This window comes from Manis javanica, chromosome 5 (assembly GCF_040802235.1).
Source record: "Manis javanica isolate MJ-LG chromosome 5, MJ_LKY, whole genome shotgun sequence".
Taxonomy (NCBI): domain Eukaryota; kingdom Metazoa; phylum Chordata; class Mammalia; order Pholidota; family Manidae; genus Manis; species Manis javanica.
The window spans coordinates 10,006,017-10,149,706 of NC_133160.1; the positions used below are offsets into that span (position 1 = coordinate 10,006,017).

At 50.0% G+C, this 143,690-nt stretch overlaps 4 long non-coding RNA genes across 7 annotated transcripts; all 4 read left to right on the top strand.

The window, feature by feature from the left end:
• The first annotated feature begins 4,050 nt into the window (after positions 1-4,050).
• LOC108391980 (uncharacterized) lies at positions 4,051-7,661 on the top strand. 2 transcript variants are annotated; one of them, XR_012131928.1, is made up of 3 exons: positions 4,051-4,891; positions 6,907-6,979; positions 7,531-7,661. It is a non-coding gene; the product is annotated as an uncharacterized lncRNA (long non-coding RNA). The 2 variants fall into 2 exon arrangements; XR_001851901.3 differs by having other exon boundaries at positions 4,051-4,829.
• A 10,837-nt stretch (positions 7,662-18,498) lies between these two features.
• On the top strand, positions 18,499-23,906 carry LOC108391981 (uncharacterized). Of its 2 annotated transcripts, XR_005058258.2 has the most exons (4): positions 18,510-18,618; positions 18,970-19,147; positions 23,209-23,303; positions 23,791-23,906. It is a non-coding gene; the product is annotated as an uncharacterized lncRNA (long non-coding RNA). The 2 variants fall into 2 exon arrangements; XR_012131929.1 differs by lacking the exon at positions 18,970-19,147 and having other exon boundaries at positions 18,499-18,618.
• A 28,004-nt stretch (positions 23,907-51,910) lies between these two features.
• On the top strand, positions 51,911-54,851 carry LOC118970233 (uncharacterized). Its single transcript, XR_005058032.2, has 2 exons — positions 51,911-52,825; positions 54,304-54,851. It is a non-coding gene; the product is annotated as an uncharacterized lncRNA (long non-coding RNA).
• A 36,088-nt stretch (positions 54,852-90,939) lies between these two features.
• Positions 90,940-117,360, top strand: LOC118970232 (uncharacterized). 2 transcript variants are annotated; one of them, XR_012131272.1, is made up of 3 exons: positions 90,940-91,366; positions 94,935-95,009; positions 113,827-117,360. It is a non-coding gene; the product is annotated as an uncharacterized lncRNA (long non-coding RNA). The 2 variants fall into 2 exon arrangements; XR_012131273.1 differs by lacking the exon at positions 113,827-117,360 and adding an exon at positions 91,549-91,763 and having other exon boundaries at positions 94,935-97,692.
• Positions 117,361-143,690: the final 26,330 nt, after the last annotated feature.

The window sequence follows — 143,690 nt, forward strand, 5'->3', positions numbered from 1 at the left end:
AAGTTGTTTGTTTGCTTGTTTGTGTTTGAAGGAGAACACTAAAGTTCAAGAAGGCAAATTTACCACCTCAGGCACTCAGCCAGAGCTAGGTCTGCCTGACTTCAGGACCGTCTTTTTTTTCTCTTTTCTAGGCCCCTGTCTTCTCATTAGTAGAATGAGATTCTTCAAGATCAAAGATTTTCAAACATTTCATTTCAAAGTAGGCAAATCCCTTTTACAGCTGAACTCTTACTTGTCCAACCTATAAAAAAAAGATAAAAGAGAAACTGCTTGGCGTGAGGAGGGTCATGAGGCCTGCAGCCCTCTGCCTGAGCCCCATGGCCCACAGGCACCTCACTGCAATCATGAGCTTGCAGGGAAGCTTTGAGGAAAAGAACCAGCCTAGATTATCCTGGGGCCTTTGGCAAAATCTCTGAGACCGAAAGGGGACTCTCTGATCTTTGAAACAGTGTTAAAATGTTTCACAGAAGACAGCAAAACAGAACCCAAACCAAAAGCTTTCCAGCGGTGCAGAAGGATAAGGACCGCAAAGGCCCCTCCCTCCCATCTCTGACTTGCCATCCTTCCCTGAGCAGCTGCTGCTTCCAGGACTTCGTGTCTCTGCTAGAGATGGTCTGGACATCTCCCAGAAAATATGCCCAGATATTGTCCCCTCTCTTCTTAACACACACACACACACACAGTAGCATCTATAATGCCTATTTTGCATCTTGTTTTTCTCCGTTAGTGTTGCATTGTGGTGGTTTTCCCAAATCAGTACTCAGAGATCTGATTCATGTTGTGCAGTGGCTGCATGATAATGGGATACTCTCTACTATTTAATTTATTTGGTTAACAAGGCCCCTATTCTTGGATAATCAGGTTGCTTCCAGTCTTGCTATGTCAGAGAACCCTGCAATGAAGGTCCTTCGGTCCTTATATATGCATCTGGGTGCACACGTGTTATTTTAGATGCTCGGGTTGTTCCTTTCCCTTTATCCCTCCCTCTCTTCCACCTTCCTTTCCTCCCTTCCTCCCTCTTGCTTTTGCCTTTTTTCTTTCTTTTTTGCTTGTGAGCATTTTCAAATTTTTATTCCATGAACATGTCCCATTTGTGTAATAATTAAAAGGATATGTTTACAGGCCCAGGCCTCAAACCTCAGCCAAGTTAGATAAATAGCCCCAACATAAGCACAATTCCGAAAGAAAAAATACCGGCTTTTGTTGCTGAGGCCTATTTGGCTGGGAGGTTGCGTTTCTGGAGAGTTGTGTGCCAAGGCCCAGCCATGCCTGAGATAACTTCTGAAATATAGGGTCTGGGTCTAGTTTGGGCTGTGCCATTAACTGGCCAGGTGACTCCAGGTAGACCACTAAGCCTGGCATTTACTACGTGTGGGCTCTGAGCCTAATGTGATACAGCATCTGGGGAGATGGGTATATTATCCCCACTCCTTGGATGAAGAAAAAGGGCTCAGGGACATGAAGTACTTTCCAGCCTCCTCTAGGTCTACTGAGGAAACACCATCCATCAGCCTGGGAGCCCTGATTTCCCTACCCACCCCCACCCTACCCCCACTCTGCAAAGATCAGCTCAACCTCAAGGACAGTTGGCTCTACCCTTAGAATAGAGCCCTCTCCCTCACAAAATCCTCAGCATGGCCTTTGAGGACCCCATGATCTGCCCCCAACCACCCCACTCATTCCCAACCACAGGGCCTTTGCACTTGCTGTGTGCTTCTACCTGGATTCTTTTTCTTCCCAGCAGGTCCAGGACAAGGCTGAGGGAAGTGAGAGGCCTGGGTGAAAAAATTCAAGAGATGCTTCCTCTCAAGTGCCAGCGTACCCCTGAATGAGCCTGGGTTGCTACCTTGCCCCACCTCATCTGGCACTGCTTCCCAGACTGGTTCTTCTCATCACCCGGGTCTCGGCTTAAGTGACCCCCTCCACAGAGACACCTGCCTGACTGTCCTAGTGAATGGTGTTCCTGTCACTGTCTAGCCTACCACACTGTTTTGTTTTCTTCATAGCTCTTATTACAAAACTATTTGTTTATTGCCCATCTCTGCCCACTAGGTTATAAGCTCTATAAAGGCAGGAACTGTATGCCTCATCCTCAGACATTTTCCCAGTGCCCAGCACAGTGCCAGGGTCAAGAGACCCTCAAAAAATATCTGTAGGGTGAATGAATGAATGAGCTGGTCAGTGGCAGAGCCAGGGTTCGAGCCCAGGTTGACTTGACTGCAAACTCAGCCTTCCCATCCATGACTTAGAGAAACGGGGGGCTTAGGTCCAATCAGCCAGGGGACCCTTGACTGTGGCTTGTGTCACAGCCTGTCCTGTGTGTCCCCAGGACAGGCTGCCTGAGGAAACTTCTAGGCGGGGAGGAGCTTGGCCACAGTCAGGGGACCGCTCTCACCCTCAGGCCTTTGTGGGGCCAGCTGTGCCCCCGCCCCCGTTCTAGTTTTTATTTTTAGCGGCAACTTTTTGGGCACAGCAAACACTCCTTAGGAAAAGTCCAACAAGAGGATGAGGGAGGCAGTTTTGAAATCCGGTGGGAAAGTAGGTCAGGCCGGGTTGCTGGCTGGGGTCCAGACGATAAGGCCTCCATGGAAGTTTAATAATGTGAGCGGCCGTATCCATGACATAATTCATAACTGAGAGGAAATAGCAATTAAGGGACAATTGTGCAACGCAGGACAAGCCTCCTTCACAGCTCATAAAAGCAGGAGGAGGAAGAGGAGACGCTGTCATTCTGGGGCCACTGGGGGCTTGGCTGGCGGCCCAAGGGAACTGGGGGCTGTTTCTACACGGGGTGGGGGCTGCACCCATCTTTCCTCTCCCACTCAGTGCTCAGGGAACCCTGAGGACATGTAAGACAGAAACTCCCTTCAGCAAGCACCTACTATGTGCATGGTGGGCTCAGGGCTGGGGTGAGAGCCATCAAGCCAGAACTATGCTGGGGTTGGGAGATCTGGACGCAGCTGCACTATTTTGATGCTGCCTTGTCAAACTGGAAAATCGCTTTGATTATTGAGTGAACTGTACAGCAGACACCCCAGTCCTTATTCCATCTCCTCCTTCCCCCACTTCACCTACTATGGATTTTCAGTTTCTCCTTTATTCATTCTCTATTGTTTCATCTATCCACAAGCACTTTTTGCTTTTATAATCAATTGAGAAAACACACATACACACACAACCATTAAATCTGCATCGGCACCTCTTTTCTCTCCCTTGAAAAAGCCTGACGTGAGCTCACCCCAGGGCCTTTGCACTTTGCCCTCTGCCTGGAATACTCTCCCCCTAGATAGCCACATGGCTCACCCCTCACGTCCTTCAAGTCTGCACTTAAAGTGTGTCCCCTTTCCATTGAAGTCTTGGCTGACCAACCTTTCTAAAACAGCAAACCCATCTGTGTTCTCAATCCACCTCTCCTGCTTTATTTTTATCTACAGCACTTACCACCAATTAACCCTCTCCATCTGCTCTTCATTTGTTTTATTGTCTGGTCCCACCAGTATGTTGGTGCCATCAGCAAAGGAATTTTTGTCCGTCTTGTTCCTGGCAACATCCCCAGTGCCAGAAAGTGTACCTGAAACACTGTAAGTGCTCAGGAAATACTGGTGAATGGATGAATGAATGAATGTTTGCTGCTATTATTGACCAAAGAAAGGTTGGTTTGGGCTGCCTCAGATTGCCTCCGGCTCAAGACCGTCTTGGCTGCAGCTGGTGGGATCAGAAGTTGGGATAACAAGGGTGGGTTTGGCTGGTCAGGCGTTCACAGCTGACACTTGTTCTGATTGTTTAATGCTCAGTTTCACGATCACACCCCCTGCCTCCTCCCTGGGAGCTCCTTGGCCACTTTAGTTAAGACTCTAAATGCATTTACCCACTGACCCCACCCATTCAGGAATAGTCTCAGGGAGCAATGCTGTAGATGCAAATAGGGTTCCTTGCAACATTTTTCGCAATAATGTGCACACACACATACACTCACAAAATCAGGAGTACACACACACACAGACACATGCTGGTCTTGAGATCCAGACCCAGGGACATCCACTCACACACTTACACAACTAAACATACACATTCGCCATTCACACATCCAGACACACATTCACCTGCTCAAACATGTTTGGACACTTAGCAAGAGACAGAGCTCCAACCCAGGTATGCAAACACACACAGCACACAGATACCTACTCATTCATCTCACACACACTCCATCGCACACATGTGCACACACATACTCACTCTCACACATCTTCTTAAAGCCATGCATTCACACACTCACACATTCTTAGACATATGGTGACACCCATGTGCACACGGCGTTGACCCCCACGGTCGCCTCTGCCCATGCCTCCTAGGACATACACACCACCTGCCCTTCTTGCATGCTGAGGCCCCAGGGAACCGGTCTTTGGCTGTGTTTGGATGGGTGGGGACAGACCGCAGGCCCTGACCCCCTCCACTCTGGATCTCTCACTCTGACCCTGGGCAGACACGAAGCCACCCAGCGTGGCCAAACCGGGTCCAGGCCAGCTCTGCAAGCAGCGGTGTGTGATGCCTACATCAGCCGTGACTGTGCCGCCTCGGGGCACGACTGTCTGGCTCATCTGTGCCCGGAGCACCGCCCACTTCCTCCCCATCAGAGGGCGGTCGGCCCTGCTGACATCAGGCAGTTTCTGGGCATGCCTGGCACTTGGAACAGAGGAAGGAAGTGATCTTTCTCAGCCACCGGGCCGGCACAGGGAGCCCAGGACATGCCCGGCGGCTCCGGAACCCAGGTCCACTGTGGCTGGGCCGCCTGCCCCTCCCCTGCATGGCCCAGGCTGGGGCCACAGGTCAGAGGACTAGGCTGTCCGAAGCCCCTGAAGTCGGGAGCGCCTCCCCTCCACCCCTGAGAGTGAGAGCGGGCACTGCTGGGTGCCAGGCACGGGTCTCCCTTGCCATGGCTTATCTTGTTAAATCCTCCAAACAGCCCTAATGGTGGGCACAGTCGAGGCACGGAGAGGTTAGGGGACTGCGCCGAGAACTAGGATTTGACCCCCAGGGGTCTGGCTCCAGACCCCTACTCTCAATCACCCCCACCCTCTCCCAGCTTGTTTGTGTTGTTTTTGTAAGCCTCCAATGTCCTGGCTTCCTCACCTGTCTCCTCTCTGAATCCTGGCAACAATCTTACAAGCAGGGCGGCAGTAGTAACCCCATTTAACAGATGAGAAAACTAAGGTTTAAATGACCTGCCTGGGGCAGACAGCAAGGAGGAAAGAGAGCAGGTTTATACTGGGTCCCAGGGCTCGTTCTATGATGCCAGGTTGTCTCCCTCATGGGCCAGGGGCCTCTGGCAGGACTAGAGGTAGGGAGGGGTGATGTGGGTCTTGCTGGCCACAGAACAGCCAGAGAGACAATAATACATCTATGACAACAAACTTTTTTACTTTTTAAAGTAAGTGGGAAGTAACCAACATACAATAAAATACACAGATGTTTATGGGTTCAGTTTGATGACTTCTGACAGATGCACTTGAGAATCAACCACCTAAAATAAGACCCCAAACATTGCCACCTCCAAGCATCCTCATGCTCCTTTCTGAACAGCCCTCTGCCCCTGTGGCCCCAGGTAACCCCTGACCAGTGCTCCCGGGTTAGCTTTGCTTCGTCTAGTGTTTCAAAATAGGGGGACTCACACAGTATGTGCTCATGTTCTCAACAACTACACAAAAATAGCCCTGGCCTCTTTCCCTCAGCATGGCACCTGCAAAGAGCTATCGTGCTGGTGCAAGTAGCAGTAGTTGGTTCCTTGGCTGAGTGGCATTCTACTGGAAGAATGTTCCGTGACTTGTTTATCCAGCCTGCAGGAAATGGGGTCTGAGTTTCTGCTGTGAATGTCTGTGTACACTGAGCACCTACCTGCTCTGGGCCAGTCGCAGTTACCACCGGGGTCCTCTGCAGCCACTGTGTGTGCTCATCCCCACCCAGCTAGACACCACTGTCCCCACTCTGGGGCAGGAGGAAACGCAGGTTCAGGGCAAGGAACCCAAAGATACACAGCTCACAGAAGGCAGGATAGGAGCACTGAGCAAGGGGCAGATGGAGACCCCAAGGGATGCCAGGCAGACCCTGGCCCTGGGAGAGCATCTTTAGTGGGCATGGAGCTGAACCACCACCTGCACTGCAGTGGCAGCAGCCTACATTTATTGGGTACCTCCTCAGTTCCCGGCCCTGTTCTAAGCACTTTTCATGGATCAACCTATTCAGTCCTCCCAACAGCTGCTATTATCCCGTTTCATAATTAAGGAAACTGAGGCACAAGGAAGATGAGTCATATCTCCAGAGTCACAGAGCTGAACTTGGACCTAGGTGGTCTAGGACTTCATGAGTCTCTTAGCTACAAGCCTGCACTTCCTCATTAACCTTCCTTTGATTTAGTTGATGCCCCTAGTCGGCCAGGCTCAGATCCCATCTTGCCCTGGAGGCATTTCCACTCATGGTCATCTCCCTGCCCAGTTGGGAGCTATCCCAGTCTGCTCAGTTCAGGATCCAAGGGCCTGGTGCTGGGAGTGCAAGCAACAGAGTAGAAGGCCAGGAACAGGACTCTAAATTCAACCTTTGAATCCTGGCTGTGGCATATACTGGCTGTGTGACCTTGGGTCAGTCACTTAACCTCTCTGAGCTTCCATTTTGTTACCTGTAAAATTAAAGATGATGACTGTGACAGTGATTCAGTGAGTTGGGTGTGGAATTACCAGGGCTGACATTTACCTGCATTCTGCTCTCTGCCTGGGGCCTTTCAATGCTTAACCCAGCCTCAGCAACTCTGTACTCTAATCTCCATTTTACCAATGAAGAAATACCATCTTCTCTAAAGTCTCTCAATACTACCTCCATGCTAAAAATCTCCAAACATACTTCTCCTGCCAGGACGTACACCTGAACTCAGGCTTGAACATCCAGCTGTGGCTCAACATGCCTCCACCGACATGCCCACCTCCAGGTAAGGGGCAGAACCTCCCTTCCTCCCCGCACGCCCCGCCCTTCCTGCAGGCTTCACTTTGGAAAATGCCACCGGTCTTTCCAGGGTCTTCATGTCCTCACCGACCCCTCTATTCCTCTGACCTCCACTCCCCATCAGCCTTCAGAAGGCATCTGGTCTGATCACCCCCCAACACCTGCCTCCACGGCCCCACCCTGGTATGAGTCACCAAGCCCTTGCTTGGATTACGGCAGCGTCCTCCACAGTATCACCCCATTCTGCCATTTCTCCCTACCTGAAGGAAGTCAGATCACACCTCTCCTCTGCTCAACAACCTCCCATGGCTCCCATGTTACCCAGAATAAAAGACAAGGTCCTGGCAGTGTCCATAGGTCCTGTGCAGCCAGCCCCTGCTTTGCCTCTCTGACCACTCCCCTACAGCCACACTGACCCACTCCCTGCTCCTGGAACCCACAGGCACACTGCAGCCCTAGGGCCTTTGCACTTGCTGTTCCCTCTTCCTGGGACTCTTCCCAGATATAACCACATGGCTCCTCTCTCACCTTCTTCAGGTCTGTGCTCAGATGTGAATGAATCTACCCTGCCTCTATGAACAAGACCCCCCTCATCGACACTCCTCGCCCCCTTCTCTCCATGGCACCCATCACCAATTGACATGTGGAATTTAACATTTTTAATTGTGTTAATGTTATTATCATTATTGGTTTTGAATGTCTCCACCCACTGTGCCCCACAAGGGCAGGACTGTTTCTGGGGTGTCCACTAGAGCATCCTCAGCACCTCTGGGTCTGGTTCAGTGTTTGCTCAGTAAAATGTTTGGCAGAGGCACAAACAGGGATCAGGAAGGGGTTAATTGGCTTCCGGGGCCACCACGTTAGGACATGCTGGAGCCAAGATTTGAACCCAGGGGTCCAAGTCCCATGCTGTGTCCTTAACCTCCCAGGGCTTGTTCCACGTCAACACCCGGAGATGGTGGCTGTCACTGTCACGATTTTTAGGGCAATAAGCTCATCCTTTCCTACCCACAAGGGAAGACTTTCGGGAGGGGGAAAAATGGAGAGGTCAGGCCACCTGTGGCCTCCAGCCAGTAGGAGGTGACTCACCAGCCCCATGATGACAGGTGACATTCCAACCTCTTCCCTGGGGGACTTTGGCCTGAGATAAAGGGAGCACCCTGCTTCTGGGAAGAAGAGGACAAACAGGTGGGAGAGGTGGCCAGGCCACTGCCTCGGGGGGTGGAGGAGGCTGCATATCTGGGCTGGAGGGCTGCAGGGTCCAGTCACGAAGTGGGGCAGTCCAGGCTGGACTGGCCAGATTGACCCTTGAGCCTTCCTTTTGGGGTCAAAGATGCAGCCTGAGTCCTCTTATCAGGAAAATGGAGCTCTCCCTGTGAAGTCAACACCCCGGCCTCTCCCTCGGGCGGTCCGGGGAAAGCTGCTCAACGCTGCTCCATTTTCCCTTGCCATTTTTGCATGGGTCAGAAGAATCTGAGCCGATCAGCAAATACGTTTTGAAAAAGAACATCAGGGGCAACAGACTCTGGCCAGATGGTCTTTATTTGATTCATATTTTGATTTTTAAAATTCCTAACTATACCAAGTGTCCATCAATAGATGAATGGATAGAAGATATGGTATATATACACAATGGAATATTATCCAGCCATAAAAAAGGAAGAAATCCTGCCATTTGCAGGAAAAGACAAATATGATTTCACTTACATAATTTCACTTATATGTGGAATCTAAAAACGAAATGAACAAAACAGCAATACTCATAGACAATAAGAAGTGACTGGTGGTTACCATGGGGGAGGCTGGGAGGGGGTGAAAAGGCTGAAGGAGATACAGACAAAAAAAATCTCAATCGTAATATGAATTAGTCATGGGGATGAAAGTACAGCATGGAGAATATAGTCAATAGTTCTGCAACAGCTTTCTATGTTGACATTAACTACTAGTTGGGATGAGGATTTAATAACATATATAACTACTGAATCACTACTTTGTATACTAGAAACCAATACAATATTGTTTATCAACTATACTTCAATAAAAAAAAGTTTTTAAAATCCTAACTATACAAATAATACGTGAATACAGTTCTATTGCAAAAGATACAAGCAACACACTCCCTACTGTGACTTTACTGCATCGCTAGGATTGTGTTTGGCTGTGAGTGGTAAGTAACAGACTCCAGCGGCTTGGCTGGCTGGAGGCTCCATTTTTCTAGTATGAAAAGAGGTCCAGAGGTGGAACCATTCAGGCACATCAACACGACCAACTTCCCAGTCTCCCATTTTGGTACATGACTTTCAAACTCATGGCTCAAAAGGGCTGCTTCAGCGTCTGGCATTGTATGTGCATCCCAGGCAAGTGGGCATGGAAAGGGCAAGGTGTGTGCCAACTGAGTTCCCCACTTTGATCAAGGACATGGTGGCTTTCCCCAAGCTCCATGGAATAGATTTCAATTTACATCTATTTGACTAGAATTGGGTCATGTAGCCACCCCACTGTACCCACAAGCGAGGATATGATTATTTCCTTTGGGCTCGTTGACATCCTGTTCAAGGCTGGGGTCCTATTAGTGAGAAGAAGGGGTGATGGACAATAGGCAGGCACAAGGGGGTCTGCCTCGGCTTTGCTTTGTGTCACTTGAAAGGAAACACTGCAAATGTGGTTTTGCACCTTGATTTCTTTTTCCACCCAACAATATTATTTAGAGATTTGCCTTGTCATAATTTTGATATCTGCTGCGTAGTCTTCTATGGGATGGAGGCAACACAGTTAATTTAACCCATGTCCACGGATATTTAGTGACTCCCCGCCCCAAAACATTCACTATTCTTAACAAGGCCTCAGGAATGTCCTCATGCAGCACTTTCACACCCGTGTGCATTTCTACAAAAGGGGAACTTCAGGTAGATGAGTGCATCCTTTAAAATACTGGGAAGTATTCCCACCTCAACACTAGGCTTTGCCAGCTGACATTGTTTCCAACTGCCAACGAGAGGACCTGCTTCCCTCCCACTCATCAGCCAGGATATTGTTACTTAATTTTTTTTCCCCCATTGTGATGGGGAGAAACTTATTATTTTTGTTGTGATTTGCATTTTCCTGACTAGTAGAGATGAAGCCTTTTATCATTTATGATTTGGCTATTTTCTGATGTGTTAATCTGCCTTTTTAAATTATCTGGCCATCATTTGCCACTGAGTTATTCTTTTCTTTCTGATTGGTAGGAGCCCTTTTCTATTCAAGTATAAATCCCTTTTTAAACATAACTTTATTGAGGTATAATTTATGTACAATAAACTGCATCTATTTAAGGCAGGGTTTCTTAATCTGGGTACTACTGACATTTGAGGCTGGGTAATTCTTTTCTTGGGGCCTGTCCTGTGCACCATAGGATGCTTAGCAGCGTCCCCTGCCACTTACAACCACAAATGTCTCAGAACATTGGCAAATGTCTCGTGGGGAGCAAAAATCACCCCTGGTTGAGAACCTCTACTTTAAAGGATGCAGCTCTTAGGCTTTGGTAGATGTGTGCATCCAGGAACCTTCAAGATCTTTGTGTTTAGATTGTAAATATTTTCCCCAGTCTGAGGCTTGGCTTCAGTCTGACGCTTGCCCCTTCCTACTGGAGTGACCTTGGTGGAGTCACTTAATTACTCTGAATCTCAGTTTCCCCAGCTGTAAAATGGGGATAGTAATACCGGTCAGGCTTGTGAGGCTTGAAGGGAATCATGAATGAGGTTCTCCAGCTTGCACTTTGGCCTCTGTCATTCATTCTCATTCTCCATGTGTCAGGCTCACCACCAGTTGCTGCAGATGCAACAGTGACCACTGTCTATGGTCCCTGTCCTCAGCAAGCTCACAGACTGGCTGGGGTGATGGATAAGTGACCAGATGACACTGCGCTCAATGCTCAGTGTCGGGGAACACCAGAGTCTACCAACCACCATCATCTTTTTCCTCATAATGAAAAAGTTTTGGAGTGTTATTAGGACGCATGCTGCCCAGAGAGTGATTATATTTCCCAGCATCCTTTGCAGTTAGGTGTGGTCATATGACTGAGTCTGGTCAGTGGAATATAAGTAGAGGTGATGTGAAACCACTTCTGGGTCATGCCCTCAGAAGGAATGAGACTTTCTCTCTTCCTGCTGACTGAAATGTAAATGTGATGAAAGATTCCAAGCAGCCATTTTGGACTTCACTGGAAGCTGTGGAATGAGGATGGCATGGCAACTAGATAGAAGGAACCAGGATTTCCAGAATGACCTTACAGAAGTAAACTAACTGACCAACCTTGAATCTTCCACGTCAATGCTAGAAATAAAATTCTTTCCCATTGAGCCACTGTGGGTCTCTGTGGTAGCAGCTCAGATCCTAGCATGACTTACACAGAGGAGAAAACACATGTTGGGAAAGCCTCGGCGGTATTTAACCTGGTCTGGTAGAAGTAGGTGTGGAGGGCTTCCCAGAGGAGGCAACTTGTAAATGGAGGCTTGACGATGAGAAGGACATTTTTCTAGACGAAGTTTCCAGGCACATGCATAGCATATGGGCAAATCAAGAGGCAAGAGAACATGGGGCTTTTACGACTCCTAAAGAAGCTGAGGATGGCTGCAGCATGGAAAGCAATAAGAGCAGGAAAAGATGGGCCTGGGTGGGTTGTAGGATGGACCTCCAAGAGCCTGGGAAACCTACTGTTAACTGCTTTGGATTTTGCCCTGAGGATAACGGGGAGCCATGAGAGGCTTGAGGCAGGAGGGTGAAGTGATTAGACTTGCTTCTTAGAATGCTCTCTCTGGCTACAGGGTGGGGAATGGATTTTTTCATTTCTTTGAAAAAAGCTGAGGCTCTGCTATGTGCCAGGCACTGAGGATTATCAGTGAGCAAAACATACGTGGTTTCTACCCGCACGGAGTTTGCAGCCTGGTGGGGTGAGACATGACTCACATACTCACACAAATAAATATGAAGTGTGATAAGGGAAGGTGGGGGAGGTGTGCAAGGCCGTGAGAGGATATAAAGGGGGGGGTCGACTTGGGGGAGTCAGAGGACCTTCCCTGGGAAGGTGATGGGCGACAGCAGTGGGCAGAGTTCCAGGCTGAGGGAAGAACGCACGTGCAGGGAGCAGACAGCAGCAGGGAAAGCTAGGAGGGTCAGGCCGAAGACGATGGCAGAGATGGAGAAACACGGCAGACCTAATGAGGGACAGCAGGGAATCTCAAGGGCCAGCCAGCTTCTGGCTTGAGCAAGGCGAGCAACAACAGAGGAGGCCGAGGACAGGGAGGTGTTTGAAGACCAGACTCTGAGTTCAAATGTGGCACTTTGGATTTGAGGTTCCTATGAGCCATCCAAGTGGAGATGGTGAGCGGGCGGCTGGTTATAGGAGTCTGGCAGGCAGAGGGATTCTCTGGCTAATTGCAGTTATCCTCCCAAGAATGGCCTCTCTGGCCAGAGCTCACCAAATGCTGGCCTTAGGAGCACCTGATGTATGCTAGGAACTATGCTTATGGTTGCCCCCTCATGTCTTGCTTGCTAGAAGGGTCCAGTTTTCTTGAATGTGCATCTACTCAGGTACTCGGGGACAGTGGCCATTCCCCTTCCCAGCCTCAGAATGAGTTATTATGGGTCTAAGCCAATTGTGATCATTCTCACTTCCCTCATCAGTGATTGGTTTGGAATTAGGCATGTGATGCATTTTTGGCCAATAGGAGGTCTGCAGGGGGAGCCTCTGGGAACCGTTTTCTCCCTTATAAAAGGAGACATTTTCTTTACTTGATCTTTCCATGTCTGTGTGTGATGCCTGGAGTGGCAGCAGCCACCCTGAAACCATAAAGAGAGGCATCTGTAAATTGCTGAGAATGGCAGAGCAGGAAAATGGAAAGAATGTTAATTTTTGTTTATATATTAATGCCTTGGAATTAAAGAACCTTATTAGATGAAACTACGATACTCCTTTCCCTTTTTTTTTTCTTCTTTTTCTTTTTACTTGTCTGAAAGTGATGGAATAGCTGAATTAGCCACGCTGCTAATTTACCTCCAAAGGTTTGTTCAGCTCATCAGAAATATCTTCTCTCCTGACATAAAGAAAAAAGACCATAAAAGTGTGCACTCTCTCCCTCTTTGCTGCCATTATCAAGTGCTCTATGCCTTGTGGGCTGATCACATTCTGAGTAAGAAAGTGCTTCATATGCATTATCTCATTTAATATCTGAGATTGATATTATAAGAGCCATTTCCAAATCAAGAAACAAAGGCTCAGGGGGAGGTAAGTGACTTCCCCAAGGTCACAAAGATAGTTACAGAGCTGGGATTTCAGTCAAGGCTGGTCTGATTTGAGAGCATAACTGGGCTTAAGCCATGGTCTCGTTTTAAAAGTCTTAACATGATTTTAGTAGGAAACCATAGCCCTGCTCTTAATTTTCCCTGGAAATCTGCTATTATGGTTGGTGGGAAATTTAGAGTGGGCTGCGTTTCTTCGTACACAGTTAATGGCTTTGATTATATGTTTCTGGCTTCTTCATTCTGAGAAAGGCTGCCATTGGTTGTACAATATAATCAAATCTTTCTTATGTAAACAGCCGTCTGGCACAGAGTCAGCAGCAGTTCCTTCAGTGGGAAGGTGAAAATGAAACTGTGTTCCCAGCTCCGGAAAGCAATCTGCTATTCAGCAGGAAAAGATCAAGGGTTAATGACACAGAGTTGGGCAAAGGCTGCCGCTGTGGCTCTGAGCATTATCAGGAGGCGGGAACAAAGAATCGTTGTTAAATGGGTTTGTTACAAAAGTTATTTCCTAATGTAATTCATGAAAAGCTTGCCAGAGCATTAGGCACATCCTTCGAAAGCACAAGGGAACTAGAAAGAAAGAAAAGAAAAGAAAAGAAAAGAAGGAAGGAGAAGGAGGGAGAAAGAGAGAAAGAAAAAGAGGCTTCTTCTAAAGTTAATTATGGAACTCGTAGAAAGGGTTAATATCCTTAATATACAAAGAGTTCTTGAAAAACAATAGGAAAAGGTAAACCCCTTATTATAAAATAGATTTTTCACAAATGAAGAAATATATAAAAAAATAGATGAAGACAAGATTCACTCTGCCACATGTAATCAAGGATATACAAATAAAAACTACAATGATATGTCCTTTTCCACATTAGACTGGCCTAGAATGGCAATACACACCATGATGTTCAATTGGCAGAAATTTTAAAGCAACACAGAAATTTAATTTTGGGGCATTTATCCTGAGAATGTAATAGGCCAAACACTCTCTAGAGACAAGAGTGTTCATTGCAGCATTGTTTATAAAAGTGAAAATTGGGGGAAAAAAATCCTGAAATGCCAAACTACAGAGGATTCATTAAATAAACAATTATAAACCTAAAGAAATACTGTATTATAAATTGAGTTGTATTAAATATTAAAAAGTGTATTAAATAGTATTAAAATACTAGTTAAAAATGGTATGATCTAATTTGTATTAGTTGTGTGTGTACATACACATATATTAAAAAGAGTATCCTAAAGGGTGTTTACTGAAATGTCAGCAGTGTTTATTTCTGGGTGGTAGAATTTTCAGTAATTTTTGCTTTCCTTTAAGTCAAGAGTTTCTCAAAATTGGCACTATTGACATTTTAGGCCAGATAGTATTTTGTTTCAGGGGAGTGTCTTAGGCACTGCAGGACGTTTGGCAGCATCCCTGGCCTCTACCCAAGATGCCAGTAGCACCCCACCCCTCCTCCACCGCCTGCTACTCATTGCTCCCCTCCCCCAGTCATAACAACCAAAAATGTATCCACATATTGCCACATGTCTCCTGGGGGACAAAACCACCCTTCGTTGAGAACCACTGTCTTAAATACTTTTCTGCATTATTTAAATATTTTAACAAGAAGCATGGATTGTTATCATAATCAGAAAAACAAACACATTAAGAAATATTCAGTAAAGTCATTTGTGGCTTTTTGAATTGGCTGTGGGTCAGGCAATGGCATTCAGTCAGAGACCAGAGCAATCTGCTATCTTCTTGCTTTAGACACAGGGTTCTGGTGAAATATCTAGACATTTGGCAAAGTTTTCCCTGGATTGGTCTTTACTCAAAGAACAAAATTCTCCCGATCTTAATATAATTAAACTCCTGGAGTGGCTGTTTTGACTCTCCTGCCCCATCTCTCTCTCCTCACTTGTCTCAAGCAGCCCTCCTTTTGAAGGGAGTTGACTGTTCTCCTGGCTTGAAACCTAAGCTAATTCTCTAGATCTCACCCTTCAGCTATGACCACTGGCTCAAGGACAGACATGTGGCCAGTTTGGTCCATTGAGTCTAGAGAAGACTCGGTGCTGTGGGCTTCTGGAAAAGAGGCATTCCAGGTATTCTCAGAAGCCACTCAGAGACCTTCTGTGTCTGAGCAGAGTGAGGACTGGAATTGCTGTACCCATTTTAGCATCATGAAAAAACCAGCCAGAGTCAAAAAATCAACACACAGAATCACAGAGCTGGGTGATAGACAGGAAGACAGTTGGGGCCCTGACCAAACCAATACTGAAGCTCACATTCTGGTAGACCTTCCATTTTTGGGAGCCAATAAATCTCCTTTTTAATGAAGTCTGTTTGAGCAGAGTTTCTTGTACTTGCAGCCCAAAATAAACGGATACAACCCCCTTCAATGACACCCTTCCCAACTTCTTCTTTCATGTAATGTTAGCAAATATGCTTCAGACACAGGATGCCAGAGCCAAAGCCTGGTTCTGGAGGGGCACAGATGACACAGTCCTTTCCTGATGGGCATGCTGCCTGCTGGGGAGGTGGGGGTTGGAGAAAGGACAACACACAGGCAGTACACCCTGGGCTGTGATGACAGGGACCCAGGGACACATCCCAGCACAGGGGGTGGGGGGAGGATATCCTGACTGAGCAGTCTTGAAGGGAGACTGGCAAGGGGGAGCAGCATGTTTGGACAGAGGGAGCAGTGGGGTTGTCAGCTCGGATATTTGAGAGATTTTTGTGGGCTGAGGGCAGGGAACCACCTAAAGCATGAAGGGCTGTTGGCAGAGGGGGGCACGACCCTGGAGGACTTCAGGGAGCCCTGCATAAAGGGTGTCCAGGCAAGGGAGTCCTGCAGCTTTGCCTTAGCTTTCCAAGGATGGAAAGACTAAGGTATCAGTCAAAATGACACTTTCTGACTAATTTTCTTCCAACAACAATCATTTCACACAAGCACCATTATGGTGGAAGGCATCAGTCAACTGGGCTCATGGCCTGGTAGGAGATAGATAATCACCTTCTGAGTCTACAAAATATAAACTTCAACCATGCGGTGGGGTCCTTTGATAGACATCAGGGAAAGCTTCCTGGAGGAGGGAGCACTTGAGCTGAGAGCTAAAGAGTGAGAAGGAGTTCCCTTAGCAAATTCAGGGATGAAGGGGCTTTTGGCAGAGGGAACAACTTGTGCAAAGGCCCTATGGCAGGAAGGAGGGTGTGAGGATGAAGGACTGATATGAACAAGTCCTTTGCATTTACACTATGCTTTTCACAGGTCCTAGCAGCGAGTGTGTACTGTTATTATGCTGTCAGGTATGTACTGTTATCACCATTTTATAGATGAGAAAACTGAGGCACAGAGAAGCAAAGTGACCTGCCCACGAACACCAAGCCAGGAAGCAGCAGAAATGGGAGTTGAACCCATGTTCTTAATGTACTCGAGCATCTCTCATGGGAGTCGACCAGCACCTTACAGACTGATGGGACACTTTTCTTCTTTGGGAACTCAGCAGTTTTAAGAGCATGATCCAGGGATACCTGGGCCGGGGGATGGGGGGTGTACCTGAGACCCTTTCAGGGGTTCACAAGATGATTTGCCTTTTAACACTCATTCTCACATGAGTATAAAGAGATTGAAAAGTTCACTGATGTATATCTAAACCCCATATTAAACTAAACTTTAAGAAACTACTACACTGGCCAGTTTTGGTGTAGCATTAAATAAGACCCACAATATTCCAATATTCACCCTTTCCAACTATGTGCCTTCATAAAGCTGAGTTTTCTTCAAACAAAACAAAATACCACAATAGACCATATGCAGAAGCAGATATGAGGACCTACATGTCTTCTATTAGGCCAGCCATTTGAGGGAACTGCAAAAATGTAACCAGCTTCATTAATACCACTTTTCTCACTACCTTAAAAACATTTTAGTATGTAGGTGTTTATTATGAAAATATGGCAATTAAATTAACATGTACTAGATTAATTTTTTTAAGGAAATAAAATAAGTATTTTATAAAATTTCTTACTTTTAATTTCTAATATGAATATTGACTGGTAATAATCCACACAAACAAAAGTTCCTTGGAGTGTTCAATAATTTTAAAAAATGATTTAAATGGATAAAACAATGCAAAGGGATTCTGAGACCAAACTGTTTGGGAATGCTGCATTCACTGGTGCTTCCGCCCTCTTCTCCAGGTCCTCACCCCCACCCTCCTCGGCCCCTCCAGGCAAGGTGACCAGGTCAGTTGGGGTTCAGTGCCTCTGGGAAGAGATGGACACACAGTGTAGGGATCCCAGGAGGCTTCCTGGCTTTAGGGTTTCAAAGTCAGGGGAGCAGGAAGAAGTTATATTTGTGAAAAAGCCCCTTGCCATGAATGAGGCTCCCCTATCCAGAACCCGCTGAGGCAGGTTCCAGGGTGGGGGCAGGAAGGGGAGGGTCAGGCATCGCCCTAGGCCTGGGGTTGAGCCCAAAGAAGCCAGAACCGCAGGTAGGAACAGCTTCTCCAGGATTCTAGGAAGTCTCCTGCCAGCCCATAGGGGTGGCAGGGAATCAGCCAAAGGACCCCAGGACACAGGTGATAGGAAAGGGACAGCCACAGCTCCATGTGGGACTTCACAGGTAGGATCCAGCTTGCCCCAGGGGCACGTCCCTGCTCTCACACCTGTTCCCAACACCTTGGCAAGCAGGGAACTCAGGACAAGAAGGGAAGGTGTGGTGAGAAGAGGTGGGAATCAACCAACCCGACTGGCAAAATGACAGCATAAAATAGAAATCAAATTCAAGTCCCCTGTGAACAGGGACTCCTACCTACCACAAGGGTAAAAGCCCCACTTGTGTGGGACATGAAAGGCCCGTTCTTTGGGCACCAGGGATGTTGAGTCATTTGCCCAAGGTTGCACAGCAGGAGTGAGCAGAGCTGGGATTCGCGCTCAGGCCCTGGCTCCAGTCCCTGTGCTCTTGGTCACCACACTATGCTGCCAAGGGAGGTTGTGTCTCCCCAAGGCCTGGACAGCCTCTGCCAGAGTGTGGCACTCAGAGCCAGGCTGGGCCTGGGGTTACAGCCCCTGGGATGGTGGGTTTGAACGCCAAGAGGCCCTCAGGCGGGCAGAGGGCTGATTGTCAGCGTAGGGCATGTGGCGGCTGGGCTACGTCCTCTTGCCCAGACCATGACCCGGGGGCCCTCTCTGCCTACTGAGTACCAGGGAACGGCAGGTAAGGCCAGCAGGACAGGTTCTTCAAGGTTCTCTGCCTGAGCTGGTGGTTTCCTGCACCCTCGTGTTCTTCCTGGAGAAAAGGACACACAGATGCTCCAGAAATGAGCCCAGAGAGGTCAAGTAATCGGCCAGGGGCCACACAGGGAATGGTGAGTGAACGAAGACTGCCCCTGAGGGAGCCTGGAAGGGAAGCAGAGGCCTTGGGGGCAGAGCTGGGTCCTGCCCCTGCCCCTGTAGAGGGCTCTGGGAGGCTGCGGGGGTGCCCAGGCCCCAGACAGGTTTCCAATGGAGGCACTTGGCTGTTGTCCTTGATGCTCCCCCTCACCACCCACAACCAAACCAGCATAACTGTCAGTTTTAGGGCCTAAATACTCTCAAACCAGACCACGACCCCCACAGCCAGCTCCTGGCCTGGACCACCACCCTGTCTCTGCACTGGCTTTCCCTCTGTTCTCCCTGCTCCCACCCTCACCCACTGACAGTCTCTTCTCCACCTGCAGCCAGAAGGATCCTGAAAGAACCCAAGTCATATCCTGTCCTTCCTCCACCTACAACCTTCCATGGCTCTCTACTCACTCAGGAAAAATATAAGCTTCACCGTGGCCCAGGCCCTGCCCAGCTCTCCTGTCTCACCACCACTGTCCACCACCTGCCTCCTCAGATCTGGGCTCCTGCCAGGTGAAACAACTCACAATTTTTTCAAGTCCCATGCTCGACCAGCCTCCAGACTTCTGCACATTGTTCCCTCTACCAGGAATACTGTTGCACTATTTTTTTTTCTTTTCTAATTGAAGTGAAATTCATATAATATGAAATTAAGCATTTTAAAGTGAACAGTTCAATGACATTTAGTCTGTTCACAACATTGTGCAACTGCCATTCTGACGCTATTTTGGCTGATCGGCTTGTTCATCTTTCTAGCATCTAAATGTTACCTTCTGGATGTCACTTTCCCTGGGAAGCCCACCTTGACCCCATATTTTGGGTTAGATGTCTCTGTGTGTTTCCATCACTGTAGCATTGAATTTGAACTGTCTTATTTGCCTCTTGATGTGTCAGTGTCTCCCACCAGAAAGTGACCTGGCTGGGGGCGGGGACCATGTCTGGTCCTTTCCAGTATGGCTGGTACCTGCCCGTTATGTGCAGACTTGGGCTAACTGACCGCCAAGGGAAAGGGTGAGGGAGTAGAAGTGTGGACTGAGCCCTATTCCACGCCAGGCCAGGTGGGGCCTGGGACACGGGGATGACAGAGCAGACACTGTGCCTGTCCTGAGGGCACTGACGTCCCACGGGAACGAACAAGTGACCTGACAATTACAGGACAGCATCAAAAAGTTTCCGGTGGTGAATAGTGGAAGCATCTAGAAGACTCCTGACCCTGCCTGGGACTGGGACGACTGGTCATGGGCAGTGTCTACAGGGACCTGAAGCACAGTGAGGAGGGAACAGGATGACGGTAGCAGGCTGGTAGGGAGTGCGCCCCAGAGAGAGAACAAGCTGACAAAAGCTGAGCCCAGCAGTTCCCACCCTGGCGACTCTGCTCTCCCCCGGGAACTGGGCAATGTCTGGAGACAATTCTGGTAGTTGCAACTGGGGACAGGGTTCTCCTGGCATTTAGTGGGTAGAGGCCAGGAGTGCTGCTCAACGCCCTGTGGTGCGCAGGACAGCCTCCCACCACAGAGAGTAATCTGCCTGAGGTCGGTAGGGTGACCCTGGCCCCTGGGGGAACTACAAGTTGAGTCTGGCTGCAGCAAGCATGCAAGGAGAACTCAGTAAGAGGGAGGAGATTCAGGCAGCAGCCCCATCCAGGGCTTTGTATTCAGGGATTGAGGGTGGGGTCCAGCCAGAGAGGATTTAGGGAGGGGAGAACATGCTGAGATTCAGGGTTCAGAAAGCTCCCCCTGGCCACAGTGTGGACTGGATCCTAGGGGTGCCAGGGTAGAACCTAGAAAAGACAGGTTGTACTTTAGCGCCGGGGAATCAGGCCCCCCCACCATTGCACTGAGGTGGTAATATATGAGCCAAGAATTAGGCAGTTGTGTAATCTGGGGGCTGAGAAAGCTAGGCACGAGGCACAGTGAGTGCAAAGGCCCTGAGGTGGGAACCAGCTGAATGGGTTCTGGAAACAGAGAAGCTAGCACAGCTGAAGTGCAGAGATTACCAGGAGATGCCATGTGGGGCCTTGGAGGTTGTGACAAGGATTTAAGGGGTTACTCTAAGAGTAAAAGGGAGCACTTGGAGCAATTTTCACCAAGTGAGGGACATGACCTGTTTTTGGTTCTAAGAGGATCCCTCTGTGTGTGGGGAATGGCTCATGGGGCAAGGGTGGAAGCAGGGAGGCCAGGGAGAGACGCTGCAGTGGTCCAGAGGAGCAGTGATGGGGGCCGGGCCCGGGTGGAGGCAGGGAGATAGAGGCAGCTATTCTGGAGGCATGGCACTGCTTGACTGGGAACTAGAAGCAGAGTGATAGAGAGCTGCTCGAGAGCTGCTCGGAAGCTTCTAACCTGTTAAGGGGTCTGGACATGGGCCTCTGTGGGTGTTTCTTTTCATGTCATGGCTCCTGGGGGCCAAGGGCCCTGACGTCCACACCTCCCACCCCTTCCTGGACTAGTCCACCCTTTCCGTGGGTGTCCATAACCCATGCACCTGCCAGTAGCTAGCTCAGGACACTTGCTGTTGGGATTTTCCCGAGGCTCCGTCCCCAGGATACACTACTTGCAAAAGAGGAATCAGCTCCCGGAACTGGCTTCTTAAACAAAGGTTTGAAGAGGACATTACTGGGCATGGGTTCTGCTGTCTGATGGGTCTGGTTCGAATCCTGCCTCTACCACCACCCAGCTGTGTGGCCATGGATGGGTCCCTCATTGCTCAGGGTTCCTCATCTGACTAGAGAGCATTATAGAGCCTCCTTCAGAAGGTTGGTGTGAATTTTTAAATGAGATAATGTATGGAAAGCCCCTGGCTCCTAGCTATAGTGTTTAATAATAGTCAGTGAACATTATTGTCACTATGTTATTATTATTATTAGTTGGGCACAGAAAATAATTCACTTTAGCTCCCCTCCCCAGTGGGGAGGGCTGGTTCTAACTTCAAATCACCCAAGACATTAGAGCTGACGTGGGCTCACAAATAGAGCCAGCCCAGTATGAAGCTTCTGGAAGATAGACCATGGGATGTTCCTGTCACAATCAACAGCTTGTGAAAATGTGTGGTTTATGAGGTGCTGGTGTGGAAACAGGAGGGATTTTTGGAGCAGCAGGAGCCACACACTGGATCCCTCCCTCACCCAGATGCTCTGGGATCTCTCAGAGCCTCAGTCTCCCCACCCACCAAGGGGACTCTGACCTCCACCACAAGTTGCTGGGAGCTGGAACTGCACCCTTTCTCTCTACTCTTGAGACAGACACAGGAGGTGACAATCCTGTCTTCTAGGGACAGCATTCCAGCCCTTTTAGGAATTAGGGCTATTTGATGCCAGGCACTTGCCACTGTTGTCTTACAGATGCTCACACCAACCCTTAGTGCCCTCCCCGCTGCAGACAAGACGTGGAGGCGTGGCCCAGAGTAGTCCCAGCACTGAGGCTACGACAAACTTGGCACCCTCTCAGCCAAGATGCCCCACTTAGCCCTCAAAGACAGCCACCAGGCCCCATCATCCCAAGCCAGAAGTGGGGCCAGATGGTGGCAGGTCCACAGGCATCTGGTCCACAATTAAGTGAGGGGGAAAAATGTTGTTTGTGATTAAACAAGGGAACCAGGACAGCACAGCCTCTGCAACAGCTGGGACAGCTCAGGAAGGGGAGGCTGTCCCTCTAGCAGCCTGGAAGAGTCCCGCTGGGTGTGCCTACAGCAGTCCCGGCCCCCGTATGCCTCCTCTATGCAGGCCCAGCTTCACCTCCACCAGCTGTGTGGCCCTGGGTCTGTCCCTTCCTCTCTTTGTATCTTGGTTTCCCAGCCAGCAGCAAGAGCAGGGTTTGACCCACCAGTTCCCACCTCAGGACATTTGCACTTGTGGTTCTCCCGGCCTGCATCCAGATCTTTCCAAGGGGGGCCTTCTCCTCCTTCAGGACTCAGCTCAGATGCCTTCTCATCTAGGGGCCCCTCAACCACCCTGTCACTGTCCTGTCACCTGTCCTATTTTCTCCAAAGCACACTCTGTCCAGAATCATCTCACCATTGACTCATCTGTTGCCCGTCCCAGCCCTGGAATGTCGGCTCCCAGAAGACAGGGAGTTTGTCACATTCACTGTTGTCCCCACACATAGCAGGTGCTCAGTAAGTATTTGTTAAAGAAATGCAGACCCCTGTGCCACTTTGTCCCCTTTTAGCTCACTCTCTTTGTTCCACAGCTATGAGGCCGTTGTACAGACGAGAGAAACTGAGGCAGGTGAAAGACAACACATCTTGCCAGGGACAGCCACTGCATAGAAAGCACCTATCTGTGTGGCAGCCACTGAGCCTTACCTCAGAGTCTGCAGTGCTGGGGCTCTAAGGCCAGGTTGCCTGGGTTCAGATCAGCACTGCCACTTGCTGGCTAGGTGACCTCAGATGAAGGGCTCTCCATGCCTCAGTTTCCTCACTGTAAAAATGGGATAGTTACACTTAACTCCAAGGGTTATTGTTACAAGGGTTAAATGAACTGATACATAAACAGTGTGAGGCTAGCAGTACCCAATAAATGTCAGATACAGTATGACATAAGATTTTGTTGAATTAAGTATAATCATCCCATTTCACAGATGGGGAAATGAGACAGGGAAGTGAAGCTGATTAAGCAATGGAACTTGGTATGAAGACCACGTCTAACTTTAAAGGCTGTCCTTGTGCAAAGAAGGTAATGCAGAGGGCAGGGGAGGAATCAAGGCCTCAGGGCTCCCAGGTGATGGCAGACAAATTGGAGGCAGGCCTTGGAGACTCCATCATGGCCCCTTAGTGGGAGCCCCCATTTTCTGCTGAGAAGACCCTCTCCACCATTCATGGGCTTTGGATTGAGCTGACCCCACTCCCAACACTCCCAACCTCAAGGACGGTCACATGAACCTTGTCACAGAACCTGATGGTCACAGAACCTGGCCATGGACCACACAGTTCAGTTCAGAGATGGCCACACAATTCAACCTAAACCAATGAAAACCAGTCCTGAGACTTTAATAGGAATAGTTATGAAAGAGCACTGGCTCTTTCTGTGCTGCTGGGCTAATAAGATAACTAGTAGTAGCAATAGTAGCACTAATAAAATAAAAGCTAATACTATAGAGCATTAGGTGTGTTAGGTGTTGTTTAGAGTTTACATATATTAATTAACTCAATTAATCTTTCAGAGAGACATAGAAAACTGATGATATCATTCAAGTACCTGGATCCAGCTATGCCTGAAGCAAACCCACCCCTAAATTTTTTTTTTTAACGTGACCCAATAAATTCTTTTCCACTTAAACCGGTTTGAGTTGGGTTTCTGTCTCTTGGAACTGAGAGAGCCCTGACTAATGTACCTGCCTTCCGGACATTATCTATGCTTCTATCTCTCCATCATTACTGTAGCCGTGGCGGCACGCCCATTAACTGTTTTGTGCTTGTCACTGACTCACAGGTTTCCACTGTAGTTCTTGGTCCATCCTGCCCGTACAGAGGCTGCGGGTCTGTCCCCTTTCCCATGTGCCCCAAGCAAGAGAGTGGGTGTGCGGGTATGTGTGTACACACCCTTGTTCCAGGAAGCTGCTCAATGGGGTTTGCTTGGCCCCAAAACAGACCTTGTTATTGGTGTGATGAATGTCAATGAATCGTCCCAGCTTCTGTGCCAGTCCAGCTGCTTTGCATACATGGTGGTTTCATCCAGTCCTCCCAACAACCCTGCAGGGCAGACACTGTCATCCCCATTTCAAAGATGAGAAGAATGAGGAGCATATGAGCAGGGCCTGACTCGCAGTTCCTGAGCAGCAAGTCCACACTCTGACTCCAGAGCTGTGCCCCTTCCAGGACACAAGGCCCTCTGAGCCCAGGTGTTAGAACTCAAAGTTAACTTGTTTAAAATGCATGTGTTGAATCTGTATGTATGGAGAATATATACATGTAGAATCTATATGTGTGTAGAATGTGTGTGTAATATATATGTAGGTTCTGTGTATATAGTATATGTGTAGAACTATGTGACTATAGGATTATGTGCATGCGTAGGATCTATATGTATGTAGAATACATGTGCATATGTACATAATATATGTGTAGGATCTATATGTATGTAGAGTGTCAGAGTGTATGTCTCACGTATGTGTATGATCTCTGGTTTCTCCTGCTCTGTCTTTCTGGGCAGCAGGTAAGTTAGGTAATGAGAAAAAGCAGTGACCACTTCTTCCCACCTCTACTGCTCCTGCCCTGGGCAAGCCATGATCACCTCGCGTCTGGACCGCTGCAGTCGCCTCCTCCCTGGCTTTCCAGCTTTGCTCCTTCCCCAGCCCACAGTCTATTCTCTGTCTTGGGCCAGAGAGATCCTATTAAACCCTAGATGGGATAAGGGCCTCCTGTGCTCAGAACCCTCCACGGCTCCCACAGGAAAGCCCAAGCCCTCCCAGCAGCCCACAAGGCCTGACCTGGTCTGGTGTCTCGTGAACTCCCTGCTTCCACCCAGCATCAGGGCCTTTGCATTTGTAGTCCTCTGCCTCAGAATGACTCCAATCTCAGCTGAAAAGTCACCTCCCAGAGGCCCTCCCTGACCACCCTTTCTAAAATACTGCTTCAGATTCGCTTCAGCTTCTCATCCTGCTTTTGTGTCCTTGAGATTCTCCTCATGGCATTCTGGGCTGGATGTGCTGCTTTTTGGCCCACTGCCTATCCTTTACACCAGAACTTCCACTCCCCGAGCATGGAGACTGTTCTTCAGCACCAGCTAGCTGCAGTGCTGGGCACATAGTAGGTGCTCAGCCAGTGATTGATGAGTGAAGGAAGATTAGCCAGTCATAGACCCTGCCAGGATTCAGGTCACCCTCAGCCTTACTGAGTATCCTCTTGGGCTGCATGGATTTCACAGCTTCACCTCGTCCCCGTTGCCCCACCTCTGTCTGCTCTCCACAGTCCCCTCGCCAACCCTGAGGTCCCCAGGAGGAAGCTGGGTGGATCCTTTTCTGGGAGCAAGACAGGGCATCTCTCTTATCCCATGATCCTCTTCACTTTATCTACAGACATGAGGCAGGAAGGAAGAAAGAGGCAGGGAAGTAGCCCCCACCCTGACCCACTCATGTGCCAGATTCCAGCACCTTCACAGTGGAAGATGCTGAGGCTGGTCTGTGGGACGCTGGAGGTCACTGAACCACACACTCAGCTCTGTTTTCTTCTCATTTGGGGCTAGAAGTAACAAACAGAACCTTTCTCTGTTTGCATTTGATTGTTTATATTTAAAAGGAGCAATAAACACCCCCACTCCAGGGTGTGTTTTATATTGCTGCTGAGTCCTATAGGGAAATTCTGCCTTCTGGTGCTGTCCCATCTGCTCTGTAAGGACCGAATTGGATACTCTGGAGGATGACCTCCCTGACAACAGAGCTAACACATGTGGTCTACAGTTGAGCTGACCAGTTGAGAAGCTCAGTTAGGCCAACTTTTTTTTAACAGTTCTGTTAAGCTATAACTCATTGCCATACAATTCACCTACTTAAAGTGTACAACAATGGTGTTTAGTATATTCACGGAGTGGTACAACCATCACCACAATCCATTTTACTGCCCCCAAACACCCTACACCCATTAGCAATCACTTCCCATTTTTCCCCATCCAAATCCTGGCAACTAATGATCTACTTTGTGTTTCTGTAGATTTGCCTATTCTGGATATTTTACAGAAAAGGAAACATACATTATATGACCTTTTGTGTCTGACTCTTTTGACCCGACATGATGTTTTCAAGGTCCATCCACATCGTAGCATGAATCAATACTTCACCCCTTTTTATTGCTAAATAGCATATTCCATGGTATGGCCACACCACATTTTGTTCATACATTCATCAGCTGATGGACATTTGGGTTGGTTTCACTTTTTGGCTCTTAGGAACAGTGCTGCTATGGACAGCCATGTGCAAGGTTTTGTAGGGACATAGGTTTCCAATTCTCTTTGGTACATACCTAGGAGGGGAATTGCTGGGTCAAGTTAATTGTGTTTAACCTTTGGGGGAACTGCCAGACCATTTTCCAAAGTGGCTGCACCATTTTACCATCTCAGAGCAGTCTATGAGGGTTCCAATTGCTCTACATGCAGGCAACGCTTGTTACTATCTGTCTGTTTGATCATAGCCATGCTGAAAGGTATTGAGTGGAAGGCCAGTGCTTTTTCTTAATTAGTCAGAAACATTTAAGAACTGGGGGAGTTAATATAAAGGTCTGGATTTCTGGCTTCTCTTGAGCACAGCTTTCAGGCCTTACTGGAGCATGTTCGCCATGGAACCTGAGTCCTGGCTCCCTCTAGTTTGCCAGAGTCCTCACCCAGCCACCAACCTTGTTGCGAGGACCATGGGCTCCTCTGCCATGGTCTGTAATGCTCTTGTGAACCCAGCTGAGGTTTGCAAAGACAAGATGCCTTCAGCATTTGGTCTTTCTGGAATCATCTTCCCCCAAGCTGACCAGGAGATACACTACGGAAGTATGCTAATTCATAATATTCCACACCAAAACACTGTATCCTCATGTGGCCCTGGAAGGATTCAGCGTCCTACTTCCAAATGAGGAAACTGAGGCTTCCAGAGGACAGAAGTCTTGACCTGCACTGGGTCACACACTGGAAGGACCAGGGCTGTGGGATCTGGGGCCAGTGGTCTTACCCCACAGCCTTGTGTCTCCAGGGATATCACAAGGACCCCCAAGGGCCTCAGGTCTTTGTCCTCACATCCTTACCCCCTAACTTTACAGGGGGAGGCCTTGAGGGTAAGGTCTTTTTCTTGAAAGAAGTATATCTGAGTAAAAAAGCCTGGAAATGTCGCAGTGTTTCCACCTCAGCGTCTCATACACTTCTGATCTTTATAGGTTCGAGCAGTCTCGATTTCAAGTGTTCAAGTCTTTGATTGACTGACTGTATTCACTGGACCATGGGCTCCACGGGGCAGGAACCCTACCTGTTCCATCCCATGTCCTCTGTGAAAAGCACCTGCTGGGCCTATTGTATCTGCTATGGAAATAGCTGTTTAATGAGTGAATGACTGATGATACCTTTTAAAGTAGATCTCCAACTTTTTTCTTCCTAACTTTTTTTCTACAAAAGTGTTTTGTCAAACGTCTAACTAAACATGATTGAATTCCTATACCAGGCTGCTTGGGTTCAAATCATGGCTCCTTCACTTATCAGCATGTTAGTCAACCCTTCTGGGTCTTGTTTTCTCATCTAGAGAATGGGGACAAGCATGGACCCACCCCAAAGCTAATACCTGTAAGTGTTCGGCACTGTCAGGCTTGGTGGCCATCATCATCGCCATCGGCGTTACTTCCATTTGCAGGTGCAAACCAGGCCAGGGGCTTCCAGGACCAAGGTTAACGGAATGCTATCTCAGGGTGACTCGGGTTCCGGGCTGCATCACGGAGGGTTCATAGGAAGGGTCACAGTGTCCCCTGAGAAATGACAAGGAACTAACTGGCCGATGAGTGTGAGGGGAAGTGAATGAACGGCGGTTAGCATGAACTGGAAAATGTACACTCGCCTGAGTTGCTCAATCCATCCGGTGACAGCAAGGCTTCCCAATACCCTGGGGGAGCCAGGTATGGGTCCTGGGAGCCGGGAAGGTACTCGGGACAGTGTGGAGGCACTAGGGAGTCTGGCTGGGTGAGGCAGAAGGCCCCAGCTCTGGGTGCTGGAGGCGCTGAGAGCAGAGCAGGATCCCCAGGCCTCTGGCCCCCTCCCTCCCAGGCTGTGGCGACTCTGCAGGGTCTTTGGAAGAAAGAGGACAGAATGCTGCCTCAGCTGTTTATGGCTCAAGGTGGGGTGCTCCTCAGCCTCCCGCCTTCCTGGGACCCCTTTCCTTTCCCTTTCAAGGAGCAAAGCACTTTCCTCTCCAGATGGGAGCCCGGTGCCTCCCCCACACCTCAGGACATTCTCAGGGCTCATGCTTCTCATTGCAGCTTCTTCATCTACTTTGATGGAACCCTTTATTTCCACCCAAGTCTCACCTCACCTCTTGAGCCTGCCAGTCTTGTTCTGCCAAAACTCAATACTGGTTAAATAGCAACTCCCCATTCCCTGCCCCACGTCCCACCCCCAGCCCCTGGCAACCACCATTCACCATTCTACCCTCTACTTCTCAGAGCTTCACTGTTTCAGATAGTTTATAGAAGTGGAATAGTACAGTATTTGTCCTTCTGTGAGTGGCTTATTTCACATAGCATGATCCAGCAATCCCACTTCTGAATATTTATCCAAAAGGATTGAAATCAGGATCTCAAACAGAGATCTGCAGTTCCATGATGCTGAGGGGGCTCACTGCAGCATTACTCACAATAGTCAGGATGTGGAAACAACCTAAATGTCCATCACAGAGGAATGGATAAAGAAAATGTGGTATTTACACACATGGAATATTATTCAACCTTAAAAAGGAAGGAAATCCTGCATTTTGCTTCCCCTATTTTGAAGAGCACGGAAGCTTTTCCCAGAGGTCCCAGCAGGATCTCTGGCCAGAGCTGCATCCAGAGCAGCCTAAATCAATCATTGGCAAGGGGAAAGGGGCCGCTGTGATTGGCTTAAAACAACTGGGACCCATCCCTTGGGGCTTGGCTGAAGTCTGCCTTCCCTGAGTTTTTGCGTACAGCAATACAGAGGTGGAAAAACCCTAAACAACTCTGGAGGAAGGACTTCTGATGAGGGTACTTCACAGAGAGGTTCTGGTCCAGAATGTCCTTCACGTCCAAGCTGAAAAACGGCCTTACACTATCAAGCAGAGGATAGTCAAGAAACATCCTCTGTGCATCAAGGCCCATACTGAGCAGCCATGGGGTCACAGACCCAGACTTAGTCCTCAAGAACCTGAGTCCATTTTACTGCTTTAGGTTTTCTATTTGCCCCCTGCCTTGTTCCAAAAGTTGCTCAGGGCAGCTAGGACCAGTGATCATTATTTGTATTATCCACAGGTGAGAAAAGAAACACTTTGGCTCCATATGTTTTTTGAACATCAATCCATGTGCAGTATCCAAAGCAGTTCCTCATGAGAGAATTTCACACGGGCCCATGCATAGAGAGACAGACAGTGAGATGGCAAAAGATAGACTCAGGAGAAAGCTCATGTATTTGTCAGGAATTCTCATAGCTGCACGCAATAGAAACCCAACCCAAAGTGGGTTTTAAAAGATAATGAGAGAAAATTGTATTGGCATATGTAACAGAGAAGGTCAGGACTATCCTGCTTCAGGCATGGCTCGATCCAGGAGTACCAATGACGCCTTTAGGACTTGGGCTCTCTCCATCTCTCAGCTCTGCTTTGCTCTGTGTTGGCTGTATTTTCAGGCAGCCTTTGCTGTCCTGGTGACACAGTGGCCATGGCTGCACCAGGCTGACATCCCACTAGCTCAGCTACTTCAAGGCAACAACATCTTGTCTTCTATACCACAGAATTGAGTTCTGTTGGCTTTGATTGGATCATGTGCCCATCCCTGAAGCAAACGATGTAGCCAGTGGCCTGGGAAGCTCTGATTGGCCAGACCTGGCCCATGAATCTACACTACAGGATGAGGTCAGCCGATCCATGCAGACCAAAGGGGTGGCGACACCCCAGGGGAAAACCAGGGTGTATTCTCCAGAAGAAGAGTAAATGGGCTCCTGGTGGGCCCAGAGCACTGCAAACATACCATCTTCAACAGCTCACCCACCCATCTACCAAGGACTGGCTTAGAGCCTGGCATCAAGTCCAGAAATGAATCTGGCACCTTTTCTGCCCTCTGGGATGAGGGGAAGACGTACACAAGTGTAATTCAAAGCATTGTGTGCTATGTCCTGGGAGAAAGAAACAAACAAAAGGCTACAGACATGAGAGGCAAGGCCTTCCAACGCATCCATGAGGTGGGGTGAGAAAGGGCACTCAGCTGGCAGGAAGGGCTTGAGCAATGTTGAGGAGGTTCGAGGGGACAGGGTGCATCTGAGGAACCCAGTGTCATCCTCTTGGTTGGCCATGTGGGTGACGAGGCTGCAGAGGGTAGACCGTGCAGGGCCAGGCTAACCAGCTAAGGTGTTTGAACTGGATCTAGGTGGCAGAGGGAAGCCATCAATGGTTCTTGAGCAGAGCCGAGATGGGATCTAGAGTTATGCTTTCTCAAGATGAACTTCACAGGTGTGGAAGAGGAAGGCTGGAAAAGGGAGAGGCTGGGAGGACAGCTGGGCAGCTGCTGCGACTGTCCTGGGGCAGGTACTGAGCCTCTGAACCAGGACACAGGTGAGGGGGAGGTGGTAGGTGGAGGCTCTCCCTGCTCACCTCCCTCCAAAACAGCTCAACTCAGTGTGTCCTGAACTGAACACAGCATCTGCCCCTAGATTTGCTCCTTCCCCTACTTCCCCATTATAGAAATGGTCCCACCAGCCTCTCAGTTACTCAACCAGAAACCCCAGAGTTATCTTAGACCCTGTCTTTCTCCCATGAGTGCCAAAGCACCCACAGCAGGCAATGCTGTGGCTCTAATTTTCAAAATACACCCTGAATGCCACTGCTCATCACCTGCATCCTGCCACTCTAGATCCCCACACCACCCCTCCCCAGGTGATTCTCCCCAGAGCAGCCAGATGGACCCTCTAAAAGAACAGAGCCTCTTTTGTGATATATGTTGAAAAGGCAGTTCCTGCACTGATCTGCTCAGAGCCTTCCAGGGGGTCTTCATTAGACTCAGAAGGAAGCCCAAAGTTCCATGGCCAAGCACGACCTGGACCCACGACTCCTTGACCTCACCTCGCCCACTCTCCCCTTGCTCACTCAGCGGCAGCCACACTGGCCTCCTCACCATCTGCAAAAAAACCAAGCCATTCCCTACTCAAGGCTTTTTCAATGTCTCCCAGGGGCAGGGCACACAGTAGGTGCACAATAAATGCCCGGTGAGTGGAGGACTGGGACATGGAAGTGTGAACCCTGGTGGTGGCCTGAGAAGAGGGTGGGAGGCTACCAAGGTTACCCAGCTATGCTGAATAAAGCCCCTGCACTCCAACTGGTCCCCAAGGAAGGGACAGTGGCCCCCCCTAGCCCCACCCCCTGGCGCCGGCCACACGTCCTGGCCAGGGCTGGGATCAGGAGCAAAGAAGGATAGAAGTGAGAGGCCAGAGGAAGATTGTTGTTTGCTGGCCGCAGTCCCCCCAGTGCCTGGCCCTCCTCAGAGTCAGGGACGGAGGGTGCAGGGGAGCCCAGAGCCAATGGCCAGGTGGCAGGGAGTGGTCCCAAGGCCTTGGGGGTTCACCACCTCCCCCAGTTGGTCTTTGAGGCCTAATTCTCTCCTTTCATTCTTTCTTAGAAAGATTTTGAGATCACAAAGCTGCTTCCTCAACAAACATGCTGGACTTGACAAGTATTTGCCCAAAGGCTCCTCGTGCCATTGGCAGAACATTTTGGCTACAGATGCCAACTGGATCTGCCTCCCATCCAGAAGGTTCTGTTTGCCATTGCCTATAGGAGGACATGGATCCTGGGCAGTAGGGGTGGATCTCCACGGCCAGCCAGGGAAACCGAGTCACAACTCCTTCACAGGGGCACGAAACCACCAGCTCAGAGCACCTGCCAGAGCCCACCTGTCTTCAAACCATGGAGACGAAAGACAGCAGACGGCTGCCCCAGCCAGGGCTGAACACATCAGGAAGGGAAGAGCAAAGTGCAGAAAAGGCGGTGGGGACCCCAGTTTTCAATGCAGGCTAACTGGGCTTTCATGCTTCCAAATGCCAGCCCATTCCCCAGTTAACAATAATAACTACCTTTCACATCCCACTTACTATATGTCATACCCTGTTGTGGTATTTTACATGTACTACCTGGTTTCCTTCATTCAACAACAATTCACTGAGCACCAGTCATGTGCAGGACACTATTCTAGATGTTAGATGTTGGCTAGCAAAACATCCCAAATGTCCTTTTTTCATGGAAGTGACACTCTCACACCACAGGAAATAAATATAACATGTAGTGTGTTAGAAGGTGGTAAGTGTTTTGGAGAAAGACAAAGCAGAGGAGGGATCCTGTTAGGGGCAGGACTGTCAGTGGCACACTTCAGAGGTATGTATTATTATTATCCCCATTTTGCCGATGAGGAAAGTGGGGCACAGAGAGGTTATGGGACTTGCCTAAGGTCACACCACTGTTAAGTGGCAAAGACAGATTTGAACCCAAGCCCTCTGGCTCTAGACTCCTGGTTCCTGTCTTTAACCCAGGCATCCCCCAAGCCTCAGGATAAGAAGGGAGTTGGGGAGGGCCAGGCAACCAAGGTGAGGAGAATGACAGCCGCCTCTGGCCTGGAAATGGCCAGCCATCGAAGGAATTTCTGCTCCCTGAATCTCAGTTTCTACCTCTGCAAAATGGGGAGCTGCAATTCCTGCCACGAGTCCAGGCCCCCTGAGGTCATGCCACAGAACTGCTTTGTGAAATGGGTCACGTAACCCCCCAAACCGCGTTCACGCTGCCCCACAATCCATTCTCCACCTACAGCCAGCAGCTCCCTCTCACCAGCACAGCGTTCCAGCTCTCTGCCTGGGCCCTCAGGTGGCCCTCATGCCCTCTCCCCTGGCTCACTCTGCTGCAGCTGTCCTGGCCTCCTGGCTGCTCCGGCACGTCCCCAGCTCGCTCCTGCCTCCCGGGGGCGTTTGTGCTAGCTGCTCCCTCTGTCTGAAACCCCTTTCCTCACAACAACAGCGGGCAATAAGTGGCACTCGGCCCTCAGCCCAAAGCCAGGTTCTGCTGTCCCCCTGGAGTCAAGACACTCCAGAGACAGACCGAGATGGAGATGGGGACACAGACACACTCAGCACATGGGAGCATGCCGCCGAAGGCCCAGGGGGCCAGAGATACACACAGAGGCAGATACACAAACGGCCGCACATACACCCAGGGGACGCTCAGGCAGACGCAAGAGACACCGAGCCACATGCCTGCTCCTAGGCGCCGCTACAGCAGGCAAGACATGTGCAGGCACACTCAGAGACAGTGTCAGACACACACACCCCTCTGTACACACACACACACACACCTCCCTCAGGCGCCCGGAACAGCCCCACGCCAAGTGTCCTGGGACAGGGACTGCCGGCAGCCAGCTATGGCGGGAAGGTGTCCCAGAGAACAATGCCTCCCCTCCTCCACCACCCGCCAGACACAAGGAGCCATTGTCAGCCTGACACACACCACAGGGCATCCTCTTGACAGGCTCTCTTGGCGGCTGTGCCTGCGTGTGGGTGCAGAAGGCTGGCAGCTCCCCAGGCTCACCTGGAGTCATGGCTGTGGACCTGCCCACCTCAGGACCCCACCTTCTCCACAGCCTCCTGCCTGGTCCTGCAGAGCCCGAGGGACTTGACCCCCTAGTCCACCTTCCCTCCCCGATTCCTCGGGCTATTAACTCTCCTAAAGGGACAGCCAGGGTTTACAAGGGGCAGTGTTTGGTGGTCAAAAGTGTGGAAGGTAGATCTAAACACACATGCTGTGTGACTTTGGGCAAGTCACTCTGCCTCTCTGAGTCTCAGTTTCCTCATCTGTAAAATGGGATAATGTTACCAGCTACTTCATAGGCTTGGTGGGATGATAAACTGAGTCAGAGCATATGAAATGCCAAGGCAGGGGGTGCTGCCCAGGATCCAGGAGGCCTGACTCCAGTGCCAGCCCTGCTATTGCCTTGCCATAGGCCCTGGGTAAATGACGTCTTCTCTCTGCACCACAGTCTTCTGACCATAGCCATGCAGATGATCATTGACCCTTCCTCTGAGAATATCCATTCTGTGAAACCCTCACACATGGGTGAGGATAGGATGGCACACAGTAGGCACTTAATCAGTGCTGGCCATGATCATTATCTTATATGGACTTGGGCTAGCTTACTCCTTGATCCCTTCTTTTCATTGATTTGACCAGCACGTTCTGTGTACCCTGTATGCACCATGACTGAAGCTAAGCATCTCACCCAGAAGTTGCTCCATTCCAACAGGTCACCCATGGGCCCCTGAACAAGAGAAGGCAATTCAGTGACCATCACCACCTCCAAGGACCACAGGACAGGGCTAAAAGTAGGCAGGTGGCTTGGGTCAGCCTCTCAGGGGCTTGTAACATCTGGCCAGGGCCCTTTGTCTGTAAAATGGAAACAGGATCGCTGATTACCTCCCCATAAGCAAAGCTGTGCTGAGGACAGAGCAGGGCAGAAAAGAGGGAAAGTGTGGCTCAGCAAGCAACCTCAACGCTGGGGGCACCTTACCAGGGCACCCCGATCTTTTTAGGACCTGTGCCTTCTCCTCCTCAGGTCTCTACTCGAATGGGACCTCGGCCAGGCCGTGGCCACACCCCCTCCCAGTCCCCAGAGCCACACAGATGAGTCTCATCAGGAGAACTCTCAGCGCCACCTGACTTCAGATTATACATTTATTGTCTGGTTTCTTATCTTCCTCTAACAGGTTTATCCATCTTCTGACACTTGGGGCCAGATCATTCTTTGCTGTGAAGTGCTGTCCTGTGAACTTCAGAATTGCTTGAGCAGCACCCTGACCCCTACCAGCTAAATGCTGGTATCATCCCCTCCCCAGTCCAGTTGTGACGCCACAGAAGCCTCCAAACAGTGCCAAGTGTCCCTGAGGAGCAAAACAGTACCCAGCTGAGAACTGCTGGCTGAAATAACAAGCTACAGGAAGGCAGGGATTTTTGTTTGTTTCCTGTATGCCCCAGTACATACAGTAAGCTTCATACCTACTTGTGGAGTGACTCTTCAACAGATGAACCCCATGGACATGGGCTGTTCCCCTTTCCTGGAATGCTTTTCCACCCCTTTGTCCGATGAACTCCTACCTACACATCAAGATCCTAGAGGAAAGTGGGCTTAGCAGGGGCTGGGGTGAAGAGGGCTATACAGATGTGCCACTCTGAAAGGGGCACCCCTGACTGGCTCCCTATCTACACCCTGCAGGAATGTGACCCAGTCTAGCCAGATCTTTCCATTTTCAACAGAGGCCAGAGAAATAGATTTTATGTGAAAGCTCTTGGTATTTCAAATGTTGGCAACTGATTCACATTTTGACAAGATATTTCAAGGGCCAAACCAAACATATCCCTGGACTGGACTTGGCCTGTAGGCAGCTGGTCAGCCAGGTCTGCTCTAGGGTGTTTAAAGGTATGGTCACCTTTGAGTATGATGAAGAATTACAAGACAGTTCTTGCTCATGTCTCACTTGCATCCCCTTTGCGGTAGCAGTTGTCGGAGGGGTCCTTTTATAGCTGAGGCAGCTCTAATGAGCACAGGCAAAAGTCCAGCTCCAGGCAAGACCCACAGGCAATGGCCTGTCTCACCCTAGACCAGCTGGAGGCCCAGCTCAACCTAGAGTCTGTGACAGGGGTGCAGGGACTATAACAGCCCAGTCTGTGGCTCCAAAACTCCCACACGCCAGGCCTAAGGGAGACAAGCCTGTGGGTTGGGGCTGTTCACCCCCAGACTCCTTGGCATCTCTAAGAAGTAAAAACAGGGAAACCGAGGCAGGCCTGGGCCTCATGGGGACCTTGACTTGTGCTCTCTCGGGCAGGCTTGAGGGAAGCAGGAGGCAGACTTCTGTGGAAAGTCCCTCTTCTTTGGGAACTGGCCGGGTACCAGGGAGAGAGGACACGCGGAGTCTCCCAGTCTCTAGGGCTCCAGCCGTCCCTAGCAGCTCCTTGAGCATCTGCCCTTCCTGGGACTGAAGTTTCCAGAAACAAAAAACTGAAAAAGCCCCTCTGGGAACCCTGGGCCCCACTGATGGGAACCGTAGGACTGCAAGGCAGGGGCATGAACCCTGGTCCCAAGGCCCGATGTGGGCTGGAGACCCTCAAAGCCAGAGCCAGCTCTCCCACTGCCCACAGCCCTCTCAGGGGTCGGAAGAGCCTCACCAGCCATTCCCCTCAGTCAGACTCTAAACTAGCCAAGCCCAGGTCCTATCAGATGCTGCCACCATCACCCAGAAGGCCAAGTCGTGCAGACCAGACTCCAAAGCTGCACCCCACTGTGTGAGCTGAGGAAAGTCACTTGGGCTCTCTGGCCTTGGTTCCATATCTGTAAAAGGAATTCTGTTATAGGAAGTCAATGAACACGTAGCCCACGTTGGTGCTGGGAAGGGAAAAGGAAGTAACGTTTAGTGAGCAAATACTCTGTGCTGGCACTGAGCAATCTGCACACGTCACTCTTCATCCTCACCATAAACCCTTCACTTGTTCAGTCAACAAACATTTGGTGAGCACCTACTATGCGCCAGGATCTGAAGATTTAATGGAGAATAACATAGAACTGAACTCTGGCCCTTTGGAGCTTACAGTCTGGAGGGGGGTAGTAATAAACTCCCCAAATTATAATGTCAAGTAATAGGGAAAAATTAATGCAGGGTAAAGGGATGAACAGTAATGAGGGCAATTTAAAAGAGGAGGTCAGAGCAGGGAAGGGTATCTGGGGGAAGGGTGTTCCAGGGAGAGGAAATAACACATGCAAAGGCCCTGGGACAGGGGTGTCTTTACCATACTAGTGGGCCAACAGGGAACCCAGTGTAGCTGGAGGGAGGGACCAAGGGCAGGGGGAAGGAAAGGGGGATAGTAGGACAGGAGTTTGTAAGGGGGAGTAGAGGGCAGATCACGCAGGGCCTGGTCAGGCTACAGGAGCACTGGTATTTCTTCCAAGTGAGGTGGGAGCCGCGTCAGGGTTCTGAGCAAAGGAGGGTCAGGACCGACTTCCTATTATTATCCCCACCTTACAGAGGAGGAAACTGAGACCTGGAGAGGTGAAATCACTTGCCTAAGGTCACAAAGCCAGTGAATGGCAGAGGTGGAATTTGAACCCATATTCATGTGACTCCCAGGGTTTTTCCATTTCCTCAACTGCCTCCGTTTGTGGAGTTGAGTGAGGAGGTGGATCAGGTGGGGAAAGAAAGAACCTCTCAGCGCTGCTCTTTGCCTGACACACCTCTCCCCATTCATGCCTTCTGCCTTGCCATCAGTCATCCTCAGCTGTCCTGGACAGGTGAGCTCTTAGCATTTAAGACTGTCCCCTCCCACGTGCAGACTGGATTTTCAGTGATGGACAAAGGGGCCATTCAAAGGACCCCGGCCCTCAAGGAGGGGTGACAGGCAAGGGCTTGGAGCCTCGGGGCAGCTGTGGCTTGGGCCCTACTCTGCAGCGTGGCCCCGGGCAAGTCCCTGGCCTCAAAGTCATGCCTGCTTTGAGGACAATCACTTTCTTTTTCTTGTAAAAGGAAGAAAAATTGTCAGCCCTTCGGTTTCACTCTGAACTTGTCGGTGTCGTTCCAGTAACTGCAGGGCAAGGGGGCTGGGCCCTGCGGAGGCCTTGGGGGCTGTGGTGGATGCCACCTGGACCTCCTTGCATCACCCCCTCTCCACACCCCTCCCGCCACCTCCAATAATTGCGGTATTTGGTTTCCCTTCAACACCCAATGCAAAACACTCCTGGAGGTAAGGCAGAAGGGAATCTGTGTGAATCTCTGAACTGTGGTTAAATGAAGGTATTCTTAGGCGCCTGTTTGCAAGGGTGGTGAACTTCTGGTGCTAAAAGCAGAATTGCTTTTCAGTAAATGTTATTACTCAAAAGGAAGTTGTCACTACCGCCACCACCTCAACCCTCTTCTAACTGCCTCATCGTCTGGCAGACCCAAAGCGGGAAGGGTCTCTCTGTGGCTCCCAATAACCCCACCAAGCCCCCAGGGGAAGCTCTGGTTGTCTCAGCTGACATTGGCCAGCTGAAGCTGAAGTTCAAATGCCCACAAGCCTCTCTCAAGGAAGCAACTGTTTGCTGACTCAGCATTTAAACCTCCGTGCCTGAGTGGTCTTGGCTGGGCCAGCTGGAGCTGAGGGTGGGGGCTGGGGCACCAGGGAGAGTGGTCAGTGGACCTTTTTTTTCAAGAACTGTTGTCCCACTTGGCAATGGCAAGGTTATTAGTAATAGTGGAAATGACGCTGGATTTAAATCAGACAGACTAGGGCTGAGATTTCAGCTCCACCATCTACTGGTGGTATGAGCTTGGACATATCCATTCACCTCTCTGAGCCTCAGTTTTCTCCTGTAAAAAGTAGAGATAATAATAATAGTCCATTAAACAAGACTGTTGGTTGCATTCCTTCTCTTGGTTGCCTCAGAGACTCTGGCCCTGGGCTGTTGCCCTCCCTGAGCAGCCCAGGGCACAGCAACCAGCTGTGTCCCTCCTTCATTGAGGAAGGTCCGTGAGAGTGGGCACAGAGTCAGAGGGCCGCTGAGAACCAGCTGGGCCAGCCTTGGCGCATTCAGCACACTCTCCCCTGGGAGAAAGGAGTCAAGACAAATCACAGCGTGGCAAGTCACCATCCCAACCGAGGGTTATCCGAGGATGTCTTGAGATGTTCCCCCACCTGCCACAGCCCTGAAAAGCAGCAACTGCATTCACGAGCAGCACGTTCGAGTGAGCACTGTGCTTTGCTTCAAGTACCATCTCATTGCATCTCTGCGCAACCCCCTGAGGTCGGGCCTCGCTGCTCAGCCACTTGCCAGTGTGAGAACCGAGGCTGGGATTGGAGCCCAGCCTGTCCCACTGTCAAGCCACACACTTAACCACTGCACTGTATCTGATGTTTGAGATTCCGACAGTGCTCCACGTTACCAAAGATACAATCATATTCAATTGGAGTGTCTGGGTATTAAAAAAACTGTATTTGTATTCTTTACGAAATTCTTTTTTTGAGATTATTGTAGTAAATCCCAGGCTGAACCTAAGTAATTCCACTAGTTAAGTATAACTGGTTTCCATAATTTCACTTGCATTTGTAAGAAAGGGACAGAAAGATCCCATGTACCCTCTCCCAGTTTCCCCCAATGATAACATCTTTCAAAATGAGCACAGTGTCGCCACCAGGACACTGACATTGGTACAGCCAAGAAGCAGAACATTTCCAACACAAGGATCCCTATGATGCATTTCATAGCGAAACCCATTTCCCATCCCCAACTCTGTCCCTGACCCCTGGCATTCACTAATCTGTTCTGTTTCTATAATTGTGTGAGTTTAAGCATGTTATAGAAATGGAGTCATATAGTATGTAACCTTTTGAGACTGATGTGTTTTATTCAGCATGATTCCCTAGAGAGTCATTCAAACTGTTGCATGTATATTTTGCTCCTTTTTATTGCTGGGTAGCATTCCATGGTATGAATGTGCCACAGTTTATTCACCCCTGAAAGACATTTGGATTGCTTCCGGTTTTTGCTGTTATGAATCCAACTGCTATGGACGCTGTGTACAGGTTTTTGTGTGAACCTAAGTTCTCATTTCTATGTCCAAGAGTGCAATCCCTGGGTCATATGGTAGTTTTTAAGGAATTGCCTAACTGTTTTCCAGAACAGTGAGTGATCAGTCTTTCCAATCCTGGCCAGCATTTGGCATTCTCATCATTTTTTGTTTTAGTCATTCAGATAGGTGTGTAATAATATACCATTATAGTCTTAATTTGTATTTCCCTAGTGGCTAATAATGTTAAACATCTTTCCATGTGCTTATTTGCATCTGTGTCTCTTCTTTAATGAAATGTCTATTCCTGTCTTTTGCTCAATTTCTAATTGGATTGCTTTTTAATTACTCAGTTTTGAGGGTTCATGGTACATTCTAGAGACTAGTCCTTTGCCAGATATACGATTTGCAAGTGTTTTCTCCCAGTCTTTTCATCCTTCTAACAGGACCTTTCACAGAGCAAAAGGTTTTAATTTTTTCGTTTTGCGAATTGTGCTTTTGGTGTTCAAGGCTAAGAATTCTTTGCCTAGCCTTAGATCCCAAAGATGGGTTTTCTCCTACTTTAAAAAAAACAAATGTTTTACAGTTTTATGTTTTACATTTAAGTCTGGAATTCATTTTGAGTTACTTTTCATATAAGGTGTAAGATTTAAGTCAAAGTTCTTTTCTTTTTTGCCTATGATGTCCAATTGCTTCAGCACTGTTCATTTGAAAAGGTATCCTTCTTTCCTTGAATTGCTTTTGAACTTTTTGTCAAAAGTCACCCAGGCATATTTGTGTGGTCTCTTTCTCAATCCTGTTCTATTTCGTTGATGGCATATCTACCCATCTGCTATTCCTACACTGCCTTCATTTTTGTAGCTGTGTAGTAAACCTTAATATTGGGTTGAATGATTTCTCTCACTTTGTAGCAAATTGTATATCATATTTTAACTCATTGATAAGTGGGGGGGGTATCAAAGCTCTACTCCTCAACTTATTCATTTAAAAAGAGAACACTGAGGCAGAGAAGACCAAGGGTCCATCAAAGATTGATGCTTCTGCTCTGAAGTGTAGAGCGACAGGTAAGTAGCTGCCCAGCCAGGGACTACATTTCCCAATTGCCTTTGAATCTGGTAGAACCATGTGACTGGTTCTGACCAATGGAATGGTAGTGGAAATGCTCTGCATGTGTATTGCTCTGGTAAGATGGGTGCCTTCTTCACCTCTCCTCTCACAGGCTGGATGTTGATCCCCAAGTTGACCTTGGAAGCTACCAGATGAAGAAGGCACAGTCCCCTTCAGTCACAGTATCTGAATGACGACGTGAAGCAGAGCTCCTTCTCCCTGTGGCCATCCCAATGACTAAAAATGTCTGCATTTATAAATGAAATGTTGTAACACTGTTCAGTGTTAAAAGTTGAAATTAAAAAATGCAACTTATAAAATATGTCCATCCACATATAACTTAAAACCATTTCGTCTGCCCCTGGCATAGTCACAGCTTGGGGAATACATATTCTAAACCCTGTGTGTGATGTTAGTCCACACCACTCTTCCACCTCCAACTAGAAAAAGAGGCCCAGAGAGGGAAGGGATTTGCTCAAGGTCACACAGTAAATCCTGGGCTGAACCTAAGTAATTCCACTAGTTAAGTATAATTGATTTCTATGAACCTTTGATTCCTTCTTTTAAAGGACCGACAAGTCTGAGCATGTGTCACCCAAGATTCCAAGTGGACTATTATAAAAACAAATCATAATTAATAATTCCTTATGAGGCAAGTCAGAGAGCTTCCGGGACAGGGTGGCGCCTCTGAGTGCTGTTTTCGGAGAGAAGTAATTTTAAGACTTCCCACCTTTCATGGGGTATGGAGGAGCAATTTAAAATAAGCCTAATAAACATGGTTCATGCAGCTGTGACCCATGGAATGAAGCTCTTGCCTCCAGTAACCACTCAGCCTTTATGATGTGGGGTTTGTGTGCTGAGGTTAAAGGGGAAAAAAAAGACCATGAGGGATTTATGTAGAAAAACAACATCAACAACAATAATTTCTTGCAGAACTGAGTGGGTTCGTTCCTTGCGGTTGCTGGACTGAGTGGGTCAAAAGGTGTCAGAAAGAGCAATTTTAGAAGAGGAAGGAACGGGGCAACCAAGGATTCTGGTGTCAGATTTGCAGATGCCAGTACAAGCCTGTTGTGCCACTGAACAGCTGTGAGTCCTCAGCCACTGATTTCACCACTCTGTGCCTCAGTTTCCCCATCTGTGAAATGGGGATTATAAAAGTACATAGCACCAGAATGATCTGAAACTACAAGAGGTCATGAGTATAAAGCCCTTAGCACAGTTCCTGGCACGCAATAGGCCCTCAACTCATTCTTGCCCTTGTAACATCATTACTGGACAAACTACCCTCTCAGACAAAGAACAGGGGTAATCATACTCCTGTGTTGTGCAGTTTCCAGCCCAGCTTCGCATTTTTAAAATACTTGGTTCTGGGACCCACTGCAGAGATCCTGCTGCCATGGCCTTGGGCATCAGGAGTGGGCACCAAGTGACCCAATGATTCTGGTGAGCAGGTCTGAGGCACCTGCTCTAGTCACAGTGCATCTCATTATGGACCCAGTAAATTAACACCATACTGTGATAAAACCCTGGTCTGTGTTTTCCATTTTTCACTCAGTGCTATGTTTGTTTGAAGGTCTAACCATGTGGCTGCATGTATGTCTAGTTCACTGTTCTCATTTCTGCAATCTCCACATTTCTCCCCACCCATCCCCCAGCATGGACTTCAGATTGCCCCACTCACCCCCATCTTCCACACAGGACATCACGATGAACTCTCTCCTTGAATGCCCCTGAACTAGGGGAAGTTCCTCTGAGACTTAATATTATTATTAAAGTTAACCCGATGGCTCCAATAACTGTATCTGAATTCTCTGGGTGTGGAGCCCCAACCCCTGAAGCTTTTAAAATACTCTCCAGGTGATTCTGAGCAAGAATAATAAGGATTGAGACCCATCTGGCTTAACCAAAATCTCCATAGTCGAGATAGTAGGAAACTTCAGGGAAAGGAAGACATGTCAGTGAGCTGGAACAACTTCAACCCCACTGCTCATGTGTTTACTGAGAACCCAATAGAGCCAGACCCTGGGAATGCAGATGTGATGACCAAAGTTAGTTTCAGAAAGGTGGAGAGAATGGAACTCAGGACTTCATGACACCAGCCTCTAGGTTCTTAACTCCCAAGATGTAGCCCCTGCCCTCCAGCTGTTCACACCCCAGTGGGGTAGGCAGAGGTATAAAAGGGTGGTTATAATCCACTGCAATAAATGAAAACATTAAAGTGCATTTGAGGAATGCAGTGAAGTGACTGGTTGACTCAGAACGGTCAGAGAAGTCTTCCCTTGGGGGCGAAGGATGGGTTTTGAAGGTTGAATAGGAGTCTGTTAGAAAATGATCAGGAACCCGTTACATTTGTAGAAGATGCTGATGGTGCCCCTGCCACACACATTACCCTGATCCTCACTCCTGCAAATATCTGTGACTCTGCTTGAGAGCTTTGGTCTGGCTGTGGGCATGTGCGTAGCCAGAAGTTCCAGAAAGTTGAATTAGCCTTCAGCTGGTGACTGATGAGGAGATGGAGGATACATAGCCAGTTTCCTCATCTTTAGGTTGGAATAACTGGGGTGCATGTTCTACACTGGCTCCTGGAGTTCACCGGTGGGTTTGAACCCCAGTTGCCCACGGTGGTGACTGGTTTGATAACATGTTTTATTTGCATCCTTCCCTGTCTCATTTACCCACCCTCTGTGCGTGCTTCCTGGGATCACTTCCCAGATACACTCCTTGCACTTAAACCCTGTCTCAGGGTCTGCCCTTTGGGAGAGCACAGACCAAGGGAGCATCCTTGGTGGAGGGGGCAGCCTGGGCAAAGGCAGAGGCAGGAACCACAGGGGACGTGCAGGAAACTACCAATAGTTCTGTGCATAAGGTGACACTGGGATAAGAGGCTGCAGAGGACAGAGGCAGGGAGCAGCCACGTGGGCCTCAACTGCCACACCAAGGTCCTGGACTTCTTCCCATGTTCTCTGCTCAGGCTGTGGGAACTGGGCTCCAGAGAAGGCAGGGCAATGGGCTGATGCCTCAAGGATTTTTTGATGAGGTCGTCAGGCTTGAGAGTGTCTAATTCTCCAATAATTGCTTCAATGATGCACTGGCCTTTGCGTTTACTTGAATAAAGTCCAATTTTGACCTGGACAAAGACAGGAGGGAAACTGGCAACAGGCCACTGCCTTTGCTTCACAGAGACAATCCACCTGGGTAAGGGCACATCCAGTTTGCCTTCCAACTAGACATGCTAACTAGTCTCCCTGGGTCTCCGTTTCCTCCTCTGTGCAATGGGGATTGTGATGGCACCATTCTCACGGGATCACTGTAGCACTGAGGGGCCCCTTTCCTTATCCTTGCCCTGTGGGGATGACTCTGGGGGACAAGAAGAAATGCTGTAGCCTGAGACTGTAGCCTGAGAGCCCAAAGCCAACTTCATCTTATAGCTCTCCCCAATACCTCCAAAAAAGCACAATCTCTCCAGAAGACTCTGGGGTCTGCCCAGGCAGGAATCAGCTCTATGCCTCGGCCTGATGCACCCAGCCACCCCTCCGTCATGCCCAGCTCCACAGGAGCCCGGGAGCCCAGCTTGACAGGGTCAGCCTCAAGTTAAGTTGCAGCAAGGTTAAGCTGCTGACTTGCCAGCAACTTCCTGCCCTGGGCTGTAGAGGGGCCAGGCAGGGGAGGGAGAACAAAGGCTTTTGTTTGCCCAGCCTCAGAGGAGGACAAGAAACTCCTGCCCAATCCTGTGGAAGCCCCCAGAGTTACCTGCTCAGGCTTGGGTCAGAGAAGGCAAGTCAGAACAGCCAAGTGGGAGACCCAGAGCCCAGGGGTGGGAAGTGATGCTGGAAGAAAAGTCCATCCATCCGCCCATCCATCCATACACCCATCCATCCATCCATCCATCCATCCATGCATCCCATAAGGACATATTGAGCATTCTAGGGGTCAGCCTCTGGGGTGGACACTGGGAAACAGTTGTAAATAAAGTCCCTGCCCTCAAGGAGCTAATATTCTAGGCAGGGAGAAGGAGAGTAAACGATTATATAAATATTCAACATCATGACAAGAGGGTGAGAAGTGCTAGGCAGGAAAATAAATCAAGATAGGAAGAGTTAATGCAGGGCTACTATCAATGGAGTAGTCAAGGAAGGCAAGAAAGAAGTGATGGGCTAGTTCTGGTCAGGGTAGCAGCAAGTGCAAAGGCCCTGAGGCAGGAGTGCGATTGGCATGTTGGAGCAACAGCCTAGACACAGTCAAGCCATCATGAAGGGAAGGAAACGGGGGTGTAGGGGGATGTGGGTAAAGCTGGAAGGACTCTGGAAGCAGGGCCAGCTTCTAGTTCCAGCCCTGTACAGTCAGGGAATGGTTCCTTTCCCTCTCCAGATCTCAGAATTCCCATCTACGCAAAGGAGGCCTGGGTGACATCATCCTTTCCCACCTGGGGCTACGTCATTTAAAAAAGATGGCCTTGCTCTTGCCTTGAGAGCTAGAGAAGCAGGGCCTAGATAAGAAGGATGAAGATGCAGGTTCTGGAATCAAGGTATGTAAATCCCTCTGAGCCTAAGTATTCCCAGCCATAAAATGGGAATAACAACACCTTCTCACAGGAGTCAACGGGATGGTGCAGGGAAAGCATCTATTCTAGGAACCTTCCCTAGCCACTCCGTAGTATAAGCAGGTAAGATGCTTATCCTCAACTTAGAGGCGAGGGCCGTGAAGCCCTCAGATGCCCTCTGCAGTGCTCCTGGCCTCGGCCGGCAGGGCAAGGCTGGCACACACCTGAGGGCTGGGTCTCCAATGCTTCGTTCTGACCACAGGGGCATTGGTGAAGAGGACTACGGCTAAAGGCCTTCGAGTAGTTCAGAAGCCTCCACCTTGTATAAGCTGCTCAGCACCCGCACCAAGCTCAGCTTGGGGCAGGCAGCAGAAACACGCGCATGGTCCCACCAGGCCCAACGCTGCAGCCGCGGGCTGTCCTCTTCCCTCCCTGGGCTTCTGCTCCAAGCCAGAGCATGGCTTGGGCTCTCACCCCACCTCATCTGATCCATTCTTACCTCGGGGTCTTTGCACTTGCTGAGCCAGCCACCTGCTATGCTCCTTCCAAAACCAGCTCCTTCTCCTTCAGGACTCAGCTCAAATGACACCTCTGAGAGGACTTCTCTGGCCACCTAATCTAACAGAACCTCATGTCCCCACTCATTCTTAATCTCTGCCCCTGTTTTACTTATCTTCAGAATTCTCCTTAACACTCTCTGAAATCATCTGCTCATTTTCTTTGATGACTTTATTGTCTGACTCGTCCACTATGATGTCAGCTCCACAGGGATAGAGACTGCCCATCTTTTCCACTCTATCTCCAGCCACTAGCATATAGTAGGTACTCAGTAAACATTTGATGAATAAATAATAGAGACCCAATGATTCCTTTACTTTTCCTTTAAAAGTTTTCCCACTTAAAAACTAATTTTAATCACATAAATAACACATTATTACTCTCTTTAAGATTTTCTTTACTGCTACAGCTTACAGTTAAAATTCCCTTTGACCTAGGCACAGACCTGATCATCTAAATTTGCCCTCTTACAGCACTAAATTATGTTTTCTACCTTTATCTTGCATCTACCTCCCACTTCAGCATTTCATTAAAAAAAATAATAAATAAGGGAGAAATGTGGGATTCACATATAAATCAAGTATAAAATCAAACGAATAATCATACCTGACTTGATTGTTTATAGTTCATGATGCGTGATCAAAACCGAAAGTTTCTGTGATGACTGCCCTTGTACTGTTCACCATGTAAGAACTTGTTCACCATGTAAGAACTTGTTCATTATGCTTCAGAAGATTGGAGACTGACGAGAATTAGGCTTGGGGTTGATTAATGATTGTGTATGGAGTCCCCTATACAGAATTTTATTGTTGTTAACAACCATTTGATCAATGAATATGAGAGATGCCCTCTCAAAAAAAAAAAAGATGAAAAAAACTGCAGTAGAACCAAGTAATGTGAAAACTGTTAACTGTGAGACTATGTCTGCCCCAGTATTGAGCATGTCCTCATGTATGGCAAAATTTAATAAATGCTCATATTTAAAAAAAAAATTCCCTTTGACCTCCATCCTGGATACTCCCCAACATGGCCATGTAATAGGTCTGGCTTGCATCCTTGCAGAGATATTTCTGTGCACTTACACACATATAAATGTATAACACTGTTGTTGCTTTTGTGTGTGTGTATTTATATATGGTGGATCAGATAGTACTCAGAGTTGCAAGCAACATAAACAACTCTGAGTAATTGGGATGGTTAAATTTTATATGTCAACTTAGCTAGGCTATGGTGCCCAGTTATCTGATCAAAAGCTAACCTAAATGTTGCTGTGAAGGTATTCTGTAGGAGTGATTAATGTCCACAGTCAATTGACTTTAATTAAGTAAAGGAAATTATCTACAATAATGTGGGTGGGCTTCATCCAATGAGTTAAAGGCCTAGAGAGCAGATTGAGATTTCCTGGAGAAGACAGAATTTTGCCTCAAGATTGTAACATAGAAATCGTGCCTGAGTTTGCAGCCTGTTGGCCGGCTCTACAAATCCCAGACTTGCCAGCCTCCACAACTGCATGAGCCAATTTCTAATAATATATATATACATAATTTCCAACTGTTTCATTTCCCTGAAGAACCCTGACTGATAGAGTAATTTGTACAGAGAAGAAGCAACCTATTAAAAGTCTTTTGGGGGAAAAAGGACAATTGATCCAACAGCTAAAAAGTGCAAAGACTTGAGCAGGCATTTCATAAAAGGACATACCAAATAACCAATACACATGCAAAGGGGCTTAACATCGGTGATCACCAGGCAACTGCAAATTGAAACCACAATGGGATAGCACTAGACACCCACTAGGATGGATAGAATGAGGAAAACAGAGAGCATCAAGAGTTGATTAGGAGGTGGAACACCTAGAAGGAGCTCTCATTGGTGGCCTATAGGAATGCAAAATGGTCCAGGCACTTTGGAAAACTAGCAATTTCTAATAAAGTGAGACCTACACTTCCCATATGACCCAGCAAGAGGTCTATATTGAACAGTAATGCAGATAGATGTTCACTAAAGACATGCACAAGAATGCTCATAGCAGCCCTATTCCTAAGTAGTTCCTAACCAGAAAGTACCCACATGCCCATCAGTAAAAGAGTGAATGAGTAAACGGAGTCACATTCAGACAAGGGAATTTTGCCCAGCAAAGAAAACAAATGGTCTACCACCACATGCAGCAACACGAATGGATCTCAAAGACAGTAACATCAAGAGAAAGGGGCCTGACACAAACAGACCGTTTGACTCCGTTTATGTAAAGTACTAGAAATAGGCACACTACCCTTGGTTACCCTCAGGGAACTCGTGACTAGAAGAGGGCACAAGGGGAGCTTCTGGGGGGTGCAGTGTTCTATTTCTTGATGGGGGGGCTGGGTATATAGGTGTGCTCACTTAACGAAGATTTACCAAGTTACCACTTACGACCTGTGCATTTTTCTGTATGTATATTATACTTGAGTAAAAAGGTCAAATTAAAATAGGTTATTTGGAGAGTCTGGGAAGGTTGGAAAACCAGGAAAAACAGTGCCCCAAACTATACTACAGGACTGTGTCAGGTAAGAAGACATCTCTGCTGCCATTGGACTGTCCCTGCTTTCAGGTTTGCTTCCAGGTCTGATTGGTCCAGGCTGCGTTATGTGACCCCTCCCTGGGAGACTGGGAAGAATGAGCGTCTAGCAGGTTCAGTGTCAACAGTGAGGTAGACAGGCTCTGCCTCAAAACATGGGGAGCTCTCAGACCACTGCAAGGTGTTTAACTCTTCCCCAATCATTGGATATTTAGGTTGTTTCCAGTGACAATCTCGGCACATATTCCTTGTGCCTGATATTTCTCTAAGGGAGACAATGGCATTGCTGAGTTCTAGAAAATATGAATTCACACTTTTACTAGATGCTATAAAATTGTCCTTCTGGGAGGCTGTTTCAATTTATACTCCTACCACAGCATATGAGTGTGGGCATTTCTGCAGTCTCCTGAACACTTAAATTATCAATCTGTTATTTTTGTCAACCTGAGGAGCAAAAATGTTACCTAATCTTTTTACATTTGTATTTGCCTGATTACCAGCAAGGCAGCACATCCTTCATATTTATTTGTCACATTGTATTTTATTTTCTATAAATTGCCTCTTTCCACCCACTACCCATTACTCTAGTGAGTTGGGGGGGGGGGGTTCCTTATTATTCTGCAGGGATTCTTTATGTATTATGGAAAGAAATCACTGTCTACATTTATGTTGCAAATATTTTTACCTAGGTTGTCATTTGTCTTTTAACTTTGGAGTGACCACGTTCTGTTCCCCCAGGCTCACAACTTTTCTAAGGCTGGAAATAGCCAATGAGGGGAAGGGGTGGCTATAAAGAGGAAAGGGGATCTTTCTGTCCTTACCCTGTTTTGCTCCCACTAGCTCTGAGTACATTTTGTAATATCTCTACCAGTCATTCTTTCATTTCCTTGTTCTTGTCACCAGTACAAAATAGTACTAGAGCCCCAGCCATAGGACTTCTTAACTTACTTTGTGACTTTTTTTTGCAAGCAAGAAGTTGACAGAACTGGGTGTGGAGAAGAGTAATTCCCAGGGCCCTTAGCACCCTCAGCGTCCCTGGTGGGGAGTCAGCCAGGCTGAGCACCCTTTACAGGTGTCATTCATTTACTGACCTTGTGAATAAAGGGATTAGATTAATCCCAGGAATCTGCAAATTCCTTCAGAAGCTGCCAATAGTGGGCAAGCAGGTAAATGAGATACAGGGTGTGCAGTGAGCAAATGGCCTGGAGGTAAAATTCAGCAATGGTTGAAATTGCCCTTGAAAATCCTTTTTGTTGCTCATAAAAGGGCAATAGAGTATGGTTTGGTGAATATAAATTTGTGTATGATGCACAAAGTCAGGGGTCAGTAAACTATAGCCCTAGGGCCAAATCCGGCCCTCCACCTGTTTTTATAAATAAAGTTTAATTGGTACATAGCCACACCCATTAGTTTCATCTTGTCTGTGGCTACTTTCCAGCTACCACAGCCTAATTGAGTAGTTGAAACAGAGACCATATGGCCCACAAAGTCTAAAATGTTTATTATCTGGTCCTTTACAGAAGAAGTTTACAAACCCATAAACAAAGCAACAAAAAAGACAAAATCAAGTTAAAATTTTACAGTATTTTTAGATACATAAAATAGAGAGATAAAAAATGATTTAAAAAATATTTGGCCAACCATGTATGGCTGAATCTTTCTAAGTTAAATGCATATAAGGTACATTTCATTGAGTAACATTTAAGATTAAGAGGAGGATTTTGAGTCTAGACATTTAATTTAAAATTTTCTGCTTCTGCCTAGCTCAGTAATCTTAGTACGTTACTTTCTGTCTCTCAACCTCAATTTTCTCATCTGTAAAATGGGATGATAATAATATTGACCTCGTAGGGTTGTATATGAGTATTGGTAAAGAAGACTCTCAGAACAGGTGTCTGGTACATAGTGAATGCTATATAATTATTTGCTGTGATTACCATCATTGCTGTACACAGGCCTAGACTGGTGTGACTGTGCTGCCTCCCAGCTGTGTGACCATGTACACGTGGCAAGCCTCAGTTTCCCCTCCCATAAAAGGCATCATGACAGCTGCTCACATCTAGATTTGATGTAAGGGCTGTGCATAGCATAGCATCTGCACACAGTAAGCATTCAACAAGTGTATTAGCCGTTATTGCTACTGTTCCCATTATTCTGACTTCCTTTCTGACCCTGAAGCCTCCACTCTGACTGGACACAGCCCTACTCCCGCTGTGGAAGGCGGGTCATGACTCTGGACCCACTCTGTACCAGCACTGACTGTTTCCACCCAGCAGTTGTTTATTTAACTGTCCTCTTAAGCAACTCCCCAGCCATCAAAGGACTGTTTACAAACCCCACAATTAGCCTTCCTGGAACAACAAATAAGCAGAAACCTAATTAAGTGTCTTTCTTTTGGCTCAAGGCACAATGATCTGAAGACTTGAGCATAGCAGCCTTTGTGAGATGTATAGATGAATGGCTACGGAAAGGGATAGATGGGTGGGTGGGTAGGTGGAAGGGTGGATGGGTGGATGGATGGGTCGATGGATGAATTTATGAGTGGGTGGATAGATGATGTTTAAATTGATGGATAGATGGATGGATGGCAGGATGGATAGATAGAAGAATAGAAGGTAGGAGGGATAGAAAAATGGATAGGAGGATGAGAGAAGGATAGTGGAAATAACTGTGGACGGATAGAGGGGCTAGACAGAAAAATGGAAGAACAGGTAGACAGATGTTTGGGTGGTGGGTGAGTGGATGGATGGATTGGGTGGGAGGTTAATGGAAAGCTGGAATGAGAGGGCAATGTGAACTGAAGTTCCAGGCTTTTTCTGACATCTGGGTCCTGTCCTGTTGTTCACTGAGATGCTATGTCACCACCCAGTAGAAGAGACTCTTGCCTTGTGGTGTCAGAATAATCCCAGTTTGGAGTTCAGCCTCTGCCACATCCTAGTTCTCTGAACCTGAGCAAATCCTGTTACTCTCCGGGCCTTAGTCTCCGCCTCTGTAAAGCAGGTGTCAGCTACTATCCTCACCTTACAGGGCTGCTGCAGACATCAGTGGGTTAGATGCTCAGGACACAGGCCTGCTCCACACGTGTGAATGCTCTTTCAGCAGCTGTTGGTGGATTGCCCAGACTTTGTGTTCTGAGGGTTCACCTTGACAGAGGGACCAAGGACTGGCCTGTGCTTGGCAAGGAGGATTATCCCCTGAAAAAGGGACTGGTTCCCCTGTGGGGAAGAAGCCAAGACCCTACAGCCTCCCTCCCCAGCTCCCTGGATTCTAGCCTCAGAGGCCTCCACTTGGTTCTCAAATCTGGGAGGTGAGAATGGCAGCTTGACATCCAGACTGCCTAGATTCAAATTCAAGCTGGTAACCTTGGCCTAGTTACTAACCACTCTGTGTCTTGGGAAGTGAAAGTCCCTACCTCACAAGATTATGTGAGGATCAAATAAATTAACACAATAAAGCATTTAGTACAGTGCCTGGCACGTGGGAAGCATGGCTAGTTACTATTACTATTGCATAATAGTATTATTTTATTATTATTTCCTCTCCCACTACCTCTTTACTTTCTGGCCAGGGGAGTCTGAAGTTTCCTGGCTGGAGAAGGCCTTTAGGCTGGGCTTGAAGGAACAGAGTGGCTCCCGACAGAAGGCACTACCAGCCAAGGGACAGAATGGGAAAGCTCCCCTGGGGCAAAAGGCTGGCGGTCTCTGGCTAGAGCAAGGTGTGACTTCCAGTGGCAGAGGCTAGGCGGGGCGAGGTGAGTCAGTGCTCGGCCGGCCAGGCCTCAGCAGCGCTGTTTCCCATCAAGGGGCTGGGCAGGGCGGCTGCAGCTCCCTCTGGCCGGGGTGAGGGTCTGAGTCAGCCCAACTCAGGTAAATGGAGGAGGCTGTGGGACTTTCCCATCTGCACCCTGGAAATCTGCATGAGCAGGGCAGAGCCACCTCCCATGGCAAGCGGGCAAGCAGAGGCCTCTGTGCCAGCTTGAGCACTGTCTGCCTCTGTGACTGACCTCACGCCTCAAAGTCCAGAGAGAGGCCTGGGAGTCTCTGCTCTCTGCCTGAGATGTGGGGCAGGGCTCAGGACCCAGCCAAGGGCTGTTCCTAGGGCAGGAAGAGATCTTGGAGTCCAGCAAGATCCGGCAAGACAGGAAAAGCATCCCTGAACAAGGGATATTTGAACCGAGGCCTTCGGTTCAAGGTAAGGAAGTGAGCAGTGGGTGATACTGGAGAACGGGTCCTCAGCAAGGGGAACAGCAGGTGCAAAGGCCCAGAGGTGGGGGCCTGGAGTTTTAGGGCAACAGCAAGGAGATTGCTGAGTGGGAGGAGATGACAGCAGAGGTGATGGTGGGGGTTGCAGGTGGGGTGATCATGCAGGGCTTTATGGGCCCTGAGGAGAACTTCAGTTTTTACTCTGAGCAAGATGAAAGCTCTGGAAGGTTCTAAGCAGGGAATGACAGGATCTGACTTGAGTTCTAATGATATCCCTCTGGCTGTATATGGGGAGTGGACTGGGGGTCGGGAGGGACAGGACAGAGCCAGGAGACCAGGGAGAAGGTGACTGCAATAGTCGAGATGAGCCACGAAGGGGGCTGGACCAGGATGAGAGCAGTGGAGGTAGAGAGAAGGCAGGATGCTGGGAATTCCTTTGGGCATCAGCCAACATACCCTCCTTGGGGACCTGCTGTGCACCATCCCTGTGTGGGAAGTCTGGGTACAGAGATCATGAAGACCAAGCCTGGAAACAGGAGACAAATAAGTGCAATTACGGTGTGATGGGTGCTGCACACCACGTGTGAATCAAGGGCACCTACTATGCATAAACTTTCTACATAGTAACTCCCCCTTGTGTATAAGAGCTATCATGGACCTCCATTTTAGGAAACTGAGGCCCTCCTGAGGAGGCTAAGCAATGTGCCCAAGGCTAAGAGACTCCTCCCCACCAGTAGCAGCCAGACTGGGTTCTGCTTCCAGGTCTGAAGGGCTGCAAAACTGGGCCCACCTGACCACTCTGGTCACCCAATGGGCTATATAATCAGGGAGGGCTTTCTGCAGAGGTGAGGTGTGGCCTGGGTTCCCAGGGCTGGGCAGGAGTCCATCAATGAACAGAGAGGGTATTCCAGGTGTGGGCAAGGCATGAGCCAAGGCCTGGAGGAGTGAACATCTTAGCCGGCATCTCCTAAAGCTCACTTAAAAGTCATCTTTAAAGCCATGAATAATTTTTATTAAGCAAATTGATTTTTTTTGGTTCGATTGGTTTTTTAAAAAATAATTTACTAAGGTGAAACTCAGGTAACATCAGATTAACCATTTTAAAGTGAGCAGTTCAGTGGCATTTGGTGCATTCACACTGCTGTGCAACCATCACCTCTAACTAGGTGCAAAGCATTTCCATCACCCCAGAGAGAGACCCCGTGCCCACTGAGAAGCTGCTTCTGGCTGCCTACACCCACTTCAACCCCAGGCCCTGGCAGCCACTCATCTGCTGTCTCTATGGATCTATCTATTCTGGACACTTCAGAGAAATAGAATCACACAATAAGTGACCTTCTGTGTCTGAATTTGTTAGCTTATAATGCTTGGGAGGGTCATCTTTGCTGTAGCTTGTGTCAGTAAAGTAATTTTTGAAGGAAAATTTGTAGCATACCAGAAACAAAAAATAAGTATTCATTTCCACAGGTGGAAAGTTATTTTAGAAACAGTGATCACAAAACAACACGATGAAATGCTAACTGGATTCCGTGGCCTGTTGAGGGCTCGGGGCTGAGGTCTGCTCTGCTTGATGAAGGGAGATGAGCAAGCTCTGGAGACGTGTTACAGCTGCCAGCGCCAAGGGAAGCTTTCTCTGTGGGTTCATCAAAAGACTCAAAGAGAACTGCAGAGGGAGCCATGTCCTCCTCAGGGCCACCTGTTGTCTAGGTCATCTTGTGCTGGAAGCTTCTGAGGTTTGTCTGAGGGTGGACTGGGTGGGGGGTGGTGAGGATGAGTCTCCCCAGTGCCTTTCAGGTGGGTCAGAAGGAGGGCCAAAGATGGGGAGCCTATTGGGAAGCCAAGCTCTAGCCCAGCCATGATCCAGAGAATTCCATGCTCACTGATGTCTTCTCTTTCCCAAAGCCTTTTGCATCCCTTAGGTCAGGGGACACCTGGGTTACTTTCTGGACTCCCTGTTCTCACCCCTGGATGAATTTGCACACTTCTATGCCCATACCATGCTGTTCTGTTTTCTATACCTCTCTCATGTATTTTAATGACTGGACAGACAAGTCCTCCTTCTCAGCTCTTTTTCAAAATTGCCTTGGCTGTTTTCACACACTTACTCTTTTCTGTGACATTGGAATATACCCTTTTAACCGACAGGCCCAGGTCACAAAGGCCTTCAAGCTTCATGGCCCATTTCCAAGACGTCCAGGAGTCCAGGGCAATGTGGGGATGGGTTTGAAGCAGGTGTACTGGGAGAAGGGGGTGGTTTTTATACCAGCCAGAACACACCCATCCTTGTGGGTCACAGAGAGACATATCTGCTTGTTAAAGGCTTTGAATGCCTTTAAAAATAGCAGCGTTTACCACATTCACTGTTCCCCTGAACACCATTTGCGTACTCTTTCCTTAAGTCAGAACTCATCTGTAAAATTTTTATTTAAACTTCTGCTTTAAATGTGAAACTAGTATTAGGAGTGAGGTATTTGGTGCTGGTATCCTGTCCAACTCCACTCCTGCAGACCAAATCCTAGCAGCCAGCACCTGCCCTTTACCTGCCAGCCCTGCCCACCTGCAGCAGGCTATCAGGCTGGGAATCAATACCCCAGGGAGGTGCCCTCACCCATGGACTGGCAGGACTGGACATATGCATTGCTCAGCTCCCTTGCCACCCTCACCCCCACCCCCACTTCCAAGCCCAGGTGGGATAACTCCAGAGGTGCAGGGTCTACACCACAGTGCCACAGCAGATTGATCCCTGCGTGCCCACAGGGGTTACTTGCTCAGTAACACCCTCTGTATTGGCTGCCCCCACTCCAAGTCTCACCTCCCCACTTCCCTACCTGTGTTTTCTGGAGTCACCTCCCAGATAAACCACTTGCCTTTGAATTATTCTCTTAGGGATCTGCTTCTAGGAAACAGATTAGATTAGAAGCCAATCTAAGGTACTTGCTATAAATTGAAGATATTTATCAAATTATACAAAGGAGTGGAACAAAGCCAGACAACGACTGCCACTGATGGCTGGCTTTGGGGTCTGCTCTCTGCTTCTTAAAGAGAAGAAACAGGTGGTAGGAAAGCGATAAAGACACATGAGCCCTAAGTGCAACCTTTCCTTCCCAAGGCATGATCAGGACAGAAAGGGAGCCGAAATGACTCCTCCACGGTGAGTTGGTGGAATTCCACACCAGCTATCTCCATAGCTATCTCCAGCCCCTCCCATGACCCACAGTTCCTGATGTCCTGGGAACAAGTTCTAACAGGCCAGCTCCCAGGATAAGTGGGATGTCCCGAGTGTGGGCAGCTAGCAGGACACAAATCTGGGTGGACCCAGTGAGCAGCATTCAACATCAGGCTGGGCACAGAAGCCAGATGGTGATCAGGAGAGGGACATGTGGTCCCACCCTGAAGGAGTCCAGAGAACCATTAGCCTGACACACGGGCTGATGGGCTCAACTTGGCTTTAGGTGCCTCTTGAGAAGGGAGAGCTCATGTACTCATTCTTTCACGCACACATCAAATGTTTGAGTACCCACTGTGGGCTGGGCCCTGTGCCAAGCACTGGGGGCACAGAGAAGGCCAGACCCAAATCCCTTGTGACCTGATGCTCTAATGGGGGGGATACAGACAACGCACAAGTAAACATACAAATAAATTCTGAAATGAGAGTCTTCAGTGCTCTAAAGAAAACAAGCAGAATGTTGGGATGAAAAGCAGAAGGAAAGGAGGCTTTTGATAGTATGGCCTGAAAGGGCCTCTGAGGAGGGCTCATTTAAGCTCAGAACCGAAGGTGGAGAAGTAGCCAGTCACACAAAGAGATAGAGAAGGAGGGTCCCAGACAGCGGGAGGTGCACGGGCAGAGGCCGGAAGGCAGGAAGGAGCATGGGTGCTGGTGTGGAAGAGCAGAGCAAGACTGGTGGGAGGCCAAGGAAGTGGCCAGCAGGGCCAGGCCAGAGCAAGGAGATGCCTGGCAAGTGTTTGCACAGTCAGTGAGCCACTCAGGGAAGGTTGGGTGGGCACTGGGTGGGGAGCAAAGGGGAGCTGAAGGTATTTGCTTGAGGCAGCTTTTTCTCCTGTTGCCTTTGTCACAGGGGAGTTCAAGGGGGATGATCTTGGTTTTCCCAGGGCCAGCCCAGACTGCAGCAGGGAAGGGCTTTGGGCCACTTACTAGGGGGGACCTGGCTAATTTCAGTCAATCAAACCAGCAGACTTGCGTTTGGCATCTCATAACAGTGTCTGTTTTGTAAAGTGCTGTTTATGAACAACTATACACCAGGTTCGGGGCAACCCGAACAGAAGCTGCAGGCACATCCCCTTCCCAGGAAGACTCGCAGATCAGAAAGTTGCAGTGCCGTAGGGTGAGTGTTCCAGGGAAGGGCTGGGCAGAGGAAGGGGTCATTCAAGTTGGCTTTTGAAGGATGAAGAGGAGCTCACTGGAGAGAAGCCATCACCAGAAGGGCAGCAATTGTTTCTCTTGTTCGTCGCTGTCACAGCACCTAAGACAGAGCCTGACGCTTAGTGGGTGCTCAGTCAGTATGTGTTGATGGAATGAATCAGAGCTGCCCCCACTTCGGTTATTTCAATAACTGCTTTCATGATTTTTGTGCAGTCTGTTTTCCAATTCTATTACTTTTTTTCAAGTTGACTTACCCTTTCATTGAAATAAATTTATCATAAAAGGAAACATTTCATATTATCCCTAGATTTGAAAAAAAGCCAAGGACACTGGCCCCAAATCAAAGATAACCAGAAAAAAATCATCACAATGGAAACAAAACAATGTTATTAAACTCTACCTGTTAAGAGAACAAAAAGACCACAGACTGGGAGAAAATATTTGCAAATCACGTATCTGACAAAGGACTGACTTGTATCCAGAATATATAAAGAACCCTCCAAACCCATTAATAAGAAAACAATCCAGTTTTTAAATGGACAAAGAGTTTGAACAGACACTACACCAAAGAAAATATACAGATGGCAAATAAGCACATAAAATGATGTTCAGTGATAGTCATTAGGGAAATTCAAGTTAATACCACAGTGATATATACCTACTAGAATGGCTAAAAAAAATTTTTTTTTAACTGATAATACCAAGTGCTGTCAAGGATGGGAAGCAACTGAAACTTTCAGACGTTGCTGGTGGGAATGCAAAACGGTACAGGCACCTTGGGAAACAGTTCTGCAGTTTCTGATTTAGTTAAACCTACACTTATCATATGACCCAGCAATTCTAATCCTAGAAATTTCCCCAAAATAAATAAAAAAATATGTTCACACAGAAACCTATTTGCAAATGTTAATTATGGTTTTATTTACAATCACTAAAACTTGGAAACAGCCCAAATATCCCTCAACTGGTGAATGGGTAAACAAGCTATGAATGGGATATTACTTAGCAATAACAAGGCACAACTTACTGGTAACACACAGTGCAATGAAGTGATCTCAGGCATTATGCTCAGTGAGAAAAAGCCACTTACCTGACATTCTGGAAAAGGTAAATTTATAGGAACAAAAACCATGAGAGAGGGGCCCTAGGGGTGGTGACCTGTCCAATCATTGAGGCCCTAAGGCTGTGAAAATTCAAGCTGCACATTTCTTTTACGTATCCTAGAGCTCTTAAAAAGCCTAGCTTGATACAATTGTCTGTCAAAGGTGTGGAGCCTGAGACCGTCTCTTTTTCACAAAGGGAGATTAATAAGTATTCAGCGTTAGAGCAGGTCAGCACCAGAGACCCTCCTTGATACACAGGAAGGACTATAAAAGATTTGCATAGGGAATAGCTCTCACTATGTGACCCGAGGTGATTTGATGCTCTTTCCCTGCTCCCTATAAAGTAATGCCCTGTGGCCCAATGGTGTCGTCCATCGCCAATGAGGACACTTGAGTGTCTGAGAAAGCATGCTGGTGGCGCACAGCAGAGATGAGGGCGTGGAGGTGTGAAGGTCTGGCTCCCAGAGCAGAGGAGCCTGCAACAGCTGGAGCAGTTAAGGAGCCGCCAATTGAATTTCGTGTGGCGCCCACCACAAGCCTGGAACACGGCCAGCCCTCACTAACTAGTTACCCCATCAAGCTTTCGGATTGGTTGTTCCCTCTGCTGGAGATACTCCCTTCTCCTTGACCACTTGACTGACTCCTAAACTCCCCTCTGGGTGCCCCCTTCTTCTTCTCCCTGTTACTTGAATGTCCCCTTGGCATTACTGCTTTGGGGTCACTATGCCTGCTGTTTCTTCCACTAGAAATCTGTTCCCTTCCCCACAGCTCCACCAGGTCAGTCAGAACCTTTCATGTGCAAGTGACAGAAAACTAGCCCAGTTTTCAGCCAAAAATGGGAAACGTAGTGGTTCATTAAACTAAGAAACCCAAGGGTGTCTAATTCCAGGTAGGGCTGGATTCGGGGATCAAACCTGCCCAGCTCTGTGCTGATCTCTCTCAGGCAGCCTCTTGCATGTGATGTCCTCACTGCCAGTCCAATAGAAAAACTGCATCTCCTTAAGAAATAATTCCCAGCAACCAAACTCCCTGGATCGAGTTTCACTGGCAGGCTTAGCACAGGCCTGTCCCCAGAGTAGTCACTGGAGCCAGAACTGGTCCTGTGCCCACCCCCGGAGACAAGGTCCTGGGGTAAGCCCCCAAACCTTGTGGGCTGAGATGGGGGAAAAGAAAGGTCTCTAGTAGGAAACTGGGGTGCTATTACCTCCATATAGGAGATGCTGGCCTGTTCACAAATTTCCCAACTTCTAGTGGCAAACTGTAGCTCATTACAGAATGCTGTGTGACCTCAGGCCAACCCCTTCCCTCTCTGGGCTTAAGGTTCCTCCTCTGGAAAATGGGCAGGAGGCCGTTTGAATTCCAACATTCCAGAATTCTGGGACAGCTTCCAGAACTAGAGGTTGCTCCCTAAATCCCAGGAACCTTCCAGTACTTCTGGGGACTGAAGTGGAGCATCAGCCAGAATCCTCTCCAGCCCCTGGTCTGGGAACATGCTTAGAAAATGACAATTGGGTTCCCTTCAGCCGAAATTCCACTTCTGTGGGGGCCTTGCCAAGGAAAACAAGCCCAAGAACCGGGCATTAAAGGTGAGCATATTTGACAAGTTTTAAGATGACAAATTATTTACACAGGTGTGGGAACCATCCCCGTGCACCCTGCTCTCTTTTCTCTCTCTTCCTCCCCTTTCCAAATTCTTTTGCCCAAGGGTGCTGACAGACACGGCAAGGGAGGGGCGGCTGATGGTGGGGATTTGCCTGGAGTTAGTCTGCAGGCCGGAGACAACGGGGAGGGAGCGTGGTGCAGCGGGCAGGAGGGTGTCTACATTGGGCTGGGGCGGAGGACTCCCCTCACCTACCCTATTACCTGGTGAGTTAAGAGGCAGGAGTCCTGGGAATTTCAAAGCTACCTGAGTCCCTCAAGAGAATGGTGCTGGTTCATCCTTAGTGGACAAGAGTTACACAGCCAGTTAGCTAACCTTGGAACTAGCAAGGAAAGAGGTGGAGAAAACAATCATCTCTGAAGCACCTACTATGAGCCTGACACTGAGCTGGGCTCTGGAAATGCATTGTGAATGAAAAGACAAAAATGCCAGCCCTGACAGACAGCCAACAAGGAAACAAACAAGGTAAATAATGAGTTGCCTTTATAAATGCCTTAAGAAAATAAAACAGGGGAAGGGGTTGGGGTGGGGGACACTCTAGGCTGAACAGGTGACAGCTGAACTGAGAAAGATGAGAAGGAGCCAGCCATGGAGAGAACTGAAGAAAGAACATTCCAGGCAGATGGCACTGCACATCCAAAGACCCTGGGGTAGGAAGTTGGCCTGGGTGTTCAAGAAACAGTGAGGCCAGTGTGGCCGAAGCAAGGGGAGGGTGAGGAGATGGATCAGCCATAGGCTCTGTGCTTTTTGTTCCAGACACACAAGGTGAGTATAATCGTTCCCATTTCACTAAGGAGAAAACTGAGGCCCAGAGGAAGTTAATGGCTTGCCCAGTGCCACACAGCAGATCCAGACCCCAGCCCCTTCCTTCCAGTCTCAAACCCATGCTCTTGCACTTCTGAGAGATGACAGGGTGGGAACAAGGAGTGTCCAGGGCCTGCCAGGTCTCTTGCCTGCAGCTCAGCCCTCAAGGTCGGGGGCTCTGGGGATAAGCCTTCTGCTTCCTGTGTGAAGAAAGTGGAAATTGATCTGGCTGCTGAGTAATCGCAGTACAATAGGCACCCAGGCCACAGTGGGCTCTGCCTCAGTTTACCCACCCATAAAAAATTGGTTTAATAACATGTCTGCCTCCAGTGCCAACTTCAGAGGGGTTCTGTGGGGGTTAATTACTGCCTGGCAATTTCCAGAGCCTTGATGAAAGGTGATGGAAATGGGCACCATTAACTGAGGCAGATAATTACTCCCAGCCTGGGGGAGGGTAGAGAGGGGCTGCACCTGGTTCTGATTCAACTCCAGGACAGTTCCTTTCCAGATGTGCAGGTGCCCAACATGCAACAAACATCTGGCTTTGACCACCATCTTGGCCCCAAAACCCTAGCTCCGGGCTGGGTTGGGGCTGTGAGTGGTGGCAAGCCACACAGGCCAGGGTTCAAATTGAATCTCCACCATGCTCCCGGCAGGGAGACCTGGGCAATGCTCCTCCCTCTTGGGGCCTCAGTTTCTCCATCTATGCAATGGGGGTAAGAACCTAGCCTATCCCACAGGGACTGTATATATAGACACTGTGTAATCTGCCTATTTCATCTCCTCAGCTGCCTCAGTCTGAGGGCAAAGGTGACATGTCAGGCCACAGCTACCCATGCTGTCAGCCATCCTGGGCTTTATGACCTGATAGGAAATGGTGAAGGACTTTTCTAGAAAAAATAAATGACTTTTAAGACACCCTTGAGGATATTACTTAGGCCTCATGTTGCCCCCTGCCCTTGGGTCCCAGAACCAGGCTCCAACTACCCCTTGCCCTTGGAAGCCTACCCCTTCCCTCTTCCCTCGTTCGTGGCTCCTGGGTCTTAATCTCTCTCTCTCTCTCTCTCTCTCTCTCTCTCTCTCTCTCACACACACACACACACACACACACACACACACCTATACACACACACGCACATGTCCTAGCTCTTGGCCCAGCTGCGAGCACACGCCAAGCCAGGTGACCCCTGGAGGTTTCTCCTCTTACAGGGGTCAGCCCTGGGCTGCGGGAGGGGAGCAGGGATAGATAAGGAAGGCTGAGCCCCCTCTTCCTCCTTTCAATCCCTCCTGAGGCAGCATCATGCCCATCTCACCTGGGGGGACACCGAGGCTCTGAGATGTAAATGCCAAAGCCCGGAACTACAGATGGGCAGAGAGGCTCACACTGCCCTCCCCAGGGCCACCTGCCCCAAAGCCCTCTGGGTTTCACCCCCACCTCAGGGAGGGAATCAGCCCCAGATGGAGCCTCAGCACGGGGGCCTGGCACCCTGGGCTGACTGGAAGGAGGCTTTTCACTGAGCTGGCAGTTCCTGGGCCTCAGCCCCCCAGTGGGAGAGGCCAGGTCCTTGCAGGCAGCACCAGTTTAAGGAAGAGCCTAGGGTCTGAAGAGCTAGCCCAGGGCCAGGGGTCTGTGCCCACCCTGCCAAGCTCACCTTGGACCCCTACCCCCACCCTCCAGCCGCACTGGCCCAGTTGGCCCCCAGATGTGCTCTGAGCCCCATCGCCTAGCCTCTGCCCCTGTAGCTCCCTGCCTGGAGCACCGGCCTCCACACCTCGGCACAATGGCTTCTCCTTGTTGAGGTCTCTGTTCATTACCCCCTCCTCAGATGGGCCCTCCCAACTCTCTGAAATAACCTCAAATTTCTGATTCCCTCAATTGCAATACAGACTCCGGGAGAAGGTTTGTTGTTTTTTCTGTTTCATTCGCTGGTGTATCTCCGGGACCCAAGAGAGTGCCCAGAACACAGTGGTGTTTAATAAATGTTTGTTGATGTAATGAACAAGTTTTTAAAAGATAAGAATTCATATCATGAAGGGAGGAGTGGATGTTCCAGGGGAGATTCACCCAAAGGATAGAATAATTTCTCCAGGGTCTTAAAGAATGTTGACATTGCAACACTGATATGTCTCAGGCACTAACTGTGCTAAGCACTGTACACAAGCCATCTCACTGAATCCTCGCCACGGGCCCCTGAGGACAGTCTTGATTACCCCATTCTCCAGGGAAGGAAACTGGAGCTCAGAAAGGTGAAGGGACTTGCTTCAGGTCACCACTAACCCTCACCACCACCCCCAGCCCTCCAGAGCTTCATGGTCCCCTAGATATGACCCCACCCCTCAATTCCTCGCACAGCCCAGAGAGGTTGTGTGCTTTGCCTAACACCCCCCAGCTGGTGAGCAGGCCAGAGGGTGATCCCTGGCGCCCTGGCAGACACTCAGCCCATCGGGAGGGAGGGCATGTTTGGCCGTTGTCCTGCCCCGGGGACGCCAAGCAGCCAGGAGTTTCTCTCCCCGGACTTACTGTACATGATTCAGCGCCAGCCCCAGTTGTGAAATCTGGGAATCTTGTGGGCAAGGCCAGGCCTGGGGGATGGCTGTCTGGGAAAGGGAGGCCGGGAAGGGGTTAAGGGGGATGAGGGGCCCCTCCCTGAGGAGGCACGGGGCCAGGCCAGAAGAGCACACCATCAACACGGGGCTGGCCACCGCCTGCGGCCTGTCTCTGACATCACAGCTGCGTCAGCCCAGCCTGCCCCAGCCCCCCACTTCCTTCCCGCCCTCAGCCCGCATCTCTAACCACGTCCCCAGCCTCACTGTCCTCTCCTGAGAAACAGGCAGCACCCAATCCTTCCTTCTGGAAGGGAGAGGGTGGACAGGGATAGGGAGATGACCAGCATTACTTTGCATACAGGAGGCACTTAAAGTGATAGCTATGATGGGTTTGACCCAAACCATAATCCTACGAACCAGACAGGGCAGGTTGGAAGCTATCTTTCCCATCATAGAGAAGAAGAGGCTGGGGGTCTGAGAAGGGAGGGACCTTGCCCAAGGTGGCCCAGCTGTGTAGTCAGAATGCGTGAAATACCATCACGTTAATCTCCCTCCGTTCTTCATTAGAAGCACATGTATCTCTCCTTGCCTGTTGGGCTGTTGCACAGAAAGTCCAGAGGGTGGGGGTTTTTCCTCATCTCATTTTATTTTGTTATGTTTGGTTAAACCAAATAGTTATGAGTTTGACTACAGGGACAATAAAAGGAACTCAGAGGGACTGTTCACAGGTTAGTGATGACTTCTGGTATTGAATTAAATAAATTATACATTTGAAATCTTTGGAAAAGTCACTAAGTGCATATCCTGCTCCAGGTACCATTTACACATGTTACACTTACTTAAAACTCATCGAAGCTCCGTGAGGCCAGCAGTATTATTACCCCATCTCCCAGCAGAGGAAACTGAGGCACAGGGAAGTGACACCCTGAGGCCACACAACTGGTAAACAGAAATAATGATAATAATAATAGCTAGCATTGTTCAGGTTCTTATTCCACGTGCTGAGTGTATTATTTGTGTCATCTCACTGTCTTCTCTTATCACCCTAGGAGATAAATACTCTTAATCTCCCCATTTCACAGATAAGCAAACTAAGGGGTTAACTTGCCCAGATGGCATGGCTACTAAGTGGCAGAGTTGGATTTGAACCCAGGTCTTCTGGCCTCTATCCCTACCTAGATACAGAGCCAGGGCTAGACACCCAGTGGGTGCTTAGATAACTTGAGGGCAACCAAGTTGGAGATGCCAGGACTACCAAGGGCATCAGCCCAGACCATCCCGGGTGGGCCTGGCACAACTGGGAGAAGGTGTTTGCCCACATCCTCTCCAGGGCAACCATTCCTATGGTTGCAACAGCCCCAAATTCACAGGCACCATCATCTGAACCACCAATGAGGAAGTTCATTATCCTCTCCATTTTACAGAGTAGAAAAACCAAGGCCCAGAGAGGGCGTGTGACTTGCTCAAGGACACTCTGCAGGTACATATGAGCTATAGACCCACTTTCACCCACTGAACCTGCCCTTAGCTGGCAGAGGCCCTGGGCTGGATTTGAGGAGGAGGAGAGAGATAAGGCCTGGTCTTCCCCAAACCTCCTGGGGAATGGGCCTTCCTCTCTCCCTCTCACTTTTCTAACTCCTAGCTCAAGTGGGACTGGGCCACACAAGAGCTGGGTCACAAAGCAGGGACAAGCGGGAACAGCATGAGCAAAAGCAGGACAGCTCCAAGTGGGCAGCGGAGGAAGAACATCTTGTTACTGGGTGGAGGGAGACGAGGCCAGGTTTAGGTCATGGGGGCCTGAAATATTATGCTAAGGACATTTTGTTCAGGGGCGATGGGGAGCCTTGAAGATTTTACAGCAGGGGAGGAACATGATCACTAAGAGACCCCTCTATTGCAATCATCTCCCCTGGTTTTCCTGCTTCCATCCTGGCCTCTACAGTCCATTCTCCACTTGCAGCCAACAGGGTCCTATGAAAACCCAAGTCAGACCATGTACCTCCTCTGCTCAGAGTCTTCTATGGCTCCCACCTCATGCAGAAAAACACCATAGTCCTTGCACTGACCCAAGAGGCCCTGTGTCTTCTGCCCCCGACCTCCTCCCATTCTCCCTCTCTCACTCTGTGCCACCTCACCAGCTTCCTCCTCACTGCACCCCACCTTAGGGCGTTTGCACTGGCTGTTCCCACTGTCTGGGCACTGTTCCCCCTGATGGCACCCTCTCTCACTGCCAACAGATTGTTGCTCTGACATCACCTGCTCAGTGAGTCTCTCTGACCCACCTATTTAAATTCCCAGCACATCCCATCTCACTTTCCTGCTTTATTTCTCTCTGCAGCACTGATTCTTTCAAATATAATATATAATTTATTTATCTTGTTTATTGTCTGCTCTCCCCACAAAAGTGTGAACTCTGTGGGGGCAGAGACCTTTGACTGTCTCGTGTCCTGCTGTGTCCCCTGACACACAGGAAGTGCTCAATAAATATTTGTTGAATGAGTGAATTCTTTTACCCCTCAGAAAAATTTGGTGAGGGACTCAGCTGGAACAGAACTTATGACCCTTGCTGCTGGGTCCAGACAGAGAAGTGACTGCCCAGGGTCACCAGCTCACAAGTGGCAGGTTGATCTGGCCCCAAAATCTGTGATTTTTACTACATTCTGGGCTGCCCCTCTGGTGTTTAAGCCCTACATCAGCCATATTACTAGTGGTGGGGCCTCTTTTTGGCTCCACCTTAAGGTGGCAGTTCAGAGAGGCAAAGTGACTTGCCCAAGGTCACACAACAACTAAGTGTGAATTTGGGTCTTTCTCCCTCTGTGTTTTGGGTACTTTTTGCTAAAGCAGCTCAGTCTCTCTCTGCTCCTCCTTTCCTCTTTTCAGTCAATGTGTTTGCAGCTGAAAGATCAGGCCTGCTACATGTGGCCTTGACATATACCACATCTCCAGGCCTGGCCCCACCTGCCACCGTGGCCGGGTCAAGAGCACAGCGCCTGTCCCACATGCCTCAGGGATGAGCCACGGAGAGTGTGACCAGGCCCAGCTGACACATCTCATAGCAGATGTGGGTCCTCCTCCCACAGGTCCAGCTGCCCCTAGCCAAGTCTCAGCCCATCCCCCAGGGCGTAGTGCTAGGCCTTGTGGGGCGAGCAGAAAGGCAAACAGTGACCCCAAGGAGTTCGAGTTAGGCAGAGATTTGGAGTCTCGGACTGGAACCAGAGTCAAGGCCTTGGTGGTTACAGAGGAAAAAGAGACTGGGCTCCAGGGATGAAAACTCAGTGCCACCAGAGGCCAGGCAGGGGTTTTAAATAAGTGAAGAGGGCCAGGGTAGGATGATAACTATTACTATTCCTTGGCCGTAATTTCAGAAAGATAAGAGGGAATGGTGAGGACTGGGGCACCATCTAAAGCTGAGTGTAGCCCCTTGAGAATTAGGACTCAAGCAATCAGATCCTCTGATTTTCCCACGGGGAGCCAGAAAGACAGGTTTTATGTAATACTTAGAGATTTCTCCATGTTGGCTCCATTCATTAAAAAATTCTGTATGGGCCAAACAAAGCCCACCCAAGGGGCCAGGTTCAGTCCCCTGGGCTTCCAGTGTGCAAACTCTGCCAGCCGAATGGAGCAGCCAGAGAAGGAGCAAACCCAGCCTGACCAAGGGTTGTGCCTTCACCCCACGGAGATGTGCCTCCCCATCCACCCACTCCCGCTGGCTGTTGGGGATAGGGGGCCTGGCTGGGAACTGAGGTCTCCTGTCTCACATGAGACACAGCTGTGGATGTGTCTTCCAGGCAGATCCTAATTTCTCTCTCCTGTCCCCAGTGGCCCTGCAACCCCAGGAAGTAGATAACTCTATGCCTCCCCCAAAGCCCTGTCCTCAGCGGCCTGGTCACATCCCCAACACACCCCTCACGGTTCCACAAACATCTCTTTGAATCTTTACCATGTTCCTCTGCAACCAATTTCGGGTGAGGAAACAGAGGCTCAGGGAGGGAAAAATGACTGGCCCAGGGCCCTACCACAAGTACACAGAGGAGTCAGACTCAAACCCAGGCCTTACACACTCAACCACCGGGGCTTTGCCCCATCTCTTCCTGCTAGAACCCAGTCCGTCCTCCAGGGCTTGGCCCCAGAGTCTCTTCCTGGTTTATTTGGCAACCAGCCAGGCCCTAGGTCAGGATGTGGGTATGCAAAAATGAACAAATAGGGTTTGTCTCAGGGTTCTCCCTTGGTGTTAGTTGGATGAATATTTCACTAGTCCCTAGGAATCTCATTTCCCCCAAAAGTGTGGGCCTCTGGCCACATCTAATCTGTTTGTCTCTGCCCTGGCCTCTCATTTCTCTGCCTGCAGGTCTGCATGCTTCCCAGATGCCCACTCTTGGACAGCCCAGATATCCTCCAAATCAATGCACCCAAAGTGAACTCAGCAGCTTCCCCTGAAACTGCTCCTCTGCCTCAGTTTTCCTTGTCACAGATGGACCCACTATCTATCCAGTGGCCAAAGCCAGAAGCCTGTGTATACAATGCCTTCTCCTCTGCACCTTCAACCCACTTGGTCACCAAGGCCAGTTCTCAGCCTCAATGTCCTTCAGATCTGTCTGCTTCTTGCCTCTTCTCTGGGTGACTACACGTACCTCCCCACTGGTTGCCCTGCATGAGCACGGCCTCATCCCCAAATCTAGTTTCCCACAGCAGCTGGGTGACATTTACTATTTCCCGCAGCTATCAGCCGTAGCTCACCATCCCCTTCAAAAGGAAGCCCAAACACCTTGACCAAGGAAAACCCTGCTTGGTCCAGGGACCTCTCCCTGTGCTCCATACCAACCAGCCAGTCTGAACTACACTCATTTCTCCAATATATTATTCTCTCTCATCTCCGTGCCTTTGCACATGCTATTCCTTCTGCTTGAAATACTGTTCCCTATCCCCCCCCCCACCAAGCTATTGTGACTACTGCACAAATGCCTTCAGCGCTTGGCTTAGGTGCCATGGGCTTCATAAACCTTCCCTGACCCCCTAAGTATGATTTGGGTACCCATGGGGTTCTACAGCCCCTGTGTGCAAGTCAGACTCTACCTGCAGGAACTAGAAACCTCTCCAGGTGTTTTACACAGAAGAGATGAATACAGGGAATTGAGTGCTACAAAATCACTAGAAGGGCTGGAGGGGCTCCAGAACAACACAGAAGAACTGGCCTATCCAGGGAGGTGGATAATCAGGCTGCTACTGTGGGAACTGTTGGCTTTGACAACACACCACTGTAGCAGCAATCCAGAGATTAGGAAGCCACTGCCACCACTCCTAGACCCCCAAACTGGTAACCAGGCAAGGTATGTTACTACAAGAATATGCAGTCCATGCCCATGTTCACCAGCAGAAAGAGAGCCAGGGCAAAACCAAGATGGCATCCATGTCCTGAATCTCACCGGAGAGCATCTGACTGGCAGGACATAAGGAACATACAGAGCCCTTGCTCAGGAGGCTGGCAAATGTGGCTTGTAGCTTCCTAGTTGCTGCAGCCTGTAGCTAGAAGGAGATGTGTAAATAAATGATGCCAAGTGCCAATGGACCCCAGATGTGACGTCTCAGGATTCCCCACCACTGCCCAGTCACCCATGTTGAATGCATCCTATTTACTTATCTGTCTTTCCTACCAGAATGTGAGCACTTTAGGGGTCAGGATGGTGAACCCCTGGTTCACCAGCCTTTACTGAGGACTTACTGAACACTGGGCTATATAAGCTTTACATACTTGTTTACATATTTTACCCAGTAGGATAGGGATTATTGCTGTCCCTATTTTATACATGAAGAGAAGGCCTAGAGTGGTAAATTAATTTTCCTAAGGTCACCCAGCCAGTAAATATAGAAATTAGATTAAAAATGAAATAAGTCTAATTTTAAGTTCCAAACACTTACCACTATGAGAGGTAGCTTTGTTTTCTCACATGGATCTTCTCAGGCATCCAGAGAAGCCACAGACAACGCTGTGCAATGAACAAATGGATACACAAGTGCCCCCCTCCTGTTGGGACACCACGGTTCCCATCTCAGCTGCCTTTATCCCTCTAGGCCTGGGTTCCCCTCCAAGGTCAGGGCTCAAAGAATGGAAGGAAACTAATTGCCCTGCACTAGGATTCCTCACCTAGGGTCTGTAGGTAGCTACTAGGCTCAAAGACAGCTACCCTCTTAAAATTGCTGTCAATGTTTTATGTCTACATGCAATTCTGGGGACATGGTTCATTGCTTTCATTAAACTTTCAGACTCCAAAAGCTTGGGAAACTGCTGCATCAGGGAGGCATGAAGGGATCTTTCTGTCATTCTGACCTCAGTTCAGACCTTATGACATTGCATGCATTCACTTGTACATCCATCCACTCACCTACCTGTATCCATCTGTTTCCCATCCATCCATCCACTCATTCATCTATTCATTCATCCATTCATCCACTGACCCATCCACCCATCCACTCTCTCATCTATCCATACATCCAACCATCCATCAATCCACCCAAGCATTAGCTCATGGAATCACTAATCCATCTATTCGTTTATCCCTTTATGTGTTTACTTTTCTAGCCATCTAGTTATTCATCCATCCTTTTATTTATTTATTTACTCATTGAATTATATGTTTATCTACTCATTCATCCATCAATAACTCACAGTATTCAACCAAGAAATCATCCACACCACCCATCTCACAGTTTATTATCCATCATCCATTTATTTCTTCAACCATCTATCCATCATCCACCTGTCCATTTATTTATCCACTAATTTCTTTATTCATCCATCCATTTCAATTGTTTGTAATTTCCTTCATAGAGTCATCTCTTCTTTCATTTATCTATCTCCTCATCCATTCCACGCATCCATAAACAGTTCCCTCATCCATCCACCCATGTACCCAGCCATTAAATCACCCATTTGACTACCCCCATCCATCAAATCCTTCCATCCATTAAATTCTCCATTCACTCATTCTGTCCCCTGTACCAGAACCAAGAGATGAATCACAGCTGGTCCCTTCATTGAGAAGCTCACAGTCTATTGACAGGAACAGATAGTTACAACTGAAAGTGGAAAATATGAAGAGGCCAAAGGGAGCTCCAGGTAGGTCTCTTCATAGGGGGGAACGCAAGTCCATTTGCCATCCAGAGAAGTCTCCCTGGAGGAGGTGGCATCCAAACAAGGACTCATAAAGACAGGAAAACAGTGAACAAATTCTCTTAGAGATCTCAGAGGATAACTCACAGAACACCCTCCACCTAGATCTCACTGAGCTTGCTAAGACTCTGAGAAGTCCTGCAGTAGATGATCATTGCTAAACTCAGTAATTTCCAAATCATTGGACCATGGAACCCTTTTCTCACATCGCTCCTATTAATAATCCCAGAGAATCTGTGTCCTTCAGAGCCCCATTTAAGAAATGCTAGCCTGGTCCAAACTTGTTTCCACAAACAGGAAAATAAAGCTCCATTAAAACAGCCTCTGCCCTCAAAATCTTTTTCCATCTGGAGGTAAGATGCAATGCACACTTTATGCCCAGGACTCTGTTTCCTTTAATCTCCAGAGCCTAGCACAGTGCCTAGTACACAGTAGGTGCTCAAGAAGCATTTGTCAAAAGAATGTTGTTACTGTTGGAGTCACTCTAAAATGACCCATGGTTCTTAGGCTCTCCTCATTCCCCAGGGACCCCTGTGTGACCTCAGCCAACTCCACAGCTCCCAGCCTCACTTTTTCAGTCTGGGAAATGAGCAATAGGACCAATGCAGAAAGCACTTGTTTGCATTCAGCTTTTGCTGCAGGCTTCTCCTCAGGATGTAGCTGTGTCCACCCCGACACTTTCTCACCCTGGCTAGCTGACTGTTCAGCCCGCAGTGCAGACCTGGAGGACTCTGACCGCACTGAGCCTTCGTGGCTGAGGCTGGTACCTGGAAACCGCCTGAGTAATCCCACAGCTTCCCTGCCCAGCCTGATGGGGCATGAACTGGAAATTCCCTATAATATCCACTAATTAAATGATTCCTCCCTCCTCCTCCTTCTTTTACTATGGCCTCCTCCTCGCCCTTACTCAGCTCTCGCAGCACCTCCAGAAACCTCTGCAAAGGAGTCCGACTGGTTTGGGGAGGGCTGGGCAGCCACTTCCCCTTCCAGCCACCCACCTGCCCGCCCACTGCTGCTGTCGGAGCCCAAGCCATGCAGCCTGCTGGGAGGTGTGGGCTGTGCAGTTCTAGAACATCGATCTGAGTGCCCAGGTCAGATAAGGAGCCATGAAGCACCTCCTTAGCCCAAGCCTTGTGCAATCCACATCTTTGCTCCAGGGAGGCAGCCACAGGGATGAGCGAATGTGCTTATCTGATGGGGCCACGGGGCCTCCGGATCATTTTGGAGCTGTTTTTTCAAACCAGCCTTTGGGCTCCTCTCCGCCATGCAGCTGTGCCAGCTCTTCCCCAATTTGGGCACATCCTCATCCTCCATCCAGTCACTCAATCTAATGAGGCACTTCCTGTGCGCCCAACCCAGCGCTAGGTGCTGGGAACACAGAGCTAAATAAGACAAAACTCCTGCCCCACAGAACTCACAGTCTGATGGGGAGGGAGGCAGATACCTAAAAAGATAATGGTCATAATAACATGGAATCATAATCAAAATCATTATCCTGAGGGGAAGAAGCCCAACAAAGAAGAACATGCTATATGATTTCACTTACAGAGCATTCTAGAGAACACAAGACTGATCTACAGCAACAGAAAGCTGATCAGTGGTTACCTGGTGATGGGAGTGTGGAGGTGGGGGGCAGAAGGGATGAATGACAAAAGGAAACCTTTGGAGGTGATGGATAAGTTTACCATCTTGGCTGTTCTGCTTGCTTCATGAGCACATACATATGTCAAAGTGTGCACTAGAATATGTGCCGATTATTGGATATCTTTATATCTCAATAAAGCTGTTAAGAAAAATGAAAGATAATTGTGACGCAATGTGATCAGCGCAGCAATGGGGAAATTGAGGATGGTCATGGGAGGAGTGGGAGGGTAGTTAGGGAAGACTTCCTGGAGGAGGAGATTGCTGAGCAGTTTTGAAGACAAAAATGAGCTACATAAATAAAGAAGAAAAGAGAGTGGTGTTAAGTCCGAGATGGCCTGAATTTAAATCCTGACTCCTCTGCTTTCAGGCTGTGCAGCCTTGGACAAGAAACTTGGCTTTTCTGAGATTCAGTTTCCTCATCAATAAAATGGAACCCATAATACTATTTATTTCATAGGGCTGGTGAGAGATTTAAATTACGGAAAGCACTTGGCCTGGCATCCAGTGGTCACAGCATCTATAAAAGCCCTGAAGCAAGAAGGGGCAGTGACCTGAACACCAGTGAATAGGCAGGGTAGCTTCATCAGAGAGAAGGAGGGAGAGGCCTCAGGGGCCAGGGCTGTGTAGCATCTGGGCCGTGGTGAGGGTTGCAGCTATCTTCTGAGGCCTGGGGAGCCAAGGAAGGGCCAGAAGCAGGAAAGTTTGATTATCAAGGCTCTTCCTTTATCAAGGTCACTCATATATGTTTACAGCTGGGAAACCAAGGCCTGAATAGAGCAGGATTGGGCTAAGGCCTTGTGGAATCACAAAGCTTGAGGGGAAGTGGTCTCCCTACAATCCCATAAGCAGGTGAAGGACTGTTTTCTGGGTCTGCTTGCATGCCTCCAGTGATGGGGAACTCACTATCTAAACTGTTGGGCAGTTCTTATAGGGCCCAGTAAAGAGAGGCCTTCCAAACTGGCCCCAGCTCTTCCCTCTGGCCCTGCCCATATCCAACTGCTGCCCTGGCTGGAGTCATGCCTTGAGGAGCCCAGGAAAGGGGAGAAAGTAAGAAGAACTATGAGTTATGATAGAGACTTCCTGGGTGCTGCCATCATGGCCTGGGACATACCCTTTCCTTCTCTGGGCTTCAGTCTCCCTGTCTGTGAACTAAGTTAATTGCTCCACTGTCTCCTTCCAGCTCTTAGAAGCAGATCTGGCCCTGGCAAGGTGCCTGGCAGGGGCTGGGACGGGCACAGGGGGCTCACCAGTCCTGCGCATCCACTCCCATCTGGGGGCCAGGGTCGATCTTGGGGCAGGCTGGCCAGGCTGTGTCTGGGATAAAGGCAGGCGCCCTGGGGTGCAGCCACTTAATAATAGGCTCCAGGATCCAGGGGGTTTGAACCCAGGAGAATAGGTTCAAACACAAATTGAGCAGCCCACGCCCCTATCTACAGCTCTGATGGTTCTCACACCCAGTGGGCCTGGCCCCCACTCTCTTCAAACCTGTTCACCCTGGGGGTGCCTCCATCTGTGTGCCTACCATGTGCCAAGCTTTTCATTGTACTCAGAATATTTCCATACTTCTGAGTCTGGTCCATGAGGTCTGGCCCTGCCCATACCTGACCTCACCTCTTACCCCCTCTCCTCATTTACTCCTCTACCTAGGGCCTCCCTGTTGCCCCAGAACCATGCCGAGCCATTGCTGCCTCAGGGCCTTTGCACCTGCTGTTCCTCCTGCCCAGAACTCTCTTACCCCAGATCTTGCCATGTTGGTTTATCCTTTAGGCTTCAGTAACAAAGTCGCCTTTTGGAGACACCCTCCCTGAACCCATCCTGCTGTGCTCTCCCTTATCAACCTGCCTGATTTCCCTCTACCAAAGGCTCCATTGGGATATCATGTTCCCCCCGTTTGGTGTCTGTCTCTCCATGGATTTGGAGCTTTAGATAGTAGAGCCTCGGACTGGACCAGCACTGGTTCTGATGTCACTAGGCCCAGGCCTGACACATCCTGGCACCCACCTGTTAGCGTAGGATAAATTAACTAGTGAAACGCATAGTGGAGATTTGGGGCCCGCTCTGTGCACACACACACACACACACGCGCGCGCACACACCACCACCACCACCCCAGCACCTTCTGCCACATCCTCCACACCAGCTCTTGGCACCCAAACTTCTCAACTTTCCCTCCTTTCACCAGGCGCCAGCTGGCCCTGCGCCAGCTCCTCTGCCCTAGCCGCCCGCCTGCCCGCCCTGGGCAGCAGACTCATAAAGGATGAGGAAGGGCCTGGGGTGGGCTGGCTGGATGCCATGTGAATGCCGCCCTGGGGCCTTCACCTCCCCCTGCACTCCCAGACACCTGTGTAATGAGTATCATTACTGGGGACCCGCCAAGCAGGCCCCGGCTCGCCCCAGCCACCCAGACTGTGAACAGCGCTGGGGATGGGGTGCAGGGAGCACAGGGGCAGGGGTGGTAGGAACATTCTGCCCTCCCTAACTCCAAGGCTCAGCCCTGAGGTTCTGGATCAGCAAAGATGGACTCCCATCTTCCGCATAGATTTCCAAACCTAAGTAAGGCGCCTATCACAGCCCAAGCTGGGCTCAGAAAGAGATAAAGAAGAAGCACTTGAGTAACTGTATATGCCCCTTGGCGTGAATTCCTGATATTGTCACTTCCCACTTCAGACACCATCCTGTCTACTCATCCATCATCTGATTGCTTATTGCCTATCTCCCCCATTCAAGCACAAGAATGGAGAACATTTATTGAGTACCTACTGTGTACCAGACTCTGTGCTAAACACATTACATGTACTAATTCCTATGTCCTCATAACAACCCTATGAGGCAGGTATTATAATTATCCCATTTTACAGATAAGAGAGCTCAGCTCAGAGAGGTAAAGCAACTCACCCAAAGTCACACAGCCAGTAAGTGGTAGGGCAGGAGCTAACCCAGGTCATCTGGCTCCAGAGTCCGTACTCTTAACTTCTTGCTATTCCACACCACCTCTCGCTATCCCACACCACCTCTTCTATCACAGAGGGGTTTTGCTATTACTGTCTCCCTAGTGCCCAGTCTAGTGCCTGGCACATAGTAGGTGCTCAAAAAATAGTGAACGAATGAATCCATGAATGAAAGAATGACCTCACTGAGTTCTCACAGTATCTTTCCAGAGGAGGAAACCAAGGCTCAGAGAGATGAAGTGACTTGCCCCAGGTCACACAGTGAAGATATCACAGAACTAAAATTTGAACCTTGGGGGTCCTGTAGAAACCAGAGTGACAGTTCACGCCCCTCTGCCCTCTGACCCCTCTCCAGACGGTCCCCACCTCTGGGCCATGAGGCAAGGAGGATACACATGTGCCTATCTTGGGGTCCCGAGGGCTCAGCCCAGGCCTGGAACACAGTAGGCCTGTAGAATGAAATTCCAGCCCCTCCCCTTGGCTCCAAGGCCTCCTGGGATTGGGATCCTGACAACACCACCCACCCTGTTACCTCTCCCTTTTCCTGACTCCTGAGCAATGATGAATTTCCCGAACACACCCTACCCTTACTTACCTCAGAGCTTCCTTAAATGCTGTTCCCACCACCAGGAGCACCTCTGCCCCAACCTCTGCTTGGAGGACACCTCCTCTGCCAGGAAGCTCATAGCTCGTGGGGCTGCAGGGGCCCCCGCTCTGCTGACCCGTTAGCCATCTCCTTCTCAGCCCTGGTTCTGACATCCCTCTTCTTGGGGGCAGAGGTCCTGAATGCGCTATCCAAGCCCCTCGTTTCATTCCCACCCTGCCACTGACCTGGGTGACTGTGGCCGGGCCTTAGTTAACTCATCTGTCAGATGGGTAGAAGGTCTGAACGTCATAGTAAGTGAAGGCTTGCTGTCCATCAAATTGGTCCCTTCCCTACTCAAATCCTACCAGTGGCACTCAGCCCACAAAGCTCTACATGATCTGACCCCTGATGGCCTCTCAATGTCATCTCCTGTCACTTTCGCCTCCCTTGCTCCCCTCCTGCCACCTGACCTCCTTGCATTTCCTTGAACATTCCAAGCTCAAACCCTCCCCAGATCCTTTGCTCTTGCTGTTCCCCCTGGGTCTCTTCCCCCGGGATCAGTTCCTCTTCTTCTTCAGATGTTTCTCCACATCGTCTCCTCAGAGAAGCCCTCTCTGACCCATGCAGCTTCCAAACACCCCTGTTTATTTCTGTCATGGTGCTTCTCCGTGGCTGAAATTATCTTATCTGTGCCTGTGCTGCTCACTGACCTCCTGCCTCATCCACCAGGACGCAGGCAGAGACCTGTTCACTGCTGTGTCTCCTAGAGTCTGGTATACAGTAGGCACTCAAGCAACAGTTGTGGAATGAAGGGAAGATCAAAGTGCTACCCCACCCCCTACAGCCCCCTTCCCAGCCTGAAGTTTGGGGCTGAGAACTAAGGGGGCCCCCTCTGAGCCCCAGAGTCTGTCGGGTTCCCAGCCCCATTAAAAGTCACCACCCTCACTTTGCCCTTGGGCAGCAAAGGGTGAAGGAGGCAGGCATGGGGCGCAGAGGCTGACCCCAGCATGGCTTCAGAGACCTGGGCCAGGAGCAGATGCAGACTATGATAAAGTCAGTGCTCATGCAGCACTTTCTGTGGCTCCAGATGCTGTTTAAACACCACACACACAGCTGCTGTGCAGGGCGAGGGTCACCACAATCCCCCTTTAGCAGTGAGGAAACCAAGTGCAATGGGGTGCAGCCATGTACCCCAGGCTGAGCAGCTAGAGAAAGGCACCCAGGATTCGAACCCAGCTCTGCCTGATGCCAAAGCCCTACATATGCTCTCACCCATGCTCATCAGTCCCAGAGATTATGGAAGCGCTTGCTATGCACCAGGCACCGCCTTCGCACACACGTCCTAGAGACAGACCAGTCCTAAGATCTTAGGCAGGGTACTCAGGCTCTCTGTGCTTCAGTTTCTCCAGCTGTGAACCGGACCACACGGCCTCTCCCTTTTTGGAGACCCTTGTCTCCCATCTCTGAACCTCAATTTCCCCATAGGGTATTTACTACTTCATAGGGTTGTTGCAAGACTAGGATGAGGTATTTGCCCAGCACCTCACACACAGTAAGCACCTAATAAGTGCACACTGTTATTTACTCCAGTCCTCTGGGCCTCACTTTTCCCATCTGTAGCCCTGATCATCTAAGACCTCTTCTAGGTCACTGGAGCAAAGGTCCAGGGGTCCTAGGACGGCCCTGACAGGGTGAGGAGGTCCAGGGGTAGAGGCGGGCAGCAGAGTGGCCAAAATTAGGAAGCTGCAGGAGACCAGAGTGACTCACCAGCCAGCTGGGCTGGGGGGCTGGGCTGCGGCCCCCCACGCACCCCTCTGGGCCCTGCCTTGTGCCCAAAAGTGCTGTGTCATGCTCTGTCATGTGGCTCCGGGTCATTAATACCCAAGTTCTGGGAAGCTTGGGCCGAGTTCCCGGAAGGGGTCAGCCAGTTCAGTAAACAGATTGGCTGGTTGGTCGTCACAGCTGGGCCGGGCGGGCCTGCAGCTTGGAAGGCAGGAGGTGGGGACTGGTGGCCTAAGGGAGTACAGAAACCACCCCCATCCCCGTGCAGGTCTTGTACCTCCCAGGGCAGCCAGACTCAGGTCCTGCAGATAAAAGGGGGAACTGAGGCTAAGAGAGGGCAAGGCACTTGCCAGAGGTCACACAGTGGGCCCAGAATTCTGGACTCATCCAGTGCTTTCAGAATCTCTCTTGACTGATGAGCAGGAGGCTCTGAATCTTCCTCACCCCCAAATCCTCACCTAGACTCTCAGGCCAGTTTGTTGGATGAAAGGAGAAATAAGTGGAAGGCAATTTGAGAAGGAAACAGGTTTAGCAGGATATCGGGCTGTCCCCTGTGGTAGGTCCTAGATTGATAATAACACCTAACATTTCTTGAGCACTTACTGCATGAGTTTAGTCTTATAAGAGCTACTTAGGCAGTATTCCAAGTGCCTCACATTAATTCACTCATTTAATATGCAGTCACCTTCACACAATCACAGTATCATTTTTAAAGCACCTACTAAGAGCAAGGCACTAAGCTGAGTGATTGATACACACCACGTCTCATCATTTCACGGACCCCACCAGGTGGACTTTGTCCTCACCTGCATCCGCCAGAGGAGGAAACAGAGGCCTGGAAAGGCAAGCAGCTGTGCCGTTTGGCAGACAAAGAATGTGCTCCAGAGTCAGCTGGACCGGGGGATTCAAACCTTGGCCTAGCCCCTTCCAGCTGTATGATCTCACACAAGTGAGTCTACCTCACAGAGCCTCAGTTTACTGCTCTAATAAGTGGGGACGATTATGGTACTGAGGTCATAGGAAACCAGATCTGGCGGGAGCTCATGAGTGTCTTAACAGAGCAGTGGTTAGAGCGTGGACTTGGGGCTCAGGCAGGTCTGGGTTCCAATCCCACTCTGTGACTCCCTGGCTGTGTGACCTTAGGCATGTCACTTAACCTCTCTGGTCCTCCACATCCTCTGTAAAATGGACATCAGAATAACACCTCCCTCTTGCAACTGACAGGAGGAATGAATGAGCTAACACCCCATAAGACCTCAATGCAGGGCTGAGCATTCCATAGGCACACAGCACAGTGACCTGCTCTTAGAGTTCACCTATGGTGACCACTGGGGCGAAGGAAAGGGCCCTAGCTGCAGACAGAAGGCCGAGGCAGCCCTGTTCTCTGCTGCCCTCTCGCCCACAAGCACTCTGAACAGAGAGGGACAGCTCTCTCCATTCTTCTTCACACTCCCTGCTCCTGGGTCTGGCTGTGCCCCTGACAGGCCCTGTCTTTGCTCTTTGGTTCTTGCAGTGCTGTCCATGGTCACTCGCCCCAGGCCTATGGGGTCTTATGGGGTGTTAGCTCATTCATTCCTCCTGTCAGTTGCAAGAGGGAGGTGTTATTCTGACGTCCATTTTACAGAGGATGTGGAGGACCAGAGAGGTTAAGTGACATGCCTATGGTCACACAGCCAGGGAGTCACAGAGTGGGATTGGAACCCAGACCTGCCTGAGCCCCAAGCCCATGCTCTAACCACTGCTCTGTTGGTCCAAACTCTGACCTCATTAGTCCCACCTTCATACTTTAGCACACGCAGGGCCCCCCACCCGGAATGCTTGCACTTGCCTAACCCATCTGCCTGGCCTGTATTTCACCCATCCTTTGCTACCCAGATTCAAAACCACCTCCTCCAGGGAGCCTGCCTCTCCCTGACTCTCTCTAAACCTCACCTACCCCTTTCTATCATTACACATCAGCTATTTTTGCACATGTCACCTCAAATTTGGGCTGCTGAAAGGTGGCAAATTTGCAAGGGAGATTTGGGGAAAATATTGTGTTGCCTCTACAATACTTAAAGAAATACTAAATGAGAATTAATAAATCCTTCATTAATCAACTCGAACTTCACAAATCAGTATTAAATTCATAATTTAGTATTTATGAAAATTTTAATGTCGTTTGAAAACAATCTGCAAACAAGAATGTTCCTGTTGGGCAAACACTCTCTGGTGTACGTGGGGATTGCCAAGAACCCAAAGTCAGTGGCAAAATAAATGGGCTGCTTGTTGCCGAACAATTTCGGAAGTGAAATTATTATTATTATTAAAGTCCTTTTGTGATTTGTTCTGCCCTGCTTTCCATCTGGCCTCTTCCTTTATTCCCTGAACCCCCTCCCAGCTCTCCATTACCATGCCTCCTCCTCTCCTGGTTCCATCTCTTCTTATCCGCCTCCACCTCAAAAAACAGCCTTCCGTATTCAAACCTTCACACCCTTGCTCAAACTCCCCCTCCTCCTGGAATGCCCTCTCCTCTTTTTGCCCCTGAATCTGACCCTTCTTTGGAGCTGAACCCAAGCTCCACCTGCCTCCGGTGTGCAGCCCCACCCCAGCCAGGAGAGGCCACCCCTCTCTGGAGCAGCCCTGCTCCTGACTCCAGACCCCCGTTTCTGCAAAATGAGAGGCCTGGACTGGAACAGAGCGGTCAAACTCACAGCCCGAAGGCCAAATCTGGCCTGTATATTTGTAGATTTGCCCCAACATTTAAAAATCAATCCAGATTTAAAGCTTTCTCACGAAAGACTGGAAGTCCTGGCCTCCTTGCATGGTGACACTAGGCTAAGACGGAGAACTGCCCACCCTCAGGCCTTTCACCAGCCCCTTCACCAGGTATGCTGTTTGGCCCGCTCTGGAGGCACCTGAGTTCGCTGTCCTCCTATGGGAGAGGAGGTCCTGAGGCTTCCTTCCATCTCAGAAACATTTTTGACACATCCTAGGTGGAATCCCCTGACCTGGCTGAAGGGAAGGAACCTCTGCCCACCTGCCCCTGTCCTCACGCTTAGAAGAGACACCCTCTCCACACACACACCCACCATCAAGGTACAGCCTCTGGATACTTAAATTCTTTGAAGCACAGTTTGAAAACCTCAGCATTACCTGGAGCTAGATGTGACCATGCCAGGCTCTAGGCCCAGCCCCAGCCCCAGTAAACTGGCATCCAGAAGGGAAAACCTCCTAACGTGGCTCCCCAAACCAGCTCCCCCCTCAGTAAAAGACTCTGTGGGGCGGTGGGGAGGGGGTAGGATGGTGTGGGGGGCTGTCTTCCTCTCTCCAGGGGCGATCCAACAAATCCTGCCGGCCTCACCCTTGGAGCGGATCCAGAATCCAACCACTTTTCCACCCCTCCTCACTCCCCTATCTTGAAATCCCTAGTCTATGGTCACCACATGCAGCCAGAGGGATCCTGTCAGACCAGTAGTTCCCACTGGGGGTGATTTTATGCCCCCAGGCACATTTGGCAATGTCTGGAGATACTTTTAGTTGTCATAATTTGGGGGGGCTGGGGGGAGCTGTGCTACTGGCATCCAGTAGGGAGAGGCCAGGCATGGTGCTCCACCTCTGGCAGTGCACAGGACACCCCTCAGCAGAGGATCACCAACCCAAATGAGCAGAGCTCCGAGGAGAAACGCTGTGCTTGAACCTAAGTCAGACTCTGTCCCTCCTGTGCTCAGAGCCCTCCAGGCTTCCCAGCTCACCTGCAATAAAATCCAAACTCCTCCCCCTCCTGTGGCTCACTGAGCGCTGGGAGATCTGGGCCCTGCTGGTCTCTTGGATCTTGTCTCCCCAACCCTCCCCCTGCTCCTCAGCCAGATCACTCTCCCTATCTTTCCCCAACAATGCAAGATTCTTCCCACCTCAGGGCATTTGCATCTGCTTGTTCCCACCATCTGGAACTCGAGCCCAGACATCTATAGGGCTGACACCCTCATTTCTCTCGGCCCCCTAAAGGGTCTGTGATGCCCCATATTATACTGCACCCCCACACTCTTCACCCCCTTTTTCTGCTTACTTTACTGACATACTCCATCTCCTCCTCAGTTGTTTCTTGACTATCTCCCCTGCTAACCCATAAGTGCCACAAAAGGGAGAATTTGTCCATTTAGTTTGTCCATCTTATTCACTGCTATCTTCCCAGTGCTTGGCACATAATAGATGCTCAATAAATATTGACTGAGTGAGCATGTGACTTGGTCTACCAGACCTCCCCTGTGTTTGAATTTTAGAATTGCAGGGGCTTAATCACTGATGGCTGGCGATTCCTTTGTTCCAGAGAGAACAACTCTACAGTTCCAGGATCCACTGAGCATCCATTCCAGGCAAGAGCATTGCTAAAGGGTCACCCCGGTCCTGGACTGGAGAGAGAAAGATCAGACGGCAAGAGAGAAGAGGAGGCAGGGGCTGGGCCACAGGTGGAGGTGATGGGTGATGGGCCCCCACCTGGGAGGGTCCCTGGGCTGCCCAGCACTGGAGACCATGGTGGGCCTCACACAAGAGCTGTGCCCTGGGGGTGTGGTGAGGGCAACTTCTGGAGAGCTCACGTAGTTGCTCAGAAAATTAAAGTGTACAATTTGGCCTGGGGAAAAAAACACATAAAGTGAATTCACCAAGGACCAGAGCAAAAACTTCAGAATAAAGATTGACCGTAGTGAAATCTGACCAGGACCCTGGCTTATAAAGTGGGGGAAAAAAAGTGAAAGTAAATTGATTTTCTCTTCAACCTAACACAGTTATCATATAATTGCACAACCTCTGAGGATGAGCAAAGTGAAGTTGGTGCTGATATATTTAAATATATTTAAACAAAAATGCATGACATCACAGTGTGATGTCCTTTCCGTTGCATGTGACCAATCCGACATAGTCACAGAGAGAGGCATTTCTGCAGAATTAGTCTGTGGGGTGGCCACCAGCAGGTCCTGATTACTCCCCCCAGAACTTGCCCTCCCGCTGCAGCCTCGGGAAAAGCAGACCAAGCTGTGGCCCTGCCCACCCCAGCATGGACTGCTGAGCACCCAGCCCCATCATTTCCAACTTCTGATTCATAAAGCTGGCGCGGATATGCCTAGCTGGTGAGCACTGGTCACATGGCCACACAGCATCCTGGGAGTAGCCCTCAGCCCCTCCTTCCCCCTGGCTGGGGTCCTGTGGCCCCTAGCCCCTACCCCTCAGCCCCTCACTGGCTCCTACAGGCCATCCCACACCCCAGGATGGGCCAGCCCAGCACCTCCAGTTTTTGATGACTGAAGAATTATTGTGCCCCATTTTAGAAACAAACCAGGAGACGTATTTTTTATGATTTTTAACAATTAAGGGCTGATTTTCCCATTACAAAGGTGTCTCAAATAAGTAAGAATAACAGTCCACAGAGAAAATAACATTAAAAAAAGTAGTTTGGGTACCCACTAGGCACCAGACACTGGGGATACAGACGTGGACAGGATGGGTGTCCTGCTCCTGAGATCACTGCCACTGGGAGAAGCCCCTGAAAGAAGAGCCCTTTCGTTGAGGTGACCCGGGGCCCAGGAGGCTGCAGGGAGCTTGCACACACGACAGTCAAAGCGACACGGACAAGAACAATGAGAAGAGGGAGAGGGGAGAGTGCTCCAGGCAGAGGAACTTTCCCTGGAGAGGTGTGAAGGAGAAAACTCCAGCCGCAGCTGGAGTGTAGGCAGGGCCAGCTATTCTAGAACCTTCTAAACCAGACATGTCCACAGAGTTGTGTTTTGTTTGTTGTTTTTGATTTGATTCGTTGGTTAGCATTTAAAAATCAAGACTTTTCACATATGACCTCGGTTTTCTGGCTTCTCTTGATAAATTGAAAGATCTGGGCCTTGTGCCGACTGGGAGGCAGCTGTCCCCTGAGAAAGGCCTGTTCTTTCCAGATCACCACAGTCACCACCCATCCCACCTCACTCATGTCGCCTCCTGGCCCTGAGGTGTCAGTTTTTGATTCTCTATTCTAACATTTGCCAAGGAGGGCAGTTGGGGATCAGGCTCAGAGAACTTAAACAACTCTCTCAGGGTCACACAGCACACAGAACTGGGCTATGGCCCAGGACTCAGGACACTGCATGCCTCCCCCCAGAAGCCCCATGGATTCCACCTTAGTCCTCAAGAGCTGCTGACCCTGGCCCTGAGCCCCAGAGGATGGGAGGCCGGCTGTGCATACTGGAAGAGAGCCGGGGAAGGCCCTGTCCTGTTTAGGTTTTGTGGTCTCGTGAGTAACCGAGTGGAAAAAAACAAGCTTGAAAAGATAATAATTACAGCAAAATTAAATCAAATCAGGCCCGTGACTCATTTATGGAGCCGTAAAAACAGAAAACAAAAACAAGCTGGTTCTGGAGAAAGGAGGCCAGGATGAAGAGGGGTGAAGACAGGGAAGAGAAAATTAAAGCAGCAACTTATTATTTTTTTGGACTCCTGGGACTGCTGATTACCCCAACAATAAGATGAATGCCTAGCCCTGAGTGATCAGGGCCTGGGGACTCAGGAAGTGGGCAGACCTGGAGCCCAGGGGAAGGGTCAGCAACCCTAGATGCTGGTGGGATGGCTGGTCTCGTCCTAAACACCCCTGTGAGCTGGGGACCGTTAGCATACCAGTGTTCAGACAAGGACACTGTCTCTCTCGGAGGGACTAGGTGACAAGCCTCAGGTCACACGTCCAGGACGTTGGGAGAATGAGATTCAAACCTGGTCCCAAAGCCTGTATAAGGTCTAGTCTTGCCATCCGAAAAGCAGGCACCGGAGAGCCAGCCCTGTTCTGGGAGTGACAAAGGAGCCAGCATTCTGGAAGCTTCCCTGATGTTTCAGGGGCCCTGAAGGCTGGACTCCTAATACGGCTACCCCTCTCTAGTCTCGTTGTCCCCATCTGTGCAGTCACACGGTCACATCAGGCAATGTGGAAGGAACACCCAGGAGCTTTGTGGGTCTGACCCAGGGGAACTTCAAAGCTTGATCTGCCCATTTCCCAGAAGCCTTTGTCCCCTGGGGATGAAAGAGGAGCCAGGCAGAGTCTGAGGGAGACTGCCCCATGGGCCTGCAATTCCCCAGAGAGATGAAACTGCACAGAACAGGGTTGTGGGGGAGATGGGTGAGCTGGCGGTGGGAGCTGGGCATAGAAAGCAGGAGTGCCAGGCAGGTTAGGATGGATTGGGGGTCTAGGAGTGAAGGGGTGCTGAAAAACAGCTGTCAGAAATAATACCATTCAACATTTCAGGTATTGAGCGTTTACCATGCATGGGCAGGACACGTTGCTAAGCACCTCACTTTCATTCTTTCACTCATTCATTCATTCTACAAGTCTTTACTGAGCACCTTTTTGTGCTCAGTGCCATGTTGGGGTCTGGGAACAGAATAATGGTAATGAGAGACAAAAATGGAGCTGCCATGGCTGACTCACAGACTCCAAGAAGCCACTAGTGGTTACCAAAGGGGAGGGGTGGGGGAAGGTGGTGTGGGAGGGAGGGAGAAGGGGATTGTACGGTATCATGATTGGTGCACATGGTGTGTGTGGGGTCACGGGGAAGACAGTGTAGCTCAGAGAAGACAAACAGGGACTCTGTGGCATCTTGCTACACTGATGGGCAGTGACTGCAATGGGGTATGGGAGGGTTTTCTTGTGAAACCTTCATAAGAGTGTATATAAATGTTACCTTAATAAAAGATAAATAAATAAATAAAAACTAAAAAAAAAAATGGAGCTGCCATCCTGTAGGGGTAGGCAGACAAATGAGCAAAAGTCATGATGTACCAGGCAGTGGTCAGAGCTACAGAGACCAGTTAGATGTGGAAGGGAGTGTCGGGGGTCAGTGAGGCCTCACTGAGCTGCGACATTTGAGCAGGGACCAGAAGACAGAAAGAACAAGTGCAAATCTGATGGACAGTGACTGCACTGGGCTATGGGTGGGGACTTGATAATATGGGTAAATGTAGTAACCACATTGTTTTTTCATGTGAAACCTTCATAAGAGTGTATATCAATCATACCTTAATAAGAAATTGACAAAAAAAAAAAGAACAAGTGCAAAGGCCCTGAGGTAGGAGCAGGCCTGCCATGTTTGAGGAACAGCGAGAGAGCCAGTGTGTCAGGGGCAGAGTACCCCCTCCCAGCAGCCAGCAGGGTGGGTACTGCTATCACCTCCTCTTAAGGAAGAGGAAATTGAGGCTCAGCAAGGGGAAGTAATTTGCCCAGAGTCACACAGTCAGGAAATGGCGTGGGGAACAGAACACAAGTCAGGCTGGGTAGGGAAAGGGGAGGGTGTGTGACAGGCTGCGTGGCCCAGGGGTGACCCCCAGAGAGCATGTGTCACTGGCCTTGGTCACAGCCACAGGTGTTGTGACTCTGTAACCCAAAGCCCTTCAAGGAGCCTCAGCTCTGCCCTCACCCTGCCTCCTAGGCCTTCTGGGAACTAGGGGTCACTGGGGAGCCAAGAATCCAGATAACTCATTCAAGCTAAGTTGTGAGTGACTGCTAGAAGTCCTTGGCTTATCTCTGTCCCTACGTTGACCTTTAACCATATCACAGAAACAGTTTTGCGGCCACAGTTTCCCCATCTGCCAAATAATGGTTCTACTTAGGTGGTTTTCAATAGCAGTAGAGGATTCTTGGGTCCAGAGAGAAGCATGGCATGCTGAGGTCACAAGACCAGGAAGGGGCAGAGGTAGGGCACCGCCGGCCCAGAGCTCTTCTTCCTCTTGCCTGGACGATGCTTTATCCTGAAGCACAGCTGCCTGTGCCTGCTGGCCACCCCCTCATCCACCAGTTTGCACCCCCTCACTGTGCAGTTCACACCTCCAGGCCTTTGCACGTGCTGTCCCCGTCTTGGGAAAACCCTTCCCCTAAGCCATTTCCTCCACCCATAGAGGAAAAATAAAGTAAGATCAGAGTATAAAGTGAGACAATAGAGAGGAGGTGGAGAAGAATTAAGCTGGCAGGGAAGGAGGGGTTCCCAAGGGTAACATCTGAGCTGCTGGGATGTGAAAGGGGTGAGAGTGAGGATTCTAGGCAGAGGGAACAGCATGTGCAAAGGCCCTGAGGTAAAAAGGTCCATGGCTTGTTAGAGGAACAGCAAGGAGGCCAATCTGGCTTAAAGGGAGTAATTGAGAGAGAAAGTGGGAAGAGAGGTCATCAGAGAGGTGTAGGGTGGGGGGGGGGGGTCGGTATATAGGGCCTTGCAGGCTATGGGGAGGACTTTGGCTTCTACTCTGAGCAAGGTGGGAGCCCTGGAAGGTCTCTGGGCAGGGGAGGGGCAGGATATGACTTTAGTTCTGAGGGATCTCCCTGGTGTAGGATAGCAGACTGTAGTGGGTAAGGTCCTCAGCATGAGGGATGCTGGCAAAATGGGCCAGGGAGGTTGCAGGAGGCAGAGACACAGGCGGATTCTGGGTGCGTGTCCAGGGTGGAGCTGATATGGTAATCAATCTGCTGTGAGGCGCATGAGAACAAAGGGCTGAGGATGACTCCTGGGTCTGGGAGAGTCCCTGGAGGGTGGAGGAGCCATCAGCTGAGCAGGGATGGTTTCAGGGGAGACCAGGAGCTGGGCTGTGCTGTGCCGAGTTTGAGGCTCCTGAGTCATCCCTGCGGCTGTGGGGAGGGGTGGTTGGACACATCTCTGGAGTCAGAGGAGTTGTCCAGGTTGAAGGGATGCATTTGGATGTCACTGGTGCTTAGATGAGGGCCAGTGTCTTTGACATCTTTGTCCCTCTCTTCCCCTCACCGCAGCACCAGGCTGGCCTTGGGGAGGCCTCAGGGAGCATCCAGGGGACCCTCAAACGAACCCACGAGCACATGTATTGAGTGCCCACCACACTCAGGGCCATGCCCAGCACTTCCTCTCCTCATTTCTTTCTCACAACATGCTGAAGGGACAGGTGCCAGCAGAGCCCCATTTACAGAGCCGAAAGTAAAAGCATTTGCCCAAGGTGTCATCCAGTATTGGAGAAATAAATTAGCGAGTTCATTAATTTGGGAAGGCTGCTCTAATAGAGGCACAGCAGACAACAGGTGAGGTTGTCAGGGGAGTCCCCTCCATTCTCAATAGCTCTTGGTCATGATGCTGGGCCAGAGGTTCCTGCATCACCAGCATTGCCTCCTCCAGGCAGCAGGAAGGATTGCCTCTTGGTGATTCTGGAACCACTGGAAAAGGGCTGAGGGCAAACCAGGAGCTCCCCAAGGCCAGCAGGAGGGAGGCTAGGAAAGGAGCTTGGACACGTGGGGTTGGGGGTGGTGCTGCAGTCAAGGACAGGCTGAAGCCTCAAGCCAGGGGACAGGAACTAAGACTTTGGGTCAGCTTGGGGGACAGTGAGATTCTCCCTCCACTTATATGGAGCTCTAGAGAGCCTCTCCATGCCCAAAGTCCTCCCTCACTGATGCCTCACCTTCTACCATTCACCCAGCCATAATGCCCAATACCAGCCAACAGCTGTGATTTGCAAAATGTTCCCCCACCAAAACTTGGATGGAGCCTGAAAGAAAGGTGAGGCTCTGAGTGGGGATGTGACATTGTTTAAGCACCTATTGTGGGTCAGACCTCTCACTCAAGGTCACCAACAAGGGAGGGACTGAGGCAGGATTCAAACTCAGATCCACCTGACTATCAAACAGGATTCCTTCCACTGTGGGGCTCCACTTACCCTCCTGGCACCCACGCAGAATGAAAACAAGGTTGGGTAAGAGTCACAGGAGGAGGTGTTAGACCCAGAGACTGTCTGTCAAGACCCAACCCAACAGTCCCTGAGCAGAGACTTTAGTTTCTAAATAGTAAAATCAGGGTTATGATCCTTCCTTCCTTCCATGGCTGTGATGGATTAATCCAGGGATTGGCAAACTTTTTCTGTAAAGAGCTAGATAGTAAATATTTTCACCTTTGGGGGCCTTATTGTTTTTCTCACAAATACTCAACATTGCAGTTGCAGGGTGAAGGCAGCTGTAGACGGTAAGCAAACAAATGGGGATGCTGTGTGCCAATAAAACTTTATTTACAAAAACAGGCTGTGGACCATATCTTGTCCAAGGCCATAGTTTGCCAACCCCTGGGGTAATGAATTCAAAACCAAGCACCTGGTACATAATAGGTGCTTAATGAATGAGTAAAATGATTCTGAGTCTCACTTTTTCCACCTACTAAAAAGAAATCACTACAATTAGCTATTTTTTGAATGCTACCCTTTTTACTTGGAGTTTCAGGAAGCTAGGCATGGCCCTCATCTCATTCTGTCTTATAAAACCCTGTAAGACAGAGCTGTCTAGGCCACTGTACAGGAACTGAGGCTAAGTGTCTGAGACCGTGTAGCTGGGATATGACAAAGCTGGGATTCAAACCCAGATCTTCTGAAACTAGGGCTCTCTAACCTGCCTGAGGTCCCAAGACTCTCCCTGAAGTATAGAGACTGAGACCAGGACCCTGGGGCCCACACTGGGCCTGGCTCTAAATCCTCAGCTCAACTCCAGATGTCAATCCTTCCCCAACTGGGCCCCATCTCCAGCCCCCAAGCCAGGGGTTTGCTGCCTGCACCCACTCCCGGGCAATGGGTCACATACACAAGAGAAGGAGAGAGACACAGAGACAGGAAGAGACACAACAAAGACAGGTACAGAGGAGAAGGGTCCAGGGAGACACAAGCCTGTCTCAGCTTCCCTCCCTCCAGCCTCCCCACCAGCCCCACCATGCTCTCCTTTACCACTTACTCCCTCCAGAAAAAGAACGATCCATCCACCCGCACAGCCCCAGGTTGCAATCCTGGCTCAGGTGCTGACTACTGTAAGTGGTCCCCCCTCTCTGGGTCTTTCTTCCCATCTGTGAAACGAGGATGATACTAACTTGGAAGCCTCACCAGCTGCTGAATGAGATGGAGCGGGGGGCCTGGTACCAACAAGCACCTGAGAACCACAGGTGTCCCCCTCTCTGACCCAGGGAACGGGGTGAAGACATACTTTCTGAACTCAGGGCCTGTGGTCCCCAAGGGGTCACTTTCATGTATTAATTCTTCCATGAGCACCTACTTTGTGCCAGGCGCTATGCTGAGCACAAGAGACACAGTGGTGAAAAGGCAAACACAAGTCCCTGCCCTCAAGGAGCTGCTGCTGTGGAGGGGGGACACACATGGAACCAACAAGGCAATTAATCCAAATGCACCGGGTGGCAAGAGGGGCAGCAGGGGAAATCAGTCAGGGCACATGAGGAAGACATGCCCCCCACAGGAACTCGTGATTAAGTACTACTTCCTGAGTACAGGGTACTTTCACCAAGCTTACCACACCGAATCTTCTCTTCCCAGCAATTCCAGTAGGTGGGTTCTCTTATTATCCCCATTTCCCAGGTGACGAAATAGACTCAGAGAGATAAAGTGACTTGCCCAAGGTCACATAGCTATAAAGGGGCAGAGCCAGAATTCAAGTGGGCCCCAATGTCCTAGGGATAAACTAAGAGGTATAACCAACCCAAAGAGGGATGAATGAACACCACCCCTGCAAGGAGCCAGGGCAGGGCCTGGAATGGGGGCAGAGACTTAGCCTTGAGCCCAAGGCCTCAGTAGCCAACAGGTTAAGGACCCAGGAATCTGGGTCCTTGGGCTCCCTGGCAGAGCCCGAGCTCCAGCTCCCACCACAAGGTTCCAGTTAGGGTGACAGCCACACCCAGGCTCAGCCTCTGGTCCGCGCTGCCTGCTGGGAACACAGAGTCCTTGGAACTAGGAGGCTCAAAATAGAAAGCTCAGAACCTGGGTCAGAGCCTGGAATGCCTGGGCAGGCAGGCAAGACCTCTGGACCAACCTGAGTACTGCCTGGCCCTGGGGCTGGCGAGGCAGCAGAATCATCGGGATCCACTGCTAGGGCCTGAGCCCTGTCTGTTCTTCTGAAACAGCTTCCAGCAGGACTGATGAACCCGGGCTCCCCTACTGGCTCAGTCTCAGACTAGCTATTCAGCCTTGGGATGGTCACCTACTCTGAAGGACCTCAGTGTCCTATCTGCCAACAGCTCATAGAGTTGTTCATTTAGTTATTCAACAAATGTTCGTTGAGCACCTATTATGTTATGGGCACGGGATACAAAAGAGAGCAAAGCAGACAAACATCCCTGCCCTTACAGATAAGTTAACTCTACAGTGTATCAGAAGGTGTGGGTACCCCATGAGAACATACAGCAGGGAAGGGGACATGGGGTACTGGGTAGGGAGTTGGGGGCTGGTCAGAGAAGGCTTCACATGCAGGTGACTCTTGGGCAGAGCCCCAAAGGAAGGGAGGGAGAGGGCCTTATGGACACTTGCAGGGAGTGTTCCAGACAGAGGGAGCAGCCAGTACAAAGGCCCTGAGGCAGCATTGGCATGGGCTGTTTCAGAAACACAGAAGAGGTCAGCATGTCCAGAAGGGTGAGTGAGGAGGGGTGGGGAGAGGAGGTCAGATGATGTGGAGCCTTGTGAGCCAAGGGAAGAATCTGAGGACTGATTCTCAGAACTGGGGATTCAACTCAGCAAGGGAGTGACATGGGCTGCTCCTTGGTTTTAAAAGACTTCTCTGGCTGAGTGGGCAGAGGGAGTTTCTGGGTGGTGGGAGGGAGGCTTCTGCACCAATACAGATAAGCAACAATGGTGGTAGAAGGAGGTGGAGGCAGAAGGGAGGACTCAGAGGCCCCTCTGAGCTTCAGGGGGCCCAGCAGGAAGTTGGTGGTCAGGAGGCCCAGCAGGAAGCCTACGACCCCCGTGCCCACCCCCACACTGTGCAGGCCTGTGGCCACCGCAGGGCTGGGAAACGTGCCTGGAATGTCAGCCACCAGGCCCAAGTGGGACTGTGCCTGTGGGACCCGCCTGGCCAGGGCAAGCACCCTGGCCACAGCCCTGCCCACACATGGAATCCCTCGGGCCCACTGAACTGGGTAAGTGGTAATTACAGGTCCTGGAACAGAGGGGGCGGTGGGGGGAGGGAACCACAAGCCAGTGCCTCTGCCACAGCCACTCTATTTACTGAACACCTATTATGTGCCACCTATTATGTGTAAGACCTCACCATCCCATCCCATCCCGTTGCACCTCAACTGTGTGCCACTGGGACCTCCAGGTGACCCATCTTGCAGATTAAGAAGCTGACTTGCCTACCGCCCCACAGTATGAGCCGAGACATGCAGGGGTAGAGACTTACACCCAGGACCCCAAACCTGGCACACCCTCTTCGTGGCTGCATTGGCAACAAGCTGCTCCAGAGAGCAGAGTGGGTCAGGAGGAAGAGCAGGACTGTGAGCCCCCTGAGGCTTTCTCTGCCCCCTCATCTGCCAAGTAAGTATTAATTTATTCATTTGTTCATTCATTGATTCACAAGTGTTTACTGGGCACCTGCTCTGTACAGGTACTGTGCTGGGGGCTGGGGCTGGGTGTACAGCAATGAACAATGCAGACAAAACTCCCCACCTGAGTGACAGTGACATTCCAGTGGAAGAAGATAGAAAAATGAAAGGATAAACAAGCAGCGTAATTTTCTAGGATAAGCTCTAAGTGCTAGGAAGAAAATAAAACAGCAGGGAGGTCCTCTGTGAGGGGTGACCTTGGAGCTGAGTCCTGACTGCAGAGAAGGAGCCACAAGGAAAGCTGGGAGGAGAGTGCTCTCCATTCCAGAGGAAAAAGCAAGTGCAAAGGCCCTGAGGCAGCACATAACTGGCATTCTTGTGGCCCAGAGAGGAGGTCAGTGTGGCTGCAGCTGAGTAGAAAAGGGGGCAGAGTGGATTGGCTGTGGTGGGGGAGGGAGTAACGTCAGAGAGGGCTTGAGGGCAGGAGAGGTGATCCCCCAAAGCCTTGTGGGCTACTATAGGGACTTCAGCTTGTGCTTCAAATACAGTGGGAGTCATGGAGGCTTCTGGGTAGAGGAGGAACAGGATCTGTTGTGGGTTCTAAGCAAAGTCCTCTGGCTTAGGAGGCGCAAGTGGAGGCAGTGAGACCAAAGAGGAGGCTATTACAAAGGTCCCAGTGGGAGAAGGCAGTGCTAGCCCAGGACAGGGCAGTGGAGGTAGACCCCTGGACATTTAGACAAGCTTGCTGGTGGGCTGGGCATGCAAACAGGAGAGGGAAACCTGGGTCTGGAGCCTGGGCAGCCAGGAGGCTGGGACTGCCATTACTACAGCATGGAAGACCCCCTGTTTGTTATGGGGGCAGGGGAGCGCCTCCAGGTATTAGGCCTCATCCCACTGAAAGAGGGGCACCTAGACCCCCACACATTGCCTTAAGCACAGAATTAGAAAAAGGATCCCATGGATAGGTGGCCTCCAAATCTGGGACACCAGGGATGAGGTGCTGCCTACGTGGTGAGGGCAGATGCTCTTTGATATCTTAACCTCACCCCACAGTGTGAACCATTGTTCTTTGCTCTGCTCCCTAGAATCAGTATGTCCTTCCCATCCACCCACCAGCCAAACAGGGCTGAGGAGGACTCACAGCCAGTTCCTCCACACCTTCAACCAGGCTGTGCACTTTACCCTCTTCGTCTGCCACATCCACCTACTCATCCCACCCTGGAAGCCTTCAGGAATGGCACTCAACATCCTCCACGGACCCCACAGTTGAGAACTCTGCTCCATCCCCTAGCCTCACACTCCCCTATCCATCTCATCATCACCTGGCCCCCATTTCATAGATGGAGGGATCCAGGTTCTGAGAAAGGGGGCAGGTTCCCAAGGTCATAGGCAAGGTCAGTGGCAGTGGCAGAACCCAATTCAGTTCTGTCTGATTCCAAAGCTAGACTTCCACGAGGTACAACTGCTGGCTTAGGTGGAAGAAGCCAGCCCGAGACAAGGGTTTGGGGCCAACAGTTTTTTCGGGAGGTGATCCAGAAACACCAATAGGGAGTACGGAAGTGAGGCAAGGAAGGAGGGTAAACAGGTCACCTCTGTGGACTTGGACCCTGGGGACCTCTGGGAGGAGCAGGACACACCTTAGCATTGTCCCATCCTAGGGGCAAGGAAGCCCGGCTATTGACATACTGGTTCCCACCTCCCTTGGCAAGGGTCTCTCACTTCCGCCCCGTACTCCTGCAGCCACAGGAAGCCCTTGGGCAGAAATACTCAGGACATTGGCCACAAGTGTGACCTCCCATGTGGCCATCCCAGAGTGTCCTCTGTTCCTCTATTGTCCTCATGCTGCCTACCCTGGCATTGCCCCAGATCTTCTGACCCGAAAACATAAGCCTGAGAAACCAGAGCCGGTACAGATGGGAAAAACTGAGGCCCAGAGAGGCCACTCACATGCCTTGGGCTGCCCAACCAGAAAGTGGCCGAATGCACCTCCCTTCCAGGCCTCCTGACTTCCAGAACAGCGCTGGCCCAGGGACACAGACAGATGACCTTCAGTGGGATTCAGCTAGCTGCATGACCTTGGGCAAGTCCCTCTACCTCTCAGAACCTCAGTTTCCTCATCTGAAAAGAGGGAGCATAAAAAAAATGACCTCACAAGGGTTTTGTGGGGATTCAGTGGATATCAGATAGAAGAGACTTAGGACAGCACATCGCAAATAGTGGGTGCTTATATCAATATTGGTGTTTAAACAAGATAGTGGCTGGCACATAGAAGCTATTCAGTAAATGGAAATACCAGTGTTACGGCTGTTGTTGTTTAGGACCTTCTCTGTAATGGCCGGAGCCCAGATCTGCTGTGCTGGGACAAGATGTTGGCTGGGCAGCCTCCCCAGTTTCCTGGGTTCCCCCAGCCTCTTGCTCAAGGCTACCTAAACTTGGGGGAAATAGGATGAGGAAGGGGCCAGGGCCCATAGAGGCCTGCTAGTGGGAAATATAGGCAGGGACCCTGCCTGAGAGGGCCCCCCATTCACTTGTCCACCCATCTGCCTGAGCAGCCTGCCCATTCCACAGGGGGGATGCCTCATCTTGCACAAGACAGGAAGGAGGAGGCCCGGGGTGGTGGCGGGTGACGCCAGGACCCCGTGTCCACTGGCTGCAGACAGGATGGGCAAGGGAGGCCCCAGGCAGGCTTCCTGTGTGCTGAGTGCACTGGGCAGAAAGGAGAAGTGAGGCCCAGGGTCACAGGGAGATCCGAGCAGCACCTTCCCCTCCTCAGCCCCACTGTTCTGCCTGCCCTCCCTGATTCAGCGGCCCTGAGTTCAAATCCCAGTTCTGGCCATCTCCCAGCTGGGTGACTTTGGACAATGCAGCTGTCAGGACCTATGTTTCCAGTCACTTCTGGGGAGCAGGGAAATGTCTCTTCAAGCTTCCCCACACCTTTGGGGCATTGTCATTATTATCCCCATTTCACAGATGAGGAAACCAAAACCACAGAGTGTTTTCAAACAGCATGTATTATACTTGAAGATTAAGGTGCACAATGGGAGAGGGCAGGCCTGAGAACATACTGCATGCCAGAAACACAAAGATGAGGTCAATGTGACCCTTAGCCTCCTTCCTGGGTCCACAGCAGGCATTACTAATTAATTACAATTCTCCCTCCTAGGAACCCGGATGCAGCCTCGGAACCCTGCTCAACACAGCTCTGCAGCCACTGCCAATCCAAGCACCCGAGGTCTGAGTAAGTAAGGAGAGTACGTCTGCCCCATCCAGCAGAGGGGAGCTTTCCCAAGAAAGAGGCTGTTCTCTGGCAGTGCTACCTTTGGGTACTTCTCTATCATCAGGAACCCTGAAACAAATACACCCCTGCAGGCCTGGATTCTCAGGGTCCTGTCCTTGGGGACAAACCTCATCTGAAGAAGGCATCTACAGAATAAGCATCTGCCCAAATGGGATTGCAAAGTGGCTTCTGAATAGAGTGCAAGGCTGGAGCAGTATACTGGGGGGACCACAGGCAAAGCCTGGACTTTGGGGGAGACATCAACAGAGTAGCTGGGGCTGGGCTGCCCTTGGAGAGGGGGGGTTGCGGTCCAGGGTGTGGCAGGGAGGGGCCCAGGAGGAGAAACGGCCGGATCACCAGTATCCTGTGAGCTCCATCAGCAGTGCCAGGGAAAGTCCAGTGACCCAGGGCGGATAGCATAAAAGGAAAAAGGAAACCGAATGCAGAGCCCTGGGGCTCCCGCCAGCCCTGGCTGTCCCTGTATTCACTGCCATCACCCTGGTCCAAGTGACCATCAGTTTTCACCTGGACATCTGCAGTTGTTTCCGACCTGGTCTCCCTGTGTCACCCTTGTCCCCTATACAACCTTTCCACGTGGCAGCTGGAGGAATCAAAATGTAACCCCAACCAAGTCACTTCCCTGCTTCAACCCTCCACCGGTTGCCCATCACAGTTAGGATAAAATCCAGAAGCCCTCTCCAGCACCACCTCCTGTTTCTCTCCTCTCCATTCATGCCTCCCCAGGAACGCAAGCTTCTTTCTGCTCTTTAAGACAGCCCAGTTCCCACCTCTAGGCCTTTGTCCTTGCAGTTCCCTCCATCTGTAACACTGTTTCCCCCACATTTTCCCTTGTGGCTGCATCTCATTGGTCTCAATAAATGTCACCTCCTCCCAGAGTCCCCACCCCCTGGGCCACCTTAGCTGCCTTCCCTATTGCTCTCCACCACACCCTCTGGTTATGTCTTTGTGGTCTGCATCCATGTCTAAAAGCATCTACTCATTTGTCCAGCCCCCTCATCAGAATGCCAGCTCCACAAGGCAGGCATTGTACCCACTCGGGTCACTGCTATGTTCCCAGAACCTGGTAATACAGTAGGTGCTCAATAGATACTTGCTGAAAGAGACTGAGAGGAAACAGCTTAAATCAACTAGTGGGTTCTCACTGGGATCATCCAAGTCCCCACTTGCTGTCCCTCCCTGGGAGTGACAGGTTGCCCCCCACCCCCTACCATGTGTCAGCCCCCAGGAGGTTCACAGTGCTGGAGAGAACTCTGATTTCAGCAGGAAAGATGATCAGTTAGTGATGTCTGCCACAGACAGGCAGGGTAGTAGGGCCTCTGCAAGCATTTGTGTCTGGTTTGTTCATTGCTGTCTCCATAACACCCAGAACAATGTCTAGAACGTAGTAGGTGCTCAATAAATATTTGTTGAATGTCAAATACATGGGTTTTTTAAATCTAATTGGCTACTCCTTTCAAGAAGAAAAACATCCTTGATTCATTCAACCAGCCACCTGTCAACAAGCCATTCAGTGAGGCCCCACTGTATGCTAATCCTGAGAATAGTCTGGGGAGAATTTCTGATCCTCTCCTCATAGAGGAGGAAGCCAAGGTGATGGGATTTAACCAAGGTCACCCAGCTGGGTTCAGCTGACCCCAAAGTTCTCCAAGAGCGCAATCCTGCAGTTTGGCATGGGAGAGTGAGGCCTCTCCCAGGCTCCTACCCTCCCCCAGGGCACCCCTAGTCCCTTCCCTAGGGTACGGGAATGAGGACAGGCGGCCTCTGCTTCCCTTCTGGGGCATGTCACAGGGCTGTGGTTAAACGGAAGCAGGGCCCCTGCCCATCCCGGGCGTGGGCCTCCGAGGGCCTTGCCCTCCCCATTCCCAGCCCAGACTTTTTGCAGCTGACCACGGGCATCAGTTCCCTGTTCCTCTTTTCTCTGGGCAGAAGGAAGCAGGTTGGGCCATGGGAAGATCCAGAGACTCAGTTTCCTGTCAAGTGGACTCAGCCCCTTCACGTTCAGGAGTTGGTCTTTAGGAATGGTAGAGATTTGAAGAGAACATTCATGAAAAATGTCAAGCCAGAGCATAACAGGTAGTCAGACAGGAAGGCAGATGTGAGCAGGGTTGCCTCATAATCCCATCTCCCTGCTCAAACCCTCTAAGGCTTCCCACCGCCCTCAGCGCAAGACCAGGCTACTCTCCCCACGGAGCGCATCCAGGCCCTTGGCCTTCCTCACTCCACACTCACCCCTCACCCCCACTCCAGCTACGCGATCTTTTAGATTCACCTATTCCCTCTGCTCTGTCCCACCATAGGGCCTTTGCACATGCTATACTCACTTGTTGAAACACTTATTTCTCCCCTTCTCATCTACTTGGCCTCTGCTCACCCTTCAGTTCTCAGCTCAGCTTTTCCAGGAAGGTTTCCTAATCTTGCCAACCACAAAGACCCTCCTGCCCCATTATAGGCCCTAAAATCACTTTGTGCTTGTCAATTACAAACGGATATTTCTGAGGATAACTTGGTTAATATTTGTTGAATGAATAAATGCAGAATAAATGCAGCAACAGGTAAGTCACACCCTCCAGGTACTCCCTCCCACATCCTGCTCTGGCCTGGGGCCCTGTCCCCCACCTGGTCTGCCCAGACATCTCTTCCAGGATGGCTGCTTTAGCCACCTCACTCCTGGTCCCCAAAGTGCCACATCCCTCACTGCTCAGAGGCTTACCTTCCCGGATGGTAACCAAGGGGATGAGCCTTGATCATGGGTGTTTAGACTGGGATCCCCTGAGCCTGGTATCCTAAGAATGGGCCTTGGGGTCACCCTAGAGAAGATGTCAAGGCCAGAGGCCCTCACCCCTGACATGAACCAGAACAGTCCCCCAGCCCCACCCATTATCTATGTTATATTCAGGGCAGTCACAACTTAGGCACTTTGACAGGAATTCAACTACATGTGATCAGCAAAAAATAACAAGACAGTCTCAGAGAGAGAAGAGCCAATTGCCTGGTGGATACACCAGGGGAGGGAGGCGTGGATTAGTGGTTCCCCCACAGCCTGCATCTGCTCAGATGTGGCCCTGTTCCCGCACTGTGGCCCCAAGCGCAAGCCAGGCACCCCCTTGCCAAGGTGGGATTCTGCACTGCGGGGAATGGCAGGCTGAATTTATGGAAATCATACATCCTCCTCAGCTGGGGAGGGCTGTGTCCTTCCTGTGGAATCTCCAAGGGGAACTTGGCCACCGTACATTTCTACCTTACTGGCCAGATTTATAGCTTGCCCTTGGGGGATGGGGGCCACCACACTGGGATCTTCTGCTGAATAATGGGTACCATAGCTTGGAGAAAAGAGAAAAGAAATGAAAACCACTAGGCAAGATGTTCCCAAAAGGAGCACCGAGGGAGGACGGAAGATTCCTGAATGCCGTTCCTGCCAAGTGTCACCCCCCAGGCTCCTGAGGGCTCTGTGATGCAGTGGTGAAGACCTGGGCTCCTCCGCCCTTTGCTCTGGGCAGAGTGCAGGCTCAGAGATCCTCTCCCCACTTCCTGGGACCTTCGGCCCACCCCCAAATTCCAGGCAATGCCCCTGAGGTGGGAGGGGCCCGTCAGCCCTCAGCCAGGGATTATCTGGGACCCAGGCAATGTCCAGACAGGCTGCATTCCCGGGAGGAGCTGCTGAGATGGTCACCAAGCAGTGTTCTGTGCACCTACTGTGTGCCGGGCCCCATGCTGAGCAAGACACTGTTTCCGATTTGCCAGAGCTGCGCTTTAGAGTGGGGTCAGGGTGGGTGCAGGACACTGAACAAATGAACAAATAAATACAGAGAGGGGATGATAAGCACTCAGCAAAAAATAAATCAGGATCAGGGGTAGGTAATAATGGAAAGGCTCCTATATGGGGTTGTCTGGGGGCCTCTCCGAGAAGTAGAGGCCTGAATGAGGAGAAGGAGGTCATGGAAAGATCCAGAAGAACAGTGTTTCAGACAAAGGGAACAACATGGGCAAAGGTGAGGAAGGTGTGGGAAAAAGCTTGGTGCGCTGTTTAAGGAAAAAGGAAAGTCAGTGCGGCCAGAGGGGAGGGAGGAGGGCAGCTGAGCTCACCAGGGATGGGTCAGAGAAAGGCAGGAGAGGGCCCCACCTCACCTCAAGGGCCATTTGTGGAGCCTGAGGAGGGGCAGGCAGCAAAGGAGAACAGAGAACTGGCATCTAGAGGCCTGGGAAGATGGTACCCAAGGAGTGGGGAGTGGCCCAGGGGGCCCAACTCCACCAAGAGGACAAGCCAGAGAAGGCCCAGCACAGCCAGGCCCCCCAGTGTGACCTAGAGGTGGGATGTAAGACTGGAATGGTGATGCCCCCACCACCTTCAGAGCCCCAGCTATGCCCCCACCACCTTCAGAGCTGTATTTCTTTGACGCAGCAGGACAGGCTGAGTCCTGATTGGTCTAAGACAACCATGAAATTCCTTTCTGGTTTAAAGGTGAGTATGTGATGCCATTGTCACATTATCACAGGGCAAGTCTACTGGAACATTTAGGAAATATTTTCCTGCTTGATGAAAGAGTGAGATTCTGGATGAAAAAGATCCCTTTTCTGCCCACCCCCACCTTCCTTTCCTGGTTAGGATGTGGTTATGCAGGAAGCAATGTCTGGTGCCACAGCAGCTTACGGGGCCCAAGAGGAAAAGGGAAGTGAAGAAATGCTAACCTAGAATCCAGCTAACCAATCCCATATCCAGACTTCTTGTTCTAAGATTTAATTAAATGTCTTTACTATTCCAGGCAGGAAAGATGGACTAATTGGGACAAGAGGAAAATAGGAATGAACCCTGAGACAGGGGAGAAAATAGAGAAGGGGAGGTATGAGAAGCGAAGAAGGAGTCTTTCAGAGAAGATTTTATTTGGGGCGGCAAGCTCCAGGGAGAAAAAGGATGCTTAAACCCTCACCTGTAAGTCTAGGATGCAATGAATAGACACACCTAATGCTACAGATGGGGAAACTGAGGCCCAGGGAAGTCAGCAGTTGCACAAGGCCACCCAGCTAAGGAAAACTGGCTTGTGCACCACACTGACTGCCTCCCACATGTCCTTGGGCCTCTCTGAGCCTCAGCCTCCTCATGTGCCAGTATAAGAACAGCACGTGGTGGAGGTGTCATGAGTCCTCAGGGCCCAGGAAGCACTCAGGAAAGTGGCTAAGAGGTAGAGAGTGCTCAAAAACACCTAGGCACAAGGCTGGGGTGCATGGCAGTCTCCACAAGTGTGAGTTACTGTTCTTACAAACAGTAGCTCTCCCATGGAGAAAACAAGTCCCTACTCTATACCAAGCACATTTCCAGTCCTGGGCATCCATTACCTTGTTTAATCCTCACAATAGCTCAGGGGGCGGGGTTCACCCAAGTCCTGGCTGCCCCAGCCCCATGTTCAGTAAATCACCCTTGGTGAGCACCCACTGCACCCCCACTGCAACTGAGTTCCCTCCATACCTCACAGGACAAAGCAGCTCACTCTCTGAGAGTGAGACTTTCCCAAGTCCTTTGTCCCTGTGTGGCTCTCGGCAACTGCCAAGGGCCTCTCGGGGCTCACTTTCCACATCTGTGAAAGGACATTAGTCACAGGCCCCCACCTAGCCTGCTGTGGGGACCCAGAAAAGCCCTTAGCCCAGCGCCTGGCCTGAGTTAGAGCTTGACCAAGAGGAACTATGGTTGCTGCCCTTCTTGTTTCAGGAGGCTGGCCCTGCCTCCTGCTGGAGCCCTGGGCCTGTCAGGTTTGGGAGCTGCGTGCCTGGAGTGTCCCCAGGTCCCAGCCCAGGAGCGGGAGGAGGGAGAAGGGGCGCAGAGTCTCCTGGGCCCGCCCGCCCGCCTTGCCTGAGGCCCTGGCTCCAGCTGCACCCCACGGGGGCCACCCAGCTCTGAGGACCCATTGTTCCTGTCTGGCTCTGCGCCAGGGTCCTGGCCCTGCCCAAGCTCCCACTTCCTTCTAGGATCCCCTGCCATCCTTGGGGCTTGGGCCTCCCTACAGGGCCCTAAAAAGGGTGCCAGACGTGGCAGCAACCCAGCTGTGGGAACAAGAGTTCGAATCTCAGCTCTGCCATTTCCAAGGGCTTGACCTTAGGCCCTTCATCTCTCTGAGCCTTAGTTTACTTGTGTGTTAAATGGGGTGACAGGACCTCACAGAGCTGCAGTGAGGATTCTGAGAGTTTAGGGACGGCGGAGAGCCCAGCATGTAGTAAGCCTCGGGGAACATTAGTCCCATTTCCTCAGCTCCCCGGAGGCCTAGAGGACAGAGCCAGGAAGAGCAAAGGTAGGGCAGGGAGGGGGCAGCTGGTCCTGAAATCAGGGCGCTGTGAGCAGAGCACTGGACGAGCACTCCAGGGCCAGGGTCCTGCCTTTGACCCCGCTGTGTGACCTCAGGCAGACTGTGGACATCTCTGGGTCCCAAAATGAGGGAAAGAAGGGGCTGGAATCCTCCTCTCTCCCTAGGAAGCAAAGGAAAGGGGTGGAGTCAAGCTTTCTTTTCATTTTTTTATTTTCAGCACAAAGGGCTTGAATGAAAACCAGCTGCAGAGACAGAGAATCCTATTGTGAAGGTTCCCAAGACCCCCAGGCAAGCGGAAGAGGCAGTTTCTTGGGTGTTGGACTGGGTAAACAGAGGCCAGGATATTGGCCAGAGACACTAAAGACTAAAGACAGGACAGCTGGGGGGGTGTCCACTAGCCCTCAGGGCGCTTCTCTGGGAAGCCAGGCCCCCCCCCTCAGGAACCTTCTGCTCAGCCTTGATGTCTGTGTCCAGACCTGGGAAAGCCATTTTGCCTCTCAAAGCCTCAGTTTCCTCATCTGCAAAATGGGTACAGGAATAGCACTTGCCCTCTAATTAGGAGTAAGTACGTTGTTACAGTCTCAAGGCAGGCTCCTCAGTCCAACAGACCTGGGTTCGATCCTGGCTGTGTAACTCAGCAGTCATGTGACTTGGGGTGAGCCACTTCACCGGTCTGTGCTTCAGGTGTCCTATCTATGAGATAGACACAACAACAGTACTAACCTACTGAGAAGACGAACTGAAATGACTCAGCAAGAGCCTGGAGCAGAAAAAATAATAATTACTATTGTTTTTCCTCTTATTGTCTCATGAGCTCAACCTGATAAGGCCCCCATCCTCAGAAAGCTTTCTTTCCTCTTAGTACTAGTTCATCTGAGCAATTCCATCACCTACTACGTGCCAGTCTCAGCAAAGCCAAAATTTCAGGTGAAGATGTTAAAGACAAGACTTGTGTTATAAAGGGCTTGGCATGTAACAGTTGCTCAGTGACCCCATTCACTCAACACTTGGCCGCCACAGCTGCTCCATGATGTGTTCTTCCTAGGCTCTGGGATGCAGCCTTCATAGGGTCCTAGGCAGAGCATCTGGGTGGGGGTGGGAGGCATGTGGAAGAGGGAACATCCTGTGATGGAGGATGCCTCCATAGTCTCTGGAGCCAAAGGAGTTCAGGGTGGGCTTCCTGGAGGAAGCAGTTATAAATAAAATAACAACCGTTGAGCATTATTATGTGCCAGGCACTGTTCTCTTTTCTACAGAAGGTTTTCTTCTCACACACCCATTCTATGGGTAAAAGTCTGAGATTACAGACCTCCAGCAGTCTGCCTAAGTCCCACAGCAGACGTGGGGGAATTTGAAGCCCACAGTCTAACTCAGTCACTGCACTGCTTCCCAGGCAATGCCCTCCAGCCTCCAGGCCTCTGAGCTGGCTCTTCCTTCGGCCCAAATCTACCTTCTCACCATCTCCCTTAGCAGAGGTCGCCCCAAAAAGTCTCCTCTGAAGCCTCCCCTGCCCACCCCTTGAACCCACTGAAAGCCTCAGCCTCTTACACAATGAGGAAGAGGCGGAGGTAGAGGACAGGGCTTCAACCGGTACAAACTCCTTAACGCAGAGCCGGGCCTTTATTCATTCTGGAACAGCAAACAAGGGCAGACATTTGAGTCCTCACTGCACGCCACTAACTCGATTCTCACAACAAATCAAAGAGGCCAGCTCCATGATTATCCCCATTTTCCAGAGTAGAAACTGAGGCAAGGAGATGTGGAGGCCTGTGTGATTCCAGACCCTGCACTGCCTCACCCCCACTTTGCTAAAGGAATGAAGCGAACAGCCTTGGGGAGCTCCAAAGTGTCTCTGAGCCTCAGTTTGCCCATTTATGAAACGGGATGACATAGCACCTGCCTCTCAGGGCTGGAGGGAGGATTCAGGCATAGCTTAGCTCACCTGGGGCCTGGCCGGAGGGCACCGCTCCTGCAGGCTGGCTGTTGTTATTACCACTATTGATTATTATCACATTATCACATGACGTGCTCCGTCAGACCTGCGAACCCCTGTACCTGCAGTTCTTCCTGTAACGAAACCCGTCTGCCAAGGCCTCAGCAAGGGGCCCTGGTGGCTCATTTAATTACCATCTTTGGGGAAAAAAAACATCCCCACGAGCTGCTGGGGGAACTGCCAGTGTGGCTGCAGGCTGTGGGGGGTAACCTGACGCCCCTCAGCCAACTTGGCCTCCAGGCCTTTGTCTGAGTCCAGCCCAGATTACTCGCCTATTTTTCCAACCCCAAACCAGGGCTGGCATGAACTCAATGCTCTGCATTGTCCTGGCACTAGGCCCCCCAGGGTCCCCGGGCCAGGCCTCATCCTTCCTCCAGCTGGGGATCCTGCCCCCAGGAGAAGGCAACTCAAGGGAAATCAGAAACGCAGAAAGGCCCACTGGGACAGGCTCCTGTGTGCTGGGTTCTAGGCTTTATGCATGTCACCTCATCAAACCTGCACAACTTCACTGCATAGAGAAGCCCACAGTGTGCCCATTTTCCAGATGGAGAGACTGAGGCCTGGGGAGTCAAATCGTCACCCAAGTTAATGCAGGTGGAATTGGCAGACCCCAGGTCAGGCTGAGTCAGAACACTTTCCCAGGAGGGGCCCTGGGTACCCTGGGCCCTCAGCTTGAGCAGGGCATCAAGGGACTTCTAGGGGAGTTGAGCCTTTCAGCAGGAGGCTCCTTCTGCGAACTTCGGAGAGTAGAGCTGGAGGAAACCTGAACCATGGGGCAGAGGGTATTGTGTTTAAGGGCTCAAATTTTCCCAACAACTGCTCTGTGTTCAAGTTCAGCTCTGGGCCCTGCCTGGAACATAGCTTACTCCTCTCTGAACCTTGCTTTCTTTTTTTTTGAGCTACAAAACTAGGTGGGGAAAGGATTCAGGCCACCAGCTGTGTGAAACACTTAGGAGATAGCAGGTAGTGTTTGATTAACAGGAGCTTAAAAACCAGAGCTTGAAAATGGCAAAGGTTACCAGCAGGCACATAATAGCTGGGAAAAGGGAACTAAGATGGCAAGAGATCCCCCCATGTCACCCATGTCCCAGGGGCCAGAACTGAAAACTGACCAGTGCCAGGGGCTACCATGAATACTCACCCACCAGCCCAGGGAGGGTAAATTAGTGACCTGCCCTCTTCTGCTCCCCCTGGCCTCCACTTTCCCCACCCTGATCTGTGCCTGGGAAGCTAGCTGACCTGGGTGAATGCTACCAGCCCTGCTCTAGGCTTCCTGTGGGGTTCCTTGCATGGAGGTGTGGACAGAGATGGGAGGGCAGAGAGCAGAAGGGCCCCCTCCCTGCTGCTTCCCCTGGCTGGAGCTGTCCTTCCTGAAGGTCTCGGCTATTGCCAGCATCCCTTCCACGCACCCAACCCTGCAAACATCAGCTCCCCGCGGGTGCCATCCCCACCCCTGCACCTTTCCTTCTCAGTTCCCTTAGCCCTGCCACAGTTGTGAAGAGTCCCTGTATCGAACTCTCCTCAGGGGAGCCGGTCTGAGAGAGGTCTGTTTCCTGCCAGACCCTGACTGCTATAGATCTGAAATAAATATGGCAAAATGTTAAGATTTGACAAAGCGGGTGATGAGGACTTGGCGCTCATTATACCATCTCCTACGGTGTTCCGGACGGTGGAAAGATCTAAAAAAAGAATAGAGACAGCAGAGAGAAAGCCAAGTTCTGCAGCCAGGAGGCCCAGCCTATCTGGGAACCTGGGTGAGGGCCCAAGGTCAGAGGAGGTCACAGGGTCCATCCCCAGCCTTGGGCCACACTCTCCCACTTCTCTGTCCTCCTGCGCCCCTTCCCACCTTTCCCCTTGTCTCAGCACTTCCCTTCAGGAAATGGGAACCACATGGGGGTTCACTGCAGAGGGCTCCCCAGACAGGACAACTGTACCCCCACAAGGAAGAGTCAGAAGAGTTGGGCTCCCACTCACAAGTCCCAGCCAAAGAATCAGCAGAGGAGATCTGCCTCCAGTGGGACCTCACAGTCGGTGTGGGATGAAGGGCTGGACAGGGACCCCGTGGAGAACACCCACCCCTGGAACTCCCTTCTATGCCAGCCTCAGGTTCTCTAGCTGACCAGGCTCCTGCTCAGCCCTTCTGACAGAGAATAGTTTTGGGGTGTTTTTGTTTTGTTTTTTGGGGGTTTGTTTGTTTTGACATCTACATACACAATTACTCAATCTGTAACTTGTCACACATGCCTAAATGGAATCATTTTGTGTGTACTGTTTTGATTTGGCATCTGGCCTTCTTTTCTCACTTTTCCTTCTCTGCAAAAGCCTCTTCTCTCCCCAGGTTGACGTTTGGAATCGTGTTCTCACATATTTTTCTGTAAGCATGAAAATCCTATACAGACTTTGCCTGGATAAGGGATTTCTTTATCTGTCATTTCTTTTACAAATCAGGATCACATTGTACCCCCTTCTCAGCATCCTGCTTTTCTCATTTAAGAATACAAACACCAAACAAGAACTCTTACTTGATTGCTCATAGCAGCATTATTCACAACCACCAACAGGTGCAAACAACCTAAATGTCCATCAACAGATGAATGGGTAAACATAATGGGGTCTGTCCACACAATAGAGCATTATTTGGCCGTAACAAGGAATGAAGTATTGATACTTGTGCTACGTGAACCTCGAAAACATACTAATTGAAAGAAGCCAAACACAAAAGGTATTGCATGATCACATTTATATGAGATATCCAGAACAGATGAACCCATAAAGACAGAGAGCAAGTTGGTGGCTGCCAGGGGGCTGGAGGGAGGCAGCGATGGGGAGTGACTTGTTTAATGTGGATGGGGTCTCCTTTGGGAGAGATGAAAATGTTTTGGAACTAAACAGAGGTGACGGTTGCACAACATTGTGAATATACTAAATGTCACTGAATTGCACGCTTTAAATGGTTAATTATTTAATGATTAGTTTAAATGGTTTCTTTTGTATTATATGAATTGTACCTCAATTTTTAAAACTATAAAAAAAGACGAATGTATACATTCCTCCTTTTTAGAACAAAGAATACTATATACACTGTACTTTACCTTGAATTTTTTTCAATTAAAAATAAATCCTAGAGGAAAAAAAAATGCCTATGTAATAAAGCATATTTAAAAATAAACAGACAAACAAGAAAGTCACTGTGAATTGGGAAAACTGTAAACCATTTTTTAATATTATGCTCTTGCTGTTCCCTCTGCTCTAACCACTGTTCCCCCAAATGGATGCATAATATTCCATGGTATGGACAGACCAGAATAGAGTCCCCCGATTTCCTCAAAATAATGAATGATGAGTTCTCACTTTGGCTGTCATTTGGGGGTTGGGTGGGGTAAGTGGGGGAGTTCTCTAGACATATGTAGACACCAGGCACTTTATACACAGGATTTTATTTTGCCTTTACTCCAACCTGTGTTTTCTCCCATTTTTCAGATGAGAAAACTGAGGCCCAGAGAGGAGTAGACAGGAAGTAAGTGAACCAGAACTCCAAGCCAGGTCTGTCTGATCCCAAAGCCACACAGCCCCAGGCCCACTCCTTGCTGGGGATACCTACTCCACTAAGACATCTAGTGGGGGAGACAGAAGAGAAACAAGAGGAATCAGTATCCCATGGGGCCTATTCCCAGATATCAAGGTTATAGAGAGAAATAAAGCAGGAAAGTGGGAGAAGGGGCAGTAGGGAGGTTAAATGTGTGAATAGAGCAGTCAGGGCGGGCGTCCCTGGGAAAGGACATTTGGGCAAAGACCTGAAGGAGATGGGGCAGCGATTTCTGTTGCTTTCATCCATTTGGGGGACAGTGGTTAGAGCAGAGGGAACAGCAAGTGCAAAGATCTGGAGGCAGGGAGCTGCAAGGAGCTGGGCGTTGCTGCGGCACAAAGAGAAAGAAGCAACGTCACAGGGGCCACAGGGGGCTTAGAGCCCAGCTGGGCTTTATTCTGAAATACCATAGGGAGCCATGGAAGGGTTTGGAGCAAGGCAGATTAAAGCTTAGATCTGGTTTGAAAAGCTCCCTCTGGCTTCTCCAGGAAAGGGTGGGTGAGCAGGAAAGCATGTCGGTGGCGGCTCAGGCAAGGTAGGATTATCACAGAGATGGAGAAAAGCTGTCTGATGCTGGAGGTCTGGTCTAGGGGATGAGGAGTGGGCCAGCCCGCCTCCTGTCCGTCAGTGCCCCTGAATGTAAGCCTCTCTGGAGGAAGCCATCTCCCAACCTCCCCAGAGAAAGTGCCAAGACGGGAAGGAGAACTTTGCTGACTCATGAGCCTGGGCCTCCCAACTTCCCCTCAGGGGAGGCCTAAGCTCAGATGATGGGTGGGGAGCCGGGTGGAGGCAGAGAGCAAATAAAGTAATTACAAGTGTAGTTAAGTGATAGAAAGTAGCCAGGGTGACCTGACTTGTGGGGATGTCATCAGGGAGGGCTTCCTGGAGGAAGTGGTGTTTGAGCCAGAATCAGAATAACAAGTAGGAGTTTAACTAGGCCAAAGATAGAAGGAAGAACGTCCCAAAACAGAGGGAACAGCACCTGTCAGGGCCCTAAGACTAGAGGGAGCCTAGTGAGTTCAAGTTTCTGAAGGGAGGCCTGATTGGGCAGAAAGAGCCCCATGCGCCAAGCCCAGGGCAGGCAGTAGCCTAAGTCAGGGAACACACCCAGGCCAGCCCCACACCTGGTCAGCTCCTGGCAGACTGCTTCTCTGCCTTAGAGGTTGCATTAGTGAAACTCTCCCACCCATAAACTTCTCTGAGCTTCACCACAAGCCAATAAAATAATAAGCATATTTGGAAGAGAAATAAAGGAAGTCCCAGAAACTGTTATCCTCCTTGGAGAGATAAGGAAAGCAGGGCCCAGAGAGCAGAGGTTACCAGCTTTGACAAGTCGCACTGCAGGAAGGTTGCTGCGAGCTTCCACCCGGCACGAGCCTCCCTGGCTCCCTCCCTGCTTCTCACAGGATGGGCTTGGCCACACTTGGAGGGGGCCCCTCAGTGGGGCAGAGGTGGCAGCAGAGGCAGCCAAGTGCTCTAGAGCAGGAGCTGGCCCTGTGCCTGTGGAGGCCAGTGGCAGGAGGTGACAAAGAGGAAAAGAAGAGACAAAGAGAGGAGAGACAGGGGTACCCAGAGACAGAGGAGAGAGAGAGAGAGAAGGGAGGGGAGGAGAAGAGAGGGAAGAGAAGAGACAGACACAGAGAGAGAGAGACAAAGAGAGGGTGAAGAGCAAGACAGAGACAGAGACGAAAAGGAAGACAGAGACAGAGCCCCACCTGGGTGGGGCAGGTGGGCCCCAGAGCCAGCTGATCCTCAGTGCCTCCCAGTCCTGAACTATCCATTGCTGTAACTTTAAGAACCTTGCAAAAATTCCAAGGTCTGACTGTAATGCACTAATGCTCACTCATTCACCAAGCAAGCATTGAGTACCTACTGCATACAGCACATCAGTACCATTTCAGGCACTGGCACACAGCCCCAGACTCAACCTGCTGGAGCTGACACCCTGAGGGGCTGCAGGCAGTTGCCACATGAACAGACCCACGGTGTGTTTCTCCAAATAGTGGGGAAGGGCTTGGGAGGTGGAGGCAGGGAGCCCGGAGCAGGTGTCGCAGGAGGCCCTACTCCAGAGGCTGGGCAGGGACAGGTGACTGGGGGCCCAGCAGACCCTATGAGAGGAGGGGAAAGAGCTGCGTGCATGGAGAGGGTGCAGCAGTCCAAGAGCAGGACCCAACCCTTCATGGGGCAGCAAGGAGGCCAGTATGCCGGGGCCGAGGTGGGGAGGTGAGCCAGAGGGGTCTGCTCACACCAGGCCACACAGGACCTCTGAGTGAGGTGGGGCCCAGGGAGCAGCCGAGCGGGAGAACATGGTCTGACAGCTCTGAGGGGCTCCTCAGGCTGCACATGTGGAGAACCGACTGAGGCGCCCGGCAGAAGCAGGGAGCCCTCGGAGGTGGTGACCACAATGGTCAGAGCAAGAGACGATGGGGTTGGACCAGTTAGTGTCCAGGAGAGGGCGAGATGTAAAGGAGTCTGGAGGGAAAGAGGCCTGCAGGCAGCACCAGGGCCCTGTTTGAAGACTCGCATTCTCGGGCAGTCCATGAACCAGCCCCCTTCTGACACAATGAGCTGCCCCCACCTCTCTGTATCACAAACTCCACAGAACACGTTCAATGGCCCCGAAATAAGACTTCCCAAATGGGAGGAGTTTGCAGATGGAAAAGAAAAGGGGAGGGGAGAGCAGAGGAGGATGGGAAGGGAGGAGGAAGAGACCCCCCTGCCCCTGCCACAGATGCACAGACCCTCACCTCACACATCTTCCAGAAACCCTCATAATGATGGGATAGGAGAAACGCACTCCCCTGGAGGTGTTTGCTACACTGTGGTAGTAATCACTTTGCAATATGTAACTGGATCAAATCAACACATCATACACCTTACATTTCACAATGTTGTAGGTCAGTGATACCTCAGTAAAGCCAGTGAAAGGAGAAGAAGGGCACTCCACAGGGGGACAAGAGCCCAAGGGCCCTTTGCCTCTTCAGGAAACATTGGAAGAAAGTGATTCATTCCTACCAGAAATGAGAAGAAACGGTAATAATAGCAGTCACTGTTCTACATACCAACAAGAGGCCAAGGGCTTCCCAGATACTATTTCTTTTTTATAAACTGTCATTGTGTGTTTGGATTACAAAATTAAGAGAATCACTGCAAAAATAAAATGGGGTTTGGGGGGAAGAAGATGGGAAGAAGAAGCATTCTAACATTACAGAAATATATAACTCACTCGCCGCCAGTCATACAGGCCTTCCCACTGCTCTTCAAACATTTCAGGCCCATAACTGCCTCAGGGCCTTTGCACTTGCTGTTCTCTCTATCTGGAATGTGTTTACTACAGAGAGCCAGCCATATGGTCACTCACTCGCTGCTCACAGAGAGGCCTTCCCTGACCAAGCAGCAGCATGTCCATCATGCCTACGATTCTTTACAGAACTGAAGAATCACAGTGCCACCTGATACTCTTGGTTTACTGTCTCTCAGCCACCGCTAGAAATGTCAGCTCCCTGATGGCTGGGATTTTTGTCTGTTTTACTCACTGCTATATCCTCAATGTTCTGAACAACCTCTGCCACACAGTAGGTGTTCCATAAACACCTGCTGAGCAGGTGAATGAATAAGTAGTAAGTACAAGCATGACTGAAACGTCTCCTCAGCTAGACCAGGAAAGGAGTTCTCAGAAGGCAGCAGCTGGGCCTTACATGTACCTGGCACATAGTAGGCATTTATAGAAAGAACAGATGGAGAGTGGGGGCATCAGGAAATGAGAGGTGCCAAAGCAAAACAAAGGGAGAAAACAACAAAGAGAAGGAAGTACTTATCCAGACTCCCTGAGTGCCTGTCCTGCCCTAAGCCCCACCCCGCCTGCCCATGTATTAGTTCACTTCATCCTCATGACAGCCCCATGAGGTAGGTTTTATTTTAAGCCCATTTTCCAGTTGAGAAAATGAGGCTGAATGAGAGGAAACATTTTTTCCCAGGTTCCATGGCCAGGAAGGGGCAGGGCTGGTGTTGAAAATCAGTCCTGTCTGCCTCCAAAGCTAAGGCTCCAAGCTGAGTACTCCCCGCCCACCCACGCTGTCCACAGTGGCTGAGCACCCAGTGTGCACCAGGCATGGGGCAGACCCAGCTGGTGGGAATGTGAGGCTCTTGGGGCTGTCAGGCTTTCAACATTTGTAAGAGAGGCTGGGTATCCACATATTTATATGCAATCTTTAGCTCTTCAAAGCCAGACCCAAATCAAAATTCTAGAAAACACTCTGCAGCCTAAAGAAAGCATTTCTGATGGCTGCTAATTTGAGACGCTTGGTCGAGGCTTGGGATTTCAGAGAACATGGCCATCATTGAGGGTGGAGCAGGTAGAGAGGGCTTCCTAGAGGAGGTGGAACAAGGCTACCTTGGGCCTAAGGGGGGTGGAGCTGGGCTGAGAGGAGGGGACCTGTGTGAGGAAAAGCAGGAGGGGGCCTTGGGCTGCTACCAGGCCATGCTGGGGTCAGGGCAGGCTCCTGTCCAAGACTCCCTGAAGAAGTCCAGCAGGTCAGACCAGAATGACACCAGGAACACCTAGGGGTCAGAGCACCAATGCTCCCTGCTCCCTCCCTCCCTCCATGCTTCCTTTCCTTCTTCCTTTGGCCCTCTGGGATCTGAACTGCCTAGGAAATTCCCCCTGGGAATTTCCCATGGGGCCAGCTGGAGGGAGGTACTGAGAATGGCCCAGTATAGTGGCTAGGTGGACTAGTAACAGTATATTCCTGAGCCCTTTCATCCATTGGTCATTAAAGATAAGAGAGACTCAAGCAGAAAACGTCTGAAATCTAAAATATAATGTACTGGCTTCAAAGGAAATCATGACATTTAAGTAAATGCCTTTGAAATATAATACTATATCAACCAGTCAACTATAAGGCAATGTTTTAGTTTTGTTTTTTAGTTATATATAAATTCTGTGTTGTGCAAGACGTAGATGTATTTTAATGTTTAACATGATTGGGACTGGGTTTGAAGCCTACTTTACCACTTACTAGCTAGGAGACCTTGGGCAAAATACCTAATTTCTCTGTGCCTCCATTTCCTCATCGGTAAAGTGAGGTTGAGGAGAGTAACCAGGGTCCGGGGTTATTGTGCATCTTAAAGGAGAAAATTTGTGTTAAACACTTAGAAAGTACTTAGCACATAATAAGCATTCAGAATAATGAATTCTGGAGACATCAGTATGAAATCATGTTTAGCTAAATACAGAAATATTTACAAATAAGTGTGTATACAGGGTTGGTATACACACATATATTTCTTGGCTCTGTCAGCAGAGAAAGCCTTAAAGAAATGCCACCCCATAGCACTGGGCACACCTGGCACCCAGATTTTGGTTTCTATTACCATTCTCCAAAAAGAAAGAATCAGGGCTCCATGAAGAAATGCATGATCCGAGGGCAGGAGACATACAAGATGAGCCAGAGTGGAAGTATGGAAGTGCTCAAAAAAAACAGAGACAAAATAATAACAACAAAAACCTACACTGATGGGGGTATATCAAGGGGTCAGGGAGCCAACTGAAAGAGCTCCCAGTGGTCAAAGTTGGAACCATCTGAGCAAAAAAATAAAGTAGTATTGAATTATATTGCAAAGTATAAATAAAACAAGCATAAATAAGTATAAAATAAATATTGATGTAAGTAAACAATTGGATATATATCAATAGGAAGGAATATACAAATTTGCCATGCAAAAGAACTCTCAATCATTTATGTAGCAGACCTAACTCCCCACTCCTTAGGTGGGGGCTACACAGAGCGACTCCCATCCAGAGAGGACAGTGTGGAAGGGGGGAAAAGAACTTGACAGTGAGAAACCTGGCAAATACAACCTGGTCAACAACAACAGTTGATAAATAAATCAACCGTTGAATGAGATAACTAATAAATAAATAAATATGATCACAATAGTATCATAATATTAATAAATTATTGTATACAATACAATGTATTATATATAACAAATATTAATAAATATAATCACAAGATAAATAAATAGGATTGATAAATCCTATTGATAGTATGTACCCTCAGTGTGATATAATAAAAATGGCACTTTACTTCTGAGAGCTTCCTCCCCAAAACCTTAACTCCAGTCTCACCATGAGAAAAGCATTGGACAAATTCTCCCAAGAAAAGAGAGCCTACAAAAAACCTGACCAGTACTCCTCAAACCTGTCAAGGTCACCAAAAACAAGGAAAGTCTGAGAAACTGTCACAGCCAAGAGGCGCCTAGAGGAACATGACAGTTCAGTGTGATGTGCAGTCCTGGATGGGATCAGCAAAAGCTAAGGAGATCCGGATAAACTGTGGACTTTAGTTCATAATAATTCATCGACACTGGTGCATTAACTCTGACAAATGTACTGTACCAATGTCACGGCGCTCATCATAAGAGAAACTGGGTATAGAGTGCTCTCTTTTCCATTTTTCTGTAAATCTAAAACTGTTCTAAAAAGTAAAGTCTATTCTCAAAAACTAGATCATTTTCCAACGTACTTTTTCCCACACCCTCATTGTTCATTCACAGCTTTTTCCAAACCTGGCCGATGCCCCTCCAACACTGGGATCTTTACTGCTCTGCCATCCGTTCTGTGAGTTCTGGGCCTCAGGCCCCCACCGCATGCTCATCACTAGGCTGATGGGAAGTCACCCTTTGTGAAACCCTTTCTGTGTGGATATTGTGTCTTGAGCCAAAGGACCTACTCTCCTGACATGGGAGCAGTTCTTGGGTTAACTCATCCTGCAGATGTGTGTTGTTTACCTCAACTTCCAGCAACTGCCCTTGTCAGGTTAAATCCTCAGTATTCATTACTAACGTGAGGTTAAACGTTTTTCTTCCTTTCTTTTTTTCCAGTTCTCTCGAGAGGCATCCCTGTGCCCCTGTCTCCAGGCAGGGGTCCATCCAAGAGGTGGTTGGAAGGCTCCAGAAGGACACTGCCCGCAGCAGAGAATTATCTCGTTCAAACTGCCAGTTGCGTCACAGATGAGAAACCCTGCAGAAGAGTAAGGGGTGAGCCCCAAATCTCTGGACAACTGCTCCACGTCTTCTCACTGACCCCAAGGGCAGCTGATGCTATTTTGGAGGAAACAACAAAGGGGAAACATATGGCAAGACACCCATTTCTCAGAAAGTCTGGGTTGGAAGTCAGGAGACCTGGGTTCAAGTCCCACATCTGCCTCTGACTCACAGTGTCACCTTTGGCCACTCACTTCCCCTTGTCTGGCCCTCAGGTTCCCCATCCGGGGGTGAGGGGGTTGGACCAGCTGATGTCCCAAGCCTTCCCCAGTTGACAAGATGCTGTTGAAATCAGGGCTAGGGATATTATGCCCCCTTCCCAGCCCACCTCACTGTCCTAAAAGCACTAAAGTCCTGAGAGGGCGGCCACATTCCCAGCTAATAAACTCACATGCCGTCTAACACGCGGCTTTGGCACCTCGCGCTGCGATGACCTGTTACCTGTGTTTCTCAAAGTGAGGCTGTGGGGCAAGGTGTGCGGGCACCCTGCTTTGAGCTGCCTGAGCCAAAGTGCCCAAGCTCTGGGCTGGAAGTGAATCACCATGAGTTTGCACTTTGTATATTGTAGTCATTCATAACATTGGTCTTTGTTTATAATAATCACCATGGGAATGAAATTAAAATTCCTCACACCTTCCTTAGAGGCCCTGCAGGACCCGACCCTCTCACTTGCTCTGTTTCAGCCACAATGGCTGCCCCACTATTCTTTGGACCCACTTAACTTATTCCTACCAGGAATGCCCTGGCTATTCCTTCACCTTTGGCACCCCTCTTTAAGGTCACAGCTGCTTCTCAGGGAGGCCCTCTCTGGTCCCCCTAGTTAAGAAGGTCCTGGTCACTCTCTATCACACCTCCATACTTTATCTCCTCTAAGCCTTTACCATGGTCTGAAATGATGCTGTTTGCTTACTATCTATCTGTCCAAAAACAGGGGTTTTGTCTGCTTTGTTCTGTGATGTGACCCCAACACTCTGCGAGGGCCTGACACATAGTAGGGTCTCATAGTAGAGGCACAGTGAATCAGTGAATAAGACTAGAATCATAGAAATCCTCAGCTGTGGCCCTAGTCTTGAACTGGAGCATCTGGCATTTATTGAGCACCTACTGTGTGTTGACCACTATGCTACAGCTTCATCCCTGGGGTGGGTGGTTTCATGGTCTCCATTTTGCAGATAAGACTAAAGCTCCAGGCTTCAGAGCCTCAGAGGATAGCGTGCCTTGAACCCAGTCTGAGAACTCCAGGGTTTGGGCTACTTCCACCTACCCGGTTATGCAATGAGAGAGACACTGGGAGGGGAACCGGGCTTCCCCCACACACACTCCTTTTATCTAAGACAGAGCCTCCTGAGCACCACCCTGTCCCCACCGCCTGGTGGAGCAACTGGGGCCAGGATGGGAGCTGGGTGTGTGGACAGCCTGGCCTTATGCCAGTCAGTGCCAGGAACTGGCTTGGGGAGCAAAAAGTCTGGATCCAGCCTGGTGGGGGGTGATGCAGGCCACTTGTCCCAAATGGGCTCCTGGTGTTCTGTGGGGCATGGAGGGTGGCAGCAGGCACAGGGTACCTCTGGGAGCCCCAAGGTTCAGGCCCCTGCCTGCCTTCCCCTGGAGGTAGAGCAAACCCTAGGGTCCTGGTCTAGCCCTTGCTCAGTTTCATGATCTCAGCCTGGCACAGTTCAAGTCATTCCACAAGCCTTCTCCAAGCAGCCCAGACCCAGAGCTGGGTGATGCCAAGCATAGAACAAACTCTGGCTCCCAAAGTCTGCCCTTGAGGGGCCGCCAGGGTGGGCAGGGAAGTAGCAGGTAAACAATAACCAAAAGTCAGCCTGTAAGTCCTCAGTGCAGATCCCTCCTTAAACACTTGATGGCTGTGTGTCCTTGGGCAAATCTCTTAACTTCTCTGGGCCCCATCTGCTTCCCTGGAGATAATTGTGCCTCCTACTCCAGGAGAGATCCCAGCGCAGGAGCTGGCAGATGGGCAGGGCTGCTGATTCAAGTGGAAGCTTTCCAAATTCAAGATCTACTCTGGAAACAGGAAGGAAGGAGAAGACGGGGCAGCACAGGTTTCCCCTCCAGCTGGGGAAGCTCCCCAGTCCCCCTCCTACCCCCAGAGGAGGCACCTGCCTAACTGGGACTGGAACACCGTGGGAGTTTGGCACAGAAAAGCAGAGGGAAGGGCACTCCAGGCAGAAGGCACAGCCCGGGCAAAGGGTGGGTGTTTTGCTGGTAAGCCTCCTTCTGCCCTTGGGTCTCAGTTCAAATGTCACCTCCTCATAGGGGCCCTCATGCTCACCCCCTGTCCTCCATCTAAGCATCAGGCCTATTTTCCTCCTTGAACGAATGACAGTCTTTCTCATTTGTTTATTATTTGTCTCCCTTGCCAAGCTCCCCCAGTGCAGGGACAATGCCTGTCCTGTTCAATGCTCTGTCCCAGAGTCTAGCACAGCACCTGGCATGCAACAGATGCCTAGCAACACAATGCCCACAATTTGAACAAGCTACTCTCCCATTCTGTGCTTCAGTTTCCTCATCTGGGAAAGCATCACAATTAACACCCACCTCTTAGGGTTGTTGCAAAAATTAAATGAGCCAATGTTTGTAGAGCCCTAGAACAGTTCCTGGCCCACAGTAGGTGCCCTGCAGAAACGTAAATAAAACACACATGAACACATTACAGAGAATTACAGATGCATAGATTAGAAAGTCATAATATTGTTGGTCACCGAGTTGTACAATCTATTACACTGTGGTTTATGTTTACATTTCATTTTCTATTTTACTTTTTCCTGACTTTTTATTTTGACAAATTTTAATCCATAGGAAGTTAAAAAATAAAACACAGAACAATAAACGCCTCAATTCACCAGCGGTTGACTTTCTGTTTTGTGTACTTTCCCTCTCGCTAGATAGAATGAGAAAAATTAATATTTATACTTTTATTTTCTTGCCTGACCCATGTGGTAGCAAGTTGAAGACACCAAGATAATTCACCCCTAACCTCTTCAGCTGCTGATTTTTCTTTTTAAATCTTTCACTCAATGGATGTATGAATTCTCTGGGACCAACTGTAACTTGATTCCTGATTTTAGAAATCTGTAATTCTACCAGTCTACGAATCCATGAATCCTTGAATCTGGAAATATTTGGGTCTGGCAAACATCACCTGTGGGTTCTCAGTCTACACGTCTGAGGTTCTCTCTCTCTCTGAGATTCCTGGATGCTTTCCCCTACGGGTCAATCAAGCTGCAAGGCGTTGAGCCTGCTACCCTCCGTCTGATTCCACCACTGGATGCCTCTGAGCCCTGCTTCCCACTTCCCAGAAGCTGAAGCCTGGGACTGAGCAAGGGGAAAACCCAGCTGACCCAGGTTCCTACAACAATGCCAGGTTCCAATGATGCCAAGTGGCACAGGGGCCTGGGTCACAGGCCCAGGGGTGAGACCCTGGGCTGACCACACCCAGTAGCCCTACAGGTCCTCCAAGGGGTGCCCAGGCACTCCTCTGGCCAGCCGGGTGAGGGGCAGACAGGCGGCCCCCACCCCCGCCCCACTCATGGAGCAATCCTCTGAGTCACCCCCACCTCATGACTCGCCTGCCTGCCACCACTGAGGCCTGTAATTACGGCTGCCACCTCCTCTGAGGCGGGGTCCTATCAGCCCATCGGGGCAGGCCAAGGAGGGGGATGCCCTGGAGGTCCCCTGCAGATGCAGCCTGTCCTGGAGTCAGTGGCACGCAATCCAGGCACACCTCCGCCATAGGTGGCAGCTAGCCCCAGGCCCAGAGGTTCTCTTTCGGCTCTCAGACCTCCCATATCCATTCCCAGAAACTCTGCTACGAGTTCCACCATTCTACCATTTTCCTTCTAAAGTGTAAATTCATCACTCACAAGAGGTTTCAGAGGGAATTTTCCAAAGCCTGGCTAGGTAACCACCTCTGTTGGGCACCCAGGGGTCCAGGAAGACTCCGTGAGAGCTGCCTGTGGTCTCGGCTGTTGGGCAGACCTTCCAGTGGGTGCTGGAGATGGAAGGAGAGAAAGGACTGGCTCTTGAAGGGAGGAGACGGTTACCGCCTGCCCTTGGCCTCCTGACCTCCTCCCTCGTCTGCTGCCCCTGATCCTGGAGGAAGGAGCTCTGGTTCCCCTTCTACAGATGAGGAGACTGAGGTTCAGAGATGTTCAGACCAACTCCCATCCTCCCGGGTGCGGCATCAGGGATTATGGTCATGGCTTTTCCAAAGACGAGGGATCCCTCCACCCCCAGCTGAGTGTGAAGATGCCAGCAAGGACAGTTGAGCTGTAATCAAATATCCTCAGTTCAAATCCTGACTTTGTCCCTCTGTGACTCAGTTTCCCCAACTGTCAAGTGACAATAATAACAATGCCAACTTTATCTGGCTGTTGTGCAAATTAAATCCAACACATAAGGAAATGCCTTCTGAAGGCACATACTAGGCTCTTTCTTTCCTCTTCTTGGCGTTGGCAGATCCCTCCTTACCTAGGTTAATGGGAGGCAGGGAGGCCAAGATGTGTCTCAAATTAGAGAGGCTGACTATGACCCCCATCCCTCACTTCCCGAACCCACACAGGCCCCTGGGAAGCTGAAGCTGACCTCCAGGCTGCCCTCCCATCCGTGGCGGGGTCCCGAGATTCAGTACCCCTAACCCCACACGCACAAAGACACACACAGACCCATCTCAAGTCCTGCAGCAGGACTGGTTGCCTTGCAATTACTAATAATTTCCTTGCTCTGTCCCTCCCCCAGACCTGCTCAACCAGTCTCCCCACAGGCAGCAGAGCAGGCCTGACATTTGAACCAACCATTATTCTCTCACTTCTGGGAGAAGCAAGGAGGGAACGTGGGCCCTGCATCTTAATGTTGATGGGGGTGGAGGGCAGCACAGGTCCTCAGGTCTCCCCTCAGTCCCATGCCCCTGGGTGCAGCACTGAAGCCGCAGGGCAATGGGCTCACTGCCCCTGTCCTGAAGGCCGGGCAAGAGTCAGCAGTTAGGCCCCTGCCCAGAGACAGACTGGAAACCCCTCTTGAACAGGGGCAGGAGCACGGGGTGGTTAAGAGTCAAACTAGGGTCTGGATTCTTGCCCTGGCTCAGCTCTTTACTCAGTGTCTGGCCTTAGACAAGTCACTTTGCCTCTTTGAACCTCCAATTTCTTATTTGCAAAATGGGGTGATAAATTCCCAAAGGGACACAAGGACATGGGGGACAGCTCTCCGGGGCCACAGTCTGTTTATACTCTTTCCTCCTGGGAATGCAGGAGGGCCATACCCAAGGGCAACCGGAGTTGCTCCCAAGTCAGCCCTGAAGCCTGGAGGCACCACGACCTCGAGGTTCAGTCCCATCTCCAGCCACATCTGAAACCCACCCATGGGGACAGGCCAGGGTGTGTGCCTCCGCAATTACACCCCTGCTCTTGAATGACCGCTCACAGCTCCTCCCTGACAGTTAGGGAGCATCTGCAGTGCCCAGCATACCTGGCTGGACCCAGAAAGGTTGGTGCTGCTGAGGCTCCCCGGGGTGAGGGGGCAGTGGAGCAAGGGGTGGCTCAGGCCAGTGAGTCCTGGGGCCGTGAGGAACCACTGAAGGCCTCGAAGCAGGGGCAGGACCTGAGCTGAGCAGGTCCAGGGTTGAGACCTAACACTCAGAGCCTTCACAGCTATCCCTTTGCCTTCATGGAATATTAGAATGGCCAAGGGCTCAAGCTGCAGGGTTGAAATTCAGGCTCTAACTTGTAGCTGTGTAGCCATGAGAAAGTTACTGTGCTTTTCTGCACCTCAGTTTCCAGCTGTAAAATGGGGTTGATGATAGCCTAGAATTGTCTGGAATTTCATGCAGCAATGACTTGTCACGCATTGAGCATAGTACCTGGCACACAGTAGGTGCTCAATAAATGGGAGTTGGTAGTCATTTCTGCATCTACCAAGTAGTTTTGCTCTTCATGTTGTTCCCTCTGCCTCGCAGGCCCATCTCCATGTTCTTCACATGAACTCCTATCCATCTCGTAAGGCCCCACCTAAATAATCCCTCTTCTGAGGAGCCATCCCTGAGCCCTTGCACATACACACATATACACACATACACATGGGAAGTCCTCTCCTTTGGGTTTTCTGGCACTACCCAGGGCACCCCTCCCACAGCCTGGACACACTACAGGTAGATGAGCTGGTACATGTAGGGCTCACCAGCAGATCACCCGTGCCTGCCATGGAAGAATGTGGGTGCAAGACTGTCTCCTTAATCTTGCTTTCTTTCTCTCTTTTCTTTCTTTTATAATTTCAACCAGAAACAGACTCAGAAAATCCCCACAGACATGGGAAGAGCTTACAATTTCCAGTCAATCTTTGAAAATGTTCTCAGGCCACCACCAGAGTAAAGGACAGTGCATATCACAAATGCAGAATTCAGGACTGAAAGCCCTTGAATCAAATGTATTATAGGTTATTTAGAAGGAATTAAAAAGGGAATCTCACACGGCAAGGTAAAAAGAATGGAGCAGCCCTGTGGGTGCTGATTTGGAACAGCCTCCAAGATAAGTTGTCAACTAAAAAGAAAATAAAATGAGAGGCAGCTATGAGGTATGACATATACTGGCTCCCATCTGTGTGTCAAGAAGGGAGGAAAGGACAATTTATATACATGTTTGTACGTACATAAATTTGCTTGGGGAGGGGGAATGTTAAATGTGGCTGCTTCTGAGGAGAGAAATTCAGAGGCTGGGGGTTGGGGAAGGTGGACACTTACTTTTTATTCCATACCTTTTTGTACTTTTTGGATTTTGTACCATTTGCTCACAGTATCTATTCAAAAATAAGCACATCAATAAAGTTTAGGACTTTGGAAGCCACATGCTCCAGCACCAGACCCTGTCTGATACAGGAACACTCTTCAGTACCTGACAAGCTATCCTGTCTTGAAGGCTCCCAGTGATGGGGAGCTCAGTCACTCACCAGCCAGCAAATCCATCTGGGGCACCTTGGAAGGATAGATTTGGCCTCAATGAGAGGAGGCAGAAATGTGCTTCTAGGGCTGCAGACAGGTGTCTTTTTCTTGCCCCTAGAAGTGGGCAGAAATGTGAGTTCCTGCCTAGGGATACTCTCTGAGGGCCTGCTTGTGCTCAGGCCCAGGAGGGAGCTGGGCAGGGTGGCAGGGTGTGCTTTGCTGTGACTCAGGCCCCACGGGTGCTCGGGGCATAGCCAGCTTCCCAAGACACAGGGCTGTGACTCAGGGCCACGCAGCAGGGCCAACCCAGGTGGCAGCTGGCAGGCCACCAGCACACCAGCGCCCCTCCCAGCCTTGAACCCCAGCACGGCCTCTGTCCCAGGCCACACCACCTGACTTACCAGTGCCCCCCTCGACACAAGGCAGGATGGGGGGATTAAGGCTCTGACACCAGACAGCCTGGGTTTAAAGCTTGCCTCTGCCATTCACTGGCTTGAACCTCAGTTTCTCCATCCGCAAAGTGGGTAGCCATACTGCCCTGCCTCCCCATAGGCCTAGTACAAAGGTACTCTGAGTTAACCAGGTAAAATGTGTGGATCAGCCCCAGCACAGAGTCTGCACTCAATAGACGTCATCCATTACTGTTGTGGGTGCCCAGCCCGATGTGGGGTCACTGACATGGAAAGTAAAAGGGAAGCTTGGGTACCCCAGTTCATCCTGCATGACCCGGTCAGCCGACCCTGGAGGAGCAGGCCTCCAGGGGCACCTGGCCTCAGAAAGATCCACCAGGCAACCCCAAGTGAATCCAAGGTCGCTCTGACAGATTGCCAGCTCCACAGGGGCACAGGCGTTCTTCTGTTTCATTAGCTATGTCCCTGTGCCTGGAACAGTGCCTAGCACATGCAGGGTGGGCTGCATGGGCATGTGACCCATGCTGTCACTCAGGGTCCCACGCTCACAAGTCCCATTGGTTTAGTGCTGGAGCCATCCTGAAATTCTTAATTTTGAACAAGGGGCACTGCATTTAATTTTGCACTGGGCCCCCCCACCAAATTCTATAACCAGTCCCTTATATGGCTGACACCCAGTGTGTTTTGAATGAACACCCAGTGAATGCTGTCTCAGGGCGTCACCCCTCTCATTCTACCCTGAGAGTCATGGATGCTAAGTCTCCTTTTACAGATGGGGAAACTAAGACTCGTGGAGGTGAAGAGACTCACCCCAATATCACCCAGAATCCGAAGCCAGGCCTGTTGGGCCCCAAAGCCCAGGTGCACATGGACCCCTCAGGCAGGGCAGGGACAGCTTCCCTGTGCCAGGAGAAGACACAGCCCCGTGGATCTCAAGGTGGCTGGGCCAAACAGCAAACTCTGTCCTCCTGACTGGAGCTGTTCTGCTTCCCTTTTCTCAGCCAGGGAAACTGAGGCCCAGCACAGGGTAGGAGCTGGCCCAGCTTGACAAGGGTGCCTGCCCAGGAGGCAGCCTGGCCAGGTGCCCAGGCGGGGGCAGGGGCCTCTGTGAATTGCTCCTCAGTCCCTGCCGACCACAAGCGGGTTGGGTGAAAGGCGGCTGCTCCCCGCCCGCTTCCCTGCCAACGTGGGCCCAAACAATGGGCCTTTGTGCCCCGTGTGGGCGGGTTGTCAAGGTGCGCAGCTCTGGCCCTGAGCCCTGGCCTCAGCCTCCACGCGGGCAAGGGGGCCGGGCCAGGGGGTCTGCGGGGGCCGGGGAATCCAGCAGATGAGGGCTTGAGGCCTCCCTGAGATAAGCACAGCAAAGGAAACCGAGGCACAGAGAAGGTGCACCAGGCACCCAGGGCCACACAGCACATGGGCATCAGAGGCAGGCAGGGAACCTGGCGACACCAGTCTCCTTCTCACTGTGGCCTGAGCGTCCCCACTCTGCAACAAGGGGCTTAGATATCCTTGCTGCTGAACTTGCCCTCGGGATCAGCAGAACCACGATCCCCATTTCTCTCTCTTCTCACCACCCCCACGCCCCCTTTCCAAAGGGGCTGAGCCAGAGGCACCACCCCCCATTGCTGGGATGTCCCCCAAGATTGCATCAGCCACAGCATTGCTAGGAAACTATCGCCCCCTCAAAGGGCCCCACTTGACTGGCTCTAGAGCTCTTTCCACTCTCAAGATCAGGTGCAGGAAACAACCTGGCCAGGTAGGCACTGCCATGAACCCCATTTTAAGGAGAAAACCAAAGCTCTGAGTGGGGTTCTGGGCTCATCCAGGACACAGTGTTGTATATAGTTAGACTCCAAAGATTTCTGATGCCCCTTGGGAGGAACAGGAGGCAAAAGAGCAGGCCTTGCCCCCCCGGTGCCCACCTTCCGGTAGGAAAGAAAGTCAATAACAACAGAATGAGCAAATGTTTTATCAGTTATCAAGCTGTCAGTAACTGCTTTACATACAAAATCTCATTCCACTGTCACAATCTCTAGGAGGCAGGTACTATCATTGTCCCCATTTTACAGATGAGGAAACTGAGGCTCAGATGAGGCAACTCGCCTAAAGCTAATAAATGAATTTAAACTCTGCCAAGTCCACTGAATGTCTTGGCCCACTCGACCCTCACAACCACTTTGCTTGACAGGGTGAATGATCCCAAATTTACAGGTAGGGAAACTGAGGTTCCGAGCAGCAAAGTCACATGCTGAAGGTCACACAGCCAGAAAGTGGTGGGGGGAGGAGAGGGACTCAACCCTGAACTTCTAGCCCCCAGGTGCCAGGCTTGTTTCCTTCCTTCTCTGTCACCAAGTTCCCTAAATGTCCCTCACATCCACCTCCACCAACAACCTCAGGATCTCATCTTCCTCCTGGATGGATGCAGCGGACCCCCATCCTCGCTGGCCTCACCCAACATATGATAGATGATCATAAAAATCCAAGAAAAGAAGCCCAGAAGGGAATAACCTAAACATCCATGCACAGGAGCTCGGACGAGAGCTCTGTGGTCTGTTCACACGACAGATCCTACATGGAGAATAAATAGATGCACTCGAGCTGCTACACCAGCGCGGAGAGATCCCCAAAACAGAACTGAGTGGAAAAAAAGCCAGTTGCAGAAGCAAATGTATGAACAATGCTGTCTGTACAATCAAACCACAACCAAAGCAGGGTCCTGAATCCCTCAGGGATATGTGTGTGTGTGTGTGTGTGCACGCACGTGTGCACAAAAGTATAAAGATGTGGTACAACCACTTTGGGAAACTGGCCAAAGCTACAGAAACTAAGTGTGTGCACATCCCATCATCTAGCTATTCCACTCTTGAATATATACTAAACGAAATGCATTGTTATGTCCACCAAACGATATGTATGAAAATGTTCAGAGCAGCACTACTCAAAATAGTGGAAACTGGAAAAATGTACATCTCCACAGACAGTAGCGTGATTAAACTGTGGTCTATTTACACAGTGGAAATACTGCCCAGCAGTGAGAAGGAATGAACTGTGGACACACACAAGGATAGACCTCCTGGGCATAATGTTGAGAGAAGTGCCAGATATAAAACAGCATATGGAATGATTCTCTTTATACAAAATTCGAGAATAGCAAGACCAAAGGCTAGAGATGCTTAGGACTCGAGAGTGGTGGTCCCATGGGCGGTCATTCCATGGGCTATCAAACTGTATAATTTGTGCATTTCACCCCCACCAAGCAAACAACAGGAGGACAACACATGCATGGAATCATGAGTACCAAATCCGGGGCTGCATGCAGTGACTTTTAGGAGAGTTACAATTGGGTGAAGCATACAGGGCATCACTTCTATTGGGGTGTTTTCTTCTTAAGCTGAGTGATGGCGGCATGGAAGCTTATTTTATTATTCTTTAAAAGTTTTTGAATGTCCAAAATATTTCACTGAAAACCAAACCAAAAACAAAAGCCATTTCTGTGGCTTCTCCTGCTCCACAGCATACAATGGCTCCCCTCTGCCTACAAGTCGAGGCCCACCCTCCTTTTGCGTGCCACTCAAGGTCTTATCCTGAGCCTCAACCTGTCTTTCCAGCCTCCTCTCTCACCCCTCCCCACCAGCCGAGCTGGTCTCTGCACTCTTCCCCTAACACGCCTTAAACATTCCCATCTCCACGCCTTTCCTCCCACCTGGAATGCCTCCCCATTCCTGTCTGCTTGCTCTGTGCCAGGCATTATGCTGCACACTTTAGGCTATTAACTCCTGACATCAGGGGCTGAGCCATGGGGAGGTCAGAGCATTGCTTACAGCCCCCCCAAATCTCTATTATCACTCCCCGAAATCCACCCCAAATAACCCAAGTATGAAGAACAGTCTGGCTGCACCCACAAATTCAAGACAAAACCTCCCAAATTCCAACCACTCCCTGATCCCCTCCAATATAGAAACCCTGGCCCACCATTGGATTTAATCTACACTCACCCAAAGGGTGGTAGGTCTTTCTCACTCATATTTTACAGAGGTGAAAGCTAAGGCCCAGAGAGGGCAAGTGACTTGTTTGAAAATATTCTGCAAAGACCATCTTGCTCCTGAGATCTTTTCTTCCTCTGAAAGCTTCCAATTATGACTGGCCCCCAAGCTTGTTCCTGCCTAGGGCATTCGCATTTGCTATTCCCTCTTCTGGAATGCCCTTCTCTCAGTACTTCCTATTTTAGTTCCCAAATTCCCATCACAGCAGCCTTCCCAGACCTCTGCCCGCAGTGTAGCATAGCCCCACTCCTATCTTTATCACATAACCATATTTCATTTGAGTAGGATAACTTAGTACCATCTGAAATGGCTCTGCATATGTATTCATTCACTTCTATATAATCAGCCACATGCACACCCCTCTAGGAGATAACCATGAGGCAGGGCTTTTGTCTGAATTATTCACTGTACTCCAGGGCCTGGTCTAGCAGATGCTCAGTAAATGGGCTGGAAGAACACAGATCACTGACTGACTGCGCCTACCCAGGGTCACATAGCAAAGATGTTGCAGAGAAGAGATTTAGTTCTGCCTCATTCAGCTCGACCCAGGCCCAAGGCTGCCACGGGTCCAAAGAAACAGAAAAGAGAGGCAGTAGCAGGCCAGGCTGTGCCACCTGGGTGAAAGGGCCCCATGTTTTACTGAAAACACGTATTTTTGTTATTGTTAATATTTCTGAGTTTATGTAATGGTATGACTTTGCCCTTATTGTTAATTTTTAGTTTGCATTTTCCTCTTTGAATTCTAGGTACATTTTTCCAGACTTTTAGCATTTTCATAGATGCTTATAAAGCTCACATAGCCGCACAGGGTAGAGATAAAAACAGACAACCACAGACACCAAGAGAAAGGGAGAAAGGGATAAAGACAGGTGGAGAGATACTGCGACAGAACAGAGAGAAACAGCTGGACAGTGAGAGAGAAACAAAGGGCATGATGATGACAGAGGCAGAGAGACCAAAACAGACTCAGAGGTCTGACTCCACCTTCCTTACATAATATGCACCTCGATAACAATGACAATATTTATTGAGCACTTACTATGTGATAAACCTTTCATGTGAATGATTGTGTTTGAGTCTCACCACCACCCAGTGAAGTGAGTGCTACTCTCATTCCTATTTTAAAGATGAGGAACTGAGGCACAGAGAGGTCACCCAGCTCACCCCCAGTCACACAGCCAACAGGTGATGAAGCCAGTTTTGGCCTTAGGTGGGCGCCAGATCCAAGGCTGAACCACTTCCTCCAATAACAGGTCTTGGGATCTCTGGGTTTGTTTTAGGGTAGCTCTTCTCAAAATTGGCTGAGCCAGCCAAACGCAGGTCCTAATTCAGAAGCGTTGGGAGAGGGGTGGGGACAAGACTCTGCATTTCGAACAGCCTCCCAGGCAGGCCCGATCCTCTGGGTCCCAGACCACACTCTAGTAGCAAAGGTTTAGAGGAGTCTGTTACCCTGAGGACCCAATCGGCAGCCACTCCACCACCATCCATACCCACAGGCCCTGAGGCCACACTGGCCCCTTGGCTCAATTTTCTCTTCTCAGCACTCCCTGTTGATCTGTCCTCACATTCCTGGGAATTCCCCAAAAGCTGACTGCTCCTGCACACAAAGACAGCTGCACAAAGATGTTCATTGTGGCATTGCTTATGGGGAAGACAAATTGGAGCCACCTAAAAATCTACCAGTAGAGGACAGTTAAATACACTGTGACCCATGTAGCCACTAAAAATGATTGCTGAGCAAAGCTCAAAATATACATGACATCTGACCTGGCAATTCATTCCACTTCTAGGAATATATCCTACAGACTTGCGCTTGGGTACCAAGATGTTTGCACAAGGCTATCTGTTGCAATTTGTAGTGGCGAAAGCCTGCAAGCACCACAATGTCTATCAATAAGGAACTGGTTCATTAAATTATGGTCCATTTCCACAAGAGACTACCACATAGCCTTAAAAAAATGAAAGAAATCATGTAGACTATCTATGGGATCTACTGTTAAGTATAAATAACAAAGCACAGAAACAGTGTATAGTCTTCTAATAGCTGCAGGAAAACAAGAAAGCAAATGTATGTTTTTATTTATATCTGCAGAGAACCCTTCTGGAAAGCAAAACAAGAAAATGTCTCAGTGAGGAACTGAGGAATCAGGCACAGGAGGGAGACGGATTTTTTACTGTACACTTCTTGTACCTTTGGTATTTGGTATGATACAAATGTATGATCTATTAACAAAAGTTAAGAGAACTTACAATTTTTTTAGTGATGGAAGAGTGCTACATTTGTTTGGTTGTGGGAAAATGCTTACGATAAAAATTATTGAGGGGAAATGGTGGTGACCCAATTTATATAATCACATATAGGCATGCACGTAGGTATAGAGAGAAATGTCTGGAAAGACAGTCACCAAATTGTTAACAGAGTTTCTGCTCTTTATGAACTTTATTCATTAATTCATGTAATCCTCACAGCAATAGGGCGCAGGAAGACATTGGTATCGCCTTCATTCTGCAGACAGGGAAATTGAGACCCAAGACTTGAAATCTTCTGCCTCAAGTCTCACAGCCAGGGGGAGGCAGAGCAGGGATCTGAACTACAGCCACAGGGCTACAAATCCCTCTCAATTCAAATAGTGATTTTTACGTTTTGCTTGGAATTTTTCATCATTGCTCGAAGGTGAAACAATGAACTCAAGTCTCTCTGTCTCTCCCTCCCTCTCCTTTTAAAGTTTTTAAGAAAAGACCCTCAGGACACCCCATGTCCGCAAGTCAGCAGCTCTCTCTCCTAGCACCCTGGGACTTGCCCTGAGCTCCAGGGATGGAGAACCACAAGGGCAGTTTTTTTTCAAGTGCATTATATACCTGCAAGGGCAGAGAGAATGTTCCAGATAAAAGGGCACCGGAGAGATGCCACCATATGGAGGGCACAATCCTTTATTGGAGTCCGGACCAGGAAAAGACAAAACAGAAAATAAACCCAAAAAAGCAGCAGTCGAGGATACTTTGAAGCAATCACCATAATTTGGATATGGACTGGATCTTAGGTAATATGACTGGATCAACGTTAAATTTCTCAGGTGTGATAACGGCACTGAGGTTGAGTGAGAGAATGCCCTTGTGCTTCAGAGATGCTCACTGAAGTAATTAGGGTGAAGAGTCAGAATGTCTGCAACCTACAAACAGTTCAGCAAAAATCATGCACACAGACAGAGGGAATGACCGAGAACGTACATGGGACTAAGTGCTGGGGAATCTGGGTGAAAGGATGACAGAATTTCAATCTAAGGTTTTTGCACTTTTCCATAAGTTTGAAAATTTTCAAAAAAAATGTTGGGGGACATCGGTGGTTGTCAGTGACTAGTGGTGGGGAAACAGACTGACTACAAAGGGGCACCAGGGAACTTTCTGGAGTGGTGAAAATAGTCCATATTTTGATTGTGGTGGTGGTTATGCAACTGTAAAAGTTTGTAAAAATTCATAGAATTGTACAACAAAACAGGGTGAATTTTACTGTTTGTAAATTACAGTTCCAAAAAGGTGACTTTAAAGATGAAAAGTACGGAGGAACAAAGAGCCAGGGGGTCCCACACCCACACAGGCTCTGAGAACCCCATGGGTCCTGCTTTGAGCCAGCCTTGCCTGATCTCACTGTGGACCCCAGCAGTTCAGCGATGCAGAGGGGCTGGCCCTCCAGGACCTGGGAGCATCTAGGTACCAGCTGGGAGCTTTGTTGGCCTGAGGTCAGGGCCTCAGTTTCCCCAGGGCCAGCAGAGACATACTGAATCACTTCCTTGAATCTCCTGCAGAAACAGGTCTGCGCATCCCTCACAAGGGTTCAGCAGAGACGGAGGGTCAGCAAGAGTGACCACTCATCATCACTCAGTCTATCTCACCAGTGCCAGGTGCAGCCAGCTCTATAGGGGCCCAGAGGAGGAAAGCAACTTGCCCAGAGGAGGAAAGCAACACAGCAAGTCAGACAGCTCTGTGTGGGGTGGATCATTCCTAAACAAAAGCTTTGAGCTGGAGATGGTCAAATCCAACGACCCCTATTTCTTAGATAAAAAGACCGAGGCCTAAATCTGTGTCAGAGGACAGGTTAGCACTGTTTCAGAAACCCCAGACCCTGTTGCTATGGTCCTGTCTGTGTGGTTCCCACAGGCTTGGTGGGGGATGTGAGAGTGGAGGATGTGAGCTCCCAGTCCAGACCACCATCCTCTGTCATTCTTGCTGTCCCCTCTCAAGCTGCCTCTGCTCCCACCCCATAGGAGTAGAGGGAGGACAGGGAGAAGGTGGGGGTCCCACACCACCCCCCACTGTCCCAGGGAGCGCCCACATGGCACAGAGCCACAGATTCTGCCCAGCCCACGAAACTCACCTCACCCAGAACCTGTTTCAACTCCTCCAGCTCTCCTTGGCAGCCATGGAGGCCTCATTAAGTGATGCCAGCGCCTCCCACACACCACCCAAAGGAGGGGAGGGGGCACGTACCAACAGTAGAGCTCTAAGGCCCCCTCCCCAGAGACCCCCAGGCCCTCAGAGGGCAGAGGCAGCAAAGTGCCCTGCCAGGCCTGGCGAACAGGGGCCTTGCTTCTAGCCCGCCCTGCCACCTTCTCCCTGGGCAGGCCCTCATGGGCCCCACAGGGTTGTTCAACCTTCTTAATTAACTGGTAGTGATTAAGAGGCCACCTTGGAAGCCCCTGGGGCTTCAAGGAAGGCTGGGGGCCAGAACCGGGAGCAGGGCCCCCCAGCCATGATAGGCTCAGAGGCTCCCCTGCAGGTGGAACGTGGAAGAAGCCCCATCTCACATCAGAGGGTTGGGGGCAAAACAGCTCATCCTCCCTACATCAGCTGTGTGATGTTGGGGAAGTAGCCTCACCTCTCTGTGCCATAGTTTCCACCAGGAGGGAGGGCAGGGTGGCAGCCAGACTTGATTAATGACTGTTTGTGAAAAGGTCCTGGAGATACTGCTGATAACAGGCCCGGCTATTATTCTGGGAAGGCATCGAGGAGTGTCTGAGCCCATAATTACTGAAAGGATGAAAACAGCAAGGCGCAGGAGGCGCCACCCAGCCCTGCCCACTGGCCCCCACGCCCACCCTCCTGCCCTGACAGGGCCCCTCCTCAGGGCAGGGGGACCCAGGAAAAGAAGGTCTTGGATCCCAGCCTGGGCCCTAAGCCTTCTATCCTTCATCTCAGCACCTATACCTTCAACTACTGCCATCCATTCCGTCACTTGTTCATTCATTCCACAAATATTTATTGAGCACCTACTGTATGCCAGGCAGTACAGCAGCAAACAAAACAGAAACAGTCCCTTCCTGTGAGCACTCCATCCAGTGAAGGAGGTAGATGATAAATGAGAAAATTCCAGGAAAGGAGCAGGATATTTAAAAAAAAAAGAAAAATGATGTGATATGGAACAACTCAGGGGACTTAGGCTCAAGTAATCAGGGAGGGCTTCTCTGAGAAGGTGACATTAGAACTAAGACCAGAAGGATGAGATGGAGCTGCCATGGAAAGAATGTTCCAGGCAGAGGGAACTGCATGTGCAAAGGCCCTGGGGTAGGAAACTGGTGTGCTGCAGGAGGCTGGAGCAGAGAGCAAGAAGGGAAGAGTTGTGGGAAGTGAAGGCAGAGAGGTGGTAGGGGGAGGGGTGGATCATACAGGGCCCTTGGGGATGCAGCAAGGAGCCTGGACTGCACCCTCAGGCCAATGGACCACCGTGGGACAATTTTGAGCAGGGAAGAGACAAGAGGAGCATCCTCTCTCCAGTGCAGGGTGCAGGATCCCCTCAAGGCACGCAGGTAGGTTGAATTAGAATTCAAATGGCTGCAGATCCTGATGATGGTCACCCTTTCTGCTCATAGAATAGTCTCCTACTTGATGTTCAAACACCAGCCCCATCACTTCCTGGCTATGTGACCTTGGGCCTCAGTTTCCTCTCCTGTGAAATGACAAAGATAACAGATACTTCCTTCGAAAACCGGATGGGCACTCCCAACTCAGATGGCAATGATGATTTAAATCCCCTGAAATTCACAGAGCAAGAATTTCCTGAGCACCTACTCTGCAGAGTGCAGACCTGCAGGAAGCACCTGCCAAGGGAATTTTGAAGGAGACACACAGCTGTCTGGGGGCTCCGGAGTGTCACTGCCTAATTTCAGATCCCTGCTCTGCCCCTCAGGAGCTGTGTGCCATGGGCAAATTTATTGGCCTCTCTGAGCCTCAGTTTCCACATCTGTAAAACAGGGTTAAAAGTAGTATCTATCTCATGAGATTGTTGTGAGGATTAAATTAGGTAATACATTTAAGGCAAGTAGACAAGCCCTGGTCCAGAGTAGGTGCTCAATTCTTAGTCATTTTTTGTAATCAATTTCCTAAATTCTTTCTTTGAGCTCCCCACCTGTTTGCCCCCACCAATACCCCAATGCTGGATTTTTCAGCTCAGCCACTGGCCAAGTCCAGTCTCACCTCTCAGCTGTTTCCTCCCAGCAACCAGACAGATCCTTTAATCATGTTTTTCTCCTGCTCAACACTGCAGCGCCTCCCCAGGCCAGGGTCTCCGCGAGGGACTGCACATGTTCCCAGCCACTTCTTGTACCACCCTCATACTCCCACTCTGCCCTCCAAGCTTCAGTGACTTCCAGTCCTCTGAGGGTTCCATCCATCCTGACTCTGGCCCTTTGCATATGCTGCTGCTTTTGCCTGGAACGTCCTTCATCCCACTTTTGCCTAAGCTAACTCCTCCTCCTGTAGGAAATCATCTGGAGCTCCCTAGGGCTGCCATATGCTGCTCACTTAGTGTCCTGTGCTTCCCCCGTCACTGCACCTGTTAAAGGGACATGTCCGAGTCCCCAGCTAGACTGGGAGCATGTTGGGAACAAAAACAAAGTCTAAGGATCTCTCTTCTGCAAGACCTGGAGGGTGTCTGGGGAGGAGAGGTAGCAAATGGAGGGACTGTTTAAGGTGAGTTGAGATGGTTGAATTGAGTCAAGTCAAGATGAGTGGAGTTAAATTCGGTTACACAAGTTGAGGTGAGATGAGTTGAGCATTAAACTGAGCGGGATCGACTTGAGCTGAATTGAAGTGAGTGGGACTGAGGTGAGTTGAGGTGAATTAAACTGAGTTGAATTGAGGTAAACTGGACTAGTTAAGGTAAGGTGAGCTGAGTTAAGTTAGGTCAACTTGAGCTGAACCAAGTGGAGTTGAGCTATATTGAACTGAGGTGCACAGAGATGGTATAAACTGAGGTAAAGTGAGCTGAGACAAGCTGAGTTGAGAAGAATTAAACTGAGTTGAGTTAAACTGAATTTAAATGAGTTGATTCTTGCTGAATTGAGGTGAACTAAATCATATCAAGTTTAGATGAGTTTTTAACTGAGTGGAATTAAACCAGCATTTCTCATCTTTTTTATTTTGCCCCAAGGAGAATTTTTAGACATCTTTTTCCTAATTACCTCCCTATGAAATTTTAATGCCACAGATACATTGTATATATGCCTACAGTTTGTATATATAGTTGTGCTTTATACATAAAAAAGTTTTTTCACCCTTCAACAATCAGTTTTCACCCTCTTGGGGAAACATCATCCCCACTACACCCACCCCATTGCCCTTGAGGATTGTGTAAGTCAGGCTGAGCAGAGGGGCACTTCTTTAAAGGGGATCTGTTTTGTCTTCCAGAAAGGGGTCCCTCATGAGAGCTGAGACACCATGAGGCTAAGGCAGAGGCCAAGCCAACCTCGGTCCAGTTCCCCTTCCACCCTGCACAGTTCCCTTCAGCCACTTTTCCTCACCTGTGAAGCGAAGATACCATAACAGAAGGAACAGCACCACACAGGCCCTGAAGCAGGTGTGAGCTCGCCATGTTGAGGCTGGCTGAGGGAGGCCCCTGTGGCTGGAGGAGTGGGGAGAAGGGCAGGAGTAGGTGAGGTCACTGTGGGACATGGGGGAAAGTTTGGGTCTTATCTTATGGGCAATGGGAAGCCATGGAGGAATCTGAGGAGGGGAGAAACATGACCTGCATGGATGGATCTAAAGCCTCTGGATGAAGCCAGAATGGACTCCCCACAGGTGTATCTGATTGGCTGAGCCGAGTCATGAGTCCATGCTCTAGCTGCAAGGGATGCTGGAAGACGAGTCTCATATTCTCAGCATCCTTTGTAAGATGCAGAATCTGCTCATAGAGCAGGGAATTCTCCAAACACCAAAAGGAGATTCAGATTCTGGACAGAAAAAAATGGCCCAAAGTGCCCAATGGTAACAAAAAGAGAAACATTCAGAGTGCTATGGGACTGAGTGCATAGGAGAAAGGCCCAGGCTGGGTCTGGTAGGTGGCCCCTTCACCAAGACCCCAAGCCAGCCCCCATACATGCAAAGCCACTATGCTGACAATAAGAATAAAAAATAATAAGTCATGTATTAAGCGTTAGCTGTATGCCTGGCCCTGCTCTAGACACTTTATCTGCATCATTTTGCTTAGTCCTGTGAGCAGGATACTGTCATTATTCCTCGTTTTTCAAATGAGGAAACTGAGGCTCAGAGAGAGATATGAACTCAACCAAGTTACACAACAGGAAAGGGGCAAAGCTGAGATTCAAGCCTAGGTAAGCCATGCCCTTCATCTCCCCTCTGCATTCCTGGCTCAAGACACACCTCTTCCACGAAGCCATGTCCAAGACTCCTCCGGCCTCTACCACCCCTGACCCCATTAGTGCATGCCCTCTTAGCACTCAGTTGGGCTTTTCCATGGGCTGTGAGTGCCATCTTTCCTAGATTTTTCCTTTGACAGCCACCTCTCCAACCTCCCCACCATCTTGCCCCTCCTACAGGGGACACTGGACCCCATCTGCCCCATGATGAGTAATTAAACCCCCATCTGTGACCTGCGTCCCTGTTTCAGGCCTCATGCCTGGTGACCTCAGTCGGGCGTGGTGAGGGTGGGTGGGATGGGGAAGCAATGGAGACATTCTGTGAGATGGCAAGTCTCCCCCGACCCGTCTGCTCCCTGAGAGGAGCTTTGGCAATCAGAGAAGGCAGTGGGTTTTCCAAGAAAAGGAGGAAGAAAACACAGGCAGAGGGCAAGAAGCTCATGGCATGGGTGAATCAACACACAACGGGTGGGTGGGGACCTGAAGAGGAGACTCCACAGAGCTGCTGGCCTCAGGGGATCAATAGCCAAAGAGGGAGGCCAAAGACAGAAGGACTTCAGCAGGGATGAGGGGTGCACATGTGTTAAGTGCCTGTGCACCTGTTGTTCTCTACTCAAGATTCCCTGAATGCCCAGCAGCCCTGCAAGGCAGGTATCTCATTCTCATTTGATGTAGCAAGACATTCAAGTTCAGAAAGGTGAAGTGACTTGCCCCAGACCACACAGCACCTAAGTGGTGGAGCTGGTATTTGAATCAATGTCTATGGCTCAGAAAGGGGGCTAAAACCACAGTCTTTATAGTTAGACCTGGGTTCCCATTGGGCCTCCCCAGCTTGTAACCATGTGCCCTTTGGTATGTCACCATTTCCTCTTGGCCTGTTTCTCTACCTGCATAATGGACGTAACAACATGCCAACCTCATAGATTATCAGGTCGCATCTATAAACCAGCACAGAGTTTGTCTCAAATCAGAAAGGGGTATCATGAGTGGGCAGTGTGGGCCCTATTTAAATGCTTCCATTTCTAGGGATCTCAGTTCCTTACAGAACAGATTTCTCAGCCATAAAACTTCTCATTATTTTGAACTAAATAGAGCCTGCCTTTCCCTTGGACCATCCCAGGCTGGCTATGGAGACCTCCCTGCCCTCTGCTTCTCTTCTATGAAATGAAATGAGGCTGCTGACCTTGCAGAGAGGGTTCAGTCACTTGGCAAACACTTACTGGGCTCCTACTGTGTGCCAAGCAACTGTCTTGACACTGGGGACACAGAAGTAAATAAGACCAAAAAAGTCTCTGATGTCATAGGGCTGATGTTCTACAGAGAAGGGACAGACATTAAACATAGAAACCTTTAAGAACTATAGCCACTAGATAATCATTTATTTGGGGAATCTAAATACCAGAAGCATCCAAATAACAGAGAACATTTAGAATTTATTTTTCTGATCATCCATTCTTAGATGACATTACCGTTTAAGTAAAATGATGTTCTTTCTCAGCTCAAATACCTTCCACAGCTCCCACTGTCCCCAGAATCAAGTCTAGAAGCCTTAATACAGCAGATAAGCCTCTGTGTGATCCGGCCCCTGATGACCTGTCTGATCTCACCCCCTTGCCCATTCTACTAGAGCCACATAGGTCTCCTCACTGGTCCTCAAACATGCCAAGCTCTTTTGGTTCTCAGGGCAGCTGTAGATGCCGTTCCCTCCACCCAAAGCTCTTCCTCTCACTCTCAAACTGGCCAACTCCTCCTCAAGAGAGTTGCCACCCTCCACTTGCAGGAGACAATCTGGGACTCGACTTGCCCATCAGCTTGGTTCACCCATGGCCCCTGTGAAAATCCACGCAAAATGGAAAGAAAAATAGCCAGGAAAGAGCGTGAGTCATTTGTTTACAGGCTAATTAATTACTAAGCTCAAATACTTGATTTCCATTCTTCCTTTTTTCCCCCTCTCTGCCCTTTGAGAATGTTTGGAATCCACATTGTTTCCCAACGCAAAAGTATGTCAAGTTTATTTTTAGCAAACGCACATGATGGCTGGGACTGTTATTCATCCCCCTCGCGTCAGTGGGGAGCCAGCCACAGAGCATGCGGGCTGCTAAATCCTCTTCAGATGTGGCTCCTGGAAGGCCAGCAAATCTGCCATAGACCTGGTGGCCTCAGGGTTCAATAGTGAGGGACTGAAGATAGAGGTTCCAGCATGCAGTTTCTCCTCCTAACCAGGGGTGGCGCTGTGGAGAGGGAGGAGAAATTCTCCCAAACTGGCTGAGCAAATGCCTTTTTCCTGAACAAGCAAGTGGGGAACGTGGGTATTTCAGCCACTTGTGCTTCTAATTCTTGCCTTTAGAAAGGGAGTGGGAGAAGCCTAATTGATTCACTTTGGTTCAACCAGTAAAATCCTCATGCTTTCTAGCTGATACTGCTGTGCATTCTCTGCTCACTTCCCCATCCCCTAACCCTACTCCCGCGCCCATCAGCCCACCCTGCTTCCCCCTCCTGCTCTCTGAAGGCCCAGGTTGTGGAGTAGGGGCCGTCTTGTTGCTGGAACTCTTACCAAGGGCCTCCTTCTAAGATGGCTGCTTCCAGTCACTGTCCTGGGATGGGGCCCGGCAGCTATGGGGAATCTGCTTTCAGCTACCTCAAGAGGATAAAAAACGACCTGTCACCAGGAGATACTGTTACTCAGCAATGTAGGCAACAATATGGTTGTGGAGCAGAAGCACATCACCCCCAAAGGTGGGACTATGTCATGTCTATGTCCCCAGTGCCTGGCATATAGTGGGTACTCAGTAAAGACTTGTTAATGATTGTGACCTGAGTTCCAGGTTTACTGTGCAAAATCAGTTAAGTCACATGCCTTTTCTGAGCCTCAATATCCCATCTTGCAAATGAGTAACTGACCTCTGACCCTAGAGCAAGGGTTGCAAACTGAACTCCCTACAGGCGCCAGGGAAGGACATAAAAGTGCAATGGGTTGAGGGTGACTGTGGCCATGTCCTGTCTGTGGGGACCACCACTCCTCAGCTCTACTGTGCCCATAGCACTTGTACGCCTAGAGTTCCTGGATCTTTCCACTTCTCAAGAGAAGCCATAAATCTGGATGTTCATGTACAGTGTCCTGATTTTTCAGTGTTGGCAACTCATTTTGACTTCTAGCAAAAGCACCAACACACCTAGAGCTGACCTGGCCCACAGGCCGCCAGCCTGAGTCCTTGGTGCTTAGCCTTAGTGGCTCACTAGGCCTTGAAAAGGTCTGTCACGCCCAAGCCTGGAACAAGGGGCTGGGATGGAGAAGGCAGCACAAGCCTCACCCCGTGTGGGAGTAGCTATTATCCCGGCTTATGGGAGGGCTGGGCTGGACTCGTCAGTGCTGGGGCTGTGGGCATCGCCTGCAGAGTTTTGCCTTCCACTTAATTAAGGAAGCCGATAATAATCTAGGTGGAGCGTGGAGATAGGTCGAGAATGAGTTAGCAACTGTGGCCAGTTGATTGTATCTATTGTAAAAAGCCCAGATATAATATCAGATTAGTACATTTTGTGTGCCTATTATAACACCATGTCATTATGCGATGTGTTATAATTAAGGCCAGAGCAGGCCCCCTTCTCTCCCTGACTTTGCAAGTCCAGGCACAACATCTCCTCTTAACTCCCTCCTGGCCACAACGGGCCCTGCAAATAAAGCAAACCTTGATCAGCCAGCCACTGACACAGCCCACAGGGTGTGAGGGGAGCCACAGCAGGTGAGGTGCAATCCTCAGAGAGCTCAGAGCCGGGATGGGGCAGCAGCTGACAATAAGTATGGAAACAAACAAAACAAGGGAGGTTCACAGTGAGTGCTGTCAGGAGATGGGCAGAGGGCTAGGGTGGGAGTTGGGCAGTTGAGGTGGGGGGCCACTCACTAGGGTGGCAGGGGAAACCCCTCCAAGTGCGATCTGAAGGAGGGAGGAGTGTGCTCTGGGCGCCATCCTTGAACCACTGGCCAGAAAAAGGGGGACTCAGGAGGTTTGCTGAGGCATGATCTGCACTGACGTCATCCCTCCTGCCCACCATTCACTGAGCCCTCAAATCCTTGAGGAACACCTACTATGTGCCAGGCCCATGTTGAGTACCCGGGGAGCTCCATGAACAAAACAGACTACAGTCCCTGCCCTGAGGAAGGGGACATTCTAAGGAAAGAGATAGATGTTAAGTAAACAAATATATAACATGATGGCAAATCAGGAAGAAAGATTGAAGGGCTGGAGGTGACAGCAGGGGTGAAACTTTAGCAGGGTGGCCAAGGAAGGCTCCCCTGAGGTGAGGACATTGAGATGAGATGTGAATAAAGTGAGGGATCCAGCTGTGTGAAAGAGCTGGCGGAAGAGCATTCCAGGCAGAGGGAGCAGCAAGAGCAAAGGTCCTGGGGTTAGGTCATGCCTGGTGTGTTGGAAGAATAGCAAGAGGCCAGTATGGCTGAAACAAAGTAAGAAAGGAAGAGAGAATAGTGGAGATGAGGTGAGAAAGGCAATGCAGCCAGTGAGGCAAGGCCTTGTGGCCCCTGTGAGGACTTTGGCTTGTGCTCTGAAACTGGAGCCATGGAGGGCTCTAAGAGAGGGACAAGATCTGACTTAGGATTCACCTGCATCAAACAGGATTCCTTTGGCTAGGTGTGGAGAATGAACTGCAACAAGTCAAGGTTAAGAGCTGTGAGACCAGCAGGGAGGTGCTTGGAATCCAGTGTGGAGATGGAATGGGGAAGCCAGGTTGGATTCTGGATATATTTTAAAGGTGGAACTGACAGGATTTCCTGAACAATTTTCGGATGTAGGGCAAGAAATGAATCCAAGGTTTGGGTCTGTGCATCTGGATGGATGGACCTGCCATTTCCTGAAGTGGAGAGCTATGGGTGGACCCAGTCCCTGGGTCTGTCCTCCACCCACTCCTGAAGCCCCCTGCTAGCCCCCACCCCAGCCTCTCTTGGGTCAGAGCCATGGAAGGAGAGAGTGAGGAGTTGGCCCCACCCAGGCCTTTGGGCAGGAAAGGGGCACCGTGAGCCTAGCCGCAGGATGACACAACACTTAATAATTTCTCCGCTGCATTTTGCAATGGGCACCTTTTATCGCCTGGTGAAGGGAATGGGATTTTGCAACTGCCCAGTGATGGTGGCTGGTGCCAGGCTAAAGGGATATCCAGCCGGGCCACAGGCACCTTCTTGACCCACAAGGACTGAGTCCCAAATAGGCCATCCAGGGCTGAACCATCCTGGCAGCATGGAGGGCTGCGCGTGAGCACTGGCCTCAGAGCCCACCAGGTGAAAATCTAGCTCTTCCACAGGGCTTGTGACCTTGGACAAGCTACTTGCCCCTCTGGGCCTCAGCTCTTCCACTGAAAAAAGGGGAACAATTAAAGGAATTATTTTTAAATTACTTTAAAACTGTTACCCAACATACCATTTAACATTTATTGAGCCCCTGTTGAGTACCTGGCCCTGTGAGGCTCACTTTCTATACATCAGCTCATTTAATCCTCATGTTAACTGCTAAACCGTTATTTTCCTACTTTATAAATGGGACACTAGGCTCAGAGGAAGGAAGTGACTGCCCAGGTCACCCAGCCTGTCAGGTACGGAACAGGAGCTCAGACCCAAGCCTGCGGATCCCAAACCCCAACTCTGCGGTTAGGAAATTACCATGGTTCTCTGAGGCTGTTTCCTCATCTATAAAATGGGAATCATAAGCTAAATGGAAATAAACAGCACCTTCCTCATGGGGTTGATGTCTGGCACCTGGGGAGCCCTCAGAACACAGTGACCATTATTATTATTATCACCAGAATTGGTGTTACCAGCCAGCGCCACCCCTAGGGGTGCAGGGCAACCAGGATCCCCCCTCCTCCTATCCCTGCCCCACCTGGCCCTATGGGGTACAGTGCAGACACAGGCTTTAGAATCGCACCATGGCCCAGATCCCTCCTCCCTCCCTGCCATGGCCCCGGCACATGGGCCACTGTCCCCAGTCCACTGGGGCAACACATGCTGCCACTCCAGATTGTTAACAGGCCAAAGGAGGCACTGGGTCAGCAATGATCCCAGTGTTTAGGCACTGCGACAGTCCTGAGAAAGAGGGTCGTTAACCCGGTCTGGAAGAGGACACCAAAGACCAGGCTGGACATGTGGCTCACCCAGGACATCAAGCCAAAGAGAAGGAGACAGGGATGTCGCTCCTACCATGAGGGCCTCTGACTGCTCAAGGTGTTGTAAAAAAGCTTCCTGGTAAAGTCTCTCTCCCCCTTTATCTCCCTGCCTCTCTCTTCCTTCTGTGTCTCTCAGACCAATTCTCAGCGTGTGTCTTTGTCTCTCCCTGTGTATTTCTCTTCAGTGTCTCCCTGTCTCTCCCTCAGTGTCTCCCTGTCTCTCCCTCAGTGTCTCTGCATCATGTCTCTCTGTCTCTCCCTTGGTATCTCTGGCCCAGACCACCTCTTCCCTATCCACTCACCGTCCGGGCCCACCTACCTCCTCTCCATTCCTGGCTCTATCAACATTTACTGAGGGGGAGGTATCTGGCCACGTAATTTGCTTGAAATCTTCACACAGCCCCACCTCCCCCCTCACACCACCACCCAATGGGCTCCCCAGAATGGGAGGGCAGGGTGGAGGATCCACAGCCTTAAGACATTTGAAATGCCCCCCTTTCAGGGGTCCAGCTTGTGGGTGGACCTGGCTCTAGCCAGATGTCCTCTTACTGGGCGAGGGCAGACTGCCCATGGCGCCTGGGGCGAGTGCTGATTGGCCCAAGCAGAACATGGCTCTCTCCCTCCCACAGTGACTGGATGAAGCAGACATGGAATGCATCTGTGGCCAGTTAATGGGGAAGTCTGCCAAGGGACTTCTGGGAACAGTTTCTTCATTCTTAAGAGAACATCTGAGGGCCTTTTCCTGCCTTGGCCATGGCTATGTGAAGGAGGAGATGGCAGGAGCTTTGGCACCATCATGGAGCTAGGAGAAGCTAGGCTCAGAGGATGTGGCACAACCATGAGATGGGAAGAAACTGGAGCCTCTCTGATGCCCAGCACCCCCAACCTCCAATTCACCTAGTAATTATTCATTCAGTCATTCAACAAATATTTACTGAGCACCTACTGTGTGCCAAGTCCTGCAGATGCAGCAGGGAACAGAATCAACATGAGCTCTGCCTCACATTCTGGGGTAGGGGACAGACTTCAATCGAATAATCATCTGAGCAAAAATATGTAAAAATATGGCCATAATGAGGGCTGCAAGGAAAGATTCTGGAGATGAGACCAGAAAGAGGGATCGAGGAAGGCTCCCTGGGGGTGTGTCTTAGGTCAGGTTGCCTAGAAGCAGAGCCCGAAATGGAGACTGGATTGCATGTAATTCACTGAGGAATGCTTTTGGGAGAAAAGGAGAGTGAGGCAGAAAAAGGCCTGGCAAAGAGCTAAGCTTGGATGTTGTCTCACATCTGCCTGATCCTGCAGGGAGTTCCGGAGCATGAAATGCACCACCGAGTTGATCCCACCTTGAACAAGAAGGCTGAGCTTTGTTCCCCTGACTTAATCAGCCATTGGCTGTGTCCACCTCTTATGTTTGGGGTGAGAGGACCTCCCAAATAAGGCAACTCCTGCTTGGTGAGGCAATTCTCCAGAAAGGAGCTCTCACTAGGAGCCCAGAGCTGCCAACATCGCATGGCAGCTAGGAGATGGGTGCAGAGCCCAGTGTAAGAGAATCTGGGTGGGACACCCCCATAGCAGCCACTATAGGAGGTACTCCTGATATGAGATCTGGGCATTGAGTGAAAAGGAGAGAGTAAAGCATTCCTGTAGAGAAAGCTGCATGTGCAAAGGCCCTGAGGCAGGCAGGAGTCAGATTCATTGAAAGGAAACCAAGGTGGTTTTAGCTGAATGAATAAGAGGGAGAGTGGCAGGAGATGAGGAGAGAGAGGTCAGCTATCATGCAGCACCTGAAGGTCATGATTAAGAGGTTAACCCTTATTCTGAAGGCAGTGGGAGTCACGGGAGACTGCTGAGCAAGGGAAGATGGTGATCCCGCTTACATTTTTTATTGTAAAAATGTGTTAAAAAGACTCCACAGGTCGAAGGGGGGAGCCTAGTAAACATAATATTCTGCAGGTAATTGTAGATTAATGATACCAAAATTTTAAAAAAAAAGACTCCACAGTCACGCCCAGCCCAAAGCCTGACGTTAGTAGGGGTAGGAAGCAGAGAGAGGTGGAGACAGGATGAGGCGAGACTTTAGAAGGTGATAATAATGGTAGTTACCAATGAGTTCCCATGAGGCAGGTGCTGTTCCAAGTACTTCACAGAGAGTATCTTATTTAAAGCATATCCTGGTGAAGTAGAAATGCTTATTATCTCTGCTTCATAATGAGGAAACTGAGGTATAGTGGGCTCAATGCCCTAGAAATGGCTCAAACCCTCACTTGCCAACATTTTTTACCCCGCCTCAATGGACCCCATGACCCTTGCAAACCTCAGGCATCCAGGGTACCTTGGGGCTAGTCAGTCACCCTGGACTTATCCTCAACCCCCACTGGGTACACATGGAAATCCCATCATGTGTCACCAATACTTTCTCATATCACCCTCCTTGAGAAATCACTGTTACCTGGTCATATACCCCACTTCCACCTGGTTCCTCACTCCCTCCTACAGCACAGGACCCCCACCCTATGTGACTTGACAACCCAGAAAGAGGTAGGAACGTGCCTGAGGCCACTCGGCAAGTCCCTAGCGCAGGCCACTGGGACTGTGCTGTTATCTGTGGCCAGAGGCAAGAGGCCCAGTGGGACATCTGGGGCCTCTGATATGGTGGCCTGTGGCCCCAGCCCCCATGAGGACAGCAGGTCATGCCCAGCCCAGAGATAATTAAGACCAGATTCTGGCCAGTGATTCATTACATCACAGCCTGGGCTGCCCCATGGAGTCTGAAGCCTCAGAGGCAGAATCTTCTGGGGCTGGGACTGGGGGAGGGGCAGGGATAGTGAAGGGAGACAAAGGAGTCCTCAGAGTCCCTTCCCAGCAGGAAGCCACACAGCAAAAACACGTCCAGGCCACTTCTTGATGATCACTGGCTCGCTCAAGGAGTACCTGTTGTGTGTCAGACCCTGTGGGACACAGTGGCGACCATGCAGACCTGGTGCCTGCCCTCAGGGAGCTGACGCTTGCAAGGAGGGGCCAAGCATCAAAGGAGGAATCTTATTAGGAGAATGGAGAGTGCTGAGCACCGGGAAGGAGAGGTGCAGGGGGCTGCACGGGTATACACCCATGACGCGACTTTGAGCTGAGGCCTGCAAGATGAATAGGGAGGAGCTCTGGGATGGGGTGGAGAAGAGCATCTGAGGAGGGGATACAGCACAAGCAAAGGTCCTGAGGTAGGCCAAGTGTGGAATGTTCAAGGGCGAACGGTGGAAAGGAAAGGCCAGAGAAAGGAGGCAAGAACAAGAACAGATCAGCAGACACCCCTCGGCCAAGGTGGGGAACTTGGATTTTGGCTTACAGGCCATGGGGAACCATGGAAGGCTTTAGGCAGGGGTTGGAGTAGACATTGTCAGACAGGAGTCTGGTGGACCTGCTATCCAGGATGGCCTGCAGGCACTGAGCAAATGAGGATCCAGGCCTTCTGGGTCTCCCCACTTCC